Genomic DNA, 144179 nt, shown 5'->3' with positions numbered 1-144179 from the left:
TATATGCTATCTGCAACTTCCTATAATTAATTAAGATAAATGGGTTGTAACCCTAATTACTTATTACTTACCTAAATATACACAATAAAATAAAATAAAATAAAATAAAATAAGGGTTTTGCTCTCTCGAGTTCCTAAGAGTGCTTGTTCCCGCCCCTAGGCTTATCTTCAAGGATAAAATTTTCTCCACAAGATGAACAAATTTATTTATTGTGGTGGTTTTATTATATGTGCAAGCAGAGGAAATAGGAGGAGGATGTGGTAATATTCTGCTTGAAATAAAACTCTTATATGTTACATAACGTGGAAGGGATTTATCTAGGTCATAGTTGAAATACGGGTGAGTTGGTAGGTACATGTTTTCAGCATAGTCTAGTGCTGTTTTTCCACAAAGGAACGTTACGCTTCTTTGTATAATTGTAGTTTGCCATTTGAATAAGATCATTGCATTTTACTCTAATTCAAGCGTTATTCAGAAGGCCATTTTTTTTCGAAACAATCCAACTCTTATTGCTTCTCCATGACTTATTCTCTTTCACAAAAGCCAACTTAGATAAAGAGTCTTTTATGCATATACCAGATTAGTGGCGGCTCCAGGAATTTTTTTCAGAGTGTTCCTCAATAAGTATAAATTACACAATTTAATAAAAAAAAAAATTTGTATATTGACGACAACAACAATAAAAAAAAAACACGCAAATACATAAAGTTTACAATTGCCTTCTACGTGGTTTTCTTATCAAATATTTGTCCATAATTCTAGTAAAAGAATAAACTATAAATTATAAATTCGTTTGAAATATTAATAAAATTATTAATTATTGTTGTTTAGTTGTTTTATTAATTTATTTATCTTTTATAAACTATAATTTGTTATATTGTTGTTTTGTTAACTATAAAATTATAAATTGTTGTTTAACTTAACATAATTTAATTTATTTGTCTTTTATAATGTATTGGTTAATTAAATTATTATTTATTATTTATTAGTGGCTTCCACCAATTAACTATTGATTAATTAAATTATTGTTTATTAGTTGCATTAGTACACATAATCTAATTTGGCTCAAGCTAATATATATATATATATATATATATATATATATATATATATATATATATATATATATATATATATATATATATATATCAATTGAGTAAAGTGATATGATGGGAAAGTACTTGATAAAAGAAAATTTTAAATATCTAAATTGCCCAAGCCCAATCTGGTTATTCCATTTTTTTTTTCCTTTCCACCATATTTTAATTCTCTCATTAGGGTGCGTTTGGTTCGACGGTAAACCAATTCCGGACGGAAAATCATTTCCGGAAAAAATATTTTCCCGTAAAGAAAATGTACTCATGCTGTTTGGTTGCACCATGGAAAATAAGGGTAGCAAACAAATTCCACTGTTTGGCATTTTCTGAAATTCGTTTTACGGAATTCATTTTCCCATGTTTGGTTTGTTCACACATTTTACGGAAAATATGAAATGCATTTACAAATAAAAACCTGCATTGCCTAGATGAACCTGTAATAGCACAAAAATAATCATCCACTTCAACAGTTACAAAAAGCATCACAAAAATAATCATCGACTTCAACATCAACAAAGAGCATCCGAATATCACGTCGTAATATTTATATCAAAACGCACATAATGTACTTTCACCATTACAAGTCCATGGTATGCAAAATTGATACCTACACGTGGTATCTGAACAGTACACATGTGCCCTACATGCTTAAAGTCACCACACATAACTTGGGCAATTGTATCGTCCCAATAATACAAAAGAGTTCACATCCTACAGGTTACAAATACATACATAGGCTGCTTACCGATAATACAATTGTCACATATATCATACAATGTTAGGACCATACTAGTACTACATCACACACAATCCCTACCATCACAATCAGCACTAAACAAACAAGTCAGAGTCGAGTGAACAAATAACTATCCATCCAAAGCTTCCTCAACTTAGCAGTCTTGGCCAGAAATCCCCTAGCGACCTTCTTTTGAAGAGTTTGAATGGTAGTCCACATTGTCCTCAAAGTACGCATTCGATTCTCAACATACCCAGCATGGCACTCGACCCCAAACTGTTCAGTTATCGCCTTGGCGACAGTAGCGAAGGAACCGGGCTTAAAAGTGTTCGAGGGCTTGTTGCCCTTCGTGGCCTCTTCGGCAAGTACAGTTAGCATCGTCGTGTGCATTGGTGGCAACCATCGAAATTGCTTACTACCCACCTTTTCTTTCCCTTTCGACATTACTACATATGATAATTGCATAGTGAGAAGGCCGTTTTGTTAGTTTACCTCACACCTTTACTTATCAAAAAAAATAATTGCATAGTGAGACTAGCATTTAAACAATCCAATTAGCATTCACAAATTACTGTGCATATGAACAACAAATCAAACACACATACAACCACGATTATAAATGTGAACAACAGAACGAAACAAATACTGGAAATAACAATGTATTGTTGAAAATATATATCCTTACACCACCAAAAGTCTACAGTAAATAGATTAAACATATATAAAACAAGAATATAGTACATATGACAATCACATAAATCTAAATAAAGTTCTACTCTCCACTCCTGGTATAATCAGACCACATAGCTTTGCATATCTCATCTCTCTTAGCATTCCACACTCTACTGTCTTCAAGGGACTCCCTCCATGACTGTGTTTCTTGTTGGAAGCCACTACCCTCTACTTGGTTCATTGCAGCTTCCATAATATAGTCAGCAGGATCAACTCCCATAATGTGATTATGAATCACACAACATGCTAACACTACTTTCACTTGTGTTTCAAAAGACCAAAATGGTTCTGCATCCAACACTCGAAAACGTTTCTTCAACACTCCAAATCCTCGCTCAATGGTAGTTCTCAAGGAAGAGTGTCGGAGGTTGAACAATTCTTGTTCATTCTCAGGAGGACGATCACTAAACTCTTTCAAGTGATATCGCACACTCCGATAGGGTGACAGAATTCCATTTTTATTACCATACCCAGCATCACCAAGATAATACTTACCTACATATGTTCAAAAATAAAACCAAATCACTACTATGCTTCGAAAAATGCACAAAATTTATTAAACTAATAAACTCAAAAGGTGAAGTCATCCTATAATACCTGAGGGAATTGAAAATCCCCGTGGCCTAGCAAATGCATCATTTAACACACGTGAATCATGTGCACGGCCTTCCCATCCAGCCAATACATAAGTGAACTTCAAGTCAAAACTAATGGCAGCTAACACATTTTGTGTGGTTCCACCTTTGCGACCACGAAACCTTCCTTGTATCGCAGTGGCACGTATGCACGAACATGTGTACCATCTATCGCTCCAACACAATCCTAATTTTCGACAAACATAATGATTTAGAATTACACAAACTTTCACAATTTACACATATACACAAGTCTTAATATTTACCTTGAAATAGGGGTAGAACCTTCGCTATCCCTTATCTCTCGGGGGTGTATCTTCGCTAGGCAGTCTTATTAGAGCTCTATATAATTTCGTGACCCCCTAAGGACGACGTTGAAGTATCTATGGACAGTTTCAGTTGATCTATGGAACCGACTACCAATTACACGAAACCTCACATTATGACCAAGAATGTGTAAAAAAATTAGCACTTGCTCCGTAACGGACATGTGCGTAGTAGGGCGTATGTGCTCCCCCTCAGTGAGGATGTGACATAAGTGGTGAAAAGCTATAGGTTTCATCCTAATTTGACTAACACAAAGTCTCTCACTTCCATGCAAAACACTATTTATGTAATGCTCTCTTTCGGCTGCATGATTAACATAAGGCGCCCTAGGCAGTCGTCTACGTCGCAATTTCCTTACCAACGCAACCCCCACAAGGAGGACAGATGCAACTGAGGCAAGAACTGCTGCTTTGGTTTTTTTCTTCATCTAAAACATCACAAACATTGTGGTCTAAGAAGTATGCAAACAAGCATGATATTGAGTACACAGTATATAGAAACAACCACAACAGTAAAACAATCCAAATTCAAGCAATCTATAGTATTTTTTTTTTTTTTTGAACAAGTGAGATCAAAACCATTATGAGCAGCCATAAAATGTTTAATTCCCCTCTAAATAATAATCTAAACATTTTCTACGTAAACAGTAGGGTACCCATCAACAAAAACACCAAGAGCAGAAAATCCCCAACAAATCACATTGCATTTAATTAAATAATTGTAAGAGCAGCAAAATTGATATTTCTGTATAATTGTAAGAGTAGCAAAATTGAATTTCTGATATCAATAATTATCATGGTAAATAACTAGATAATTAAAAAAAACAAAAAAGTAAATCAATAATTAAATAGGTATTTAATTAAATAATTATATATATATATATATATATATATATATATATATATATATATATATATATATATAAAAGCCAGAATGATGTCAACCCAGAGCACCATTTGCAGAGGGTGGGTCGGAGGTTTGGTCGGGTTTTGTAGAGGGGTGGGTCGGAGGTTTGTGGGTCGGAGGTAGGTGGGTTGGGGGTGTGGGTTTGTCCAGTGGGCCGGAGCTTTGTGGGGATCGGAGGTGTGTGGGTGAGGTTGTGTGGGTGTGGGCCGGAGGTGTGGGTCGGAGGTTGTGGGTCGGAGCTGGGTGGATCGGGATGTCTCAAGTGCGTCGGCGGTGTGGGGCTGTGGGTTTGTCCAGTGGGCCGGAGCTGTGTGGGGATCGGAGGAGTGTGGGTGAGGTTGTGTGGGTGTGGGCCGGAGGTGGGGGTCGTTTGGTGTGTGAAGGGGACTGCGAGAAACGGTGGAGAAAACTCACCGTGGGAGTGGCGGTGCTCGTCGGACGGGGGTGAAGATCGGACCGGCTTGAGGCTGCGTTTGTTGCTTGACTGGAGCTGTGTTTCTGGAGCTTGACTTGAGGCAGCGAGAACGCGAGGGGAAAATGAGGGCTGAATTCAATTGAAGGTAAAATAAGAGTGGAAAAGGATTTCCGGGTCAGGCCTTAATATTTTACGGTCAACTGATTGTTATTTTCCATTTGACCAAATTTTCAGCCCTGCCAAACATCCGAAAACGCGTAAAATCATTTCCTGAAATTGTTTACCGTCGAAACAAACGCACCCTAGACTCATCTTTATCTTCTCTTTTTTTCACTCTTGTCTAGAATGTTTCTCATCCACACATTTAAACATCTCCACTTACACCATCCCAGCTCCTAACTAATCATCTCTCATCTACACAGAGGTTCTCTCTTTTTCCTATCTTTTTTTTTTTTTCCTCTTGCGATTCTCTTCCTCTCCGCCCTTCTCACTCTCTTCATTCTCTTCCTAACAAATCTCTTCTTCTCCCTCCTTCTCAGCCTCAATTACAAACAACAAAAATGCAAGATTTTTCAATCTTTTGTCATAAAAATCTTGCAGAAACATTGTGTCGTCATCCGATGTTGGGCTTGCTGCTGTCCGTTGTTTTTTTTTTTTTTTTTTTTGAGAATCCGTGGGCTAAGGGCTTGCTGCTTGCTCTGTTCCTTTTTTTTTTTTTTTTTTCTTTCTTCAGATTTTAGTTCAACTTTTTTTTGGGCTTTTTTTTCTTGAAAGTAGAAAAAATATATATATATTTTTAAATTTGAGGGTATTCCTAATTTTGATTGAGGGTGTTCCCAATTTTTTTTTAAATGGTAAACAAATAATTTTTTTTTTCAACTCAACGTGATGCCGCCACTGTACCAGATTCTACAAGAAAAAATTACACTCCTAAATTATTACATCAGTTGATTCTAGTTACTTCAATTAGTAAAATATTTTATATCTTAAAAAATATATATATATGGGTTCGAAACCCTATTTACAGCTTGAAATTAATTGGTGTTTAACGCTCCGTTTGTTTCAATGGAAAACTTTGTGTAAAGATAGTTTTCCTTATTTTCCAATGTTTGGTAGCTTAAAAAAAGATGAGTCAAAGGAAAACTATTTTTTATCAACATAAAAAGTATGGCTTATTTTTAGAGATTGTTTTCCATTAATTTTTTTTGGAAAACAACTCTATCTCACATCAAGCTAAATAAGGGAAGTTAGGAGGTTATTTTTCAACTCATTTAAAGTTGCTACCAAACATTGAAAAATGAGATAGTTTTATAGAAAATGTTTTTTAGAAAATAATTTATTTTCTAGAAAACATCATTGTTGAAACAAACAGAGCGTAAATCTAAAACAAACGTTATAAATTGAAAATCTACCATATCTATAAAATAATAGTAAAAACTACATCGAGCTATTGTTTTTTCTCATAAAATATGTGCCATTATAGTTTACCTTGTGACAAGCTCAAACATCCTCAGTCATTGGTTAATTTAAGTACAAGTTGGTGCAAACTATTAATTAGTCTTAGTTTGTTTGTAGGAAAAAAAAAAAAAAAGTCTTAGTTTGTTGGGGATCCACCACCAAAATTTTGTGGAAAAACCATTCAATTTAAAGTACACACGGCGTCGAAGTTAAAGTCTTCTATCTCTTAAATAATACATTTTGTACCAACGGAACTCTTTCACCTTTAAAGTGTATCAGCAAGTTTCAATGCTTTTTTTGAGCATGTCATTTGCTAATTGAATATTTAATAAATAATAAGACTCCATTAATGGCAGTGACGTGCATGGAATTGTTAATGGTACGATAAAGTTTACGTATTTGATTTTAAAGCATTTTATCAACTTAAATATAATGACCCTTTCATTCACGTCCAATCTCAGCGTTCTAGAAAGGTGGAAGAATTAAAGAAACTAACCTTTTTGCAAGTGCAATTAGCCCTTTTTATTTTCTATTAATTTTTTTTTTACTTTTTTTATTTTGCTACCGGACGTTGCAGTAATCATCGAATGCAATGTCACCGAACGAAGTTTGGAGAGATTTTGGGTATAATATATAAAAAAATTGGAGAGATTTGAATCTTTTTCAACTACACCCATTAAACAAAAATATTGCAGGATCAACTTTGAGAGCTTTATTAAAAAATTAGGCAATATTTCAGTTTAAAAAACTTATAGGACAGATTAAATAGATATGGAAAAGAATGCTCTTCTCAAAAAAGGTGGTCTCCCAAAACAAAACAACAAATCCACTTTATCCAAAACTCCCGTACTGTGTCCTTTACATCCCAGCTTTTCCAAATTCTGGGAAAATTCAGAAAAATAGAAAGAGAATGAAAAATGAGAAAAATAAGAAGCAAAGAAAAGGAGAAAGGAGAGAGAGAAAGGGTACTCTAGGTAGGAACGGGTTCAAAACTTAGAATTATGGAGCGGCTTTGTTGCTAGTTGTGTATAGTGACTTTGGCTTCTAATTCTGCTGCTTAACTGCTGGTTGTTTAAAGGGTCGGATTGTTTGTTTTTGGTAAAATTAGTTAACTAGGCTTAATTTTATTTAGTTTTCACTATTAGTAATTTTGTTGTTGGACTAATTTTTTTTGGGCTTGTATATTTTGTTTTAGATTTGATCTTTAAAATGAGAAAAAATGCTAAAGTTACAAACATTTTTACAAATTATTAATGTGATGAGTGATTATTGGTAAGTAAAAAATAATGTAAGGGCTAGGCCTAAATGCGAACTAATAAGAATTTGCTATCTTAACAGTTTATAAAAATATTGTCGAAAAATTTGTGACTATAACAATACTCTTAAAAGAATCAATGATATTATTAAGAGGTAAAAGTGTAATTTTATAAAAGAAAATTGCTAAAATTAGTACCCACATATATAATAATATATTTTAAAAAACAATTGGAGAGACCCATTGCCCCCAAGTCAAACCATGGCTCTGTCCATGTCTCTAGGAATCTTTGAGATCTAATTTTACAATTGTGTAGATAAATAAAAAGTTATTTAAACCCTAAAATTTTAAATTTTTTTTCATTTATGTTTTTTATATATGTAGATATCGGTTTATATTATGTATTGACTTGTTTACCTGCATAGAATATTATACTAGTTTAGGGTTTTCCTCTCATTAATATTTTTTTAAAGAATTTCTCTCGTGAGTTAATTAGTTCATTTACAATTAATATTTTAAGGTATAGAGTTGAAATAGATTCTTTTAAGGTTACAACTCTCGTTAAAAAAAATATACATTACAATATATTTTGAAAATCTAAACATTAAATTGCACGTTATTTATGTTCTTAATATACATGTCAAATTTTATGCCAATTGGATCTTATTTACTATTCAATCTATAAATTTATTTTTTATGCACAACTTTATATCACAAAAACTTGAAATTTAAAAATTTGATTGATGACATAACTATTGACCTTTGATCTTTTGAAAATTTTACAAACATGAAGGATATAAGAAGAAAATGTAATCTAATGGTAAATTTGTTAAAATTTATTTCCAATAAAAAGATATTAAGTGGAATTATAAGAAGGTTAGACTCGCCCCATCTCCTACTGCATTCCCATTTCGGATTCTAGAGGTGGATTCACCTAGATTACAACAAAGTTTATTGCCAAACTTTGTCCTTTTATTATTTAGTTTTTGAATAATGGGTTTTCAATTAGATATTATATTGGTGTATTAGGTATACAAGTGAGTGGAAGTTCCACAAGAACAAAAAAAAAAAAAAAAAAAGTAAAAAAGTTGGGAAATCAAGGTCATAGACATTACTTAAATTTCTGAGTTAGGTGGTTTCTTTATATATATTATATTAAGGTCTTAGTCAGAGTTTCCTCAAGATATAATCTCCCCAACAGTTTAAGTATGAATAATTTTATTTAAAATTCTTATATTAGTTAGTATAAAATTCATGTTATGTTATCATTTTAAAGAAAAGTATGAATTTATATTCTATAAACATATTAAGGTTGATTAAGCTATTATTTTATATTAGTTGGAGAAAAGAAACATTGGAGCAAGCATTGCTTACTCAAGAAACAAATAATTACACTGTGGAATAAAATGGTTCACAGTACAACCTTGCTGAAATTATTTGGAAAATCTTCTTACATATCCTAAATTATCATTCAAACGATTGCAATAACTTTTAGGGTTAATTGTACCCTATGTGAGAAAATTTTGACTCTAGTATGTTTGTGGGCACTCTATCTAAATCAGATTGGATATGGATCTATTGCCTACGTATTAATTTCTGTAGATAATTTTTTTTTATTATTATTTTCATTTATAAATTTCTCTTAACAAATGCTATAGAATTACTTATTTCATAATTTTGTATCATTGTTCGTTGAATCCCAGATCTTTATTTTATAATGAAGAAAAAAAATGAAACTAAAAGCTATTAATATTTGTTTCTGCTAAATGGAAATTCATTACCAAAAAAGAAAGAAAAAAAATTACACTTTACCACCCTAAACTATACCTCATATTATACTTTGCACCCTAAATTTTTCGAATGCACATTTTGCATCCTAAACTACGACTCTTGTTACACTTTGCACCTCGATGTTAAGTTTGCTGTTGACTTGGATGCAAAAATGACACCACCTGAAAAGACCTAATTGCACCTCTTCTCAATGCTTTAAAAACAAAAGATAAATTATACTTTACTACCCTAAACTATATTTCTTATTACACTTTGTACCCTAAACTTTGAATTTTCATCAAAGTTAACAGCAACTTAACGGCGGGATGTAAAGTGTAATAGAAGTCATAATTTAAGGTGCAAAACATGCATTCTAAAAGTTTAGGATGCTAAGTGTAACATAAGGTATAGTGTAGAGTGGTAAAGTGTAATCTATTAAAAAAAATTCTTCCTAAAAGGTTTCATCTTGGGATCATATTGGGTATATGATAAATATACTGTCCTTGAGATATGAACTGGATCAATAATAAAGCTACAAATAATTTAAATTAACATTTAGTGTGTGGTTGGCATGGATGAAATTTGTCAGTTTATTTTACTATTCAGCTTATTTTTGCTATTATTCATGGGCTCTACTGCACTTTTTGATACTATTCATGGGTCTCATTATACTATTTCAACTAATTTTTACCTTTATCTACCGTACTTTCAGTAAAAAGTTTTCAGTTTCAACAAATTAAGTAGATCTAAATAGAACCTTAAACTCCCACTCAACAAGATGATATGTCCAATCAAATCTCACATCCATTCTTTATAGCCAAACATCCTAAACTTCCACTGCTTTTCTTTATAACCAAATATCATCCAAAACCTTCTCAAAAAAACAAAAACAAAAAAAAAAATCCTCCAAAAAATAACTACATCTATGACCAGTGTGCAATAAGGCCCCCAGAAATCCCCAACTCTTATAAATCAAATAGAAAGTTTGTCAACATCACAACTCTAAATTTCTGATATCGTTAATTATGAATGATAGAGAAAAAAAGTAATGAATTCATCATGTGAAAATCATTACACACAATCTAGTCAAATGTGAATGTCGAAGTTAGGTCATGGGAATTTGGACTGGTTAAGTTACATGGAGAACTAAGATATGATGAGAGGTTTGATATCTCAATTCACGAGTTAGTAATGATATATATATATATATATATATATATTTTATAATAATTATTTGACATTTGATTTTTGGTCTAGTAGGTCATATTATAGGAATTGCAAACCACCACTTAAAAGGTAATATGCTTCATTTATCATCACCAATTTGAACCCAGATAAACTCATATTCATACATATATATATCCAAGTCTTTTTACAACAACCTTGCATCTTCTCTGGAAATGGACGGCACTCCGTCACCTGACCTAGATTAACCTTTTGGCCATTAAATATTTTATATGAAAGTAAAAGTTAGAAAAGAAAAAAGAGTGAGTTTTTTTTTTTTTTTTTTTTTGAGAAACGAGTGAGTTAATAGATACAATGATACATATCCACAAGCACAACCAATCTTTGCAAAGATATATGGGACACAAAAGTTAAAATATATTTTTGACCATTACCCAAAAAAGAAGAAGCTTAGTGTGGCTTGAACCGGTAAATGTACAGCACAAAAATATTACAGTTCGTATTAATTCCTGCATCTCCATCATAAGCACGTCGAAGTGCCTTACATGTATAAATTCAGGTGATATAGCATTTGGGAGGATTGTGCTTTAATTTATTTTGGCCTTGACTTTTTGGGTAGGTCAACCTTAAATAAACCTCAAACACTTTCAAAAGAGTTAGGTGATTAGATTAGATAAACTTTGAGACATGTACATATATTTCTAAATTATATTTTTAAACGTGTTGAAGAGGTATATGTATGTGTTGTATTGCACCCCTTGATTTTTATCTTTTTTAATTAGTGTCGTTCCCCTTCAGCCCGCCCTTTCATAGCTCAACATAGAATCAAAGATGGGGGATGAGTCCCTCAAAATTACGACAAAAGAGATACTTCGCCAAAGTGAGGATGTCATATGACATAGAGAGAGGATGAAAAAGTGGGAGGATAGAAAAGTTTTTAGTTTGGGATAATTACACTTTACCCACCTGTGACTCCTACTGTTATTCTGCCGTAACCCACCTCTCCCTCAGCCGTTACTCTAACACAGAATATGTAAAAAATTAAAAACTCAAACAAATCAATTAGGACACATGATCAAAAAATTTTCAAACCTAGAACAAGATCAAAAATTTTTCATACCTGAAATATCCCTCTGAGATCTTCCTATTGGGTTGGGCGTGAGTGTGAGTCAGAGTGTAAGTGTGGTGGGAGAGAGCTCAAAGCCAACGATGGAGTCAACGGAGACATCGACGATGCCCGAGGCTACAATGGTAGGTACATCGCCGATATCCAGCTTCGATCAAGATTCGGAGCTTCTCGCACCCATCCCGTTGAGAGTTCTTGGACATCCAGTGGCCGGAAAAGCCTTGGTGGCTTGTAGTAACTCCGACGCAGTGGTTCTCGGCTCCGTTAAGGTGGGATTCTCATTGGGCTCAGTCTCCAATACCGAGGTTACTCATGGACGAGGCTATCGTGACTCTGGGTCCACCGGTGTTATGGTGGGTAGCTCGATGACGGCGGAGATTGAGGCTCTGAGTCTGACAGTGGTGTCGCCGATCCTTGGTCGATATCCATGGGTACAGGGCCTCCACACCACTGTTTGGAGCTCCACGTGCTGCTTATGTCCCTTCTAGGTGGTAGATCGAAGAGTGAGTTTAAGAGTTAGGTTTAGAAAGATTGGGCAGAGAAGTGGAAAGATGGTTGTGGTTGAGATCGAGTTAAGATAGAGATTCCGGTGAGAGGGAGGTTCGAGCTTGAGAACCACCATCTGAGGTGGTGTTGGAGCGGCGAAGATGTGCTGTGAGTGGTTGGCCATGGCTGGGTTTGGGGTTTGGAGAGAGATTGTTGAAGAAGAATAGGTGTGAGTGGTCGGCCATTGATTTTTTTTTTTTCGTTGAACAAATTAGTAACCATTGTGGTGAAAGAGAGACAACAAGGCAAATATATATTTGTGGAGGTTGATTTGAGTTTGATTTTTCTGGGTCTATGTTCTTCAGGTTCAACATTTGTGTGAATTAAGGGAGAGGTCAATACCACTTTTTGATCTTGTTTCTCTTATGTTTTTATGTATTTTGATAGATCTGTGGTTTGTACTTTGATGGTATTGCTTGATTTAATTTATATTAGTTTTCTGGGTTTATGTTCTTCACGTTTGTGTATGTTCTTCATGTTTGTAAATTGTGAGAAACTAATACCATATTTTGATCTTGTTTTTTGTTTGTTGTTTTTTTTTTTTTTTTTTTGGGAGGAGAGAGACATAAAATGGGTGTAAAAAGACTTATTTACCCTTTTTTCTAACAGAGGTGGGTAATAGAGACTACACAGAAATAACCTCAGGTGGGTAAAGTGTCAAAATTTAAACCACGAGTAAGCATATCAAATTAGAGGCAAACCACAGGTGGGTAAAGTGTAATTATCCCTTTTATTTTTCCTCATTTGTGTTTAGTTGAGAGGGTGGAAAAGTAAAGGGATGAAATTTTTTTTGGTTTGATTGAAAATAAGGTTTGTATAAATATACCATCATGTCCCTCTTAAATAAAACAAAAAGTAATACATTATACTTTAAAAAAAAAATTGTGTATAAATGAAAGTTGACATTTCATAAAAAGGCATAAGAAATCATCCAAAAGAGATTTCATAAAAAAAAAATTAAAAATTAAAAAAAAAGAAGGAAAAGAAGAAGAACCCACCACGTCGTGACAAAACCAAAGAAAGAAAAAAGAAAAACAAAAAGCCAGTGTTACCAGAGAAAACAAAAAGTCAAAAGAAAAAAAAAAAGGAAAGGAAAGAGGAGAACGTTGGAGACGTGCTGTGTGTAAAGATGAGGGTATTTATGTAATTTACTACCCACATAATCTTTTCTTATTAGTTTTCCTTCAAATTGGGAGGACAAAATTTTGTGGGACTGGAAGGAAAATTTTCCACACCATTTTCTTTCTCTTTTGTTTTCTCTCTTGAACCAAATAAGGAAAAAATTCATTTTCCACTCTATTTTCCTCTCCTTCTTTTCCATCCTCCTTGTTTTCACCCCAACCAAACGGGGCCTAAAGGACATGGTAGACAGACCGTAAAGAGAATAGTAAAATTTTATTTTCATCCTTAAAATTTGTATGAAATTCTTTTTTTATCCTTAAAGTTTAAAATTTTCATTTTCCGTTTCTAAACTAATCAAATGTTTCATTTTGTGTTTCTAAGAAAATTCTTTTTTCACTTGTTAGAGATATATTAGCCCATTAGCATAGGCCAAAACCAAATTTTTCTATGTGTGCAAGTCAAATATTTTACTTGTACTAAAATTCTATTAGCTCATGTAACTTTTATGTGTTCTATATTTTATGCTTCTACTTCCGCATCTATTCTAGCATAGAAATCTATGGTATATTTGTTGGTTTCAGTTAGTTCAATTGGTAAAGTCTCTAATGGCTGTATAAGAGATCTGAAATTTAATTCTCGTCTACGCCAAAAACTAATTGGAGTCTTAATTTGATAATAAATAGCTTGGTATGATGATAAAGAGCCATCATTAGAAACATACGCAATAAGTTGAAATTTTTTATAAAAAATCGTATGATATATCAATGCTAATATTTAGCATCATCCTTAAACTATTGAAATTTATTTACTAAAAAAAAAAGCTTAAAAGATGAAAAAAACTTTACAGACAAGCTTCATCATGCCTAAAGAGAAAGAAGATGGGATATTCAAAATGTCCCTAATAACAAGTTAACAACTTCAATGGTCCAAGGAGACCCGACAAGGAGGACATAAAATAGAGAGTTCAACACGTCGGGTGGGGTCGGTAAATATATGTAATGTAGTAAACGATGACTATTAATTCGATGGTTAATTTGGCCTAACACCAAGGACAGCATATTCTCTGCTTCCTTTTTGCAAAGGGTATATTCCACATGTGACATGCCTATGAACAGTTTATTATAGGCTTCCATTACAATTCATATATGTTCGATCTAGTTATCCAATCCAAATTAGTAAGAAAGGAAGAAACAAAAACAAAAAGACAATGATGTGACACATTTGGAGGTGCTTGATCCATCATAGGATTTTTTTTTTTTTTTTTTTTTTTTTTGCCTTAACTAGGTTTTCTTTGTTGAATGAGAATTGTCACAATTTGCAGTGCTTTTGCTTTAAAAGCATACAGATTCTCGAGTTCTATTTGAAGTTTGGCTTCTTGTGAATCAATGACCCCAAAAAATAACTGCTATTCAGCTAGACTATTATCTTGATGAGCATGCCTAGTAAATTGGCCATTGAAATTCCTCCACCAATAGTGTTGCACTACACACGATATCCTGGCCAAACCGTTTGAATTGGCCATTTGTTTGAGGTGATTTTGGGGAGGATGGCAAAAAGAGAATGGAAATTATGAGAGAAAATTAGTCAAAAACTGGAAATGGTGTTTGGTTGGGTAGCAAAGTAGGGAAAAAATTGGTAGAGCCTAATTGTTTTCTTTTTGGGCCGCTATAACTAATCTCCCCAAATTGGGGACAAAAATGGAGAGATCTTGGTCTCTCTTTTACAATTACATTTTTATCCTCACAACGTTCAACTGCTACCTCTCTCCTCTCCTTTGATTTGTTTTGTTTTCTTTTGTCCTTATCATCTTTTGCTGTTTTTTAATTTGTTCTTTTGAACGTTACATTTCTATCCTCGTATAGTAACCTCCATCTTTACATTTCTATCCTCATACAATAACGTTCATTGCTTGTATTTTCATGCTTTGTGCTCTTTCTTTTCCAATTAGCAAAGGTCCAGGTTGTCTTTAATTTGTTTCATTAACAAATATGATTACAAAGAAAAAATAAAATAAAATAATATGTGTGTAAGAGCCATCATCAGGAGCGGACACCATAAGTTGAAACTCTCTAAAAAAAAGTATAAATAAATTATTTCTTATATATTATGTTGTAAGGGCATAAAAGTAAATTTATATAAACTACATTCTCTATCCTCTCACTTTCCTCCTCAACCAAACAAATTAGTTTTCAATATCTCCACTTTTCTACTCTCTCAATCAAACACATATAAGAGAAATTAAAATCTTTGTTATCCTCCCATTTTTATTTCTATCCTCCCATTTTTCCATCCTCCAACCAAACGGATCCTAAGATGTCTTTAATCAAACCAACATGGATGCAAACACCTCATTTTGTACTCGGATTATAAACTTTAGTCCTAGATCCTAATGATGAGCTTGACATGTCTACAAAAGGTAATTGAAGTTATTTTGATAGTTTGGAAGTAATCACAACTCAAAATTACTCAAATTGCTTTGAAAACGAAGTGAAAAATGACTTTTGCTCACTGTTTTGACCATAAATATTAGTTGGGATGCTTTATGCATGTGCATGTTTCTAGGTGTGTATGCGTGTGCATGCATGTGCATGTTTCTAGGTGTGTATGCGTGTGCATGCTTTATGCATGCATATGCATACTCGAAGTATGCATATGCATATAGTTGGGATGTGCATGCATACTCAAGCTCAAAAACGTAAATTTAGGGTTCTTGCTTTTTGTTTGTTTTGATTAGTTTTAATCACATGTTTAGGTCTTATTGAGTCTAGTTTTCACATGTTTGGGTCTAGGGTTAGTAAAATAACATGTTTCACATGCTTTGATTGTTGAATTGATAATTAGGGTTTATGTCATTGATAAACCACATGAACATGCATATGAACTTAAACATGCATGGATGCATGCATAGGTGCTGAAGTGTTATGGTGCAGCGAGGTAAGTGAAGGTAAGTCATGTATATGAATATGAACATGCATCTTTGAATATGATGATTGACCTCCTTGATTGATGAATACCATGATGCTAGGTTTGAATGATTGAATATACTTGATGATTAATGCCTTGTTGATGTTTTTACCTTGTGATATACTTGCTACCCTTAGATATATATTGCTAGATAAATGGTAGAGTTTTATGCTATGGACGAGTGTAGGACATATGCTATGTTTGGATGTTAGATGCATGTTAGTGTGTGTGAATTTAGAATAACATATTAGAGGACCCTTTGATAGAATTAAGATTTGGAATACACTGAGTAGAGGCCAACTTACAGGTTGAGTGGGGTTGGGTGCCTAGCACCTTCCAATTTCCATACCTAAATTCCAGACACGTGCTCTGGTAAAGATTAGTCCTTCCACAAGGGTGCTACATTTATGGTTCCTAGACCCAATCTAGGTGGCGACTCCATATTTTTTCTCCATCAAGATCCACTTAGCCAAGGTGTACTCCTCCTGTTACGCCCACAATAGGGAAAAATCGAAGTATAAAGAGAGAGTATAATGAGAAGAGAAAAAACGAAAGGATTACGTGTTCTAGTCTAATGACCTACATTCACGGAGGAAAGTCCTCGACGGCTACATTTTCACTATATCCTCAATGAGCCCAATATGAGATATTTAGGAAACTAAACCCTAAAATAACAATACAATAATCATGGTTAACTAACTTGTAGTACAAGTAGTATTCTTTGTTTGCACACCAAGATTTAAGCTTGGGCCTTGATTAGTTGTGGGTTTGATATCTATAACATAATTAAGTTCAACCACATTGCATTAATCAATGCAGTGAAAATAGTATAATCTTTCTCTGAGGATAATTAAATTCAATCATACACCTATTGGAAAACTTCAGTTAAAATAGTGCATTTGGCTTATGTTTTTTTTGGTGGTTTATTTTGCATAGTGTTTATTAAATTTATCAAAAGATATAACTTTTAATGGATAGAAGCTTGTGAAGGTATCATACCAACAAGTGCACACAATTTTATGTCTGAATTTGGATGTATACCGAGTAACTTTTTCAATTTAGCAATTTTGATACCATGTTATACCAAAAGAGGATGCTGTAGTTTGTCCATTAACCAATTTTGACACCAATATCTTTATACCATAAAGATGCTGTTTAGCCTTTCCATTCACCAATGCTGATATGAAATTTTAAGGAGAAGACTTCAATCAAAACATCTTAGATCTTCCACTAAAAATTGAAAAAAGCCCCAAGTACTGTAATAAATTTTTTAGTTTTTAGATATAAACCCCCAAAAGTTGGGCCTAGCAAAGTTTTAAAAGAAATAAATAGTTTCACAATTTTTAATTAGAAATTTAGAATGCATAAAAATACATAATGATAATTGAAGAGGATAAAATAGGAGACGGATATCTCTTCGTGAAGCATGACGGTACGGTATTGACATGTGGATGGTCGACGGGTCAATGTTACAAGGACATGTAGTGGATGGTTGTAACATTTGGCCTCCGTTGGTATTGATTAGGCTTTAAGGATTCCTAACCGGAATCCAGTTGCATCTCACGATAAGTCTAATATGGCTTTGCTTGATCTCCACACAAATGTGAATAAAGAAAGTTCTTGCGTTACACGTTTCTCCATAATCAAAAGACTCCTATAAGGAAAAGAACTCTATAAGGTATGCAGAATCGAAGAAGTGTTATCCTAAAAGGAAAGGGTTTCCTGACCAAGGCATGAATGATAACCCTACACCAATATAAATACACCAAAGCCCTCGTAAATCAAGGTACGCATAATTAACTCGACTCTGGCACTTTAGGGTTGTGAAAAACTCTAACTTGACCTTTGGAGGGTTTTTAGCCAGCACCACACCGGTGCTCTCTGTTAGGTCTTCTTTTTTCGTTTTGTAGGTGTTGTTTCGATTTGGGAGTGTGTGCAGCTTATTGGTGACATTTTGTATCATCAATAATAGTGTTTTACTTTCAAAATTGAAAATTATAAAAGTCAATGTTCCTTTTAGATGATATATAGCACGACCTTATAAATCTCTCGTACATACTAGGGGCCTAATCAAATGCGTTGACTTTTGTAGTTGACTTTATATATAATTGCTCATATATATGCATGCGATTTGATATAAAGTAAATCTGAAATAGCAATCACACTTTTAACATAATCCAAAGTGGGAAATTATTGTGTACTCCCGGAGTACCATAAATCCGTACTCTTTTCTCTCACATGAATGGTGGGTCCTACTAATTAAATTCATGGTGGGAACCGCTATTTATGTGTGAGGGGAGAATATACATTTATGGTACTCCGGGAGTACCTAATAATTCCTCATCTAAAGCTGCGTTTAGATACTTGAATTTAGATCTGGATTTAAATTTGAATTTTAAAGTGATGGATTTGAAATTCCTTAATTCCAAATTTATAAAAATTGAAGTATGTCTTATGTATTTTTTAAATTATATGGGTTAGAAATTAAATCCAAATTCTTGATTTTTTTAATATCTAAGCAAGATATTTGGATTTAATTTAATCACACTAATCCAAATCCATGTATTCAAATCTTATTATCCAAACATACCATAAGTGTATATGTATGTGAACCTAACTCATAAAAACTTGAATTCTGACTCTTGCTCCTTATCCCACAAAAACTTATACTTATAAAATGACCATTACGCTAAAGATGTGCGGTGATATCAACTCAGCTTTAGGACCGTAGAGCTTATATTAGTCTAGCCTTTTTTTGGCTTAAATTGTGGTATGCAGTTGATTTGTGACTATATATGTTATTTCCTTTGGATAAATTTTGGAGTAAGAGACCTATATGTATGTACACTATTAAGAACATAACATGATTTGTTCAAACGTGAAAGCTTAGTTTATTGTTGTGACCTATTGAGTTCATAATCTGAATTTGAAATTCATTATTGTACTGACAAGTTCTATTACGTACCCATAAACCTTTGTCGCAAACTTGATACCTACTTGCCCTTATTCTAAAATTGTGACTCCACGTGTGAAGAAGGGGTCACTTAGAGCAATATTCATTAATCCTGGCCGGCAAGAAACAGTGATAGTTGACATTCTTTCCTCATTCTAGCTATGTGCATTTTAAACAGTCCCATGACAAGATGCATGCTACCCTGAAATCTCCCGTTAGTGTAACCATGCATCTTGTCAAAACAATTTGAAATTCAGTTGAAGAAACGACCCTTTATTTTTATTATTTTATATATTTGAAATGAGAGAGATGATTTGAACTTTGAATATCTTCATTAAAATTATTTAAAAGATGTCAATTAACCTAAAAATCATTTGCAGCCGCAAGCCTTTATGGTGAGAAGTGGTGAAAACCTCCCCCGACGAAAGTCGACAAAGCTAATAGTAAACAATCCATTTCAATCTATTCAAAGTTTGCTGCTCGAGCTTTAATCATTTAAACCAGTTATCAGAATTAAGTGATCATTAACAATCCACACTATATTCGTTTGCCAATAACTTGTTAAATTATAAACTACAGAGATGAATGATGAAGTCAAAAGTTTGTGTCATATATAATAGCACTCGCATTCGTATCTAAAGGGAAAAAAAAACGTAGGATCTTGGCATTTGAATCTTGTAACCTTAAAGCTAATCTATCACCCAAAGGAATTCAAATCTTCCGTACTACTTTTTGTGTATTACTTTATGTTCTACCTATCACAATGTCTGTTCGTTTAGATCCTTTAAGGCAGATTGTTTAACCTAATATATTAACCAAGTGATTACTTAAATTAATTATTCAGATTTAGGTAAACCAAGCATATATCATATCATGCACAAAAGTGAAAAAATAAATAATATCACAATATGATGACCTAGAAAAACCAATGAAACTAACCGTTTCAAGGAAAAAATCTAGGGAGGATTTGACCTAGCTATCCTCAAGGTAAAGTAAATCCATTATAAGAGAATTGAAGTTTTTAAATGATACTGTTGTCTCTATCCTTTGCTTACTGGTAGTATTTCTTCAGGTGTTCCATGTTCCATGGTTGACTTAGCTTTTTTTCGTTTAGTGTCTCCAAGTAGTACGTTCCCTTCCTATGCCATGAAATGATCCTGTATAGTCCCTCCCAGTTAGGACCCAGTTTCCCTTGGGAGGCATCCTTTGCAGCGCCGAGCACTTTTCTTAGGACTAGATCTCCCACCTGGAAATCCCTGTGCCTAACCCTAGAGTTGTAATGTTTTGCCATCAAGTCTTGGTATCGTGCTAATCTCTGTGCAGCTGTAGCCCTGACTTCGTCCACAAGGTCAAGCTGTAAACGCAAAGCTTTGTCATTCTTGCTCTTGTCGTAGTTCTTCACACAGTAGCTTGTTAACCCTACCTCTGCCGGTATGAGAGCCTCACTGCCATATGCCAAACGAAACGGTGTTTCCCCTGTCGGTGTTCTCGCCGTTGTCCTGTACGCCCATAAGACACTTGATAATTCTTCCGGCCATAGGCCCTTTGCCCCCTCGAGCCGGGTCTTGATAATCTTAAGCAAGGACCGGTTCGTGACTTCAACCTGTCCGTTGGCCTGAAGGTGAGCGGGTGACGAGTAGTAATTCTTAATCCCAAGCTGGGAACAAAAGTCTCGGAATGTGTCGTTGTCGAATTGTTTCCCATCGTCCGAAACGAGCACCCTCGAAATTCCATACCTGCAAATAATATTTCTCCATACAAAACTACGGATGTTCTTCTCCATGATAGTAGCCAGAGCCTCTGCTTCCACCCATTTGGTGAAGTAGTCAATACCAACCACCAAGAACTTCAGCTACCTCACCGCTGTTGGGAACGGACCCATGATGTCTAACCCCCATTGTACAAACGGCTATGGGGCCGTCATAGGGGTGAGTTCTTCCGTTGACTGCCGTATGAAATTGCCAAATCATTGGCACTTGTCGCAAGCTCTAACATATGTGTGGGCATCCTTCTGCATTGTTGGCCAGTAGTATCCTACTCGGAGTAGCTTGTGCACTAAAGATCTTGATCCATAATGGTTTCCACAAACTCCTTCACGGACCTCTCTCATTACGTAGTCCGCTTCTTCGCGGCCGAGGCATCTTAGATATGGTCAGGAGAATCCTCTTTTGTATAGGACGTCTTTAATCAAAACGAACCAAGCAGTCTTAACCTTCAACTTCCTTGCGTCCTCTTTGTTGTCGAGTAGCTTGCCTTCATTGAGGTACGCCACTATTGGAGTCGTCCAACAACACTCATTGCTTACTTCCTGCATGCTAATGTCATCTAATAATGATAAGAGCTGGACGAAGGACAATACCTGTTTAGGGATGATCATGGGTTCGCCCGAATTTGTCTTTGCGAGTCAGTCGGCTTCTTGGTTCTCCTCCCTTGGGATTTGAATCATCTTGAATTGGGGGTTATTGGTTTGACCCTTCACTTCCTCAAGATACCTTTTCATCCTTTCATTCTTGCAATCATAGCTCCCATTAACTTGACTGGCCACGATTTGAGAATCGGAGTAGACTACCACACTCTTTAGCTCCTGTCGCTATCGCAAGGTCCAGTCCCGCTACCAAAGTCTCATATTCCGCCTTGTTGTTGGTAGTAACGAAGTCCAGACAGATCATGCATTCGATCTTGTCTCCTTCCGGGGTGTGGAGTACAACTCCAACACCTCCAGCATACTTATTGGAAGATCCGTCTGTATGAACTCTCAATATGGGCGTCTCTTCTACTCCTTGATCCTTTATGGTAGTGAATTCAGCGACGAAGTCTGCCAATATCTGTCCTTTCACTGTTGCCCGTGGTTGATACCGGATATCGAACTCACTTTAGCTCGATTGCCTATAGCGCCATCCGTCCAGCAGCTTCGGGACTACTCATTGCTCTTTGTAAGGGTTTATCTGTCAGGACATTTATGGTATGCGCTTGAAAGTATGGTTTAAGTTTCCGAGCTGCGGTTACTAGAGCAAATGCGAGTTTTTCCATTTGGGGGTATCTCTCTTCTGCTCCTCTCAGTGCCCGGCTTATAAAGTACACGGGCTTTTGTATCTTTCCTTCCTCCCTAATGAGAGTAGCGCTGACCGCGGCTGAGGAGATAGCAAGGTATAGGAACAATTCTTCCCCCGGAATAGAGGGGCTGAGCAACGACGGAGTGGAGAGGTACACCTTTAACTCTTCAAATGCCTTTTGGCACTCGTCGGTCCATTCAAATGATCTCTTCAGTGTGTGGAAGAATGGGAGGCATTTGTCCGTCGCTCTTGATACGAATCTGTTCAAGGCTGCTATCTTCCCGGTCAAGCTTTGTACTTCCTTTACCGTCCTTGGAGGAGATAGTTTCATGATGGCCTTTACCTTTCGGGGTTGACTTCAATGCCTCTCTAGGATACCATGAATCCCAAGAATTTTCCTGTGGTTACTCCGAACGCGCATTTGTTTGGATTCAACTTCATTTTGTATGACTGAAAAGTATCGAAAGTCTCCTGGAGGTCCCTCAGGTGATCGGACTCCCGCACGCTTTTTACCAACATATCATCTACGTAAACCTGCACGTTTCTGCCAATTTGGTGCGTGAACATCTTGTTCATCAATCTCTGATACGTGGCTCCTGCGTTTTTAAGCCTGAAAGGCATTACTTTGTAACAAAAGAGCCCTTGACTCGTAACGAATGAGGTTTTCTCCTGATCAACCTTGTCCAATTTAATTTGGTTGTAGTCGGAGAAGGCATCCATGAAGCTCAAGAGTTTTTGTCTTACGGTGGAGTCTACCAGGGTGTCAATACGTGGAAGTGGGTAACTATCCTTAGGGCAGACCCTATTCAGATCTGTGAAGTCAACACACATTCTCCACTTCCCATTTGCCTTCTTAACCATTACTACATTTGCCAACCAATCAGGGTAGTATACCTCGTGTATGAAGTCCGCTCCTTGTAGCTTCCGTACCTCTTCTGCTATTGCTCGATCTCATTCAGGAGCGAACACTCGTTTCTTCTGTCAGACAGGGGAGAAGGAAGGGGACACGTTTAACCTGTGGACCATGACCGACGGGTCTATCCCTGGCATGTCCTCGTGATTCCATGCAAAAACATCTCGGTTTTCTTTGAGGAATAATGCGAGTGCTTGTCGAACTGTTTGGCTAGCCAAGGTGCCGATTCTCGTGGTCCGTTTGGGCCTAGAATCATCTAGGTGTACTTCTTCTAACTCTTCCACCGGTTCCGCCACCGTTCGCTGTTCCTCGATGCTTATTGCTTGTAGGTGGTCATCCATTTCCATCATGGCGATGTAGCATTCCCGTGCAGCCACCTGATTTTCGCGCAATTCCCCAACTCCGGATTCGGTGGGGAATTTGACCATTAGATGGTAGGTCGAGGTAACAGCCTTCCATGCCAGAGTCGAGCTAATAATGGGTACCTTGATTTACGAGAGTTTTGGGGTATTTATATTGGTGTAGGGTTATCATCCATGCCTTGCCCAAGAAACCCTTTCTTTTTAGGATAACACTTTTTCGATTCTGCATTCCTTATAGAGTTCTTTTCCTTATAGGAGTCTTTTGGTTATGGTCAAACGTGTAATGCAAGAACTCCCTTTATTCACGTTTGTGTGGAGATCAAGCAAAGCCATATCAGACTTATCGCGAAATGCAAGTTGATTCCGGTTAGGAATCCATGAAGCCTAATCAACACTGACGGAGGCCAAATGTTACAACCGTCCACTACGTGTCCTAGTAGTACTGACCCGTCGACCATCCACATGTCAAGACCGTACCGTCGTGCTTCACAAAGAGAGATCCGTCTCATATTTTATTCTCTTCAGGTAACAACTTGTTTCAACATATTTAAAGTTTGCTGCTCGAGAGCTTTACTCGTTTAAACCAGTTACCAAGTTACCAACACTTGAATTCAATTAAGTCTAAAGGAAAAAGTAAGGTGTGGCGGTTTTCTTTTTATTGAAGAAAGTAGGGCATGTCTTTTGAATCTGGTAACCTATAAAGGAAAAGCTTTATCTAGCACCGTATAGAAAAGCTTTAAACTCAAACCAAAAGAGGGCGTCCATGTAATTTGGATTGGTTTCAGATCAAAGAAAAAGTAAGTTGCATATCCATCTCTTGGAATTACATGGGAGGCATGGAACACGTACTAATCCTATGAGAGAGAGAGAATGGTCAGAAAATTAATGCGATTTTAAGACATATACAAACGTTTTCTTTAAAGTGATAATTGCGGTTAAGCACATTTCACCACAAGAACACAACAAATTCACCCACTATAGACAACAAATCCGATCAATGAAAAGTAAAGACTTTTCATTTAAATTGGCTCGCTTTATTGTTTTGTATAAGAAAATTACTTCCATGTACTATGATTTAGTGTATCTCATCTTATTTTGATAAAATAAAAAACTAACATATGATCTTCATCACATACGCATGTGTCACATGTCCAGGTCTCCAATTGCAATGTGTGACGCACGATTTTGTGTTTTATAGCCATGTCTATAGGCTTTTTCAAAGAGCCTTGTTAGAGGCATTTAAAATATCACTGCAAAAAATCATCGAATGGTTTTTACTAGGTCCCATCACAATACAAACAGAGGGAAATATAGTAAAAATAATAATAATCAGCTACCTTACTTTCGTATCACAATCTACAACAAAATCAGTACATTTTAATTAACTTCACCTCTCCCTTTATCACTCTGCGTCTCAAACATAAAATAAAAGATTATAAAAAAGCATACTTGGAGGTTTGTGAAGATTTCATCCAGAATAGAGAGTTAAATCTAGGGCTGTAAATAAATCGGGCTGTTCATGAATAAGTTGATCAGGACAAGAGCTTATTTATCTTTGTTTATTTAGCAAATAAGTCAAACTTAAGTCAAACTTTAGGCTCAATAATTAAACAAGCCAAGCCCAAACATAATTTTGTGCTCATGAAGAAACTTGAGAGTAAGAAACTCAAGTTTTATATATATATATATATATGTGTGTGTGTGTGTGTGTGTGTGTGTGTGCACGCTCGCGCGCATGTGCTTGTACAAATATGAGATTGAATTGTGTAAGTTTGTAAATAAGTTCATAACACATCAAATTATTATTATCAACTTAATACAATATAATAAATATATATAATTTTTAACAATATGCAAGTTAGTGAATTTATTTTTTATAAATTCACAAATAAAAATTATTACATTTAGTTGACTCAAGGCTCATGAACTAGCTTGAGTTTATATTAGTTGAAAAATGAACCTAACTTGGACATAGTAGTATAATCTAGTTTGATAATAAACTTAAACCTATTCAACGTATAAATGAATAACTAAGTTTTCTAAGATTTGCTTAGCTCGAATTGTCTACAACCTCAATTAAACATGGGATATATTACATATTATTACTATCATCTTTGAAATCCCCCTCATTTATGTATTTGGAGAGAGAGAGATAATATAAGCATGATTTTGTTTGGTTGGTTGGCTGGCCTGAAACCTCACATCCCTATCTCTCTACCTGCTTCGGCTGTTCAATTGTGCTTTGAGCACTAGGGCAGTAGGCATTCAAGATGCATGACAATTAGGGATGGCAATGTGTTTGCGTGTCAGGTTCGTGTCGTGTCAATTCATGAGTATTCGACTATATAGGTTAACACTAAACCGACATGTTTATTAAACGGGTCAAGATTTCTCAACCCTAACACGACCCATTTATTAAACAGGTTAGTCGTATCGACCTATTTATTAGATTTATCAAAATAGAAAAAAAAAATTATGAAAAAACAAACAAATAAATATTTTTAATATAAAATTTAGAACTAATAAATAACTACATCACAAATAATCATTCAAAACTAAAGTATATCCCAATATCACAAATAACCAATCACAATATGTTAAAGAAAATAAACCACAACAATTAATAAGATTAATAAAAATATCATTTAATTAAACGGGTTAAACGAATTTTATGCGTTCAACACTAACTCAACCCGTTTATTAAACGGATCAGCCGTATCAACCCAAATATAACATAAACCTATTAAATCTCAACTCATAACTTACAAATTTTATATCGTTTCGTGTTGAGATCACGGCTCATATCCAGTTTTGCCGCCCCTAATGGCAATAGCATGGGATTAGACATAGCAGGATAGGAGACAGCAATAGTGAGATCCTAAAAAGATTTTCCAAACAATAAGTAATAATTAGAAGGACAAAATGAGAAATTAACCCCGCCAACTTTCCAACCCTTTTCCTATTGTATAAAAAATAAAAAAAAATAATCCAACCCTCTTTAAGAGCATTCCTACACGTTACACTCTTATTTAAAAGTCATTCATTCCTCCACTTTACTCATTCTTTAGCAACAACTCACTAATAAATTGTAATAAAACCTCTCCACCTCTCTATCTCTCAACAAGAGCCATAATAATACTTGTATTTCTCCTTCTTTCTTTTTTTAACGAAGGCATTTAAGATCAAATTTATCGTCTGCTCTCAAAATCAAATCAAATCTGCTTTCCAAACTGAGACATTCAAAATCAAATCTTCCGCCCACTTCCAACTATTATATATCGAATAATAATGAGCAAAAAAAAACAATCTCCCTCACTCTTGCTCTGTCTCTCTCTGCTCTGTCCGCCGGTGACTCGAAAGAAAGGCTTGATGTACGTGAGGTGAGAGGCCTTTAAACATTTGCGAAACCTTCTGTTCATAGAATAGAACTGAATAATATTCTGTACAAAATCCATATTTATTATCACGCATGCACAAATAGTGTTTGTTTTGTGCAAAAAGAGAGAGAGAGAGAGAGAACAAAAAAGACACGAATCCCACAGAATAGGAAATCACCGGCCAAACAAAGAAGATTCCCAATATTCCCACTCTATTCATTTCTTCGAGCATTCCGCTCCCCCCTATACATTTTTTATAAATTAAAACCCAAACACAAACACAAACACAAACACAAACACAAACACAACACATTTTCCACAAAAAGAAACAAACTAAGGGGAAGAGGGAAATCAAATTCCATTTCCTTTCAGCGGAATATTTAGGGATTCGGAAAACAATTTTCCCTTCCCTCTGCTTTATTAGGCATGAAAAAATTGAACGGCAAAATCGTCGACGAAGAGGAGAAGAAGGTAGTCGAGACGTATTCGAACGGCGTCGGCGTCAGCGTCGGATTTCCTCAATCTCATCAGAATCTCGTCGTCGGCTACGCCTTGACAGTGAAGAAGGAAACGAGTTTCTTGAAACCAAACTTTCGTGGACTCGCCAGGTAATTTCTTCATCATTTTGTTTTTTTTTTCGTTTTTTATATTCATATTCATATACAGCGAAAGATTTTCATTTTCATTTCCATTTTTAGTTTAAAGTTTGTTTCTGATAACTTTTTTTCTGGTTTGGTTCGAAAAGGCATTGGTGGGTTGTCTTTGTCGATAATGGCAGAGAGAAGATCACTTTCGCAAAGTGGTCTTTTAGAAAACTGTGTAGATTGACTTTTTTTTTTTTAATTCGCCTTCAATTCTGGGGAATCTGTGGGTTTTCTTTGTTTTTTCCTTCAAAGAAAATGAGGAATATTCTACCATATATGCCTTTCGGATTAGTCCACAAATGTCGAACCCCAAGTCAATTCTCCTTAGTAGACTATTTGATTTTATATATGTATTTTTTTTTATTTCTAAATTATTGGGTTTTACTGTACAATCTTTGCTCTTGTTTGTTAGCAATGGTTAACGACCCATGTCCATGTGACCCTAGATTTTCTGCAATTTATGTTTTTTTTTTTTTTTAAAGGTATGGTAACTGCTTTGACTAGCAGCTTCTGTATTATGGGAGAAAAAAAAAATTATATCTTTAAAATTGTTGAGTCAGTTTACCATAAGTAAATAAATACAAATTTAAACTGACTTAGCAATTTTAAAAAGTTCAAAGTTTTTTATTGAAACGGTGGACAAGTGACGTGATCCACCATGAAGACAGTATAATTTCTCGCCACTGGAACTTGGGTACATTTGCATGTGGACATTGTTAAATAGTTAAAATCAGATACTCAATCTTTGTATACTGTGTGCTCGACTTGTGTTTATGGTTGTTGGTTTTAAAAGTAAAGGCCCATTGACATGTGTTAGCACAGCAGCTTGGAGTTTAGCTGGCATTATTTTATTCTGGCTATTAATTTTTTAGTTAAGTGATGCTACAAATACTACAAATTTTGCTAAGTATGTTTTACAAACTAATTTGTCAATTTTAAACCCACGCCACAAAGTAATTATTTATTTATTGTTGTTGATGTGGCAAATGCCTTTTACTAAAGCAACAGGTTGCAGGTTGAGTTCAGGAATCAGCCTTTTCAAAAAAAAAAAAAAATTGAAGATAAGGCTGCCTACTAATCACCTCTCCCAGATCTCGAAAAAGTGGGAGTTTTGTGCATTGGGTATGACCTTTTATTGTTGTTGACGTGGCACCAATAACATTTATTGCCACGTTAGTCTATAAGTATTTTGTAAAAAAAATTGGTAAGAGCTTTAACATTTGCCTTTTTGATTTTGGTTCATGGTTAGTACATTATTATTGCATGGAAAATTGAAAAAATTAGCTTGGCCAAACGTTACTTACAAGCTGATTTTCATTTTCCTAATTTGTGTCCTCAAAATGTTTTAATAGCTAAGGTCTAGTTTGTTGCTTTTAACTTTGGCATTACAATTAGTGGAAACAGTTTGGTGGCTATTTGATTTGAAAGTCTTTGGTTGGGTTTGTTTAATTAATGTATATTCGATAGATAGAAACAAATTTTTTTTTTTTTTTTTTTTTTTTTTTTTTTTTTTTTTTTTTTGGTTGGGCTTTGGATGATAGAAGCTTTATCCTCTGATGTCTGAAGTTCCCACAATGTTGCCTGACCAATAACATGTTCTTATTTTTACTGCAGGACTAAGGGGATAAAATTTGTATGCATTGATGTAAACAGGCCTTTGTCAGATCAAGGTCCTTTCGATGTTGTTTTGCATAAGGTTAGTGATGATTTCTATTTTGAAACTCTGATTGTTCTACTTGTGAATGTATCTTTTTGTTGTAAAGCTTTTGTTTTGGTTTTATTAGTTGTCCATGGTGTTATGGTTTCAAATTGGTGATCAATTCATTGCTTTTTTTTTCCCCCCCTAAATCATCTGCACTGTATGTGGATGATGCATACTAGTTCTCAAGTAAATGTCTCACAAGCATTATGTTCCTTCCAGTTGTTGGCAAAGGAATGGTGCGAGATTATTGAGGTTTGTCCATCTAAACCCATCGGTACCGATATTTATACTTTGCAATATTGTATTAGGAATTGAACCTGCGATACTGCAGTTTGATTTGTGATATGATATACACAGATGCGAACTAGATTATTTATGAACTAAACAATGATTGGTTGAACAATATCCTGACTATTAAAACACTTCTGTTGTTGTCTAACCATAACTTACAAAATTCTTGCCCATGCTTCTCTTCGTGATTTATGATCAGTGCCCCAAAGATCCAAGAAAGTGAGGATTTTATTTTTTTTTACAGAATCTAGATAATTTAATTAGGTGATGGTGATCTTGGTTGGAATTTTCTTGCACTTTTATCAGGTTATTCTTCACTTAGTTGGACTTGGATGTTTGTAAGCATATATTTTTCTTTGATTGTAGTTTCTTTTTGTCTTTTTTTTTTTTTTTTTTTTTGGGGGGGGGGGGGGGGGGGGGGGTGTACAAACTTTTGTAGCCTTCAATCTTGCAGCAGTCACCCTGTAGCATTGTTAATAGAACTACGTGTTTTATATATATAGCTCTGTGTTCTTGTGTCTTTGATGATATTTGTGTCAATTGGCTTGCCAAGTTATTGTAGAAGACATTTTAGGCAGCAACTGAGCCATGTTTTCTCATTTTTCTACTTATCAAAAAAAAATTCTCATTTTTTCTGCTTTTGTGAAATTTTAACAGTACATTTCTAAAAACTTAAAAGGTCTTGAATTTTTATTTTTCTTGCTGGGCCAGAATACTCAAATTGCACATTTACATTGATTGGCAAACTGGATTTCTGCGCCACTTTTTGCTGTTAGTTGTCAACTGAACATGTACAATAAAGGTTATTTTGTCTGTCTTTCTGATACCTTCCTTACCCTCAAATGAGTCTAACAGAATAGTGGCCATTTTACTTGCATAACATGTCCCTGTCTTGGCTCCAGTATTACATTGAATAATCTTAGGGCTTTCATGCTTGCCTTAACTCAAGCAATGCATTTCATTACTCAATCAGGTTCCCCACCCCCCCCCCCCCACCCAAAGAGTAAAAAGTAAATAATTCATTAATAGGTAAATCTGAAGACAAGTAATTTGAAATCCAGTCATTAGTGTAATTATCTCACTTATAATAAAGTATCCCATATGCCTGTCTCTCCTTTTTGATAAGACCCTGGCATGTTATTTAGAGGGCCTTTAGGGTTTATGATCGTAGAGGATTGTGCAACATATAACCTTCTGCAACTTCTTAATGTACGGTTATTTATTTATTTATAATTCTTCTCATAATATATAATTTTTTTTAAATAATGATAATATCCCTAAATCTCTTGGCTCCAGTGTGTGTGTGTGTATATCTTTTTTCAAATAAAAGTATTATTACCTATTAAAAAAAAAGAATCTTGTATGAATTAGTACTATCTTGACTCTTGCCCTACATACAATGTCTAGATCTGAATTTAGTTGAATATGTAAAAAGTGTAGAGTCAGACGATTCTCTACCAAACTCTTGGAATGTCTAATTCCACATTATCATTATTCTTTCTTTTTTGGGTGGTCTTGACTAAATTACATGTTACAGGTAATTTATGGTCCATTACTTATGTTACAGGCACCATGCAGTATTTATTGACCATATTAAAAGATATCTTAAGTAGAGTAGGCAAGGTACTCCCATTGCTTATCTAACCAATATGAATAGAGAGCTTTTAGGAATGGAATGAGCAAATCATAAAGGAATGGAAATGGATGGAATGCATTTAAGTAATGGAAATGAATGGAATAGAATTAAGTAATTTTATTTGGATGTTTTAAAATAAAATAATGAAAATGGATGGAAGGTAAGTAATCTTGTATGGGAGTTCCATAGAGGGAAATGAATAAAAGCATTTTATGACAATATTACTATTAGACCCTTATTTTAAAATAAAGAACTGAATGTTTAGGGGTGTTTTTGAAGATTTAGTGAGAATTTCATTAAACCTAATTTCATTCCTTCCGATTCCTCCCAATTTTTGAGGGATTGAAAATTTAAGATTTTGAAGGAATAGAGAGGCATGAGTGCTCTCCTACCCATTTCATTCCCTTTCACTTAAACTTCCAAACAAGGGAAATGGGTTTTTCCAATCCCTCTATTAAAACTCCCAAACAACGTAATGTAAGGAATTTTCCAAAATGATTTCTTTAACTCTTCCCAAACTGAGTGTTAGTAAACTTCTGTAGATGCCTAGCCAGCTAAATAACTGATATAATAGCATTTTTATATCTACAATATGGCTGGAATTTGATTGATCCTTGCAATTAATAATTAAATTGTAGTAATTATATCTATTGATAGTTGCTGAAGATGTACTCTGCCTATATACTGGGGCTTATTTTGCACTTATCTTTCCCCCTCTTCCCCCTTTTGAAGGATTATAGGCACAAACATCCTGAAGTAACAGTCCTTGATCCTCCTGATGCGATACAACATCTACGCAATCGAAAGTCCATGCTTCAGGACGTGGTAGATCTAAACTTGTCTGATTGCCATGGTAATCTCTTACTACTGTTTTATTAAAATGAAAGAAGTATATTTTGTCATTTCCTCTTCCCTTGCTAAGACTTTTGATTAGATTTTTTTCTTGAAACTATTGATCACATTTGGGAATAGCTTTTCTGTGATTCTGACCAAATTTCACACATATCTGTTAACTGCATTTTAGGCAAGGTTGGTGTTCCAAGGCAAATAGTTGTTACAAAAGATCCATCTTCTATTCCTTCCGAAGTTACTAAAGCTGGACTAAAGTTGCCGCTGGGTATGTTTTTTTTTTTTTTTTTTTTTAGGGGGGTGGGGGCTGGAACTGATTTTGGAACTAGTGTTTAGATGAGGACCAGTTGGTTACAATGGTCAGATCCTCCAAAGCTCAATTTCTTTATGTCTTGGTAGTTGGTGGACCTGTATTGATCGCCCATAAGCCTCAAAAAATATATATGAACCAGTTGGACAGGGATTTTTTGGGACTTTTTCTGAAGGTCATTCCTGATTAGATTATTTACTTGTTCTGCAATCATTGTGGCATTTCCTAATTTCCTTTTTTCTATAATTAATTTTTTTGTCTGTTTGATTATATTTCAGTTGCAAAGCCTTTATTAGTGGATGGAACTGCCAAGTCACATAAACTATTTGTTGCTTATGATCAATTATCCCTTGCCAAACTTGAACCTCCCTTGGTTCTGCAGGAGTTTGTTAATCATGGTATGTGTTGCAATTGATGCATGAACATCTTCATCCCCATTCTAGCCACTATCATGATTTTATTTGAAATTCTTTTTCTACTTTCCTTTTTGTTAGGTGGAATTGTCTTTAAAGTTTATATTGTAGGGGAATCTATAACTGTTGTAAGGCGTTTCTCTCTACCAAATCACGGTAAACGCGATCTATCAAAAGTTGCTGGTATGTACCCTGTCCCAAGGGTTTCATCCTATTTATCTTCTGCCGATGATGCAGATCTGGACCCTAGCATTGCTGGTGAGATTGTTGTACTTTCTTTCCTTTTTCCCAAAGAAATATTTTGACATAAGCAATTCATTTAAAAGCCCGACTACCTATGTTATTTTGGTGTTAAATTTATTTTATTTTATTTAGTTAATTTTGAATTAATGTTGAATGTGATGGTTCAAACTTACTAGATATGTTTTAGTATGCTATCAAGTGAACTGAATGGCGTGGAGTTGATCCCCAAATCCACTCTGTTTTAGTTCAAATGTAAAGCAGTTTTATCCAACTGATAGTCTTGGTTCAGTTGAGTTACTATAAGTGGCTGAGGCATGCAAAGAGCTGCCTCAGAAGTCAGATGTTGGCGTGAACCTTGGACTCTCATCACTTAAATGTAATATTATTAATGCAGAACATCCTCCAAGACCTCTGCTGGTGAAGTTTGCAAGGGAGCTCCGTTGTCTGACTACCTAAGTTATTTTGTTGTTAAATTTATTGTGTTATTTATTTAATTTTGAATTAATGTTGAATGAGGTGGTTCCAACCACCTTACTAGATTTGTTTTGGTATGCTGTCGAGTAAACTGAATGGCGTGGAGTTGATTCCCAAACCCACTCTTTATTAGTTCAAATGTAGAGCAGTTGCATCCAACTGATAGTCTTGTTCAGTTGAGTGATTTTAAGTGGCTGAGGCATGTAAAGAGCTGCCTCAGAGGTCAGATGTTGGTGTGGTCCTTGGACTTTCATCACTTAAATGAAATATTATTAATGCAGAACATCCTCCAAGACCTCTGCTGGAGAAGCTTGCAACAGAGCTCCGTCGCCGATTGGTAAGTAATATTGGTTCAACGTATTGTTATTTGTGGCAGCATTCACATTGATAGGTCATGTTATATGTTCTCTTAACCATATTATGCCATATTTTCTAGGGTCTCCGGCTCTTCAACATAGATATGATCCGAGAGCATGGCACCAGAGATGTCTTTTATGTCATTGATATAAACTACTTTCCTGGCAAGTATATCTGTTTTCACTGAGGTCAAATTACTCTATTCCAATTCATTTTAGGTTAATTACATATTTGAAATCTGGATTCTTTAGTCACAAGTGCTAACTTCATTTTTGTTGTGGGAAATCTCAGTCTCTGATTTTGACATCCGGACCCCCCCCCCCCCTTTTTTTTTTTTTTTTCTTTTTTTGGTTGTAAAATGGGAATTGACTAGAATGGGATGAGGATATTTGAAAAATAACTTGCTTGAAAATTATGGGAAAAATTACACATAATGACTACAGACTGGCTGGGTCATTGGTTTTATTCTCATATATTTGAAAAGCGTCCCCCTATATTCCCACTTTCTCAAATATGTTTGGATAGGGCTCAAGATTCCTTTTTTGTTGACATCCTTTTGAGCTTTTGTGGGCAGTAAAATACTTGAAAGCAAATTGTTATAGTATCTTTAGGAAGTATAAGGAGGATAATTTTGATTTTTCTCAATTTTAAAGTTCTGCTGTTAGTGATGTAAAGGCATGATTCATCTTTTGGTGGAAAGATGGAGCTTTGGATGATTTAATAATTGTTATGCCAATCATTTCTTTTTAATCAAATATAATAGTATGCAACTATCTGCATGTCCTTATTATCTAAATCTTTTGTTAGGCCCATGGAATTTATGGGTTTTTCTAAATCTTTTGTTTTGGACATGGAAGCACAGTTTATTTTTACATGTTCTTTTTCCTCATTATGGCAAAACTTAGATACAGTATATAATTGGGAAAACTTATATACTGGACCTATAGAATTGTACATAAGTTTTGCCCTTTTCTTTAATGTATGTTGCAATCTGATGTAGAGTGTAACCATGAGCATCATGACCAATATGCATTATTTTCACCTTTTGGATTATGTGTTAAATATGTAGCCTATAAATACTTAACCCCCTGGAGATTTGAAGCAAATGGGAATCTCTTTCTCGCATGGTCTCTTTAGTCTGTATATGATGTTTTCATATTCATTCTTCTGCCATGTCTGACCTAGGGATTTAAAATTTAGCTACGCCTTATGGTTTACTTTCCATCGATATGATTGCATACAGTCCGATCGTTGAACAAGCTTTTTGAAACCACTGCAGGGTATGGGAAAATGCCAGATTACGAGCGTGTTTTTACAGAGTTCCTTCTGAGTCTAGTGCAGAGCAAGTTTAAGAAGAGAATTGCTACGTAACTATTTGAAGTAAAAATTTCCACTGTATATGATGTTTCTTGCGAGTATAGGCTTCCTTGGACATTGAGAAACGCACAGATATAGTTTTTACTTCTGTAGTTACTAATTGGTATGAAAGGTTTGCTATGTCCACGTAAACTCCCATTTGAGACAAATCATATCTGGTTCCCTGGTTCCTTCTCTGATGGAATTTTTGATCTAGAAAATTGAATAATTGGAAGAACAAGTGAAGCTATACTTTGCAACTAACTTTCATCTATCTTTAATTTTATAGGAAATTTCTGTAATTCTTTTTGTCTTAGTTTTTTTCCCCCCTTCAAAAACTAGAAGTTTTTGGTTTCCCGTTGAATTGGAATATTGCTATCTTGGTTATTGGATTTGATTCTTGATGATTCAGATTTAAAATGTGGGTGCCTTAAATTCATATGGAATTTATTAGGATTTTTATCTTGTTCTAGACGGTTTATTGGGAGAGATTTGACTTTGAAAAATGGAGCCAGCAATCATGCAATGAAGAAGTTTGCACCAGAACTTTGAATTCCATTGAAATATATTCTCCTTGAGCCTTTGAGAAATTATTCATGATAGTTTTCAATATTCTGTAATTCCCCACCCCTTATATTATAATGAGGGGAGTGATTTGTGGTAGGCTTTCACTGCCACAGATCTGAGTAGCTCCTCCTATCCTATGTTTCCCCGAAGGCTCTGTCCTATAATCTTCCTGCCATATGCTGTCAATTCTCCTTTTCACTTGAGATCCTATCTTATTACTGGTCTCAAACTCTAAGCTTCTAACTCTTTCTTACCTATAACCGGTTTAACTCTCAATTTCAAGCCCTTCTACCACGTATACGTTTTAGATTGGTCTCTAACCTTAGAATATTCCTTCAGCTAATGTCATTGCCAATGGACAAAGCAAAGGACGCCTAACAGCTAACTGACAAAAAGAGAGGTATAAAGTGTGAGGAACATTGCGGTTAGACATCAAACCAGCCTGCGAGGTTCCAAGCTTCTTTTGCAGCGGAAAACATCAGCAGAAACATTGTCAAAGAAAGAGTGAGCAAAGCTTGGATTGCTAGGTTTTGAGTTGAGGTAAACAATGTACATACAAATACTTTTTCCTTCAAGTTCAAAAATGTAGTTAATTGTCGTAATGCGTTCGATAAAAGGTCTTGTTTGATCAATTCTTCACACACATGTACTAAAGGGGATGAAATCCAAATAGAGATAGAACAGGATTTCATCCAAGGGGAAGCCAAAGCATGAAGAAAATTACCATATAAGAATTAGAATTATACATAGATTAAAGACTAAATTAGTGCATGGAAAATAAACTATCATCCATTCATTGTACACAAAATAAAAAGAAAAGAAAAGATACAATAATTTTTATTAATGCAGTTCAACTTAATCATATATGTAGATGTAACTTGGAATTTTTTTTAAAAAAATCTTGAAAATCATTTATGATTAATTTATACTAAATTTTTAGAAATTTCCCTCAAATTTTAAGAAAAATGATACTCTAAATTTTCTTATGTAAGCCAAATTATGTTGTCATATCCTATCTATCACCTAATTCCAAACACTGAAAAAAATATATATATATATATAATTATATTACCCAATTATATATAAAACTTTTGGAACAAAAAAGAATTGATGTATTAATGACTACAATGATGATAGAAAAATATAGATTTGAAAAAAATGCACCAAACAATTTGACACAAAAACGACATTTTTAATTTAACTCTATCAAAATTACTCAGCATTATGCTTTACTCACCATAAATTCAAACATATTATTAGCCTCCACTTTCTTTATGTTTTTAGTTTCATAATTGAAATTAGTAAATTAAATTTTTTTTAAAGGAAAAGAAAGTATATATTTTCCAATCGTAAAGTATAAGCATTTTCTAGTCAAGAAAATAGCATAATTGATAATACTGATACAAAATTTTTCTTTGTTTTTCAAAATTAATTCCTTAGAGAGAATGGAGGAATGGGAGCAAGAGCCCTCCGATCGATATTACAGGTAGTATTGAGGACCTTAAGATAATGGTGGCGTGTGGATAAGCTAACATCACTTCCTAAGATTGATGCCTTCAATATGATGGCACCACTTGAGTTTAGGTATTTATTAGCTAAAATGAATTTTCTTTTCGTGTTATAGTGGGGAGGCCGTCGGTGTGGGGTAATTGATTTTTTTTTCTTGGGATCTATTTAGACCAACTTAATTCTTTAAAGGAAGCTAAATGTGACATTTATAAATTTAAACTTTAAATCAATACTATATATGCTGCTTATTTTCGCAATTCACTGGTCTTGCTGATACATCGATTACCATTGATCAATTACTCTACAATTTTGAACTTGTTTCATTTCTCTTAATCAGACTCGGATCAGATTATGAGTCTTTTGTCACTTTCATTGCCACCAGAGTTGGTCATCTTTCACTTGAGGATCTGTATGGCCATCTTTAGCTCATAAATTTCACCTTGAATGGAAGCAAAGCTCCAACTGATCTCTCTCTTGCAGGTGCTAACATTGCCACCAAAGGATTCTCTTTTCTTCTCCTCCCAAAGTGGTTCTCTTCCTATTTGTCGAAGTGTTCAATAAAGTTGGGTATGTTGCACTAAACTGCTACCATATTCATGCTTTTCTCATCAATGACCAATCCCTAGGCTTCATCGGATCTTAATTGGTATCCAACTCAAGAGGCACCTACCACCTTACATAAGATCTTGCCAATTTAAATGTTCATTTCGAGGAGTACATGGGCTTTAGATCGAATTTAAGTTGGTAATTGTATGAGTTTACTTGTCAAGCACATTGGGACTACAAAAATCTATACTCCTACTTCATCCTTTCTTTTAAATAATGTCTTACATGTTCCTCGCATATCAAAAAACAATAATGTACACAAATTTACTAAAGGCACTAATACCTTCCTTAAATTTCATCCCTTGTGAAAGATCGGGCCCTACAGGAAAATTCACTCCATGGACTGAGTAATCATGGTCTTTATTCACTCCTGCTTGCTCAAAAATAGACTTCTTCTGCTGCCTTTGTTTGTTAACGCACACGGCACACCATTAAATCCCAATGGTATTTGTGTCTCAAGTTATCTCCGAGTTTGATATTTGCTAATTAATAAGGAACATATTTTCTTGTTAGACATGAAAAAAAACAAGGCTCACAGTCGATTTTTTTTTTTTTTTGGAGTAAAAAGGGGTTGACTTGTGACTCAATCTGTTTTTTACAAGTTAATCCAACTTGACCCATGATTTAATCCCCTTTTTTAAAATTTTAAAAAAATAATAATAAATAGCAAAATTAAGACCTTATTGGTTTATTTGGTTTGGGCTTCAAACTCAATTGACAATTATGATGTCAGTGCCACTCCATTATGTTTTATATATATATATATATATATATATATATAGATATATATATATATTTATTGGGCTACACCATTGTTTTGGACTATAAAACATTAATTTTTTAAAACCTTTTTGGACAATGTCATTCAAATACAATAGTCTCAAGAAAGCATGCTAAGATAATCTGGTTGCATTAGAGTAAAAAATAGGTATTTGAAATTATAGACATGTATGAGAAGCATTCACAAATGTGAAAAGAGTGAAGCTGAAGTACATCAATGAAATTTGCATAAATTATAGATACTTAGACTTATTTGTTAACAGTCCATAGCTAAAATAAATGGCTTGTCAAAATAAAAGAAATTTTTTCATGTAGTATGTGTTGCTTAAAAACACATGATATTCATAAAAAAGACAATATAAATAAGTAAACAACCAAAAGTTTCATGTAGCTTGAGCGGTGATGATCATGATGGTATGAGAAGTGACAGGGCTGGGGCATCATAGGGCCAGACATATGGTTCCATGTCTCTTCAACTGATCAAAGAATGTTCACAATTCTTTATGTTTAACTCGCACAATTTTTTGTTTAATGGACATTTTTCTTTACAAATTATTGGGAGTGTAAGGTTTGTATATTCAATATTCAAACATTCAAATAGTGTGCACAATTATATACATTTAACGAACACGATTTTTTAAAGAATATTCACAATTTTGTATATTCATACAATTTTTCAAAAAATGTACCTAATTTTGTATCTTCAATGTACATAATTTTTCAAAGAACATATACAATTCTGTATATTCAACATTTACAATTTTTTGATGTGTAAACATTTTTCTTCACAAATTACTTGCAAAGAATATACGCAATTTTGTATATTTATTATCCATACTTTCAAAAATTTTAGTTTTATTTATTGAATATACACAATTCTATACATTTAATGTACATAACTTTTCAAAGAATATTTACAATATTGTATATTTAATATATACAATTTTTCAAAAAATGTGCACAATTCCATATAACCAATATATTGAATTTATTTTAAAGACAATACATAATTCTGGTATGTTCAACATACACAATTTTTTGAGATGTAAATATTTTTCTTCACAAATTACTAAAAGTGTAAGGTCTGTACATTCAATATCCAAACATTCAAAGAATATTCACAATTTTGTATATTCAAACTTTCAAAAAATTTATCAAAAACAAGGTCTACATATAGTGTATATCTAAAAAAAGTCAGTTGCCTACACACACACACACACACACACACACACACACACACACACATATATATATATATATATATATATATATATATATTTACTGTGGGTGCCCGAGGACCGAGGATGAAATTGAAGAGTTGCAATACCGGTGTGGAAATGTCATGGGCCCTAGAAGGATAGTCGCTCAAGGAGATTAAGGGATGGGACGAAAGACTATGAGGCGCTCCAGGTGGGAAGAAGAGTCTGAAGAGAGAGAATCAGTAGTAATAGGCGCTCCAGTTTGGAGTATCCTGTTGCCTTTGCATTAAATAGTAGGCAACAGCTTTATCAGCTGCATTGATGAAGAAGTGACCTAAACAATGGAAGTCACAGCTAAGCAGACTACTTCTATCACCTTCTTCAGATGCAAAAAGGGACAAGTGTCATGAGGAGAGATTTGTTAGGTAAAGATCGGAAGTTAGGATATGAAGGAGGGAGGAGTATATAAGAAAGAATAGGATTTCAAAAAAGTGATCGAGACGGAAGGATAAAAAAATATAGAAAAAAAAAAAAACAAGAAGAACATTAAGAGAAGAGAGTGAACAGTACCATTTGTTATGTAACTTTGGCCTCCTCGAGCAAACTTGTATTGAGAATAATTCATCTATTCGAGAATATCAACTCTTTCTTCCTTATTTTTATTCTCAGGCGAAGCCCCCTCTTGTTATTTGTTTTCCTCTCTTTTACAAATTTATTGATTTGGGCCAAGGTTGAACTGTACAAGTCCTTATTCTTAGTGGGTGTTGATGCTCATTTTCGAAAACCCAGCAGCAGGAAGAAGCCCAACAATATGGGCAAGAAGAGAGTTAGTGGATTGATAGGAAGGAACTATTAATGGTAGGAATAATAGATCATAGGCCCATAAAATAAATAAATGGGTCTTGAGAAAATCAAATGGGGCCAAAGGAGCCCAAAGGAGGAAATAGTAAATTCATGGGTATTATGTAATGTAGAAAAGTAAGAATGAGTCATAACAGGCCCGAAGTAATGAAGTAAGAAAGAAAGGGGTTGATGGAAAGCCCATGAGCCCCAAGGATGAATGATAAAGTAATTGAGTCAAGGAAGCCCAAAAGAGTTAGCAAAGTGCCCATGGGAATGCAAAATTAGGAAATGGGCTGATGATGCCCAAGGGAAGCAAATGGGCCAAGAATGCCCAAGGAGAAAGAAATGAGACAAAAGAGCCCACAAGCAATGTAACAGATTGGGAAAGTCCAAAGTAACATAAATGACTATACGGAGTCATTGAAAGAAGGATGGGCAGCAGACCCAAAGAGGCCCAGCAAACACGGGTCAAATAACACTATTGCAAAAATAGCAGAGTGGTATGGTAGGAATGGCAACAAGACTACGGGTGGAGCAAGGAATGGACTAAAAGGAGAAAAACTCAAGCAAGGCCCAGCTCTTGAAAGAAACAAGCCAATAAAGAATGAAAGACCAGAAGATAGTTCACGCCATAAGAGGACAAGGATGGGCAGCAGAGTGCACAGACGAGCCTTAGACCACCTCAAACGCATGAGCAGCGAATAGGTTTTGAACGAACACAGAAGTGGAGCATGCACAAGGTCTAGACGTCACCAGCCTGTACCTAACCAATACAAGAAGTGGTGGGCTATGGGTTAGAGGTAAAAGAAGGTATAGTTTAGCAGTGGGGCGAAGGGAAGCCTATTTTGGGGTTCCTGCTCAAGCTCTTTTAGGGAAAATGTTCTATTGGGATGACATATCACCCAAAAGAGGGAGGATAAGTTTGAACTACTAGGTGCATGCCATGAGAGATAGGAAGAGAGAACACCCACACCATGATAGATTAGAATGCCACAGTGAGCAAACAAACAAAATAGCCTTTTTTGTTTGGTAATAGGGAATGGCATAGTCAGTACAGGTAAATGATGATGGCTGGGCAGCTAACAAACCAGTGGTGGTCAGCAAGGACACCCAGACCAGACAAAAGTTATTAAAGGCTAAAATGGTAAAAAATAGTCGTGGCAGGCAGTATATAAAGATCATTTGCTGTGCACAGAGGGGCATCGCAACAGTAACAATCACCACAAGAGTAATCACCACCACACCGCACGAGAAAAACACAAAAAAAAGAAAGAAAACAAAGGGAAGAAATTGAAATAGTAAAACAGAGGAAAAGAAACAGAGAGTTAGGAAGAGATCAAGAGATAGTAGAATGCCATGCATGCACCAATAGGCTGTCTTTTCTTCTCTCCATCCTAAAGCTTACTATCTGCTAAAGATAAAGAATTTGTTTGGGTGCAAGCCATTCAAGTTCGGTCCCTCAAAGTGAGTAATTTTCGCAAGAGGATCATCCTAAGAGATTACCCACATTGAGGATATGATTCTCTCCTTGGCCTTAGTCCTATGACAAAACTAAATGTGGCAAACTAATCATCTTCTTCTTTGACTTTACCAATTATTGCTATCGTTTCTCCTCCTATCTTTATTATTACACTTATAACGCGTTCTTTTCTCTGGCTTTAATGAAAGATTGTTTACTTAGTTTGCCTAACAGTAACGTATCCGGCTTATTATTGTCTTGTCGCTCCCATCTGCCATGACTTTTTTTGCGGCAACTTCGCCTGCCATGGGCATGTGACTAAAGTTTCGGCAAACAGAGCATAGTTTGTGTACAAGCCAGACCAAAGTGAGTTGTAGTTGGGCCGATCCCGACTCTCTTATCCAGAACACTTGGGTCCAGTACAGGAGGAGGCAGTCCAGCCCAAAATCACAAAAAAGGCCCACCACAGTGGGCTTGGGCTATCTAATTTTGTGGCTCTTACATTTACTATTATCATTTATCAAATTATCAAAGACTTTTGGGTTTATTGTTAGTTCTATTCTAGCTCTCATGTTTGTAGGCAAAACAATGCTATAACACATGCCTTAACTAGGAAAACTAGATTGTTTTTTTCCTTTATTAGTTTAGATGGAGTTTATTCCTTCAAAAATAAAAAATGTATTTTAGCTTATTTACAAGCTATTAAATAAAGAGTAGTTATTAATCACGACTTCAAGTCAAAATTTTAGTGCATTTTAAGTGTTTGTAAGAGGGTTTGATATTATTTTCCCTTAAATAAAACTGGGTTATTTTTTCCTTTATTAGTTGATGGTGCATTTTAAGTGTGTATAAGAGGGTGTGATATTATTTTTCCATAAAAAAATAAAAATAAAATAAAAACGAATGGGATGGGGGGTGGGGGGGGGGGGGTTTGAATTTACTTTAGCTTTCATACTATCTCAAAAGCATTGATGAGCTTCCTCTACATTGGAGATCTAAGAGAGTGTTTGGTAGAGTAATTTGAGATGAGATTTTTGTAGTTTTTTAAAATTTGTGTGGTGAAAAAGTGTGTGGAAATATGTGTAAAGTTGTTTAAAATGTGAAAATGTGAGTTTAAGTTAGCTTACCAAACAGGAGCTAAATTTGCTATAAAGGACTTGGGTAGTCTTTTTTTTTTTTTGATGAATTAGGTAGTCTTAGTTTCTTTCTTGGTATTGAGGTTGTGTATAATTCCCTATAACTACCTCTACTGAGTTTTTTGCTTTTGAAGGCATCTTCCATGCAACCCATTGGAAGATGTTACTGCCATGTACAAAAGTGTTGTTGGGGCCTTACAGTACCCATATATACATTACTCGGACTGACTGACAAAACTTTCACAATCAACAGACTTACTCAATACATAAACCTACGATCCCTCACTGTCACTGGCAATCAGTCAAAACTCAAAACATCTTCTGCGTTATCTAAAGTAGATTATTACTACTCATTTTCGTCTGGAGCTCAGCCATTCCTCTTGCACTTCACTTCAAGCTTTTTGGATGCTAATTGGGTATCGCGAGCTTCTATGGATAAGTTTGATTCAGGTCTTTGAAATTGTACGTGACTTTAAAAAGTGCAAAATGATTTTTTTTTTTTTTTTTAACTAAGTATTTGGTAAGCGCTTATCAAAATTACAGTTTGATGTATAAATAACCAAAAATGATAATATATATAAGGAATTCTTTACACTTGTGTTCTTTTATTTATTTATTTTAAATTTTTTAAGAATTCATACTTGTGGTTTACTTTTTACCTTCTTAATAATGATGATGATTATTACTGCACACCCGCAGTGGTCACTCTACAAGTATAAATGTCTTTGGTAAGCGCTTATCAAAATTACAGTTTGATGTATAAATAACCAAAAATGATAATATATATAAGGAATTCTTTACACTTGTGTTCTTTTATTTATTTATTTTAAATTTTTTAAGAATTCATACTTGTGATTTACTTTTTACCTTCTTAATGATGATGATGATTATTACTGCACACCCGCAGTGGTCACTCTACAAGTATAAATGTCTTGTGGGGTGTGAGTAAGGGTCGGGATTCAAGTCTGCAGGAGGAAGCTTCACACACATATACACTTAAATTAGGTTAAAGTAAAAAATTCTATCTTGTATAAAAAAAAAAAAAAAATGATGATGGTGATGAGAACAACAATGATTTCTTCTTCTTATTATTATTATTATTATTATTACTAACGATTTCCTGTTAATCTCTCTTTATAAAAGATTTTGCAAAAAAGTATGTGGATCTATCATTTTTCATAATACAATATTATTATCTTAAAAAGTTAAAATCCAATAATTTGGGTCAAATAAATCTTTTTAAAATAAAATTTTATTAACACTTATGTTCTAAATGAGTGGTTATAGAGCCACAAACTATTGCAAAAGTTTTAAATTTTATTAATCTTCATCCAGATTTGCGTTTCTTTGGGCAAAGCTCAATGTTGTTCCACAACAGTAGAGCTTGACAGGGAATTTTAAGCACAGTGATAACTCTCATCCCACAGCAAATGAATTGCAAGTTTCAATTCAATACAATTGTGATAAACCTTAGAACTTCATCACAAAGAGATAGTACAGCTCATGATAAGATGAACAAAATCAATGCTTGATCGTTGGTGAATCGATGATAGATTATAATTTGCAAATCAATTTCCCTTATCTATGTACAGTTGACCATCTTGGCCGTCAACACAGTTATATATGTACAAAAAGTACCATTTTCTGGAGCAATCATATCGTGAGAGCAAAGATTTGATGAGAAATAATACATCTTTTATTGATTGGAATTGCGTCTATACATAAAATACAACTGAGAAGTGGAAAAAGGGCTTCTCAAAAGGTCCAGCTATCTACAAAATATATACAGTATATACGATACAATACTACTCTTCTGCTTTACCAAAAAGGACACCACCTGAAACAAGCAAAAAAAGCGGTGATAATTAGATAAATGGATTAAACGCTATATTCTTAAAACAGCTGTGGGTCTTAAAATTCAGGAAATTTCACAGACCATTACAAATTCGTACTTGTGATTAAAAAAATGGCAGACAAAATGATCTTTCAAGTTATTATCCTCATGAATATTAGACAAACTAATGGCTGACCTTTAGTCTGATCCCCAATTGCAAATAGGTGACTGTTCTCACCTTGACTTGGCAAACACCAAATTTATTTGATTATACATTTACTAGAAATATGATAATAGGCTTAAAGTTCGTAAGCTGAGATATATATATATATATATATATATATATATATATATATATATATATATATATATATATATATATATATTCATGTGCTTTACATATAAATTTTTTATGAAAGTGCTTCATATATAAATTATATCTAAAAGAAACACAACTCCATATGAGCATAAATAAGAAAGTGGAAGAAAATAATACAACATCATACCCAACATAATTTTGGCACAAATTTTCATGTGATCTAGCTTGGGTAATCAACTTCTGAACTTGCAATTTAACAGTTAATCCGTGATCAACTTCACGGCTTTCTCCAGAAATCAAGGTGCTGTGATCTACAGCATGCTGAATAGAACTAGTGGATACAGAGGAGGAAGTAGAAAAATCACGTCCAGTAAGTTTGTGACTCATCCGATTCATTACAACCACGGCACGTTCATTCAAGACCTCATTAGCATTAGCATCACCAAGTTGATGAACAGCCTACACAGCCAATAGATAATATGAGCACTATTCAGCTGAAGCATTTCAAATTATTTTACAATTGAGATTCAGAAATACCTGAAGAATTTCCCTCTCACGAACACCCCGTGGAGGGTGAGTAAGCTCTTTATTTGGAGCAGATTCTTCAGCATTCACAACAGGAGTGACATTAGCGCTTGCAAACACTGACACTTGTGGGACTTCATTGAAGTTGAAAAGACGCCAATTAATTAGAGGATCATGAACAAAGGCCTGAAACAGGTATGACTAAGAATCAGCTTCCATATCCCATCATTTTGATAAGCAATATTTGCTATTTCTATATAGTTTTGGGTCAAACAGACTGAAAACCAGACCCATCATGCCCATGTGGAAGCATTTACCATTAACTTCAGAATTTCTGAACAATGACCCTCCCATATTACTTTATTTTTCAATAAATTTATTTATTTTTGGCTAGTTAAGGCATTAACAAATCATGGCTACCCCACAACTATTGATACATTAAACTATATGATATCACCCAAATGATTGTTCATCCTTTAAACTTTTACATGTTACCCTATGTGGCCGTGTTTCTCACCTAATCCATATCATTAAATTAATTTTAGAAAATGAAGTCGTTCAAATGATAAATCTTAGAGAAGCAAAAGTAAACGCAAGACTGCTAGTGTCTATACCTCCATCATAGCCATAACACTATCCATATGTGTTCGGAGAACTTGCATCACATTTTCACAAGTTGAACGGAAGTTGCCCTCAATACCACTAACCTCCATAGCTTTCACAAGCATTCTAGTCAGGCGGAAGGGTACCTACACCATGGATTCTAAAATATGAAAACTAGAACATACAGAAATCCACAAAACGCGAAGCATATTACAATACATGTCATACCTTCTCAGGAAACTTCTCCCGGTTCATTGAAGCTTCAAAGCAGTCTCCAAAATCAATGTGCAAGATCTTGCCACTGCAATACAACTTTAAAATGTAAGACACTGAAATTTAGCTAAAAGTACACCTATCTTCTTTCTTTACTACATATTACCTAGAGCGGTGTAGCATGAGATTACTTGGGTGACGATCACCTAAGCCAAGAAGGTAACCCACCTGAAACAAGCAACTTATCTTTAGCTCACTTCAAAGCTAAAAATTAGATGGGAAAATTATAAAAGTAAAAAATGACTACAGAAATCCTGGCGATGCATGCTAAAAGTAAAAAATATCAGTGTGTGGTGCTTTATGCATGCTCAATTAGAATAAAACTCACATTTACATGCAATAATAACGTTAAATACATAAGAAAACTTGACTAGTTGTAATAATAAGCACTCTAGAGATGTAAAATTCAGAAATAGACTGAGCTTCTGAGGTTCTTTTGAAGATGGACAAGAATTTAGTAAGAAGCACAGGGAGGCAAAATGGATCTAGATAGGAAGTCTACAAGGGTGGAAGGAAATGAAGATGCTAAAAGGTAAACACATACCATGCTCATGACTGCTAAACTTCTAGTATAATTTGTCCTCCTCTCTAGCCATATCTCAGAAGTGCGACTTTTCAACCAAAGAACCTGTCAAAGGCAAGATCTATTCACCTTGTGACAACATATTAACAAGCAAAGCAAAAACAATGAAGATAGAGAGGAAGAAGCACTGAGTATTTTGAGAATAATACATACCCTTGCCAGGTCATTGCCTTCAGTATTTTGCAGGGCGTACTCAAAGACTTCCACTTTAGCAATGAGTGGCAAATGGTCATAATCTGGGGCAAAACTCAGCATATGTTTGTGCTCTTGATTTAGGGCAATCTGAAACCACAAAACGGTTATAAAACCACCTATGCAGCTATGCATCCATCCACAAACACTCACAATTATAAAGTAGTTACTTAGATGAAGCTACCTCAAAAACCCCATCAACCATCCAACATCACACACAAACACAAAAAACATAAAGACGCATGTGCATGTTCACACACGCACACATATCCACCCACCCCCAAATGCATATGCATGCACGCATGCACACACACTTTTCTCACATTAAAAGGACATCATCCAATGAACTTCAACTGACCTTTCTAGCCTCCCTGTACTCCCGAATGAGATGGTGAAGGGTGTCACAATTTGGGACCCAACCAATCAATCCACTGTTTGGAGATAGTGGAATGACAGCATATCGTTGAATAGACAAATCCTTTTCCTGAGTGTCCCTAGAATTCTCCAGCAGAGTATTCACCAAACCGAAAAGCTGCAAGACCAAGAATGTGCAGAAAAGTAAAAAACAAATACTAACATTTTTTGGACTACAGAAACAAGATATGCTTTATATTCCTGGAAACCTGAGCATACCTGCATTACACGTTCATCTTGGCGTAAATCTTCATGCCCCTTCAGTAAGAAGGCATGATCATCACCATCACTCCCATGAATTGTCAATTTCCGAGGTCTCTGTTTAGATGTTATGATACCCAGCTGGGGTGCGAATGATGCAATTGTCACCACTGGTGAATCTAAATATAGACAAGGGTGTATATATCAAAGGAACACTCACAGGTATAACACCCATATATTGTCACAAAACCATATGCCGAAACTTACCCGCTTTGTATGTCCCAGGAACAGCAAGCTCCAAATCACGACATTCTAACAATTCCGGAGAGACGGACTTTTTTTTTTTTATTATCATTATTATTTTGCATTTGTAGAAAAATAAAATGTTAATGCCATAACAATGGAATTAAAAAAAAAAAAATCCCATATATGAAGATCTGGATCTTTGTACCTGCAGGTCCAGGGTTGTAAGACTTTGAAGCTGCTTATCTATCCGTCTAAATACATGATAGTAGAGATCCCATGCCTGACAAAGTCACCACTTATATTATTCGCACCCCATTTCTTCAAAGAATAAACAAAACCATGGCTATGATAAAACACAAGAAAACCATGTCTAGGCAGAGAGCAGAGAGCTCACATATAAATCCAATGAATATAGCTGCATCATGTTATAGTTTAATGTCCAAAATAAACATTAAGTAATATAATATTTGACTAATCTAATTTAAAATATGAACCTGTTGTACTATTGTTTGCATAAATTGACAACTATTTAATTACTTTTCTAACTTAAGAAAATAATTCTTCTTTTTATATTCTTGATTATGTGTGAAATTCTATTTGTTGGATTTTGTTTTATTTTTTTTTATTTTCTATGAACGTGTCACATGGAATAACCTTAGTTTACTAAGATTAACGGACTAAAATGACAAACTTTAAGCTTAGTGGACTAAAATCATAATTCATCAAACTTATAGGGTGTAAATTGTATTATTGAATATATATATATATATATATATAGAGAGAGAGAGAGAGAGAGAGAGAGAGATTCTTTGAGACTTATTAATACTTTGACACATGCTAAACTTTGATGAGGTGGAAGCCTAAATGAAAAGAATGTCATAGAATGCACCATATGTCAGAATCTCATGCTCTCTCACAAAAAATCTTTACTATATATATATATGCACAGAGAGAGAGAGAGAGAGAGAGAGAGAGAGAGAGATTGCATGGTTAGCCATATGAACTTCTTTTATAGTGTTTGCAAAACTAGCTATTTCAAGACATTAATGTAATGGTAACATGAACATGGAGTGATAGGCAAGTAGCCAGACGGGGGTAGGTTCATATGCATTTACATTTTTAGCTATTGTAACAAAATTCACACCAAAAAGTCAAGGCTCAAAAAAAATTAAAAAATTAAAAAAAAAACCCAATCGCTCTTGAAAGATGATACATGACAAGTCCCAAAGGCTTAAACAATTAGGAAATTGCAAATTTAATCATTTAACAATTATTCTAACAATCCACCTCATGTGGGAAGAGTCACCCTAGGGCTCAACACATAATTTTAAATATAAATAGGAAGAAGGGTGGAGAAGTGGTTCAAACACAAGACAACTTGCTCCGATAATATGATAAAGTGCCACTAGTCCCAAAAAGTTTAAAACTAATAGAAAATGGTGAATTTAACCCTAACAAAAGATTCTATACCTGAGTAAGCTCAGCGTCCTTTCCAGTTCTCTTATATTTCATGCAACATTCATAGGCCTCTTGTAATTCATGACGATATGCCTGGAAATCACAAGGTAAAAGAACCAACCATCAAAATTGAAAGCCAAAGTTACTTTAAATGCTTTAAGGGTCAAAATAAATTAAATGTCTCCAAGTTGTAGTTTGATCTATGGTTCCATAGAAAGTTTATAAATAGTTGATGATGTTATGCAAAAACCTCAATGAATGCTCTCTCTTTTATCGTAGTATCATTCTTCATAGCACCTTCCTCAAGCATTTCATGCAATGGCTCCAACACCTTTAGCATCCCCTCTATATTATGTTCACCAAAATACAAACGACTAGCTTCTTCCAATGCCTCATGCCACATCTCATGCCAAAGTATTGCAACACGGATTAATTCTTTTGATACAAGTTGTGCCTGTGGAGAAAAAGGACCTACTTATAAATTTTTTAATTGACATAAAATTAAATAAAAGAAAAGAACTTAACAAAATCAAATTGATCAATCATTTCACCTGATCAACAAGTAAACCACTATGCTGCCGAACTTTGTCAACCACTTCTTGGGCCGCAGCTCTACGTAAATTACTTATTGATTTACAAGCTACTAGAAGAGGGTACATAAGAGCCTGTGAAAGGGATTGAATTACTATAATTAATGAGGAAGAAATTTTCTAAATTTTTTTTTTCTTTACTTAAAAAAAAAAAATTAACGTGGAAGAAACGATAATAAAATGAAAAGAATCTGTAGTTATGACATAACCGGCAAATTGAAAGAGCACCAATTAAAGTCAATCCCCAGACATAACTTGAGGAGGGATATCACCATTCATGCAAATATAAATGTAGCCAATTGAAACGCTGACAACGCAAAGCAAAATGCAGTTTCACCTTAAAAATTTAGGCACAGACATAAAATTCCACCAATTGAAGCTTTAAGACTCACAAAATCTCCACCAAATGTTCAAAGCTTTCTTCTTCTTCTTCTTCTTCTTCTTCATATGTATATATATTTTTTAACTCCTTTATTTAATTTAAATGCTTGAAGTGCATACTGACATTTCACCATTTGTAATCTTTATATTTATTCATCTCAAGTACAATATTACATGAAGAATCCAGTAGTATACCATTTCTAGGTTGCCCATGATTTAACTAAATGAGTTTTTTTTTTTTTAATTAAAAATATTCTTGTTTCATTAACCAAATTCTTTGAACTATGATGAAATGGATTTTAAATATAACTAGATAAATATGAATATTTTATTAGCTGGGTGGGGGACAGAGAGAGAGAGAGAGGATTGAGAAATAATGAGCTGAAACAAAGGAGATTTTGAGAAGATAAAATGAAAGCAAGGGAGAACAGGTCATTGAAATTATTTTCTCCCTCTATCTAGTAATTTTAGTGATAAACTACAACTTGTCATACCCAACGTGTAAGCTTTCTTTAAGTTTCCAAGGAAAAGGTAGTGTGGAGAAAGGGTTCAACATCAGGACTAATTGCTCTGATTCCACGATGATGCAGGGAATGTGATGGGCTGTTTGTGTATGGTTTAGAAACAATGAAATACTGAGTTGCTTAGAACACATTGATAGGTGGATAAGTACCTCTGCAAGAACACAGTTCCAAATAGCACACAAAGGCTAACAATTCATTCAATTATCAAAAACTGATTTACAAGGAGCTTACATTCTACTACTTATACTAGTTGTTTGGCATTGGTAGCCTCTAGATGGTCGACAAGTGTCTAAATTCTATCGGCTAATGCTTAAGAAATCATCTAACTAACTAACTAATTAGTTATAAGAGGATTAGGATATAGCTACTTGAAATTGCCCTGCATCAGGACTCTCCCTCTTAAGAAGCACTTGACCTCAAGTGCTCTTGGTTGCCACAAGATTTGTATGAATTTCTAGCCTTCTAGGATGATGAGTTGCCTTGTATAATGAGTTTGCTGTTGTTGGTAGCACACCAAATGTTGCTGCCTCTGCACAGCGAAGTCCCACACAGCTGAAACTCCAGTGTAGATGCATTTACATAGGAGGACTCCCTTTCTTGAAAGCAAACTTGTCCTCAAGTTTGGTTGATCCTCCAATTTTAAAGCCTTCTTCATCTTGACCATTGGTTTGGGACTTGGTTTCCTGTTCTTTGATTGCAATGAGTAGAGAAGCACAATCTTGTGCAAACCACATGTGCTGCACCTTCCTCCCAACATGGCTTGCCTATCGTAGTTACATGATTGTTTGTCTACTTCATCACAAAGAATGGAATACAACCTCTTGAAACTCTAATTTCATCTCCTTTATGTAAGCAAGACAATTTATGTTGATGCTTCAATTCTTGTTCAAAATCTCTTGTGACTCCATATTCTCATAACTACCTTTCTCAATCAACAAGTCACAAATTCTTCCTTCAATGCAGAAATTAATTGGAAAATTTTTACCTTTATGTTGTTTGTCTTCCTCCATTTCTTGCTTTGGAACTTGCAAGGCCTTTGTTACTAATGATAAATCCTTTTCTTCCTCAACAATAACATCTTCTTCTTCCATAGACTGATCATAAACAGGTTTAGCCACATATTTCATGCTATCACTCATTTATTTCCCTTCTTCACCAATCTATTCTTCAATGTAATTATCAAAAATAGGCTGCCCCACATCATGATCTTCTAACTCTTCAACCAGCAAATCTTGATCTTCAAATGCTTCTACCAGCAAGTCTTGATCTTCTATCTCTTCAACCACCAAGGTTTTACCCTTTGACAAAAAAGGCTGGTTCTTGGTTGGTACCTTGGAAACTTCAGATCCAGTAGTATTTGACCCAATCTCAACATTCCTGGTTGGCTGCCTCCAATGCTTAGTGAAGTTTGATGCAGCACCACCACTTGGGCTGGTTATTGAATTGAAAAGGGCTGATTGTGATCTCTTTGTTTTCTGAGTCTCAATCAACACTGCTCTATTTGCTGCATTTGAATTTGTCCAGCAGATGTGCAAGTTGCTGTAGTGGGTTTGGATGTGGCTGTACGGAAAAAATTGCTTCTCGAGTTTCTGTTTCAGCTTCTCCGAAATTTGAATCTTGGTTTTTCCTTCCCTCAATCTTTGAATCTTCAACTGCTCCCACCAAGATCTTGCCTTGCCTCTCAAATTAGTTGCTGCCAATTTAACTTTCTTGGATTCTGGAATATCATAACAAACAATGATCTCTTCAACCTGGCTAAGCCAATCCACAAACTCCCCATGATCCAATCTGCCATCAAATTCAAGGAATTCAATCTCAAATCTTGATTCCCAATTCTGGTTTGGCATCTTTGGCTGAACCATCACAGGATTGTGGCCATACTTCTCTTGTCTCCCTAGGAATATGAACAAAAGGTTGTTCATAATCCTCCTCATATAAAGCTACACTTCCAGCAGTATCATGCTGGTAGTATTGCTGTTGTATCTTCCTATCTTTTCTCAACTGTTCAGTCAAGGCTTGTAGTTGCCTCCTCAATAATTCCACTTCAGCTTTTAAGCCATTTTGAACCCTTCTACACCTTGGTCCGTTGGCTGCAATATCATCTTCCTCTACTACAAGAACAGCTTGCTTCTTGCCATTATCCTTTGTTGTCTTCTCAAAAACCATGGCTTCTTGCTACTACAAACTAATTGCTAGCACATATGAAGGCTTTGGTTTTGGTAAGAGAGGTATCTTAGGCTAGGAAAAGCAATCAAGACTGAATCTTGATAGGTTCTTGGACAGAAAATGAAGAAACAAATTGCAAACGAACTTGAATCCTAAGGATCTCAAGCTCTGATACCAAACTGATGCAGGGAATGTGATGGGCTGTTTGTGTATGGTTTAGAAACAATGAAAGGCTAAGTTGCTTAGAAAACATTGATAGATGGATAAGTACCTCTAGAAGAACACACAGTTCCAAATAGCATACAAAGGCTAACAATTCATTCAATTACCAAAACTTATTTACAAAGAGCTTACATTCTACTACTTATATTAGTTGTTTGGCATTGGCAACCTCTAGACTGTTGACAAGTGTCTAAATCCTATCAGCTAAGAAATCATCTAACTAACTAACTAATTAGTTATAAGAGGATTAGGAAATAGCTACTTGAAATTGGCCTGCATCACATGATAAACTATCACTTGTTCCAAAAACTGTTAGAAAATAGTGAATTTAATCATTTAAACATTATTCTAACAATTGGCATTACATAGATATAATAGCGTTTAAAAATCATTGACTAGCATAAACTCTCAACTAGATCGTCACCTTCAATTATTTAATCCAAACAATACTGATGCTAGGACTTTGAAAATCATATATGCATAGAACCATAAAAAACAAACCTGTGGATGACTCTGTCCAATTCGCACCAAAAGTGACTGTATCAGTTCTCTCACAGCACGGGTGTTGGAATGTATCCGAGCAATTATTTGAGGTAAAACCACAAGCCATGTATTAATATTAACAAGTGCAAATCCTTTCTGTAGAGCCATTTGGACTTCTGCAGTAGATCCATGGTTGAACCACAATGTGAGAAGGCGAAGTATATCCTGAAGAAAATAACAGGATCAAAATAATTCTTCATTAGAATGATAATTTTAAAATCCAGTGACAAGTCATGATCCACAAATTGAATAAAGAATGAATATCATATTTGAAAGTATACACTAGGTGCAGGGTACTACAGACAGCTGCAATGTAGAAATGAGGATCATGATCCGTCTATACACCTCGAATTAATGGCTTCATTTATGTATCAATGTACAGTGGGGAAATTGGCACAATTGGACAAGATATTTGTAGAATGACGTACAAAATAGAAACTCTTTAAGCAGGTGGAACAAGTGGGGAAAAATTCATATTGCAAGAAGGCCTCAGATCCAGGGATTTCATTTACCTGTAAACTATCATCAACACCTTTAGCATTTGCTGCACATGCTATTGAATGAAAATATCCAGTGACTGCTGCAACAACAAACTGTGCAACAAACTGTGCTGTAACATTTGGAACTTTAAGATAAAAAGACATCACTGCGGTATTGAATAGTGCCCACCAATGCCATGCCTTTGCCCATTTGTTTGCATACTGAGTGGCATTCTTGAATGCCATAAGCATATCTAACAAAATTTGAATACGAATTATAGGAGATCAATCAAACCTTCAAGAAATCTAAAACTAAAAGAATAATTAAGCATCATTACCTTTGATAGAATCATCATCCAATCCAGGAGAAGGAGAAATTAGTGCCCACTGCCAAGTTCCAAGTTTAAGATATACACGGGCAAGGAGTGGAACACTTGAACTTGTACAGCTTCCAAAGCCAATTGGGGTAACTAGTTGAGTGCTTGAGGCACTCGAAATCTCTATAGCCAAATTCTAAAGCAATAATTTTGTGCCAAGAAAAATACGTAGTAAGAAGACCCCCAAGTAGGTAGTGATAACAGAAAGCAGTGATTATAAGGGGAAAAAGGAGGGAAATATGCTGTACCTGCAACCTAGCAAATGCTTCCTTTCGCTTGACATCATCTCCAAGAGAATACTGGTACTCCAAGTAGGCCAGCATTACTTGAGGAGGCCCACAATACCTTATATTTTCAGGGGAAGTTTCAGGGTCATACTGAAAAGATTCCATACAAAGTTGAGTTAAACATACAAAAATAAATAAATAAATTACAATCTCAAACTCAGCATCCATGTTGGAACATATGTGCTAAATAGACCTGCAAGAGTTTAACTAGTGTAGATCTAGACTGGCTGATCCGCCAGCTTTTTCGGCAAAGAGCAGCAAACTTGAGCCAAGTTTCAATATCCTCTGTAGGAGGTAGCACAAGAGCTCTAACTGCCAGAAGTGCCTGCCAGACCTGAACATCCAGGCATCAAAAGTTAGAAGGAAGCAAATGAATTTTATCTGGGGAAGTCCCACACTTAAAAAGGAAATGACTCAGAAACCTCTCCCCACCCATTCTCCTTGCTTTTCTAGAATCCAACCCATGAGTACTCACAAGCCTCTGAAGAACACCAATTGTCCATCTGATACCATACTTTAAACCCAAGATTCTACATCAAAAGCTAACCCATTCTTCCACAAACCTCCAAAGCCACACAGGAATTATTACATTCTGAAAATACCAGTTTTTGCAAGTCTGTTAATTATTTATTTTTATTCTTTTATAAGGAAGAGAACAATTTATTAGAATGAAAGATACCCAATTGCGAGCACCCTCAAAGAATTTTTAAACAGACACTCATGAGGTCCAAAAAATCAAAATAGAACTGAATGATAACCCCCAATCAACATACAATATTCAAACAAATATCTCAAAAAGCTATTCTTAATATCTTGCATAGATTGCTCTTTGTTTGCAAAATTTCAAAGATTCCTCTCTCTCCATATAGTCCAAACAATGTAATGCAGAGTAGCTTGCCACACAACCCTTTTCGGTGACGTCCAAACACCCCAAAGTACCCCAAAAGTCATGTGTGCAAAAGACCACAGCTCTCTAGCCATTGACAGTGCAATAGCAAGTGCTAAAATGTTTTACTACTGCCCTTACACATTAGACATCTATCCGTTTGACAAGGTTATCTATGATCAGTATAGAATCCAAAGCAACTGTCTGTAAAATGCTACCTTAAGTAGAACCTTATTACCTCAAACACCTTTCCAAGGGAACAAGGATGTATATGCACATCTCAAACATGCATAATAGTATCAAACACAAAACTGCCCTTTCCCATCTAGATTCCAAGTAAACAATCCTTGCTCCTTTCTACAACCTATCTGAAGTAAATTAAGTCCATCAACTGATTCATCTCTCCTAATGAATCTAAGATTCCAACACTGGCTTCTATCATCCTCTCCAAACGTAATCAAGTGCACTAACTCACTAAGGCATCATTCTCCACTGTAAGGGCAGACCTAGGATTTCAAGCTAGGGGGGCCAAAGTATAAGAAGAAAAAAAAAAAATCAAATAGGTATCCATATAGTACTAACAAACTATCAATCAAGATCAATACACAATAATACATTAAGATGCAATCATTTACCAACAAAAGCAAAAAAATACAAAATATTATTATTTCTTAAGAGAATCAACTATTGCCAAAAAAATTTATTTTCACAAACCAAAACTTACTTTTGCTACTTTAATATAACATTTGAAATGTCTTGTATAGCAGCGCTTTTGGTATTTGGTGTTCTAAATATTAAATATTTTCCATTTAGAACACCAAATGCTAGTATTCTAACACTGGGCTGACTGAGATTTTTTATTTTTTATTTTAAAATTTTGTTTTTGTTAAATTTTTAAGTTAGGTAGTTGCTAGTTAGGTTAGGCTAATTAAAAGAGTAGTCTAAAGTAGGGTACCTAGTAAGCGAAAGTTTATATCTCAAACTTTATCTGTCATGGGTGGTTCCACATTTTTCTTCATTGAATCCAAAACTTTTGAGTTTTCCATTGTGGAGGGGGGTTCTTTTTTCTCTTTACGGATCTTTGAGAGAGGACATTCTTCAATGTGCACTGTATTTCTGGGGAAGGAGAGTGCACACCGATTCATGCTCCATTTGGAGGATTTATATTCTAAGAAATCACCTGATCAATATGCAAGAACATTTAGAGAAGGTAACTTGGTGTACATCCTTCAACTGGGGTCAAATGCACATGGTAAGTTTTTAATGGTATCAGAACTTCTTCATGGTCGTCGGAAGGGTACTATAGTGATACCAGAAGGAAGATTGGGAAGTGGCTGGCACTATTTCGGCATTAATCTGAGGAAAATATTGAGACCAGCCTCTCTTTTCAGCCAGGGATCTTCTCAGAGAACTCAGGGTGCTACAGAGGTGGAGGCGCCGGTGGAGGGTGACAGCTCTCTTATCCAAGGCGGTGAGAAAAACAAAGGGAAACCAAACACCGATGTCTCATCTTCCTATGCATCGGTGGTGGTGGTGGGGCATCGGAATAATACCACCGGCAGAGGGGTTGAAGGGAAGAAGAAATCTGCGTTGGGAGGGGTGAAGATTTGGTCAGAAAGCAGTCGCAATCTCAGCAAGAAAAGTGTCCTAGGACAGAGGGAGCAGGTTGGAAAGAAGATTGTGTCAGATTCAAGATGTGCTTACCGTGATTCCTGCAAGGCTAGTTCTCTCGGTCAGAGGGAGCTTCTAGGGGCGAAGGTTTTGTCAACGGTAAAGGAAATTGAAAGTGATGGGATGAAATCTGAGCTATCGTTGGACCTCTTTATGCGCTTGGAACGTGGGTTAGATGGGAGTTGGGCTATTGTGTGGTCTGAGGTAAATGAAGTGGGCCCAAACTCCTTTAAACCCTCAAAGCCCATTAACCTTATTCCCTCCAGCCCCAATGTTCCAGCCAAGCCCAGTAGAGTGTGGAGGCCATGTCAAAATCCAAAAACGTTGAACCCAGCCCACTGCCAGAGCTCTAATCCTGATCTCGTAGCCCATGTATCGGGATCCAGACTTAAGATGCCGATGGAGGACCTGGTTCCGAGAGTGGGACAAGTGGGCTCGTGTTCAAGGGAGGAAGAGGCGAGGTCGGCGACGGCTCGTGGTGAAGACCCAGTGACCGGAATAGTTGGTGAGGCCCCTAGCGGCGCCGATAAAGCTATTATCGACGCCGGCAAGGCGCTGACTGGGCTTTCGAGCCCAGATACCGGATCGCCTCATCGGCTCGGGTTTTTGGAGCTGGGTGTCACCGGCGACTTGGTGGTTGGCTCGGAGTTGGTAAGGAATGGGCCGGTGAGTAATGGTCTGATTCCTACTGTAGACTTGGGTAACATGTTGGAGGTTTAGCTTGGGGAAGGGGAAACAAATGTGGAAGAGGTGGATTCCGTTGGGGATTTTCAGGCAGAATCTGGGCTCACTATTCTTCCTAGGGAGTCCATTGGGGGGGTGGTCAGTGGTTGTGGCAGTGGAGAGAACGATAATTGTGTGTTGGACTGTGAACCTCTGTCTCTTTGGGTTCCTAATGATCCAAACGTGGGTACTTTGACTCAGGATTTTGTAGAGGGAGCACAGAGGAATGTATTTGGTCCACACTCGGATTGGGTATCCAAGTTGATGAAAAAATTCTGTAAATTGGTGGGGTTTCCTATTGTGAGACATGAAGCTCAATGTTTGGCCCTTTTTAGCATACTAGAACAGGACTCTCTCAAGGTGAATGACGAAGAGGTGGCTAAGAGACCTGATAAGTCAGGGACACGAGGCCTTAGGGAGCTAAAGGGGCTGATTTCATATGTCAATTATGAGGGTGCCATTGCTAGGAGTAAGAGCAAAGACTCTTTGACTGACTTGGGGGGTGCTAGTAGTTTTAAATGACGCTACGACTGCTTTCTTGGAATGTAAGGGGGCTTAATAATCCCCGGAAGAGAGAGGTGTGTAAGAACCTTCTAAAAGAGTGGAAGTGCGATTTTGTGTGTATTCAAGAAACGAAAGTTTTGTCTATTGATGGGGTCTTTGTTCGGAGTTTATGGGGTAGTTTGTTCACTGATTGGGCTGTTTTGGATGCTATGCAGTCTTCAGGTGGGGTCTTGCTAATTTGGGATAAGAGGGTTTTTGAGAAGTTGGATATTATTGTGGGTCAATTCTCTATCAGTGTTTTATTGAAAGGAGTGGTGGATGATTTTGTGTGGGCTTGTACAGGTGTGTATGGCCCTAATGACAATGGGCAACGGTCTAATTTGTGGGGGGAGTTGTCTCAGGTGCGCGCCAGGTGGCCTGTGGCGTGGTGTCTGGTAGGTGATTTTAATATTATCAGATACCCAAGTGAGAGACTTGGCTGTGAGACTTTCAGCCCCGCTATGTTCACATTCTCAAATTTCATAGAGAATAATTCCTTAGTTGATTTACCTTTAGAGGGGGCTTCTTTCACTTGGTTTAGAGATTCCGGTCTTCCCTCTATGTCAAGAATCGACAGGGCCTTGGTCTCTCTTGATTGGGAGGAGCACTTCGATAATGTATCCCAATGGGTGCTTCCCCGTGTTCTTTCAGACCACTGCCCTCTTCTGCTGGAAGCTGGTGTTGTTCGGCGTGGTCGAAGTGCCTTTAAATTTGAGAACATGTGGTTAAAGGATGAGGGCTTTGTTGATAGAGTTAAGCAGTGGTGGGATAGCTACAGTTTTGAGGGCTCTCCAAGTTTCATCTTGGCTCAAAAGTTGAAGGCTCTAAAAGCAGACTTAAAAAAGTGGAACAGGGAGGAGTTTGGTGATTTGGCTTTTAGAAAGAAGAACATGCTGACTGAGCTGATGGGGTTAGATTTGAGAGAGGAGCTAGTGGGTCTTTCAAGTGAGGATCAGATTCGGCGACTCCAACTCAAAGGGGACATAGAGCACTTGGCTACTCTTGAGGAGACTTCCTGGAGGCAAAAGTTGAGAGCCTTATTCATGAAAGAGGGAGATAATAATACTCGGTTTTTTCATAGATTAGCAAACACCCATAGAAATGCTAATCAAATTAAAAGGATGGAGGTGAACGGTATCCTTTATGAGGATGAGCATGATGTACGCTCTCAAATAGTCCTCTTTTACCAAGAGTTGTATAAGGAAACTAAGGTGGGGCGTCCTTCTATGGATGGGTTAGAGTTTGCCCGTATTGAAGAGGAGGATCAGGTGTCCTTAGAGAAGGAGTTTACAAAGGAGGAAGTCTTCCAGGTTCTAAAGGAGATGGAGGGGGATAAAGCCCCTCGTCCTAACGGCTTCACCATGGCCTTTTTTTAGATTTGTTGGAGTGTCGTGGAAAGGGATGTAATGGATTTTTTTGAAGATTTCCATCGGCATTCTACGTTTGAACGGTCTTTGAATGCTTCGTTCCTCACTTTAATTCCTAAGAAGTGTAGTGCCGTTAACATTACAGACTTTCGCCCCATTAGTTTGGTGGCTAGTGTTTATAAGCTGTTGTCTAAGGTGCTGGCTAATAGGATGAGGAGGGTTTTGGATAATCTCATCTCTGAGACTCAGAATTCGTTTGTTGGCGGAAGGCAGATTCTGGATTCAGTGCTTATTGCAAATGAATGTTTGGATAGCAGGTTGAAGAGCAGAATTCCGGGTGTGGTTTGCAAGCTGGATATTGAGAAAGCTTATGATCACGTGAACTGGGAGGCCCTGTTTTATTTGTTGAGCCGGATGGGTTTTGGGGAGAAATGGAGGGGGTGGATTAAAGCTTGCGTTACGTCTGTTCGTTTCTCTATCCTTGTAAATGGTTCCCCTGAGGGTTTTTTTGGTAACTCTCGTGGGTTGAGACAAGGGGATCCGCTATCTCCGTTGTTATTTCTTTTGATAATGGAGGTTTTAAGTAGGCTTTTAAAGAAGACAGAGGAGTGTAATCTTATTCGGGGTTTCCAGGTGGGAGCTGTGAACTCTGCTGGGGTGAGTATTTCCCATCTGTTATTTGCGGATGACACCATCATATTTTGTGAGGCCTCTAGGGAGCAGCTACTGTCAATTAGGCTGGTGTTGTCTTGTTTTCAGGCGTTTACGGGTTTGAAGGTCAATGTGGGGAAAAGCGAGATTGTCCCCGTGGGGGAGGTGAATAATCTTGATGCTTTGGCTAATGTGCTTCAATGTAGAGTAGGCAAATTGCCTATGAAGTATTTGGGGATGCCGTTGGGTTCTTCTTTTAAGTCCCCCTTGATCTGGAATCCTATTTTGGAAAAGATGGAGAAGAGGCTCTCTGGGTGGAAGCGTCTCTATTTATCTAAGGGTGGGAGGCTCATGTTAATTAAGAGTACTCTCTCATGTCTCCCGACTTACTTTCTATCTCTCTTTACTATTCCTAAAGCAGTGGCGGCTAGATTGGAAAATATTCAGAGGAAGTTCCTTTGGGGGTCTTTGGAGGGGGGTTTCAAATATCCTTTGGTGGCATGGGATAAGGTGTGTCTTCCCGTCGAGATGGGTGGATTGGGGTTAAGAAAGGTGGTGTCGTTTAATCAGGCTTTATTAGGAAAGTGGTTGTGGAGATATGGCCACGAAGATACCCACCTGTGGCATCGTGTTATTTCTTCAAAATATGACGAGGGTCAAGGGGGGTGGAGGACTAGGGCTTGCAGGAGGTCCCATGGGTGCGGCCTTTGGAGAAGCATTAACGAAGGTTGGGAGAACTTTTCTAAACATCTTTCATTTGTAGTGGGGGAAGGCACTTGTATCCGTTTTTGGCATGACAGGTGGATTGGTGACGCTACTCTAAAAGTTCTCTATCCTGAGCTTTATGAGTGTTCAGCGGTCAAGGATGCCTGTATCTCAGAGGTTTTGTGGATTCCAGAAGGGGGTACTGTTAGAGTGTGGAATTTAACGTTTTATAGAGCTTTTGAGGATTGGGAGTTGGCGGCTTCGTATTCTCTTCTCCGGCTTATCCAAGCTCGTATTCCTCAGGGTAGTAGGAGAGACACCCTTTACTGGAGGCTTAAAGGGGATGGTATGTTTGATGCTCGGTCTTATTACCTCGCGATCCGGGGTGCTTCGAATTCTTGGCTTCCTTGGAAGGGGGTTTGGAAACCTAAGATCCCTAAGCGGGTGGCGTTCTTTCTGTGGTCTGCTGCTCATGGCCGGATTCTCACCTTGGATAACCTCATGCTTAAGGGTCGGCCTCTGGTTAATAGGTGTTGTTTGTGTTGCAAGGATGGGGAGTCGGTTAACCACCTTCTCCTGCATTGTCCTGTTACCCACTCCCTATGGTCTTGTATGTTTCAGGCCTTTGGGATTCCTTGGGTTATGCCAGGATCGGTGGCGGATTTGATCTCTTGCTGGCATCAGTGGCATGGAAAGGATAAGTCGGACATATGGAACTTGGTTCCAGGGTGCTTAATCTGGATTGTGTGGTTGGAGCGGAATCGCCGTTCCTTTGAGGACAAAGAGAAGACCTTGATTGAGCTAAATCTGTTATGCCAGCGTAGTCTCTTAGAGTGGTCTCGATGTTGGGGGTTTACTAATTGTTCTTCTCCCTCTGTGTTTATGTCCTCTCTTAGCTTAGTTCCTTAGTAGCTTTTCTCTTGTTGTTCATCATCATGAACTTCTTGTATGACTTTCTTTCTTTCATTTATAAAAGCTTTCTGATTACTTATCAAAAAAAAAAAGAGTAGTCTAAAGTTTTGGAAGAGTGAGGCACAACTCTAGAAATTAAAAATATATATATAATCATAAATAAAAAAAAATTCTTTTTTTTTTCTTTGGGCTAGGGGGGCCCAAATTTTTTTTTTTTTTTTTTTACTTTTTTTTTGGGCCAGGGGAGCCTGGGCCCCCTTGGCCCCCCCTGTGGGTCCATCCCTGTCCACTGCAATGCAGTTAAGTCTGGAAACAAGACCAAAGACTGATCTCCAAACCAACATCACGCCAAAACCTGATTTTCTTGCAATTCCCTACCCTATAGGATACAAAATGAGAAAATCTATCCCAACCAGCCCAAATGCCTTTAATATGCTATATAAGCATGAGGTCTCCTTACTACTGTTGTAGACCATTCATCCCCATATTTAGCTAGACTATTAACATGAAAAATATAGCACTTCAAAATCAGAGTCAAATCAAATTGGATTTCGGTTTTTGCCACATTTTTATGCAATCTACAAAACAATAAAACTAAAGATGGTAAGCATTGACCTGAGTTAATGACCGTCAAAAGCTACTAAAGGACCACGCCGAGCCTAACTGCCATCATGAAGCATGCAAGAGGAGCCAAAATTTTCTTACTTCAAATTCTTGCTTTTGATCGTAAAGTAAAACTAACTATACTGACCCATAAATTCCACTCTAAATCTCCATCATTTCCAGAACATTATCATGCATCCACCCAAATCCAAAATCTACAACAAATTAGTTTACTTTCAGAGTAACCAGTGTTTCTACATGCAACTATGTCGAAAACTTAATGTCTAATCTCACTTCTACAGATTTTCCAGTTTCATTTGACATCTTTTCTACTGCTATGTTACACAATTGAGTGGGTCTTGAACCCATGACCTTACCCTCCATCCCATTATTATGTGAGGAGGAAGTGCCATTTTACTAATTGACAATAGTTGTATCTACTTCATTATAAAATTGTAATATCAACCAATACCCGTGTCTACCTCAACATTTCGTTTCACTCCTTTTATGCGTTCATTCCACATATTGCGAATAAGGGCCCGCCGTCCTTCAGCAACAGGATTTCCAACAGGAAGTGTACAGTAATCAATGACCTGTTGGAGGAGCAGACATTGTCCTCATATTGTGATTTGTATAATGATTTTTTAGCTAAAGAGGCAAAGTAAATTCCAAATAAAATCAGGCCAAACCTCCTCTAGTTCTGAGAGCTGCTGAACACGGACCATATTGATATAAGCACGTTCATAGCTCTCCAAAACCTAAAAGACAAGATGTTCGATTATCAGTTCAACAAATAAGAAAGAACTTAGAAAAGGAAATGTTATTTTTCTTATTATTATTACTGCAGGGACAAAAAGTCCTCATGCTAACATCATCATCAACATCACTGACAAGGAAACTAACAACCACTACAGTACTACTGACGTGCTAATATGAATTTTTTTTTTTTTTAAAGATGCACCAAGGGATATTGTTAGATTTGCCTGAACCCAATTCTTAAAGTAGGAAATAGAGTGCATGGCTTAATTTTAAGAGTTTGAAATAATATGCCTACATAAATTTTTCTGTTTCAATTTTTTAATAACATCAGCTCTAGAATACACCATATCAAGCATGTCTGTGGATATCTTAGACAATATTTTAAAGTTTTTTATACAATTATACACCAAAATATCTAGTATTATTATATGTGATTGCGGGGTTCAATATATTAGCTTTCATCAGAAGTTGACAGCCATACAAAAATTCCAACAGACAACCATTGCTAAACAAATTTAACATACTTAGCGCTTAAGAAAAATCCTAATAGGAGGATGCGGACCCAGCTTCTATTAAGATCATAATTCAAAAAGATCCTCTAAAACAAGTACTCGCAGAAAACACTTTGGTGATACAGGGCAGACTCACACAAGGGAGTTTTCAGTTTCATGAGATTGACACTCTTAAGGCCTCTAGAGTATATGCCTATATAATGGTATGCTACAAGAAATGCTGGGGAAATGTTATGGTTGCTTGAACCCTTGCAATTTGTAATTTTTAGGAAGAACTCCCCATTTATTTCCCTTCTTAAAAAATAAGTAGAAGAGAGAGAGAGAGAGTGAATTGCAGGATTATTGCCAGAGTGCTTCCAGAAAACTAATCCCTTGTCTTGGTGTTGTTCTCAAAGATGTATACCCTTGAATAATCTCCATAATTCATTTTGCATGAAATTTGACAGATTCAAGTGAGAGATAGCTTATATTAGGAATAAGCTAGGTTTATTACATACGTTGAATTTAAGAAGACAAATGATTGTTTCAGCTGATTGTTTCAGCTGAGAGGTTCCTGGTTGGGTCAAACAAAATCCAAAATTATGAGGCACCAATCCGATCATGAAAGATCTCCTTCTCCTTCACCAAATTGATGATTTTTGAGTGGGTTTGGATCCAGCGTCTGCGTCCACGTTCACGTTTCAGTTTTTTTTTTTTTTTTCTGCGCAGCTTTTAAGGGAGACAAAGGCTAATGTTCATATACTGTGCATGAACAGTAGCCGCAAAAGTAGACTTTTTAACTCTTTTCTGTGTATAAGTGGGTCCCGTGCACTGTTCACGGGACCCACAAACTTCACTTTTCAGCATTTTTTAATTAAAAATGGGTCTCACTACTATTTACACATTTAAAAATTATTTTGCTATAGTGTTTTTAGTTTTTAGTTTCAGCAAAATAAGTTCTATCCAAACGGACCCTTTATTTTCCAAGTAAAAATGCCAAACAATGACCTGCCTCATATTTAAGAAAAAGCAAAATGTTGCCTTACCCTTGCAAGAGCAAAATAAATACAAACATGGTAACATAAAAACAACAGCCAACCCTTAGTGCCAAAAAACACAGTAAGATAGTAATATACGATCTAGAAATGAATTTTACTTTGTTTAATATATAGTTCACCTTGTTTACTAATCTCTCCTTTATCATTTTCCAGGAGAAGACTTCCCAATAAGTAAGACAAGCCAAAAACAAAAATAAACACCCAACTCCTCAAAACTTGAATAGCTAAAATGAAACTAGCATCATTCTTCAAGTTTTTGAAAATCCCAGAATTGGGCTGTTTCTCATTCCTCCATTTCCTCGAATATCCTTTAAGGGGTAGTTTTTTCATTACATGTGGCTGGTTCTTTATTGGTAAGACACACCTAGTGAGTCTTTATATATATATATATATATATAATGAGATCTATTTAATGGGAATTTTACTTCATGTTCATGATGATCAAAACAAAGAATCTTAAAAAATTACAAAGAATCAAACAGAGAATCAAAGAGAGCCTTGAAAATCAAAAATTGCATTACAATGTGTAAAGCCCCATGCATGAGACCAATAAAACAAGGTTTGAATCAACAAGAATTTCAGCTGATCAAGAGATCTCTCAATATCCTCAAAAGTGAAATTGAGCCTAGTTAGTCTTGAACCCACAATGCCAGCCTCTATCCATTAATATGGAAGGTCAAAGTGCCATTTGAGCTAGAGCTCATTGGCCATCCAATGTGAAACTGAGATAATGTTTAATATGTAGAATAAGAAAGTTACAGACAAAATGCTAAGGAGTCCAAATATCCATCAAAGAAACTCACCAAAGCAGCAAGCTCTGTTGCCAGGCATTTCCTAGCTCTCTCAACATATTCACGTGCTTCATCATGCTGGAGGGAAAATTATAAATGATTCTCAATAGTTGCTAAAAACATAATCAGGAGTAAAACATATTTGGCGGATATAAGCATACCTTTCCTCTACGAACTAACAAAACAGCCCTGAAAAATGTTCCACTACTACTTCCATCACCACCCCCAGCAGTGTTCCCCAAACCCCGAAGTCTGGTTTCATCACCATCATCTAATCGAGACACATATTCAGCCATTTGATCCCACTCTCCCATGTTCCAAGCAGCACTTGCAGCCTGAGATGACCACATAAGGAAAGTCAGCATGAGCACTAAGGGTATCAGTAACAACCATTTAAACACCACAAGCCAACCATTGGGGCCATTTCTAGTCGAGCAGCTGGCTCAGCCGGGGTCCAATATTCTTTGCACAAGCTGTTAAGCTCCTCCCATCGAGCCAATGCAGCAAGGCATCGCATCCGTCCTACAGAAGACCACTCATATGAAGCATTTTCAGAAACTAATACAACAAAGAATTACCTCCAAAAGTTTAAGATTCTTAAACATAGGAAGGCAGAATCACAAGAAACTTAAAATTTAACAAGAAAAGGAACCAAAAAAACAACAATAATAATAATAACATAAATGCACACAAATATGGAAGAGTTTTGAAGAGTTTAACATGAACAGCATTGAGAAAGTCAGAAACAAAAAAATAAGAGTAGGTGTAACAGAAATTACATTTTATTCATCAAATTAAGCATCATGCAATGGTGTAACAATAATAAAAAGAATTGTATCTCTGATTCATTTATATACTCAAAGCAAACAACCACAACTATAATACCGTATGAAAAGGACTTAGACTCTTGGTTAACTTAAGCTTGCAATCAGAGTGCATTTGGTAGGGAGGAAAAGTGAGAGGATCGAAGAGAGTGGAGAAAATGGAGGATGGGTTGAGTTTTTTACTTGTTTGATATGAAAAGTGGAAGGAGGAAAAAAGTATTGATTATTTACACATGGGCCAGCCATTTTTTAATCTTCCAAAATGGGAGGAAACGGGGAGGGAAAATGTAATATATAAGTGATTTGAAAATTTTATCCCCTCAAATCTATGAAAAATAATTTAATACAATTATGTAATAGTAACTTAATAGGAAAAGAGGTCAGGCCTTGGGATGGCACATGCCTCCACCAAAAAGTGACAGATTTTCGGGTTTGAGTCCGGGAATCAGCCTCTTAAAAAATAAAATGGAGATATGGCAGCATACAAATCACCTCCCAGACCCCACAAAAATAAATTTTCTTTGTGGGATAATACTTTTTTATATAATTAGAATTTAAGTCAACAAAAAAAATTTCTAATCTATTTTTTTCATGCCTTCCAGCAAAAGTTGTCAATTAAATTTATTAATCTCTTTCATTCTTTTTTTTTCTTCATTTTTTTTTTAATATTTTCTTTCCTCTTACTTTAAAAAATCCTTACAACCAAGGCTAAAAGCTTATTCTTATTTATTAATTTGTTTCTTTGTTTATCTAGCAAGATACTTTCCTTATGGAATAAGTTTGAACTACATTGTTTATAGGCGGCCCTAGTTTCAATTCTTTAACAAAAAAATTATATGAAAGTTTTAATTTTTAAAAATGATAGCATAAGTCTGTACCAGATGGTTGAAAATCAGGGCCATTACATCAAAAATAAGTATATGATTGTGAATTGGTAAATTATTTGACATCATTTTTTTAAAATTAAAAAAAAAAAAAGTTCAGGGGGTTTTATTAAAATTGTAGACGACAACAAAGTCCAGACAATGATTAATCAAATCAGGTTCATTATATGACAACAAAGTCCAGACATGATTAATCAAATCAAGCCCATGATTGTCCTATTGATCTTAAACAAAGAATTTGTGTGTGTCTTGTTGGGGGCAGGGGGCCTTCTTTTTATAACGTTATTCATTTTTAAGTCATCATCATTGAAACCATAAATTATATTAAGAACAAAAGAATTAAAAATTATAAAACAAAATAAAACAAATGTAATACACCAGACAATAGTAAAACCTAACATGTTAATTAAAACATACCTAAAACAGCATCCAAAACTAGATGTGGACTAGATGCTTGAGAGGCTTTGGCAGTGTAAGCCCTAAGTGCATCATCCCATCGCTGCAATTTCTCATACCTAAAAAAATTGCAATTTAGTGTGAGTACTCACTATATCATTTAAGATTTTTGTTTGGAAATAGTTGAAACTGCAGAGACATAAAAGAGCTCCATTATCATTTGTTTCAAGGACACAAAGATGAATGGGTTATATGAAGGCTGAACATTACCATGACTCCTTCAGTTGAACGTCTAAATTTTGCTGGGCATAAGTCAATATTCCAACTGCAGCCTAAACAATTGAATATCCATGAATCATAAGGGAGCAGATACGTTTATAACAGGGGGACATCAAAATGAAACCTCGAAAAGTAGAACTTAAATGATAAATGTTCTAACAGGCAATTTTCTTTAGCGATAAACATTATAAAAGGTAATCTTTTTAAAATATACCTCGTGCTGATGTAATTGATTGTTTATATGTATTAGTGCTTCAACCACGGCTACAGGGTTAGCATCCATCTTCTTGGAGAGAGCTCCTTCAAATTCCATTTCTTTGTAGTGCAGGGCTTTAGCAAATGCACGACACTGCCATGTCATGTTAACAATGTAGAAATACAAGGAACATATTAGAGAATAAGATAATATGAAGTAAACATGACAGATGATAAGAGGTTTTTTTTTAATGTAAAATTACAGAAATTAGGTTGTTTTTGAGATTTGGTGAATTGCACAAACTATATTAGGAGAAACACACCTTTTCTGCAAGAGCACCAAGGAGGCGGATGTCAATGGGAAGAGGTTTCTCATCATGTTCCATGAACTCTGCCTGCAGAATGAGTATAAAATTTCAATAAATTGAAACAGATGCAACTGATGTTGGAAGGCAGTCCTAACCTACAATCATTGTATTAAGGCTTAACAAGGAAGAAAAGAGCTTAAAATCTTAGGAGAGAGAATGAATATCATTCAGAATCACCATGACAACATCCACCCACTCTATACCTTTGTTAATCATTGTAGTGCAATCTCAGGAACAAAACAGCCAGATGGATCTAAGGTTAAAAAGAAAACAAACTCCCCTTGGCACATAATAACATATACTGGTTGGGATGTCAACATGGCCCTATCAAGAAGCTGGGGAAAATCCCATCTTTACAATCTAAGCATTTTGATTAAATTACATTGAATGTTAGTTATGGATACAAGATATTCTCCTACATTAAACAAGAGAGAGAGAGGCCAAAAACACCTTAATGCCAAAAAAAATACGAGAATAGAAAGTCCAAAAATGATGAGGTAGAATCAAACCTCAAATTAACTATTAACCAAGAGCATAAAAATCAATGAAAAACCTTAACAGCTCCAAAATGAAATCACAAATGAAGGCATAAGAAGCAACCAGAAAAAAAGAAAAACAATCATCATTCATCACCTTGACCTCCTCTGCCACCTATCAGTGGTAAAAGCATGATGGAAAGTGATGGGGGAAGGTGGTTCTAGAATTGATCAATTATTTTCCAAGCAATTCACCATTATTCAACACAATGAGAGTTTCTTCTAATAATAATAAATATTAGAGTTTCAGTATAAGGGCAAGAGAAATGACTTGTTCTAGATTAGAGTTTCAGCATGAGGGCACTATATCAATTAGAATCTGTTTAGGAATATTTTTCCTAGTAATAAGTTTTGTAAAGACTTTAATAAGCTTGCAATACGTAAAAGGAAAATAAGTATCAAATTAAAATTGCTATTGATTTATCTGCTTTTCATTTAGTGGATTCCAGAGTTCTTGTGCATTCAGGGAATCGCTAAGGATTTAAGGGTCATGTCTAGCTAGAATGAAATGTAGCCCTTCCATGCTTACTGTTTTGCATCAATTGTATTAAAGCTCATCAGCATCCCAGTATGGAAAAAGGAAACAACAAAAGCATCCACCTTATTAACGATGATTGAGTGGTGCAAAGTCTCAGGACAGCGTAACAAGCAAATGATGAAAAGATAACTCGCGAACTCCATGAGATTCAAGACATTCCCATTAAGCTAACGTAGGTTTGAATTGTGTTAAAAATTGGAATAAACTCATGTGTCTCACCTACATCTTGTCATTTTTCTTTTATGAGTAAGTAAATAATTAGGGGGGTACATGGGTCGGGTTGAGAGAATTTTTTGACCCAACCCATCATGGTGGGTCAAAAAAAAATTCGACTCAACCTAACCCATCACATATGTCCAACCCAACCCAACCCACATGGGTTGGGTTGAACCCATGGGTTGGACATTTTTTTTATTATTATTAAATTGAACCCATATATTTTTTTATTAATTATATAATATATTTAAATATATATTAAAGAAAGTAATAGGATTTTATATTATATATGTTTGTAGGAATTGATGAAGTGCTCTACTTTTAACTTAAAAAAAACTATTTATTAAATATATAATATATATTAAAATATGGGTGGGTCAGGTCGGGTTTGTAATTTTATGACCCAAACCCAACCCGACCCGTTACAAAAAAAAATTTTATAACCCAACCCAACTTACCAAGCCCTAAAAACCAACCCAACCCGGCGGGTTGGGTCGGGTCGGGTTGGTGGGTCTTCTGCACACCCCTATGAGTAATAAACTTCATTGAAAAAAGTATAGGGAAAAAAAAAGATAAAACAAGGCCCACAGGCAGTGTGCTAAGAGGCAACAAAGAAAAAAAAACACTAAACAACAATGATAGTACAAATATCAAGCATATCAGGAAGAGAAAGAAGATAAATCAATAAACTCAAGTAAGTTTGAAAAAGAAAACTTTCTGGTAATTGTTTCTCCATAATGATTAATGGCAGCCCATGTGAATTCTATAAAAGTTCAAGGGGTTTATGGCAAAGGGAACCTCTGTCTCCTATCCTCTTTGACATTTTCATCAAGGCTATGACGAAAATAAAATAATAGAGAAGCGGAAGCAAAAAAGAGAGAAGAACACAATGGATTACGTGGTTCAGCCAACAGCATACACCCACAAAATAAAGCCCTAGTGGCTACATCTTTAATGTATGCTCAAGTCAACAATTACAATAAACCCTTAATAGGGTATATATAGAGACTAGAAGCTAGGGTTAGCTCAATATGGGCTTACAACATAATTGGGCCTCTTGGGCCATTACATCAATATAAACCCAATACTTTGACAACGTCTCATCTTCTATTTTCCGATGATACTCTCATTTTTTGTGATGTTGATCCAGACCAAATTTTATTCCTCCATCTAGTGTTTATTTGGTTTGAAGCGGTGTCTGGTCTGAAGGTGAATCTTGGTAAGTCTGAATCAGTTCCACTGGGGGGAGGTTTCTGATCTAAAGGAGTTGGTGGATATCTTCAATTTGCCAATGATACTCTCATTTTTCGTGATGTTGATCCAGACCAAATTCTATTCACCCATCTAGAATTATTTGGTTTGAAGTGGTGTCTAGTCTAAAGGTGAATCTTGGAAAGTCTGAAGCGGTTCCTATGGGGCAGGTTTCTAATCTAGAGGAGTTGGTGGATATTTGGGTTGTAAGAGAGGGTCTCTTCCAATGAAGTATTTGGGACTGCAATTGTTGAGAACTAAATTCTAAGAGAAGACAATCTGGAAAGCAAATGTTGAGAGAATGGAAAAGAGATTGACAATTGGAAATGTTTATATTTGACTAAGGGAGGTAGATTTACATTAATTAAAAGTACCTTTTCTAATTTTCCAACTTATTATCTTTCCCTTTTTCCTATTCCTAGTGATGTTGCTAGGCACATTCAACAGATTTCATAGGAACTTTATGTGGAGGAGAATGGGAGATAAGTCTAACTTTCATCTGGTTAGAAGGGATAAGATTTGTTCTAACTTTCATCTGGTTAGATGGGATAAGATTTCAGCTCCACTTCAATCAGAGGGTTTGGCAATTAGAAATTTGAGACATTTTAATGAAGAATTATATGGAAATAGTGGTGGAGATTTGGGAATTGTATTTTAGCAGTATATCCAGTAGGAAATTGGTGATGGGTCAAAAGTGAAGTTTTGGTAGAATTCATGGTGTGGGGATAACACATTGAAGTATATTTTTCAGTAACTATTTGGGATCAACCATGAAGTATATCCAGTAACTATTTCAGTAACTATTTGGGTCTATTTTCTTCAGTAAATTATGATGAGACTGCCTCTCGAATCAGAGGTTCGGCGTCAGGTCTAGGGGCTATTGGTAGTTATTAATGTCATTAAAACTTCTTTCTTGGAATGTTAGGGGGTTAAATAACCCTCAGAAGAGGGAGGTTTGTAAGAATCTTTTGAAGGAATGGAGCTGTGACGTTGTATGTTTGCAGGAAACTAAACTTGCTTCTTCAAATTCTGCTCTTAAGCGGAGCATATGGGGTAGTCCCTTCGTTGATTGGGCTGTATTGGATGCGGTTCAAACATCTGGGGGGGTTCTGCTGATTTGCGATAAACGGGCGGTCGAGAAGATTGATGTATCTGTTGGTCAGTTCTCTGTCAGTGTCCTTCTTAGGGGAGTTTTGGACGGTTTTGAATGGGTTTGCACTGGTCTTTACGGTCCCAATGCTGATCATCATAGGGCTGCTTTGTGGGAGGAGCTATCCAGGGTTCGTGTCAGGTGGAACACAGCTTGGTTTTTATTTGGTGACTTTAATATTATTAGATACCCTTGCGAGAGGCTTGGTTGTGAGTCTTTTAGCCCAGCCATGTATGCTTTCTCGGACTTTATTGAGAAAAATTATCTAGTGGATCTACCACTGGACGGGGCTGCTTTCACCTGGTTTAGAGATGCTGAGCAGCGAGCAATGTCCCGTATTGACAGGACTCTAGTTTCTATGGATTGGGTGGATCATTTCGGGAATGTGTCTCAAAGGGTGCTCCCTCGTGTTATTTCTGATCATTGTCCGCTCTTGGTGGAAGCTGGAGGAGTGGATAGGGGTCGCTGTGCTTTTAAGTTTGAGAATATGTGGCTCAAAGTTGAAGGTTTTCTCGAGAGAGTTAAACAATGGTGGGAGGGGTATAGCTTTTTGGGCTCCCCTAGTTTCGTTCTAGCTCAGAAATTAAAGGCTCTAAAAGAAGACCTTAAGAAGTGGAATAAGGAGGAATTTGGAGATTTGGCTTTTAGAAAGAAGTGTCTGCTGTCTGAATTAATGGGTTTAGATGCTAAGGAAGAAATGTTGGGCCTCTCTAATGAGGAAGATTCTCTCCGAACTCAGGTTAAAGTTGAGATTGCAGCTTTAGCTGCTTTAGAAGAGACTTTTTGGAGACAAAAGTCTCGTGCTCTGTACGTGAAGGAGGGAGATAACAACACTCGGTTCTTTAATAGACTAGCGAACTCTCATAGAAGAGCTAATCACATTAGAAGTATTGAGGTTGATGGTGTCTTATATGAGGATGGACCTACTGTACAATCTCAGGTGGTTCAGTTCTATCAAAATCTCTACGCAGAGACAGATTTGTGGTGTCCAACTGTGGATGGGTTGGATTTTGCTTGCATTGGAGAGGATGAAAGGTTGGCCTTGGAGAGGGAGTTCTCTAAAGAAGAGGTGACCCAAGTTTTGATGGAGATGGAGGGGGATAAAGCACCTGGTCCAGATGGCTTCACCATGGCTTTTTTTCAAAAATGTTGGAGTGTGATGGAGGTGGATGTCATGGCTGTTTTTGAGCACTTCCACAGGTACTCAGTGCTTGAAAGATCTTTAAATGCCTCGTTTTTCACTCTAATTCCCAAGAAAAATAATGCTATTGATGTTAAGGATTTTCGGCCCATTAGTTTGGTTGGGAGTGTGTACAAACTGTTGTCTAAGGTGTTGGCAAATAGATTGAGGGTTGTGCTAGAAAATCTCATCTCTGAGTCTCAAAATGCTTTTTTTGGTGGGAGACAAATTTTGGATTCAGTGCTTATTGCTAATGAGTGCCTAGACAGCAGATTGAAGAGTCATGTTCCTGGGGTGGTTTGCAAATTGGACATTGAGAAAGCCTATGACCATGTGAATTGGGATGCTTTGTTTTATCTGTTGGATAGGATGGGTTTTGGGGTGAGATGGAGAGGGTGGATTAAGGCTTGTATAACTACTGTTCGCTTCCCTATTATTGTGAATGGATCTCCGGTAGGCTTTTTTGGAAGCTCTCGTGGGTTGAGACAAGGTGATCCGCTGTCCCCTCTTCTTTTCCTTCTTATTATGGAAGTCCTAAGTAGGATGCTGAAGAAAACTGAGGATTGTGGTATGCTTCGTGGTTTTCTAGTGGGGCCTACTAACTCTTTAGGGGTACGTATTTCACACTTGCTGTTTGCGGATGATACCATTTTGTTTTGTGATGCGTCTAGAGATCAGTTGTTGTCCATTAGGCTGGCATTGACTTGCTTCCAAGCATTTACTAGTTTGAAAGTTAATGAGGGGAAGAGTGAGATCGTTCCGGTAGGGGAGGTTGGATATATAGAGGCGTTGGCTAACATTCTTGGATGTAGGGTGGGTAGTCTGCCTATGAAATACCTGGGTATGCCGTTGGGCACCCCTTACAAAATAGCATCTATGTGGAATCCTATTTTGGAGAGGATGGAGAAGAAACTCTCAGGTTGGAAGCTTCTTTACTTATCAAAGGGGGGTAGACTTACCCTGGTGAAGAGTACTCTTTCTAGCCTTCCTTCATACTAACTATCATAATTTGTCATTCCTGTTGCTGTGGCTGATATATTGGAGCGTATTCAGAGGAAGTTTTTATGGGATCTTTAGAGGAGTGTTTTAAATATCCATTGGTGACTTGGGAGAAGGTGTGTTTACCCATAGATTTGGGTGGTTTGGGGATCAGGAAGTTAGTGCATTTTAATAAAGCCTTGTTAGGGAAATGGTTATGGAGGTTTGGGCGGAAAGGCACTCACCTTTGGAGGAGGGTTATTGCATCTAAATATGGTGAGGGTCAAGGGGGGAGGACTACTAAAATATGTAGAAGGGCCCACAGATGTGGTCCGTGGCGTGGTATTCATGATGGGTGGGAGAGTTTCTCCAACCATGTGGCCCTAGTGGTGGGGGATGGCACTCGTATTCTCTTTTGGCATGATAAGTGGGTTGGAGATAACTCACTTAAAATGCTCTATCCTCAGTTGTATGTGTGTTCTAATGACAAGGAAGCTTGGATTTCTGATGTTTTATGCTACCAGGAGGGTGGTAACAATAGAATATGGAATTTGAGATATCATAGGGATTTTCATGAAAGGGAATTAGGGGCTGCCTTCTCTTTCCTTGGGTTCATTCAATCCCGGATCCCTAGGGGTGGCGGGAGTGACTCTTCTCATTGGTGTCTCAAAGGGAATGGCAAGTTTGATACCTAGTCCTATTACAATATCATTAGGGGTGTAGCTGCCTCCAACTTTCCGTGAAAGGGTGTTTGGAAAGCTAAGATCCCTAGGAGGGTGGCATTTTTTGTGTGGACAGCGGTTCATGGGCAGATCCTTACATTGGATAATCTTAAGCTTAAGGGGCGCATTTTGGCAAATAGGTGTTGTATGTGCCATTGGAATGAGGAAACTGTGGATCATCTTCTCCTCCACTATCTGGTTGCTCATTCTCTGTGGGTTTATATGTTTCAGATCTTTGGGACACAATGGGTCATGCCAGGCAATGTGGAAAGCTTGGTGTATTGTTGGAGTTTTTGGCTAGGAAAATTTAATTCAAACATATGGACTATGGTTCCTGGGTGTTTGATGTGAATTGTTTGAAAGGAAAGAAATCGGCGCTCTTTTGAGGATACCGAGAAATCCTTAGTTCAATTACAAGCTCTATGCCAAAAGACTTTATTTGATTGGTCTAGGTGTTGGGGCTTCTCGGATTGCTCCACTATTGTCGAGTTTATTTCTTCTCTTAGTATTACACTTTAAGTTTTTTCTTGTTCTTTGTTATTATTTGTTTGTTTGTTGCTTCTCCTTGTGTTCACCATCATGAACACCTTGTATTGGCTCTCATTTGTTTTCAGTTTGTTTTAATAATATTCTTATTACCTATCAAAAAAAAAAAAAAAGGAGGTTACAATGGCAGATCTTATGAAGTTTTCCAATGGTGTTCCTCATTGGGATTTGCATTTCATTAGATCTTCCAGGATTGGGAATTCGATTCATTGTCAAAATTTATGGGGATGATTTATGGATCATCTCTTTATTTCCCTGTTGCGATAGAATTAAGGTGTAGGGTGTTTGGCTTGCTTGGAGTTTGCTTGGAGTTTGATAGTTGTTAATCTAATAGCTTCTTGACAAGGGCAGTTTTTCAGAAATCGAAATGCTGTTATTTGGAAGGCGGTGCCGCATTGCCTAACGTGGTGTATTTGGAGAGAGCATAATGCCTGAAGCTTTGAAGATTCGGAAAGATTTGTGCCTGATCTTAAATTATTTTATTGGATATCAGTTGTGGGTTGTTATTCTTTATGTTGGATCTTGGATTTGATAGATCAATTGTAATTTACGTGACCAAATGTATTGACCCCGTTTGTATACATCCTGTAAACTTGGGTGACTCTTGGTTTTCAATAAAATTATTAATAATGAAAACAAATTATTTTATTCCATTAAATGCAGTTGAGCATGATAAGATGTACTGGAAACCTAATAAGAGTAATGGCTTTGCAGTGAGTGGGTATATTACCATGCTTTGACCCTTCCTAAGGGTATGTCTTCCCCATGGAAGAGTATTTGGAAGTCAAAAATCTTACCAAGAGTAGCTTTCTTTTCTTACATGGTAGCATTGGGGAAATCTTTAACTATTGACAACTTGCATAAAAGGACTATTTGGGTTTTGGATTGGTGTCATACGTGCAAATGTAATGGGGACACGGTGGAACACTTACTACTTCATTGTTCTATTGCTACGGGATTCTGGTCTATGGTGTTCAGTTTGTTTCGAGTGTACAAGGTCATGCCAAAGACAATTGTAGATATACTCGCTCCTTGGCAACAGCGATTTAATCATCATAGAAATGAAATTGTTTGGGAAGTTGTTCCTCACTGTTTTATGTGGTATATTTGGAGGGAGCAGAATGCCCAAAGCCCGAAGCTTCAAGGATGTTCAACAAAATTTGCCAAAAATTAAACTGTTCTTTTTAAAACTTTGTTGGATTGAGGGTTGTGCCGCATTGCTTGATGTGGTGTATTTGGAGTGAAAGAAATGCTAGATGTTTTAAGGGTTGTGAGCGGTCCTTGCTAGAGAATAAGTCTTTTTTTTTACATACTTTCCTTGTTTGGAGTGTGGCTCTGTCACATTTTTCTTGTTTTTCCCTTCCTATTTTACTTGATCATTGTAATTTTGGCTCTTGATTTTCGCCCCCACAGTACTCCTCTTACACGTTAGAACTTTTCCAAACAACCATACTAAAAAACCACTCATAGTGGAATCTTACCCTTGTTGTTTTTAGAATCCCTAAATGCTTCTTTTACAACTTCAGTGCCAAAGAAAAGAGTGCTAGAGGAATAAGAGATTCTCATTCTATTAGTCTGGTTGGCAAATTTATAAATTTTTGGCCAAAGTACTAGCCAATATGTTAAACATAGTGTTGGGGTCAAAGTACCAAAATGCATTTGTAGCAAAGAGGCAAATAGAATTCTCCATTTTAAAAACTGTCCATTTTGTCCATTACATGGTCCAGATTAGATTTTCTGGATCTAATAGTGTATATACTGCCACATCATTTAAGATTTTATGTGACACGGCAAACCATACACCTTTAGATTAGTAAAATCTAATATGGACCAAGAAATGGACAAGATTTGAAATGGAGAGGATCCGTTTCAGCAAATATTGGACTTAGTTTTTACAGTTAATGAATATCATGATAGGAGGATTAGAAAAAAGAATTATAACGAAGCTGGATATAGAAAAGGCATATAATCGTATTCCCTACTTGTTGGATCAGTTTGGTTTTTAAGAGAAATGGAGGAAGTGAATAGCTTTTTGCATCTCAACTGTAAGATTTTCCATACTAATCCATATGAATTTCTTTGATAGTTCTAGAGAGTTGAGACAAGGAAACCCCTTATCCCCACTATTGCTTGTCCTAGTTATATAAGTATTGACTTGCATGTTGTTTGCAAGCTGTGGAGGATGGTTTCCTAGATGGATTTAAAATAGATGAAGAAATAGAGAAGAACTAAGAGGGCGTTTGGATACGAATTAATTCACGTTGCGTTTCCTTGCTGCGTTTTCCTTTTTTTTTTTTCTTCTTTTTTTTTTTTTCTGGGCACGCGTTTCAGGATGCAGAGGCTACTGTTCATGCACTGTGCATGAACAGTAGCCGCAATAGTGGACCAATTCACCCATGAACAGTGCACTATATACTGTTCATGGACCCACAAAATTCACTTTTCAGCAACTTTTTTATTAAAAATAGGTCCCACGGCACTATTCACATATTAAAAAATTATTTTGCTACAGTGTTTTCAGTTTTCAGTTTTCAGTTTCAGCAAAATAAGTTCTATCCAAACGGACCCTAATTGTTTCACATCTTCTGCATGTTGAAGACAATTTTTGTTTTGTGATGCCTCTGCAGATAATATTTTGTATATATGCTGTACGCTATTTTTGTTTCAAGACGATTACACGGCTAAAAGTCAACTTTAGTAAGAGTAATCTGGTTCCAATTAGGCCATCAAAGATGAAGAAGAACTGGTCAGTTTACTGTGTTATAAGGTGGGCGCTTTACCTATGAACTATTAGCGTATGCCATTCAAATCTTTATACAAAAAACTGCTTCAGTTTGGAATAAGGTTTTGAGAAAGGATAGAGTAAAGGTTGTCTGGGTGGAAAATTCTATATTTGTAGAAGGGGGGCTTGCCTGGCCTTACCTAAGGGTACATTATCAAGCCTTCCAGTCTATTTCCTTTTGTTGTTTATTATTCCTACATGCATAGATAAAATATCAGGGAAATTAACAAACAGAATTTTTTGTGGGGTGCGGAAGATGAAGAATTTAAATTCCATTTGGTTGAGTGTAACATGATGTGCTCCCCTATAAAATCCAGTAGAATGGAAATGAAGGAGTTGACCACTTTTAATCAAGCCCTTTGATAGGTAAATGGATATGGGATTCAGTACACATCCACAACACCCACTCATAAATTTCAAATCTCACAATTTGGGGTATCACAATCTCTCCCACTTAAATTTCCAACATCGTTGGGGCCCACGTTGTGTTGTGGCGCCCTCAAGTGACATGGCATTATCAAGTTTGCTCTAATACCATTTGTAACAACCTATGGAAAGCACTAGCCACATTTGCGTATATATCCCAAAAGACTAGTCAAATTTCAATTGGGGCTCCTCATGATCACTTAAAAACCCAAGATCCACCTAGTAAATACCCAATGTGGGACCCAGCACTCCCTCACACTCAAAAAATCCAATCAAATCTGCACAATTGGAGGTATCACACTTATCAAAAGGAATATTATAGTGGTTAGTGGTTAACTGGTGTTGCATGTATAAGTGTAGCTGTCAGTCTGTGCATCACCTCTGGCTACATTGTGCAAATGCTTATGAGATTTGGTCCCTTGTGTTCTCTATGTTTGGGGTTACATTAGATGATTGCAAGGAAGGTAATGGACGTATATGCTTGTCGGAGAGGGCTGTAAGGTTGATATATTAATAGCCTTATTTGGAATGCAACACCTAATTGAGTTACGTGCACAATTTGAGAGAAAGGAACAGTAGTACTTTTGAAAGGGCAGGGAAATCTACTATTGAGATCAAGTCCTTTTTTTTTCTCGTTGTTTAAATATTTTACTTTGATTGGGAGGGTATCTTGTAATTCCTTAGTAGACTTCATGGATTTTTTAAAACTTAGAATCTAATTCATTAGCAGAATACTCTTTCATTCTTGTCATACCAAAAGCATCACCTAATAGATAAATCCCCACTCACCTGACAACACCATCACCCTTCCCACCCATTACTCACCAACTTCCCAGCTGCTCTATCACAACCTAAGCAATACTGTTCAGAAGGAATAGTGTACTAAGAAACAAAAATCATCATCCCATTCTATCTTTTAGATCAATAACAAAAAAAATCCATATGCAGAAATAAAAACAAAAAAGATATACCAAGTTCAGAAGTGTTCCCAAGATTTCAGGAGGAATGTTTGGAGATGAAAAGGCCATCTCTAAGCTGCGAACTAACTGCTTTTGAGTAGTCTCATTTAGCTGTGCCCAACTGCTAACAAAACCAGCTGCAAACAACTCACGTCCAATGAATGGCTACAAAAGCCAAGGATCAAAATCTGTATCCAAAATCCGAAGGAAAAAATAAGGTACAAATGAATACTGCTAGCAATACCTGCAACTGTGCAAGCCTAGCACAGGTTCGCAAGGCAGGAGAAGGAGATTCCTTCAGAAGTTCAATACTAAAATGCCTCATCCATTCTGCCCAATCTTCCTTGGTACTACGCTGAGAAGCCTCCCCAGCAGCGAGCAATCGGCCAGCATTGACCTGGACAAAACTCATACAACTCAGATCCTTTTAACCCCCATAATGTAAGAGAAAATAAGATGCAAGCAAAGGCAAACAGATATGACTAGATTTATGTAACTGCAATACATGCATCAGTGAAGAGACTCCAGGAATTGAATTGATAGAATTATAATGGTGGAACAAATACATAACAGCAATCATATTGTAACAGAACCACATCAAACAAATATGCTAGTCACAGTAGAAAGCAGAACTAGAGCACTAGAAAATACCATAAAATTCTAATAACAAATGTGTTTCAAGCCCCTTAAAAAAAAATTGAAAAGGAATTGTCAATGAGATATAACTCAAATTGCACCTCCTCTTTTTGTAAAATTAAGATGGAAGGTGGGATCTGGGGTCGAAGGCCCACTGGTGTGTGTAACTTACCAATAAAAAGGGAAAAAGGGGGGGGGGGGTGATTATTTGCAATTGCATCAGGACCAGTAGAGAAATTTGCATTTGACGGAAAGAAAAATTGAAGTCCGTCTACAAATTTTAACAATTCTAACAAACGAAGTTCCCGTAACTTCAAATAATTTGAATACAAAATCAGATTCAATGAGTATTAAAGTGCATATACAAATTAAGAAGAAGAAAAAAAGGATTAAAATTATAAGTATTTAGATTGAGGAGGTTTGAATTATTCCAGTCTTCAACCTCTACATTTTACTTATATGACAGAGTTGGTTACAAACGGATAAGAAATATTCTGAAAAAATGACAGCTGGTGGAAACACCACATCAATGACACCTAACCACTAGAATATTTCAGACTCTTCAAGAAGAGTGCAATATTTATAACACAATAATACCACTTATACAATATTAGCTCTCTAACACTCCCCCTCAAGTTAAGAGTATGTCATATCAGCCTAGTTTGGAACAGATAAATTGTAATCTACTCCTACATAATGACTTCATAAAGCTATTAGCGAGTTAGTCTTTAGGCTTCTCAAATGGTGTAGTGATTTCTCCGCTTAGTCTCTTGTCTAGCATAAAATGGAAATTTACTTCAATGTGCTTGAACCTCTCATGGAACACAGGATTGGAAGCAATGTGTAGAGCAGCTTGATTATCACACAATAGTGGGATAAGGCGAACTGAGAACCCTAACTTTTGAAGGAAGTGTTGTATCTGAGTTAGCTCGTGGAAATACATGCCATCACCTTGTATGCTGCTTCAACACTTGATTAAGAAACTACATTCTGCTTCTTATTTTTCAACATTAAAAGATTTCCACCCAAAAAGGAGCAATACCCTGTGGTGGACCTCCTATCTGAAGATGATCAAAACCACTCTACACAAAAGGCCTCTTCCCTAAGATGACCATTCTTAAAAAATATGCCTCCATCCGGGGCTCTCTTCAAGTATCAGACGATCTGAATAGCAAATTCAAATATGAGTCTCTAGATTTCTAAGAATTAACTGCCACTAACTGCAAATGCTATATCTAGACATGTGATGGTCTAGCCATGTCTCCATCATCTCTCAAGACATTATTTGGATGCATAGGAATATCTATATGGCAAGAGCCCAACAACTCCTCAGGGATATCAAGTACAAATTTCCTCTGAGATAAATTGTAACCTTGCTTAGAATGTGCAACTTCAATTCCCATGAAGTATTAGATTTTGCCAAGATCTTCATTGTGGAAATGTTTGTTGCAAGAATTGTTTCAATCTAATTATTACTTCAAAATCATCTCCAGTAGTTACAATATCATCCATATAAACAACAGAATATATCCAACATCAGTGAGTAGTGGAAAATTGAATAATTTGCCTGAGAACAATGGAGATCAAAACCCATGACAACCTGCTGGAGCCATTTGAGCAAGATGCATCACTTGTAGATGTAGAGGATGATGGTTTGTAATATAAAAGGTGAACAAATAAGCCATTGCCTCTTAAAAAAAATCTGTCCTAATTCACCCAATAAATGTAGTTCTTACCATTGAACTTTATGGATGGCATGGAGAGTAAAATGTTCTGAATGACAAAATCAGCTCAAGTCTAGTAGTCATTACTCATTATGCAGACTACTAAATAGGAAATTCAAAAATTCAAGCAACTAAGGCGATAAAAGTCAAAAAACAACCTCAAAATACCATAGAATGGGCTAAACCATTTGACATAGACTGAGAATTACACAAAACTGGCTGAAAAGTTCCTTGTACGAGCTGAAACACCCACTGCACAACACTTGGTCTGTATCAGCAAAAAGTGTACTGAACTAACCAGAAAACGTCCTGTACTGACCAAAATACCTCTAAACTGGCCAACGTACAATCTATACCAGTAGAAAACTGGCTGAACCAGCCAAATCCAGATATGAACCGACTAGAAACCCAATAAATCAGTCTGATCCAAGAGTTCAGGTTGACTAGATCAAAATCATGTTGAATCAGATCATATATGTCAGGTCAGGTGTTGGGTTAAACTAATATTTACAGGGTCAGAATTGGACCAACTTGAAACTGGGCTGGATCTGGGCCCAAAAAGCTCGGGTTTACCAAAACAAATCAGAGGCTGAAACTGTGATTATAACAGAGGTCAAATGTTAAACCAGCTGAGGCTATCCATGTCCAGAAAAGGAATAGCAAATATCATGAACCAAACAGAGAACTCCAATGAGCCACGACACTGGCAACGTTAAGAAACTACTAACCACTACCATGCCAGCACGAGCACAGGTCAATGACAACCAAAATACACATTCCATCAACAAATCTCATCGTAAACCACCATACTAGCACCACACATATTGAGAGCTACCAAAAACCACCTACAACTGCCATGAACCTCCACCAATCTACCAAAAACCGCCTTTAGACAATGCAAACCTTCCATGAACAACACCCTATGCAACAAACACAGAAGCCATGCTCAGAGCTCTGTTATTCCACTACCTGACCTAAAAGATAATAATGGTGTTGAAGATAACAGCCCTCTAATGTCTTCTTAAACCTCCCAACATTATTCAAACCAAGCCAATCAACAAGGCAACCCGAAGCATGAAATGAAAAAAGAAATTGGAAGAACAAAGGTATAGAAAAACAAAATGAGGAGAAAGGCAAAGACAATTGAACCGGAGATAAGAAAAAGTTCAGTCCTACTCTAATACCATATTAATGAAGACCAGAGGAAAGAGTATTCCAGAAAGAGGAGCTTAGAATTATTCCATCCTTCAGCCTCTACATTCCACTTATATGGGAGAGTTAGTTACAAAGGGTAAGGATTACTCTGACAATGACAGCTTTTGGTTACACCTCATCAGGGACCACTAGAATATTCCAGTATCTTCTAGAAGAGTACATATATAACACAATGTTACTACTCATACAAGCTTTCCAACAATATGAAACCCAAGCAATAGGTTTTCTTATTTTCAGAAACTGAAACTAAAAGAGAGAAATTATTTCCACAGATTTTTTTTCCCATAAGTAATGAAGTTTTATTAATGAACAAATAAACGAACTATTTCCACAGATAGTTCCAGACCTTTCAAATGATCTTGTATTAGTAATGTCTATATTTACATTTAATTAAGAACTTAGTCAGCACCTAGTCTTTTTCCATGGCCACTGCCTGGCTTGCAAGATATTTTGACAACAGTAATGTACACCACAGCAGTAACATACATTACAAAGTGTGTGCTAAAAAAAATTAAGGATGTATCTTTTGACGAGTATACAAAGAAGAGATGTACCTGATGGCCTCTGAGATGTTTCTGCACATCAGACCCATCCTCGTAAGGGTCAATTTCCTTATTTTCTAATGGGTCACTAATAACCTCTACTGGAAGTCGTCGACTTAATCTTTGGGAGACTGCCATACTCCCCGAGATCAACGGTTCACGTCTTTGTAGGCGCCCTTCAATTTCCTCAAATTCCTTATGCTGATGGAAAAAAATAAATGTAGTTGAACTCTCCAAACGCAAAAGATGTGGATCAGATATAAATTTTAAAAATATTTATAAGAAAAAAATATTTGCAATAATTAGGAAGAGAAACAACACCCCCAAGCGATGTTTCAACAAAAGTTTATGTATTGATGGAATGAAAATGGTGAAGTCCTCCCCAAGGGCATGAGCCAGACAACAAAGAGCATCCACAGCATTCTTCCGGAGCTCCTCGTTCTTCCTGTAAATAAACAGCTTACAAAATTGAAGCATCATACTTGACGTAACAAAAGACAAATGTTAGTTTTACTTTTACCAAAAAAGAAACACATCATAGTAAAGATGTCAGATTATCTTGAAGTTGAGTCAGAGATGCAGTTAGTATTGAATTATTTAGCAACCTACATTAACTTAGAACCACAAGTCCAGAAAGTTCAAAGGCAAATGATGCCACAGATTCAGTGATAATAGAATCACCAAAGAGAGGAAAACACTCAAAGCCGAGAGCTTTATCAAAGTACTATCTCCAATTCTAACCATGCAGAATGATGAAATTTCAGTATTGAAAGGTTGAAAAGAAAGAAAAATTGATCACAACATCAGACCAGATAGAAGCATGCTGAGACCTGGATTGGCTGCAAATGAAGTAGAGAAGCTTTCTACAACATGCACTGCCTTTGAAAAAGAATCAATAATTGAAACATTATCAAAAAGAGAAACAAAAGAAAAAAGGACTTAATAGTCACATGTATGAATGCTGGAAATTGTTAACAATTTTAACTCCATTTAAAATTTCATGTCTGTGACTTCAAATAAATTAATTTCCAGTCCTTAAAGAATCAATAATTGAAATATTATAAAAATAAAATAACCTTAACTGATGGTGATTCATTCTTACACAAAAGACAAAAGAGTACAAAGAAAAAACAAATCACGCAGGCATGCACAAATAAGGTTGGAATTAACATATATGACATGCCTGTAGCAATTCAACAAAGTCCTCATATTGAGGAAAGGGCATCATAATTCTAGCGCTTTTAAAAAATTAATGCAAATCAAGTAAAACCAATTGCCAGAAGAAAACAAAAAGGAACCACGTCACAACCTCTCTGTGATGTTTTTGCTCCTTTTTCTAGAATTAATTGATTTTCCATATACAAAGTTTGCACCTAGTTATTAAAAATAAGTATCTCTAAAAAATTCAACTTATAGGTTTGCAAGAACGCCTTTTTTGTTTTATTTCATTCTGAAGGCAGTTATATAAACCAAGTGATCTTAGGATCTGACCCCTTCACATATTTTGTAGAATCATTTAGGTCTCAAACCAGGAAAAAAAAAAAAAAAGGATGCTTTCAGTCTTTTAAAATTTGAATTTAATAGGCACTGACCCATCTAAAATCAGCTTCAAGTGATGCACAAGAGAAGATATGTGACCGGTAACCTGATGATAGAAAATAAAACATTATTGATAAAATAATCAACAAAAAATTTGGAAATACAATAAACAAAATAGCTACAGGTATATAACCAATTTAACCAACCTGCACACGAGGTATCAATCTTGTCAATGTTTTTATAGCAGCAGCTCTTATATCTACAGAAGCATCTACTTTAAACAAGCGAATAAGTGCAGGAAGAAGTAGATGCATATGTTCATCCAACGTCCCTACATTGCAAACCAAAAACCGGAAGTTCTTTAAATATTTCAACATCCAAAAAGCAGTTCCATTATTCTCACAATAATGTAATGTAAAATGGAAGACAGAGATTGAACCAATGCTCCCAGGCACTGAGGTTAAAAGCCAGAGATAGCATTTTTTTTCTGCAAGGTGTCTACAAACTTGAGTACCACATTCATCATTGGTTTTAAACTGCATAGACAGTAATTCTATAATTTTCATGATAGTTAAAACTCTTACTTGACTTACTAATTAAGAGTTCAGTGAAATCGTGCAACTTACTAAGGTCATTGAACAGCAACAACCAAGCCTTAGTCACAAATTTGTTGGGGTTGGCTATGGATCCTCAACAGATTAGTCAAGTTCGGCAACATACATTCTTTTCCATTATTCCACACTATCCAAAATCATACTCTATGTTACTTTCCTAACTGGCATGTCCTTTTTTACAACTTCTACTAATGTTATTTTTTGTCTTCCTCTATTGTTTTTCATGCCCCCAACTTGAACCAAGTCAAGTCACTCTTTCTCACTAGCATATTAGTCATTCAAAGCATATTTTTTACCAACCAAAAAAAAAAAATCGTTCAAAGCATATTGATCGCTTTGCTCTAAACATGACCAAATCATATCAAGCAACTCTCTCTCATCTTTTCATCAATAAGCAACATCCTTAGCTTTTAGCAAATCAACTATGTTTTTGATAAGTGAGAAAATAATTTATTAGAAAGAAAATACGCTCAAACATGAGTGCCCTTAAAGAATTAAAAACAGATACTAATTTCCCCCCAATCATAGTACAATATTCAAACAAAGATCTCAAAAAAAAAATTCATTTGAATCCTATCTTCCGTGTATGTCCACTTAACCATCTTAAAAATCTCTTTCCAGCTACACTCATTTTATGAATATTTTACTTCTTAACATCCCAACATTCAGTAGGATAGAGCATAGCTGGTCTTGTAGAAATCTTGTAAATTTTTTCCTTGTAACTTAATAGGTATTTTATGATCACAAAACACTCTTAACGCGCTTCTCCACTTCATCCATCCAACTCTCTTCAATCTCTTCATCTTTATGAATTATTCATCCATGATATTGACCATCAAATCTTACCATTTATTCATCTTTATTTCAAATTCCATGTACTCTGATTTAGTCCTACTTAATTAAAAGCCTTTAAATTCTAGAGTGTCTAATAAAATTTTTAACTTAGCATTAACTCCACCTCTAGTTTCATCCACTAAAACTATAACATCTATAAAAAGCATACACCAAGGGACTACTTCTTTAATCGATTTAGTGAGTTCATCCATCACTAATACAAAAGGACACGGACTTAATGTTAATCCTTGACTTATCTCAGCCAAAACCACACACACACTGCAGGAACATACTTAGAACAGATTTCTTAGGGACAATCACTCACATAGCACACACTATGTTTACAGGGAACCACCCCCACCTTTATTACTTAATCTCAAGTACAAAGGAAACCCTTACAAGCCTGGAGAAATACATAAAACTCTCTCTAAGGCAAAGTACACTCTGTTGTTAATACCCCCAAACAGCACAAGGGTCATTTACACAAAAATAATTGCTATCGCAGTTACTGCCAAGTAATTGTCTGGGTCTTGGACAATCTGCCACCTGAGTCTAACTTAGGACATCATCAACTGCTGTTGTCTTGGTTCATTCTCCACGTTTTCAGCCCCTACACAGCAAGCCTGAACATCTAAAAAACCAGAAACTGCTAAGTAATTGCCACCGCACATCAGCACATGCACAACCCATGTCTCAGCAGATCATGGGGCTTCTGCCCATCATCCAGCAGCCCACAAAGCAACTGAATACACCTTTTGGGATGCTTGGCCCATGCCTAAGCCATCCCCCATTAGCCACACAGCCCACACCACATGCCCAAATGTAGCACACACACTTGGTAACAACCCATCAGCCCACTAGATTCTGTCCATGCACTAGGCTAGCAGCCCACCAGCCCATGCCTTGCACACAACATCTGATTTCACATCATCATGACAGCCTAGCCCTGCCTTGCACACAAGCCACCAAGCCCACATACAAGCAACCAGCCACCAATGCCATGCACCACCACTCAAGGGTCAACACCACTTGCCATCACCCATCTTGAAACTAACTCTGCCCACCATGGCCCTACTCTGCCATGGCCTTGGGGCATAATGCGGAGCAAGGCAAGGCGCCTCCACATGCTGCCCTTATACGCTGCTCATTAATCCAACTGAGGTTGGGGGACTGAGAATATCCCCCTTAAAGAGCACTTAGGAGCATTACGAATCTAGTACAAGGAACCATCAATGCGTTGAGGAGACATAAAGCCATGTGATTGGCCTAGTGCTGTTCAAGCACCATTCTTCCTCATGCCATCATCAGCAACAAGTAAAGTTCCTAACACCAAGGGACCTATCCTATGCTTTGTCTAGGCCATAGTAGAATGTATTTCTCATTTCTATAGGCAGCTTTGTTTTCACAGACCTGTTTTAGATGATGTGGAATTCTCTAGAATCTCTGAGAAAGATGATTGATGGTTTTTTTTTTATAACTAATAAAAATATATTAAAAAGAAGAAGGGTGTCACCTGAGGAAGTATACATCAAGGACAAAAACAAATCAAGTGCATAAAGCACAAAAGTCCATGAAACCATGAACTAAAGAAAAAGGATGAAAGACTAACACTGCAACCCAATCTAGAAGAGTCTTAAAGAAGAAGAGTTTAAGATCTGAAACTGATCTCTCTTAAATCCTCAAAAGGCAAGTTATTCCTCTCCCGTCAAATGCACCACATCAAACAATGGGGCACAACCATCCAAATAGCAGCATTCCAATGCCTCCCAAACATTCCTTGCCAACAAGCTAACAACTCCACCACTGTTTTCGGCATAACCCAATGAATGTCAAACAAAGTAAACACCATAGACCACAAATCAAAAACAATAGGGCAATGGATAAGGAAGTGGTCTATTGATTCCCCATTTCTTTTACACATACAACACCAATCCAAAATCAAAATCTTTTGTTTCCTAAAATTATCAATAGTCAAAATATTCCCCAAAACTACAATCCAAACAAAAAAAGCAACTCTAGAAGGGACCTTAAACTTCCAAACAGTCTTCCAAGGGAAAGACTAATCGAAAATTTTTGTCAAAACTTGATAATAAGAACGAACAGCAAAACCTCTTCCCATAGCAAGTTTCCAACACATCTTATCATCCCCAACTCCTCTCAAAGAAGCTCCATAAATTCTAGATATTAAACTATAAAATGATTCCAATTCCCAATCTTCACTATATCTTCTAAAATTTAGACCCCCAAAAAAAAAAAGAACCCCATTTGGGAAGATGCTTGTTGGTTAGATAGGCATTTGAAGAGGATGAGGCATTTGGGGTGATTATTAGCTTCAATGGTGATAAGGCTCCTGGTCCGAATGGTTTTTCCATAGCTTTCTTCCAATCTTGTTGGAGTGTTGTGAAGAATGAGATTATGGAAGTTTTCCAGAATTTTCATACTCAAGTTGTGTTCTTAATGCCTCATTTCTTGCCCTTATTCCTAAAATGGTTGGTGTTGTGGAGATCAAAAATTTCCGGCCAATTAGTTTAGTTGGTGGGATTTATAAGATTATTTTAAAGGTGTTGGCTAATCGGTTTCGAAAAGTAGCACATGGACTTGCTTCAGATTCACAGACTGCATTTGTGATTGTCAAAAATTTTTGGATTCCGTTTTAATTGCTTTTAAATGTATTGATAGTAGATTGAAGACAAGGATTCCGAGGGTGTTGTGTAAGTTGGATGTGGAGAAGACATATGACCATGTGAATTGGGGTTTTCATATGTATATGTTGCAACGATGTGGGTTTTCAAATAAATGGAGAAAATGGATTCTGTGTTACATTTCTACGGTTAAATTTTCCATTTTGATTAATGGGAGTCCCTCGAATTTTTTTGGAAACACTAGGGGGATTAGGCAAGGGGATCCTCTCTCTCTGTTGCTCTTTGATATTGTTATGGAGGCTTTGAACCGTATGCTGGATGTGGCTGCATTTGCTGGGTAGTTTTCAGGCTTCTTTGTAGGTTCTTCACCTAGTACTTCGTTAATGGTGTCTCATCTTTTATTTGCAGATGACACTCTTATTTTTATTTTTTGTGCTGCTAACCCTAATTAGTTAGCTACTTTGAAGGTGATTTTGACTAGATTTGAGGAAGTATTAAGTTTAAGAATTAATTTGGGGAAATCAAAGTTGGTTCCAGTTGGAGATGTACATAATATGGATGTGTTGGTGGGGCTGTTGGGTTGTAGGCACTCTTCACTTCCTTTGAAATATTTGGGACTTCCTTTCGGTGCTAAATTCAAGGAACTGTCAATCTAGAATCCTATTTAGAAAAGTTGGAGCAAAGATTAGCAGGATGGAATAGGCTATATTTATCTAAGGGGGGCAAGGTAACTCTTATTAAAAGTACACTCTCCTCCTTACCTAATTATTTCCTTTCCATTCTTCCTATACCTGGGAAGGTTGCTAATCGCACGGAGAAATTATAGAGAGATTTTCTTTGGAGTGGTATTAGTGGTGACTCTAAACTACACCTAGTGAAATGGGCTAAGGTTTGTAAGCCAATACAGGTTGGGGGCTAGGTATAAGACATTTGAGAAGTTTTAACTCTAATTTGTTGGGCAAGTGGTTATGGAGGTATGGTTTTGAGACAGATGCATTATGGAGAACGGTTATAAAGGCAAAATATGGGAATGTTTGGGGTGGTTGGTGTATGAAAAAGGTGACCAGTGTGTATGGTGTTAGCCTTAGGAGATTTATTAGAAGTGGTTAGTTGAACTTGTCTAAACTCCTAAGGTATGATGTGGGTGATGGTACTAGAGTGAAGTTTTAGAAGCATGTGTGGTGTGGGAATTGTTCTCTCAAAGAGTCTTTTCCAAAACTTTATTTTCTTAGTAGGACAAGGGATTCTACCGTGGCGGAGGTTATGAGTTGGTTTGGTGGGACTATTCATTGGAATTTTCACTTTCACCATCCACTGCAAATTGGAAGAAAGAATCTTTTGATCGGTTTATGGATACTGTTTACTATTCAAAAGTGAGGAGGGTTGGCCCTGATAAGGTTTGTTGGAAGCTAGCAAGGAGTAGAGGTTTTGAGGTTAGAGGTTTTTATATTTCTTTCTACACTTCCACTCGTTCTTTTCCTTGGAGGTTGGTGTGGCAATCAAAGGCTCCTCCAAGGGTGGCTTTCTTTTCATGGTTAGCTTCTTTAGGTAAGATTCTTACAACTGATAACCTTCACAAAAGGCATATTATTGTTCTTGATTGGTGTTACATGTGTAAGAGGTGTGGGGAGTCGGTAGATCATCTTCTTATTCATTGCCCTATAGCTTTTGAGATGTGGTCCTTGGTGTTGTGTTTGTTTGGACTTCAATGGGTTATGCCTGTTAAGGTAATCGAGTTGTTTGAGTCTTGGCAAGGTAAATTCAGGCAACATCGCAATATAAATTTTTGGAGACTTGTGCCGCATTGTTTGATGTGGTGTATTTAGAGCAAAAGGAATGTTAGATGCTTTGAGGGATGCAAACAGTCATTGCTAGAAATTAAGTCTTTTTTCTTACATACTCTCCTTGATTAGAATATAGCTTTGTTGCATTTTTCTTGTTTTTCCCTTTTTGCTTGATCATTGTAATTTTGGTTCTTGATTTTTACCCCCACTATACATCTCCAATACATCTCCAATGCACTCGGGTTAGCTATTTTTTTATTAATAAAATTTTTCGTTATCTATCAAAAAAAAAAAAACATATAAAGCTCTTTACAGGCCTCTCTATATTTTTCCATTAGACGTCTAAGCAAGAAAATAGCTTCCATGGTAAATTGTCCCGGCATACAACCAAATTTATTCATTGATATTTTTTGTCATGTCTTAACCTATGTTCAATCACTCTCTTAAAGTTTCATGGTGTTACTCATAAGTTCAATTCCACGGTAATTTATATAGTTTTGAATATCCCTCTTGTTCTTGTAAATAGGTATTATAGTACTTCTCCTCCAATCACTAGGCATTTTGTAAACACTTTAAGATCTTATTGAAAAGGTTTGTCAACCAACATGGTCCCACATCATCAAAGCACTTCCACATCTGGTCCACAACATTTCCATTTCTCATCCTCCTTAATGCGTCTTTTACCACGATCATTCTAATCCTTCAAACAGATCTATTGTTTCTATCCTCTACTGGGTTACTCAATTCACTCCATTCTTTTGTATCATTTCAATTAAAAAGTTTATCACAATAATTTTTCCATCTCTGTTTAATTTATTCCTCTTTGACTAACATTCTTTGATCTTCATCTTTAAAGCAATGGGCATTTTTTTTTTTTTTGATAAGTAATAAAAATATATTATTAAAAGAAGAAAATTGCAACTGGAGTATACAGAAGTATACATTAGGGACCAAGTACAAATCAAGAGTACAAAAATCCATGAACAGAAAATAAATCATGAGCTGAAGTGAAAGAATGACATCCTAACACTGCAACCCAATCCAGAAGAGCCCTAAAGTAGAAAAGTTTGAAATCTGAAATTGTTTTCTCCAAGTCCTCAAAATGCCAGTTATTCCTCTCCCGCCAAAATGGGCATTATTCAAGTCTCTTGTTTTCATTTCCCTTGTCTTAGCAAGTTTATAAATAATCTTTTCGCCCTCCTCCAACTTGCTATATAATTCATTATACGCCTTCCATTTACCCTCTTGTACAACCTTTTTGCTTCCCTCTTTACCACCTTATAATTGACTAATTGTCATAAACAGCATTGTTTATACGTCCCTTTTTATTGGGTAAGTAATGAAAATCTTTAATGAGTTTTTAATATGAATAAATGAAATTTTATTGATAAAAGAGCCCCTCAATACACAAGAAATATACTAAGAAATTAACAACATCAAGAAAAAGAACTATCAATTAATGCAAGCAAAGTAAAGGAGGAATTGGTAGGCAACACAGCCAAAGATGAAGAGACAGAAAATAAGGAACCACATCTCAGTAGCATAATCACAATAAAGAAACAAATGACCAACAGTCTTCCCAGCCTTCTAACACATGTAACACCACTTAATCACACAAACTTTATTACAGCAAAGATTCTCAATCGTGAGAATCCTACCCAGCCAAAGCAGCAGTCCAATTTACAAAGGCAACCTTGAGTGGAACTTTGACCCTCCAAATGCTATTCCATAGAAAAGACTTGACACCTTCATCAGTAAGAAATCTGTAAAAAGACTTAACTTCCAATAAACCACCCTAGTCTGCCACTGATACAACATATTCCACGTCTCTCTTGATCTTTATTGAGTACAGAAGTTCCACAAAGTATCATCCCATATCATGGAGCCATCTTTCCAACTCAACTAGTCCACCATAGTAGCCCCCTTATCATAAGCAATGCTAAATAGAGTTGGGAATGCATCCATTAGAACCCCATCCCCACACAACCAATCTAGCCAAAAACAAACATTGGCTCCTTTCCCAACTGAAAATGACACAAACCTGGCAAAATAATTCCATCCCGAATGAATATACTTCCATAAACAGATTCCATATCCACCTCTGTCCTCTTTTGAACACCATCCACCCCAATCAATACCATACTTACACTCCACTACTTTCCTCCAAGAAGCATCCCTCTCTAGGTAGGCTTCTACAGCTCTCTCTTCAATCTAATTGCTGCTTGAATCTCCTTATTCCACCACCAAGTCTCCTTAGCCGGTTGCCCACATTGTTTAGATTCTCCGTAAACGTCTTTAGCCACTTTTTTAATACAATTAGTCATTTCATTCCACATCTTATCAACATCTCCATCTAAATTCCAATTGCCTTCTTTGATCATTTTATCTTTAAACACATCATTTCATTCCACATCTTCTCAACATCTGTCTAAGTTCCAATTGCCTTCTTTGACCATTTTATCTTTAAATACATCTCGTTTCTTATCCTTCAAAGCCCACCACCTGATCCTTGGGTTTCTTTGTGTAATACCTCTTCTTTTCCATCTTCTAATACATATATCTATTACCACCACTCATTTTTTATATGTATTATGTACATAATTTCATTGAAAATGTTAAAAGTGCTACCAAGGTACACAGTCTTTATACATACATAGAAGCACAAAAAGAAAAACAAATAAGCAGAGAAAGAAACAGATATCTAGCACCACTACCCCATGTTGAATGGTTATGCTCTCTCCTGGTGATGTTTGAGATGTAGAGACAATGCTCAAGCATTAATTTGGGATGTTTTGGATCATGGAGAGCTCTCTGGGACCTTGCTTGGTCATAATAAAGTTAAATCGACTCTTATTCTATTGTTCATTAGCTGCTGGATCAGTTTTAATTAAGTTCTACTAGAATAAGGGCAATTCAGTAGTTTCCAGAAATTTGGAAGGGGCCTTGGTTGTACCAGAGACCCTTGAATCTTATTTTATGTTTTGAGTCCTTTTTTGTTAGTTAATAGTAATCCTAGTCATTCTAGTAATATGTTATTTAAAGTCCTAGTCCTTCTATGAAAAGCATTTGACAATAGCATATATAAAGGCTTTATTGTAGTCAATAATATTCATGGTGGGATGATTCTAATAAAATTCCAGCAGCTTATTTCAAGCTTTGAGGGTGCGATTGCCTTCTCTTGCTTAAGTGTGATTGCTTAGGAAAACCTAGCTGTGATTGCCTAGAGTATTTATCATGTATTCTATTCTATCCCCAGTTCCAACCCCAAACAAATTCAATCTTTTCTAAAACATCAATCCTTATTCAAGAACTCATCAAGAAATCTATATTGTAGAGCTGAATCCTTAAACATCCTATGTCACATAGTGTTTATGCTCCTCCAAATCATTGTATCTACTATTCCCATTAGTTTCCTAGTTAAAGACCCTAAATTCTAGGAGCCTATACGAATACTATTACCACACCCGTTCATCAAAGTGTAGGAACTCTTGCCCATTTTTTACCATACCTTAGCACCTGTGTAGCATGTCACTAATAGGGAATCCCCTAACCTTTTTTTTTTATAGGTAATATGAGTACTATTATTGATGAAATAAAAATTTTAAAAAAAAATACAAAGTATTCATGAGAATGAACAGCAGCAAATCACAAACAGAAAACAAATGGAACAGCAATCAGGAAACTAAACTAAGGGAAGATAAAAACTATAGAAGAGAAGAACAATCTGTAAAACCCCAGCACTAAGACCAATCAAAAAGGCTACGCTGACACAGGCCTTTTAACTCAACCAAAGACTTCTCAGAATCTTCAAAGGAATGACGATTCTGCTCCATCCAAATAGTCCACATCAAACAACCTGGAATTAAATTCCAGATATCTGAATTATACTTCTCAAGCCAATGACTCCAACAAAATAATACTTCTGCCACAGAGCCAAGCAAGACCCACTGAATTTCAAAAGCATGAAGCATAAAAACACATAAAGAATACGCTACGTGACAGTGAATAAGGAGATGATGCACACATTTCCCATTGCACCAGCACATGCAACAACAATTTGCCAAAGAGCGGCCCCTCCTTAGCATAAGATTGTCCAAAGTAAGGATAAGATCATGAGCTGCTGTCCACACACACACACACACACAAAAAAAGAGCTGCCTTTTGGGGGAACCTTTGCTTTCCAAATACCCTTCCATGGGAAGATAGAGTTGGGGGCCTCCCTTAAGTTATTATAAAAGGAACAAGTATCAAACTTATCACTTCCATTAAGGCCCCACCACAGAGAATCGCTACCAACTCCCCGTGGAAGACAAGCTTGAATAAATTCATGCAAAGAAAAAGATGCAGCAAGCTCTCAGTCTTCAAAATCCCTATAAAACCTCAAGTTCCAATATATAACATTATCCACCTCCTGATGACACAAAACATCAGCAATGCAAGCTTCCTTGACAACCGAAATCACATATAACTCAAGGAAGAAGATTTTAAAGGGATCAACCCCAACCCATCTATCTTGCCAAAAAAGGATTCGGGTACCATCACCCACAACAAAAGAAAAATGCTTAGAAAAGCTCTCCCACCCTCACTAATACTATGCCACAAACCACACCCATGAGGCCTCCTACTAACCTTTGCCCACTTTTCACTACATCCGGGGTCCAATGTAATGCATCAATACTAGGGGACACCCTGTAATGGAACATTCAAAATTTTACATTGGTCGTCAACCTACCATAACTCTCTTTTTCTCAGGCTCAGTGTTGGCTATGAACCAAATATATGACACAAAGTACAGACACGAGCTGAATTACTAAGTTCATTGAACCAACACAAGTTAAATTGACCAATTTGTTGTCCGTATTGGCCCTGTTTTCAGTTTGTTAACCATTTTAACTGTAATTCAATATATTTAGTACATATGCCATAAGTCTCTTGTAACTTGTTCGTCTTACAAGCTCTCTTACTTTTGCCCATGCATTACATAGCCACTTTTTGGTAATAATATTTCAAATAAAAATGCATATGACATTCAAAAATGAATAGCACTAACCGCCAAATACTTCAAGTGTATGGAGGATATCAGGAACATAGGTGTAGTCATTAAACCGTTCTGCGTCACTTAGAACTTGGATACAACCTGGAAGAATGCAATGGAGATGCATTCTAAACTCATCATTGAGGGCCAAGCAAAGCTGTTCCACTAGGTGCAGAACCTGATCAAAGACTTCTTTATATGTATGAAAATAGTAATTGCCATAAATAAAATAAAAACAAGAAAGTATAATCAAGGTTACAATTTCACATGCAGCTGATTCTACCCAGAAATAACAAACTTACTGGATAGCCAAGTGAAGGACGGCTAGTAGCTGGAAAACTGAAGGACGACCATAATTCTAAAATTAAAGACAGCAAATCTTGCAGATATTTTCGAATATGCTGCACAGGTTCATCAAATTCCAAACGTGACATCCAGAAAAACCTCAAAATCATAATATGTGAGCACTATCGCATGAAATCAAAATATACCTGACGCACAATAGACACCAAAGTTCCAAGCTTCCATGTTACAAAATCCTTTAGATTATCTTCACATGTACGAACAGTATGAAAGAGATCAGGCAAAACCTACATGTAAGGGTACAAAGAACAATTAGATCAGGCGTAAATAAACACATTAACTCTGTCAGCCAAATTTACTACAACATGTAAATTCAAGAATATTTTAAAAATAAAGTTTAACATGCACCAGCTGACCCTCCCAATATTACTTTGAAGTTTAGATGAAGATAAACATAAAGACAGAAAACACTCATAAAAAGTTTTCTCCCATGCATTACACGTTTTACTCTTTCTTAGTAGAGTGGAAGCAGCATATCACAATCATAAACAATGGGAAAATAAATCCGCAGCAGTTCCCATGAGTTAACAGAATGAAATTCCAATATATTATACTTTTTCGTTTTCATTAAAAGTCTTCTACCTTGCATTTTACATGAAACTGGAGAAGCATATCAAAATTTCATTAAACAGATCAGATGCAATTCCCATTTGTAAGGATGAACTATGAAAGGAATAGACATTTAACAAGTACATTAATATCAAGCAGGGAATATGAAATACTTTATATATATGAAGCAATTTTTTTTCTTTTTTCACAGTTCACAGACTAAGTTTCAACCAAACAGTGGAAAAATAGTCAATCACAACTCAAAAGTTAAAAGGCTAACCTTCGGTAAGTATGGAACACAACCAAGACCCATTGACTAATCTCGCAAAAAAAAAAAAAAAAAGTATAATAAAAATAATTATATCAGATGTCAGGGAGATTTACAACAGTTAAAAAAAAGTATCTCAAATACACAAAAAATTAAAAGAGAATACTACAAAATAAAAAGAAAAAAATACTCCCTAGTGATACACATACCTTAAATATGAACATAAGTGATCCAACCACCTTTAGATGGTAACTAGCAAGAGAAGGATCCCTAAGTATTCGCATGAGAGAATTGATCGCAACCTGGAGCCACAGAAATTAATATAACAAGCAAAAATAAATAAAGTCACATATCAGATTGATGTATTACCGTGGGATAATAATCTTCAGATGTTGCAAAAGATGGCCACAGATCCATAGGCAGATCATCCATGGACTGAACATGACCTGCATCACTGGTAGCACGGGCTACATCTCCATGCAACCCCGGCAAACTCAGCTGATTTCTTTTATGCACATGAGGATCCAGAGCACCCATAATTCCAAGGACCTAAACAAGAACAACCTTAGTACAAAAAAATGGTGTACAGGATAAAACTCAGAAATCTAATTCTTAAGTAGCTACCTTCAGTGCTTCCCGTCTGGTAGACCATGCTAACTCGCCATTCAGCAATTTCAAGAGTAAGACAAGTAGCTGTGGATACTCATTATATGGAGTTATAACATACCTGAAAATTTTATAAAACCAAGTTATCTCAATCATACATGGTAAATTACAGTTTGAACAGAAGAATCACATACTTTAGTGATAAAGTGAATCCAGATTAAATCATTAAAGTTACACAGATCGATTTCAAATGCAAAAATCCAAAAGTGTATGAAATTATCAAGTGAAAATTTCTCCAATATTGGAATAAATTCAGGTTGTAGGAATCATTAAGCACAGCATGGTGTGATTCTTGCACACAATGGCATAAATTCTCTGCTATGATGATCAAGGAAGCAGATAATGATATAAGGAGATGAAATGGAAAGTGAATTCACCAAAGTGTCAAGTTCTTGAACTTGATTGTAGTTGTCAATTTTCATTTTCAAAAGCCCACTAAAAAAAGGAAATATCACCCCCAACCCCCCCCCCCCAAAAAAAGGGTATCTCACCGGGTTATTTAAAGCTCCTTTTATTTTGAAGTAAAAAATTTTTGAACGAACAAAATTTTACATGTAAAACATTTTCAGTAAAATATTTCATGCAAACCACCAAAACCGGTGGCTGAGCCACTGGTGCTGGAGGTCCGATGACTGGACCGCCAGAACCAGCAGTCAGAATGGTGGCTCCAGCAACCACAGTTGGAGTGGCGTTTCCAGTGAATGGACTGCCAGCACCAGTGGCCTGAGTGGTGTCTTTGATGACTGGACTGCCAGCACCAATGGCTCAAATGGCTTCAATTATCAAACCCCTGGCACCGGTCGCAGAAACGGTGTACCATGACCAAACTCGGCACCAGTTGCCAGAGCAGTAGTTCTAGCCACCAAACCACCCGCACCAGTTGTTGAAATGGCAGCTCCAGCCAACAGAGTACCAGTAGAGCAGCGACTATCTAACCCACTAGACCAGTGACCTAGCAATCAAATGGGATGAAAGGAAGCTACTGTGTATTTTTGTAAAATGCTTTAACAAATTTTTAAAGGTAAAACATTTTACAACATTTTATAAAAGATTTACGGTCAACGGAAAATATTTTACAAGCTTGGCCACATTTTACATGCAAACAAACACCTGAAAATGGGAAAACATTTTTCCAGAAAATATTTCATCTCAAAACAAACGGAGCGTAAAAGTTTTCAGTCTATGAGCTTGGCAAGCTGTCATGAAAGGCAATGTAAAAATATCACTTACAATAAAATAAATAGATGGATCAAGATCAATTAGCCTTGTCCACTATGTAACTTGAGCTTAAGAAAAGGACGAAGAAAATCTTTTGGTACCTTTATCTTCTTTTTTCTTTTCCCTTTCTTTTTTTTTAATTAAATTTTTTAGTACAAAAATAAGTTAAGAAAAGTCTACTAAAGAACAAAACAAGGAGGAAAAAACTAGTATACAAGATATTATCAAAAAAGGGAAAAAAACACACACACACATTTCTTAAGTCTAAAGTCTAAAACTGTAAATAAAAACACATTTCTGAAGTTTTGGTTCTCTAGAAAGTTTTGTTTGGAAAGAAAAAAAATTCAGAGACTGGAGGGTCATCCCCTTGTTTCTACTGTCATTATAGACAGAGCTAAAGAGGCTTTTGCATGATGTATTTTTTAACTGGGATATTTTGTTTACTAGACTTGTTAATGATTGGGAGGTGGGGAGGTTGCAGTTGTTTCTTGGTATACTCTACTCCATTAAAGTTAATAGGGATCAGGAAGACCTATTGTGTTGGAACCCTGCTAGGAGCTACCATAATTGAAATACTACTCTATTCAAAGCTGGTCTTTCTCATACTTTTTGGATAATTTCTGATAGGTGATGGTAGTATTTCAATATGCTACTGAAAGTTTGTCTTTCTCATCCCTATTAACTTTGATAGCTAATTCCCATGCATTTAAGGTCCATAAAAACAGAAACTTCAGCTATGCTGCTAAAAGCTCCCATCCTTCCAAAGTTTTTTGCTTTCCTTTCTCTTCAAATGCACATTGGGAAGGCATCCTTCAAGATTGCATCCCCACACCATAAGCCAAGCCAAAACCAAACTTATAGGCCATTACATACCTAACCAAGCTACTATTACCTCCAAATCAACTTCTATTAAAAGGGAAATTAATTTTAGGAGGATATTCCCCTACATAGTTCACTGGGCCAAAAATAATTGTCGTTCCACCTGCAACCTTAAGAACAAGATAGCCAATGAGCTCTAACTCAAATGGCATCACGTCCCCTTGAAAGTTCAGAATGAAGGGTGAGAGTATGGATACAAAGTGTGTTTCATTTACCCCCCAAAAAAAAGCACTAAATGATTTTACATGGTGTGACCCGTTTCAATTACACTTCCAAAGACTTGCCCAATGAGAGCCCCTCGCTAGTTAAAATCAGAACTTGACTTATTTCTATATCACAAAGACACACCCGAAGCCCTCATATGCGATTTGCATAAATATTAATGATTGTAGTTGAGCTGATCAATCTAATAGAGTAACAGAAATGATAAAGCAAATATGCACAAATTTAACCTGAATCTAAATATCACATTACAATGCATTTCAACGAGACGCTTCTCATGGACCAATCTTACATCCACAATTTCATACCATCCATATTCAACATTGCCTCACAACTAAATAAAAACTATCTTCAAATAAATTACATATCATAAAGAACCTCAAGAAAAATGTCACATACCCAGTGCTCTGCACAACTTGACCAAGAGTAGTAACAGCCACTTCACGTTTTGTGACAGCTGCTCCATCCAATAAAGCATCAACAATTAAAGGCATAAGTTCAGGTATGTATTGTCTCATCGAATAACCACCCTATACAAAAAGAAAACCCAACAAATATACATATATAAATAATAATGAAAGAAAGATAAAAAAAAAAAAAAAAAATTGCCATTAATTATAGCCAATCAGATGAGGACTCGTCATTAAACATGATGAACAATAACTATCAGTATACCATAATGAAATTTTAAAAAAATTAAGATCCATTGAACAAAAAATTTCTAAAAAAAAAAAGTATTGAGGTATACAGACAATTAGAATCATGTTTTAAAAACCAGAGTCAACCAGCCTGTACAATTGGTTGAACTGTGAATTAAGGCAGTTTCCAGTCTGGTTGACCATGTAAACTGTTCTGACAGATGAAAACCAGATTCAACAAGATTGAACCAGCGATTCTTTGAAAATGGCTACAAATTTATCAAACCAATTTATTTTTTGAAAATATTTATTAAAAAACAAATCGCATTTTTATGTTTGAACAAAGTTTCTCTCCAAACTAGTTTGGAGAGAAACTCTTCAAACTTCTTATATATTTCATTTTTGGGTGTGAATTTTGAGAATCTAACCGTTGAATTTTACGTTCCTTATGTTCTTAACATACGTATCAAATTTCGTTCAAATTGGATATTATTTACTATTTGATCAATTAACTTATTTTTTACATACAATTTTAAATCACAAAAACTTGAAATTATAACATTTATTTGACGACATAGCAATTTATCTTTGATCTTCTTGAAATTTTGTAAGCATTAAGAATGTAATAAGAACATGTAATCTAACGGTTAGATTTTCAAAATTCACACTCAATATAAAGATATATGATGAGTTTGTAGGGTTTCTCTCCAAACTAGTTTGGAGAGAAACTTTGTTCTTTATGTTTTATTCCTCAAAAGCTCACAAAATCATGTATTTTATGAATTTAAATATAAAACTTAAGTAGAAACTACATTTGTCGCCACATACTTGATTTATTTATTTAATTATATTACTAAAATATATAATTATTGATGTGAAAAAAAAATTTAGACTTCAAAGAAAGAGAGCTTTGAGTTTTAGAAGAGTGGCGGGTCCAAAAGAGAGAAATCGCTCTCAATTCTAAATTTAGAATAATCTTATTGTGATTTGAAAAGTGCATGAAAAATAGTGGCCTTGGCAATTTATACACTCAAGAACTTGATTATGCTGACCTCATACCCTAATGCCCAACCAAAATCAGTGAGCAACCATCTCACAAACAACTAACAGCTCATTATAAATACCCCACATCATTTATAGTTCCATACCAAACTACATTGTCCATATTAATTGCAAAATGTACAAGAATAATTATCTTCTGTGTCAAGCTTCTAGAGCATGTTTTGCGTTGAAACGAAGTGTATAAAAGATGTGCCAGTAGAAATCTATATACAATAAGATATCCAAACTAAACATGTAATCAGACATTCTAGGAAAAATAGAACATAGCTCACCACTCTAGTAAGATCCCCAACAGTTACAAGAACTCCACTTATAATGCCATTATTTGCATTGACACCAGTGCCCTCAAGAAGCCTAGCCACAAGTGCCTGAACAACAAAATCCATTCATTAAGAGATTGGAAACAAAAAGAATAAAAGATCTTGATAAATGTCATAATAGTTAATGACATATTAAACCTTGTGTATTGGAGCAATGTATGGAAGTATTAGTCTCTCACAATTCCGTATTAGACAGCCTAGTAACTTTGCACTTTCTTCTCTGCATTTGCTATCTGCACTGCTACACATAGCAAGAGAATTCAACATCCAATACTTTGATAGCTTAGATAAATCAATATGGAAATTCTTCATTCTGGATTTTTTTTTTTTTTTTAGAGTACAATCTAGAATCCTTATGGCAGATATTAATAACAAAAGTTTATTCACTTCACCTCTGCTCCAGATACGTCAACAATTGTATAAGATGGCGACGAAGTGCTGGAAGAACATATGCAGGATTTTTTTCTGATAACCTCCCAGCAACAGAAATCGTATATTCTCGGACATCAAAATCCTGCAGAGACAGTAACATCTTAATATTTATAAGATGTAACAAAATGGAGTTCCAAGGTTGGGTGGAAGAATATATATTTCACATTATTCTCCTCCAGGAATATGAACGTTCCCTTTACTTTACAATAGGAGAAAGGAGGTTTTACCAACAGCAAAAAAAAGGGGATATATAAGGTAAAGCCACCAAGAAAAGCAACTCAATTAGTGACTTATTTGTTGGTTATTACGAACTCCACATACCAATTTACATAAAATGCAAGAAATTAGCACAACTCTACAGCATGTCAAAATATCTAAAATGAGGAAGAAAAAAAAAGATCGTTTTTCTTCTTTATATTAAACATTTTTAGAAAGTGATAATGGGGACGCAATAAAAATTAAACGGCAATAATACAGAGGGGAAAAACACAAGAGAGCAGAAAATGTGCTAAAACTTGCAATTGAAGACAGTTATAAAATCATGAAAAGAATTAGAAAAGTAGAAAGTGGCTCCTGTTAAAGAAACATAAACACTCTTTAGAAAAGAAAATTCAAAAAATGAGTAAAAAAAAAAATTGATAGGTAAGAAAAATTTGTATTAAAAAGAAACTACTCCATCAAAGAGATGAAATAAACAAAGGAAACATGTAGAAACAACAAAGGAAAACAAAACAACTTATGTACAATAAGAAAGTGAATCTAAAAACAGCGGAATGGATTTCATAGAAGTAAATCCCCACGCACGAGACCAATCAAACAAAGTGGTCACAAACAAAGCAAAAAGCTTATCCTTAGAAAGTACCAAATCTTCAAATATGCAATTATTTCTCTCCCTCCAAATAATCCATGAGGTACCAAATTCCAAACATTTGACGAATGCTTCCCCAACCAATTCCTCCAACTGGCCAGTAAGTCGATAACCCTCCTAGGTAGAACCCACGAGACACCAAAATATCTAAGGGCAAAGCTTCATAACCGAAATACCTCACCACAATGTAGGAGCAGAAGATCCACACTCTCCCCATTACATCTACAAAGGGCCAATCCATAATAGTGAAGCCTCTTTTCCTCAAATGGTCCGTTGTGAGAACCTTCCCCCATGCGGCTGCCCAAACAAAAAATGACACACAACGTAGAGCCTTCACAAACCAAATACTCTTCCAAGGAAAAACAATAGAGCTAGATCCCCTCAATGCACCATAAAAGGATTTTATATCAAAATCCCCCTTGGACCCCAAACACCACCTCATCTTATCTACACCCTCCATAGGAGGACTCAGCGACTCCAATGTATGAGCAAAGGCCCCCACCAACTCCATCTCCCATTCATTAAAATCACGCCAGAATCATATATCCCAATTCCACCCTTCCTCCAAAGTGTGGCTCACCACCATATTTGCCACAGATGCCTCCCTATAACTAGCAATCTCAAATAGATCCAAGAAAGTTCCTTTCAACAATTGATCTCCACACCAATGGTCATGCCAAAACCAGATTCCACTCCCTAAACCAATCTCAAAGTAAAGAAACTTGCTAAAACTCTCCCAACCTTTACATATGCCCTGCCATAAACCACACCCATGTGAACCCCTATGCAACTTCGAAGACCACCCCTCCCCCCATTCCTCCATGAATTTCAATACGATCACACGCCTCCATAATCTTGTCTCCTCAATCCCTTAACGCCACAACCACTTACTCAAAAGAGTTTTATTAAAGGTAATAATTTTCCTAATCCGCAACCCACCATCAACAAAAGGATAACACACCTTATCACACCCTACCAAATGAAGTTTATGCTCATCTGCCAAACCACCACAAAGAAAATCCCAATAACTTCTCAATCCTATTAGCCACCCTAGTAGGAATAGGAATCAGAGATAAGAAATAAGTGGGGACACTCAAAAGCATACTCTTAAGCAGATTCAAGCGATCCCCCATAGAAAGATACATTTTTTTCCACATAGCTAAGTGTTTTTCCAACTTCTCCAAAACCAGATTCCATATAGAGGATGACTTGTAAGAGGCTCCCAAAGGCATACCAAGTTATGTCAGAGGCAAAACCCCAATCTTGCAGCCCAAAACATTTGCTAACTCATCCAAATTATTCACCTCACCAACCAGAATCATCTCACTTTTACTAACGTTAACCTTTAGCCCTATAACCATTGTGAAACAAGTTAGCAAATCCTAATATGAAGAAACTGTTCAATGCTAGCATCACAAAACAAAATGGTATCATTTGCAAATAACAAGTGAGATACGCATAACTCATCACCTCCCACACCACGCACCTTAAAACCCCTAATAATACCAACCTCATCCATACACCTAATTACCCTAGAAAATACTTTCATCATCAAAAGGAAGAGCATTGTAGATAAAGGATCCTCTTGCCTTAAACCTCTTGAATTAGAAAAGAAATCAGTTGGAGAGCCATTGACTAAAACTGAAAACTGGACAGTAGAAATACAAGTATGTATCCATTGTCGCCATTTAACTCCAAAACCCATCATTTCTAACAAGTAAAGCAAGGCTTCCCAGTTTACATGATCATAGGCTTTTTCAATGTCCAATTTACAAATTAACCCAGGTATCTTACTACGAATACGACTATCAACACACTCATTCAATACCTTCAATGCTCAACTATCCCTTTCTAGCCATTGGGTCCACATCAAACACCAAGGCATAGCTGTCCAAGCCAAGCCCCTTTTCCCTAATCTCTGATGCCAACTCTTCAAAACCTCAAACACAAATTTGATATTTTTCCGCAGGATCTCCCCTACAGTACCGTCATCGCAGTAGAGATTAACCACCAAGTTCAGGATGGATTGGTATGGTTCCTCTACGCCTAGGACACCCAAATATCAAACCATGAACGAATAAAGGCATGAGAGAAAAAGATATTGGATAGTGATTATGCGGCCCCAATTCTTGTATGGAGGGGACACCAAAGGCAAAAGGCTGAAAAACCTATCAACATAATGCTCCTACACTTGATCAATGCAAACAAAGATTATTTACCAATTAATTTTCCCCACTTAATCAAATTACAGCCCGTGAGATATTCTGCAGGCCACTGATAAAAAAAAAAAAAGTAGTATGGGTAGGAGCACATGATTGCCATGTTTCATTACAAATAAAATTCGTCTTATCTGGAAGCGTGATAATATAAGATTTCACAAGTTGCTCTACCAGTGTGTCACCAACTCAATGAATTTGAAAATACTTTTGAAAAATAGATCACAAACCAAAGCTAAGGTGGTAAAACACCATTGCCGAACATTGGAAGTCCCATTTCTCCAGCTGCATTTGGATATAAAAAGATTCATGATAGAAAGCTTCAAATTTTCCAATTTTATCAACCTTCTATGTTTTATCAGAAAAGGAATGGAAACAGTGGCTGCCACCAGCAACCACCTACATTTGCCCCAGAAGCTACAAGTTCCCCCAAATAACCAATTATTATTACAAAACCCCATGTTACATCAAATAAAAAATCGAAAACGTTCATCAACCAAGAATAAAAAGTTTAAATGTGAAACAAACACAGTACTTGATTGAAATCAACAGCAAGAACAGGCATTCTATACTAAAATCAATTGAAATTGGAGAACCCAACTCCCAACTAATTGGGATCAGCTACATCAATCCATTAACACCACTAGGCTCTATCTAGGGCCATATCTCTAATTACTTCTCTTACAATCATATCTTTCCTTATAACTTATGCCCATGTACAGATGCTAACCTAAGGCTCAGAACAATATATTCTGTTTGTGGGAATGACTGCTCAAACAATTCACTCTTTTTTTCTGAAAAGTATAGTCATGCTCAAACAATCAACGCAAATCTGCCAAATTCCAGCTATAAGCCAAGACGTAAGTGAAAGAGACAGTTGTAGGCTCAAGGGTAGGAAATAAAGAGAGGACTGACAAAAAAAACAAAGAGAACAGAGATTGATAAGGACAATGGATTTTCAAAGGGAAAGTGTGTTTGGAAAACAAAAAAGGACAAAGGCTTCCTAGAGTCTATACATACAGTTGCCTGGAGTTAGCACTAAGAATTGTGAAAGTAACAAAAACAAAGTAGTCAGCACCAAGCATTGGAAGAAAATTCCAATAAAAATTATTAAGACATGGTCAAGCACCTACAATAGTAAAGTCCGGGGCTTTTAAGAAGGTTCACAAAATCTCACCAAGCATGGAAAGAAATGCTTGGAAGAAAAAGGATGGTTTCTCCACACGGAGAACCAGTCCAATAAGGTTCTGAAAAATAGAAGTTTGAAATCAAGCATGGAACACTCAATGTCTTCAAAACACCTACTATTTCTCTCCTTCCAAATACACCACATCAAACAATGAGGAACAACCATCCAAATATCTCCATTACGATGGCAACCAAAACGACCTTGCCAGCAAGCAAATAGCCCAACAAAAGACATTGGCATAACCCAACAAACTCCAAATAAACCAAAAACCATATCTCACAACTCCAAAGCAACCAGGCAATGAAGGAATAGATGGTCAACAATCCAAAATGCAAAATGCAAACCTTTTTTTTCCTTAAATTGTCAACTGTTAGACATTTCCCCAAGGCAGCGGTTCATACAAAGAAAGCCATCCTAGAGGAAATCTTCTGCTTCCAAGTGCTTTTCCAAGGGAAAAACTGCTCACTATGGCCAACTAGAAGATGGTAGTACACACTGACCGTGAACCCCTTACGCTTACCAGGCAGCCAACATCTCTTATCCTCCCCAAACCCCCTTGCAAGAGTGCTATAAATGGTGTTTATGAAGCTCCTGAAAGCTTCCAATTCCCGATTATGCACATCCCTACAAAAATGAATCTCCCAATGGATGACTCCATTAGTGAACCTCATAAGATCCGCCACACTTGCCTCTTTGATACGACAAATCCTATATAAATTAGGATAGCGGACTGCAAGAGAAGAAGAACCACACCAACGATCAAGCCAAAACTGCACTTTTGATCCATCTCCGATTTCATACAGAATAAACCGAGATAAAGAGGGCCACCCCCTTCTAATATTTTTCCACAAACTGACACCATAAGGACCAGAGAAAGAGCTAGAACACCAACCATCCCAATCACAACCATACTTCACCTCTATCACTTGACGCTATAGAGCATCACTGTCTTGCCCAAATCTCCATAACCACTTCCCTAATAAGGCTACATTGAAAGTTCTCAGGTTCCTAATCCCCAACCCACCTGAAGAAAGCGGGATACACACAGTAGACCAATCAACCAGATGAAATTTGGGCTCATCCCCTAGGCCATCCTAGAGAAAGTCCCGCTGAAGTCTAGCAATACAGTTGGCCACGGAAGCAGGAATAGGGAATAAAGAAAGAAAATAAGTAGGGAGATTTGAGAGAGTGCTTTTAATTAAAGTGACTCTACCTCCCTTGGATAAATATAATTTTTTCCAACCTGCTAATTTTCTTTCCATCTTCTCTAGAATTGGATTCCAAATTGACTTGTCCTTAAATTTTGCTCCCAAAGGAAGACCCAATAAATCAAATAGCAATCAAATCCCCCTAATACCACAATAAATCAGGTCCAGCAGATTCAATCAGAATCAATTAAGTCCAACAGCTACCACACCTGGTGTCTGCACTAAAGAGGAAAACCAAATGGAACAGCAGCAAGTTTGGGAGACGAAAAGTAACAAGTTTAGAGTGTAGAGAATGGGGAAAGAGTCATGAAAATAGAGCCCCTTATTTTCAAAGCCCAGCAATTACTTTAAGAAGTGAAGATCGTTACAAGAAAAACAACGGTAAAAGTCAAAGCCCAGTGAAGTAATATAATATCGCCATACAACATAGTAAGAGTACTTTAGTAATTTATTGAATTTGAACCAGGTATGAAAACATAAGCTCCATATGCAACAAATAACATAGATAGTCTGATGTCTAAAATTCAAGATGCTGGAATCTGACAAACAATATATTCAGATTTGAATGAAGCATAAGCTACAGAAGGAAAGAATGAAATAATGCTCTAAAATATTTACATTCATACCAAGGAAAAATAAGCAGTAATTATGCTATACGACGATTAATTAATGACGGGTCGTATAGAGATGAAAAAAGCAAATGAATTGACAGCTTTTTTTTATTTTATAATTTGATAGTTGGGGGAGGGGGAATTTGATTTGAACCCTAGATGTCAAAGACGTGCCAACCGGTTGAGATATATGGCTCTTGGCCATATGAATTGAAAGTTATAAATAAAATTTGATTGAAAAAAGGGAAAGATGGAACACAAGTTAATACATTAGTATACATGACTTCATTGAGAAAATAAAAGAAATGAAGTATTGATATAATTTGCACCAACTGAAATTTACATTTTAGTATGTCCAACTATGATATAAAAGTAACAATAGTAGAAACCAAACCTCATCATTTAAAGCAGCAAAAACCGCACTCAAACTATCAGCCTGTGCCAAAAAATCATCAAAACCTCTATTTCCATGCAGAGATGAAAAGATTGAATGTCGAACAGATACATCAGCATCTGCAACAGCCGCAATAAGAAGCTTTTCCACAAGCTGTAGAAAGCCCAATATAAGTTAGGTAAAAAAGAAAATTTGACAAACAAACAATAACTCCTCAAGAGCAAGACACAAAGGGGAATTAATAATTTAATCAAATTAAATAAGATCCAATATCCCAGGATCATTGTATTAAATTAGCAATTGATGATATGTAATTAAATAGAGTAACCAACCTTTCCCTAACACCCCCCCCCCCTAATTTGAAGAAAATAACAAGTCTATTTTTTTTTTTACTATCATAGTAAATAAATGATTTGCAAGAATGGAATCATGAAATTAAGTCTTTTCTCTTTTTAATTTGTTTTAAAAATTAGTAAGAAACTTTAAGGAGGCGCAACCAAGTACTCAATAAAAAATAATAATAAAAACATACAATCAAACCTGAAAACTAAGAGTACCTAAAAAATTTTAAGGAGGTACCAAGAAGCCAAAAGAACAACTCATAGAAACCAACTCAAACAATGACAAGCGGAAACCTAATTTTAAGTTCTCCCACGGACTTGTCTTTGCCTCTAACAGGACTTTTATCTCTCAAACCATATATGTAGAACAGGATGGAACTGCTTACTGCTCTCCAAGCTACTAAACGTTTTTTTACAAGTACATTATTCATTAAAAGAGCGCAGAAGGGGCACAGGATGGAAGTATTCGCAAATATAACCATTAAATATTTAAACACCTTATATAATAAGTTGGCACCAGATAACTTACAAATTACATTGAACTTGTAAACATAAAGATTAGTCCAGATCCATACCTGCTATAATTATTTACAATTATGGCAGTGCGTTAGTGGATTATTCAAAATAGTGTATGCTACCCATGCATTTTGCACCCTACACATGATGTGCAATTTATTTATTTTCTAAACTTGCCCCATTTTTGCAACACATTTCCATGTGATTGACCTTTCTCCTCCATCTAGATTGTCCATGTTTCCAGTACATTGATACCAACATGGACATCAATATTTTGTTCCATATAAAATTGGACACAGATCAAAATCTATCAACCCAATACACCATGGAAACATGCAACATTTTGACATCATAAACTCCATGGAGCAATCAATTTGAACTACCAGATTACATTCACAAGATCATTAGTTCGCACGTTGTACACAAAGCTCCCACTTTTGCAAAGTTTGGGAGAAGTCATGGTAAGCAGCCTTACCCCCAATTTTATTTGAAGACGCTGATTCCTAGACTTGAACCCGCGACCTATCACTTTTGGTGGGAGGCACTTGTTATCACACCAAGACCTGACCTCTGTTCACAAGATCGTTATTGGTGCCTATTACAGTATCCTCAATTCCTACATGAATTAATTAAAAACTCCAAAAGTACCTATACATGGCATCTATCACTCTGATTTTCAGGTGCCTAGCTCTCCAATCTCCCCTATTGTTTTGTGAACATGATTACACTAAGATAACTCCATTAATATACACAGAAATTAATAGTCAGTCAATCTCAAAACTGTTACTAGCAAACAACATAGACAAACCGACCCCCCTTTTACACTTTTTTTTTTTTTGATAAGTAATAAGTTTATTGATATCAAAAAAGAGGAGCACCCTAGTACACAGGGAGTGTACAAGGGGTCAAACAATCAAGAACAAAAATACAAGAATCTAGGAAATCAAAAAAAGATAAAAATGATTGGTTCCGCAATGCAGCCAATCAATCCATTAAAGTTCTAAAGAAAAATAGTTTCAAGTCTGATATTAATCTCTCCATATCTTCAAAGCACCTACTATTTCTCTCTCTCCAAAAACACCACAATAAGCAATGGGGAACAATCAACCATATATGCCCATTGCAATGACAACCAAATTTGCCTTGCCAACATGCTAAAAGCCCCACTATAGATTGCGGCATAACCCAGCTCACTTTAAACAATCTGAACACCATAGCCCACATATCCATTGCAACCGAACAACGAAGAAAAAGATGATCAACCAATTCACCATTACACTTGCACATATAGCACCAATCCAATATTTAAACCTTCATTTTTCGTAAATTGTCAATCGTTAAGAACTTCCCCAAAGCAACAGTCTAAACAAAGAAAGCTACTCGAGAAGGAATCTTTTGTTTCCAAATTCTTTTCCAAGGAAAGCAAAAGTCATTAAAGCCCACTAAGAGACTATAATAATCTTTAACCAGGAAGCCCTTCTCTCTATCAAGTTTCCAGCATATCTTATCCTTACCAAACCCTTTCACCGAAGCACCATAAATGGTATCCATGAAACCGGCCAGTGCCTCTAATTCCTGAGCATGCACACCCCTAAAGAAACTTACATCCCAAAAAAGGACTCCATTATCAAGTTTCATAAGCTCATTATCAAGTTTCATAAGCTCAGCCACACTAACCTCCTTTTTTTTTTATAAGTAATAAGACTTATATTCAACATGAAAGAACAAAAACAACAAATACAGGAGTTCATGATGGTGAACACAAAAAACAGCAGACAAAAACAACAAAAAAGAAAAAAAAGGAGGCCAGCTTAAGGGGCACTTCTAAGGGAAGAAAGAAACTCCAAAACAGAAGAACAGTTTGACGAACCCTAGCACTAGCCCAATCAAAAAGAGTAATTTGGCTAGGAGTTTGTAATTGTTCAAGCGTTCTCTCCAGATCCTCAAAAGATCGTCGGTTTCTTTCCAACCAAACAACCCACATCAAACAACCAGGAACCATATTTCATATGTCCGAAGAAAATTTCCCCAACCAATTACTCCAACAGGCCACCAAACACTCCACTGAACCTGGCATGACCCATTGGATCCCAAAAGCTTGCAACATATGCACCCACAAAGAATAAGCTACAGGACAATGGATGAGAAGATGGTCTACAAATTCCGCCGAACCGCGGCACATACAGCACCTATTTGCCAAAGGGAGGCCCCGGAGCATCAAATTATTCAAGGTAAGAATCCGACCATGGGCAGCGGTTCACAAGAAGAAAGCCACCCTCTTAGGAACCTTGACTTTCCAAATCCCCTTCCAAGGGAAGCAAGAATGGGATGTACCCCTGATCTTGTAATAGAAAGACCGAATATTGAACTTCCCATTCCCATTAAGACACCAATGGGGTCTATCACACCCAATACCTCTTGGGATACGAGACTGAATGAGATTTAGGAAAGAGAAGGCAGCCTCAAATTCCCTCTCATGGAAATTCCTATAAAATCTCACATTCCAATATCTACTACTCTCATCCTCCTGATTATCCAACAAATCAGAAATACAAGCTTCCTTGTCACTGGAACACGCATATAATTGAGGATATAGCATTTTAAAGGGGGTATCCCCAACCCACCTATCATGCCAAAAACGAATGCGGGAACCATCACCCACCACAAAAGCCAAGTGTTTGGAGAACCTCTCCCACCCGATCTTAATACCACGCCAAAGGCCACACCCATGGGCCCTTTTACACTCTTTAGTCGTCCACCCCCCTTGACCCTCACCATATTTGGTGGCAATAACCCTCCGCCAAAGACTAGTTCCTTCAAAGCCAAACCTCCATAACCATTTCCCTAATAGAGCTTGGTTGAAGTGAACTAACTTCCTAACCCCCATACCACCCATCTTTAGAGGTGACCACACCTTCTCCCAAGCCACCAAAGAATGTTTGGAACACTCCTCCGAAGACCCCCACAAAAATCTTCTTTGAATACACTCCAATCCGTCAACCACGGCTATCGGGATGGTAAATAAGGATAGATAGCATGTGGGAAGACTAGAGAGAGTACTCTTCAAGAGAGTAAGTCTACCACCCTTAGACAAATAAAGACGCTTCCAACCTAACAGCTTATTCTCCATCTTGTCCAAAATAGGGTTCCAAATGGATGCAGTCTTGAAAGGGGTGCCCAAAGGCATGCCCTATAGCTAAGAATATTAGCCAAATCATCAATATTGCCAACCTCCCCCACCGGGACAATCTCACTCTTCCCCACATTTACCTTTAAACCAGTAAAGGCTTGGAAGCAAGACAAAGCCAGTCTAATAGCCAACAGCTGATCTCTAGGAGCATCACAGAACAGAATAGTATCATTTACAAAAAGCAAATGTGATATGCGAACCCCGATAGGGTTAACTGGTCCCACATGAAAACCACGAAGCAGCCCACTTTCCTCAGTTTTCTTAAGGATCCAAGATAAAACTGGTCCCCTTGCCTCAACCCATGAGAGCTTCCAAAAAAGCCTGAAGGAGAACCATTCACAAGAACCGAGAATCAAACAGTAGAAATGCAAGCCTTAATCCACTCCCTCCACTTCGTCCCAAAGCCCATCCTATCCCACAAATAAAGAAGAGCATCCCAATTAACATGATCGTAGGCTTTTTCTATATCCAATTTACAAACTACACCCGCGAAATTACACTTTAATACACTGTCTAGGCATTCATTGGCAATTAACACAAAGTCCAAAATTTGTCATCCACCAACAAAGGAATTTTGGGTCTCCGAGATCAAACTATCTAACACCACCCTTAGCCTATCCGCCAACACCTTAGACATCAGCTTGTAAACACTGCCCACCAAGCTAATAGGCCGAAAGTCCTTAATATTGACAGCATTAGATTTCTTAGGAATTAGAGCGAGGAAAGAAGCATTAAGAGACCTTTCGAAAGCTGAATACCTGTGAAAATGCTTGAAAACAGCCATCACATCAGCCTCCACCACCCTCCAACATTTGTGAAAAAATGCCATGGTGAATCCATCCGGACCAAGGGCTTCATCCCCCTCCATCTCTGCCAGCACCTGGGAGACTTCTTCTTTCGAGAACTCCCTCTCAAGGGACAACCTATCATCCTCCCCAATACTAGCAAAATCCAACCCATCCACAGTTGGACGCCACGTGTCAGTCTCAATATAAAGTTCCAGATAAAATTGGACCACCTGAGACCTCACAGCAAGTTCATCCTCATATAATACACCATCCACCTCAACACTACTAATAAGATTAGCTCTTCTATGAGAATTTGCTAATCTATGAAAGAAGCGTGTATTGTTATCTCCTTCCTTCACATACAAAGCCCGGGACTTCTGTCTTCAAAAAGTCTCTTCCATGGAAGCTAAAATTTCAATCTCACCTTTAATCTGAGTACGGCGAGCTTGATCCTCAAGCGAAAGGCCCAGAATATATTCCTTGGCATCCAAACCCAATAATTCAGACAACAAACTCTTCTTCTTAAAAGCCAAATCACCAAAAACTTCCTTATTCCACTTCTTAAGGTCTTCTTTAAGAGCCTTTAATTTCTGAGCCAAAACAAAGCTAGGAGATCCCGTAAAGTAATAACTGTTCCACCACTATTGAACCCTCTCAACAAAACCCTCAACCTTTAACCACATGTTCTCAAACTTAAAAGCACAACGACCCCTCCCCACAACACCGGCTTCCACAAAAATTGCACAATGATTCGAGATAACACGGGGAAGCACCCTCTGTGACACATTTCCAAAGTGATCCTCCCAATCAACAGAGACCAACGTCCTATCAATGCGGGACAGACTTCGGTTCGAAATCCCTAAACCAAGTGAAGGAAGCCCCCTCTAATGGTAAATCCACTAGGAAATTATCCTCTATGAAGTCCGAAAAAGCAAACATGGCTGGGCTGAAAGAGACACAACCAAGCCTCTCGCAGGGATATCTAATAACGTTGAAATCACCAAATAAAACCAAAGGTTTGTCCCAATGAGTACGCACCCTAGATAACTCCTCCCACAAATCAGCCCTGTTAAGGTCTACGTTTGGACCATAAATGCCAGTACAAACCCATTCAAAACCATCCAAAACACCCCTAAAAAGAACACTAACCGAGAACTGGCCAACCAACACATCAATTTTCTCAACCACCCGCTTATCCCAAATCAACAGAACCCCCCCAAATGATTGAACCGCATCCAAAACAGCCCAATCAGTGAAAGGACTACCCGATAAGCTTCTCAATACAGCAGAGTTTACCGAAGAAAGCTTAGTTTCCTGTAGACAAACTATATCACACCTCCATTCCTTAAGGAGATTCTTGCAAACCTCTCTCTTTTGGGGACTATTCAACCCCCTAACATTCCAAGAAAGAAGTCTTAAAGACATTAATCACCGCTAATAGCCTCCGGACAGTTTGACGAACCTCTATAACGAGAAGAGGACCCATCGTAATTTACTGTGGATACTAGACCCCGAAGTTCTCTAAGACCATTCTGACCAGATTTAGTGGGTCTTCAAACACTCCCCTCATTTACAACCTCAAGACAATCTTGTTCCAAAAGACGAAATAAAGCCACACACTGAGCTTCATACCGTACAATAGGAAAACCCACCATTTTGCAAAAACGTCTCATCATATTGGACACCCATACAGACTAATCACCCGCCTCATCAACCCTGGTCAACAGCATATCCTTCACTGCCTTAGGATCCCACCGAGACAATGGTACACACTCTAGCGGACCACTCTCATGCCCCTCACTACCACAAAGGCCAGATACCACCCCACTGTGCTCCCGAGGGAGAAACAGGAGCTCCGACCCCCCATTAAGCGACCCCTCTTCAATCTCAACTCCCGAAAGCCTCTTGCTAGTGTTTGAAACACCACCGTTGATCACCCCGATCTGAGACTCAGAAAAAATATCACCCATTTCCTCCGCAGACCACAGGTCACCCTCTCTACCCAAGTTAGCCAAGATAGAAAAAGGATTAGAGTCAACCCACCGAAGACCCAGTGACGGGTTCGACCCAGAGCCCACAGAACCGCGTTCCCCATGGTGTCGCGACCCCACTGAAGGTTTCGAAGCGACGAGATCGACTTCCCTCACTGAGTGCAAAGCCACCGGGTTGAAGACTAGTGGCTCCGTAGCTTGATTGGGGATGGGAAGCTGCAGTTTGACACATATCGGATCCTCAGGCCTCTCCAAGACCACCGATGACTCCAACGAAAGCCTTGAGCTCTCACCCACCACGTGCACACTCTGATCACTAAAGATATTCACGCCCAAACCACCAGGATTATTATCCTCTTTATGGGCCTTACATTTCGGGCTGGCTAAATGGGCTTTGTCTTATTCAAAGACATTCTTTAAAGTCCCAGGCCCACTTATCTTGGGTTTATGAGACTTATATGGGTTCAACCACGAGACCACACGTTTTCCCCCATTCGAAATAGTCACCCTTAATGCCATGTTGGCAGTATTCAGCTTAAACAAAAAATCACGCGTGGGTCTGCCATTCCTAGTAGTTATAGACACTCCAGAACCTCCCTGCAGCACATTATTTCCCGAACCAGCTCTAGTATTTTCAAAGTCCTTGATTTTTCGCTGGTACCAACTTTGAAATAAGTATTCCCATTCTGTCCACCACCATCCGTCGAACCACCACCTGCATCCTCGTTGGAAATTCCCCCTTTCACCCAAACAGAGTTTGGACCTTATAGAAAACTCTCCAATTCTTTAGAAAACAAGCGCCACCCAGACCGGTTCAAGCTCGCAGGTACCATAACACAACCACGACGAGCTCCACCGTAATACATAGCAATCTCCACAAACAATCCAGCCTTATTTGACCTTCCCCGGAATTCGAACAACTTATTGTTTTCTCTATAACATTTGCACAATACATCCGTTCCTGGAATCCAATCACGGATATCAGCAAAGCATGAGAGAATCCATTCCAATCCCTCACAACCCAACCAAACAGAACTTTAAATGTTCCGGCGACTTTCGTGAACAGCATAAGAATCAACCCGCCCACCGTCAAAGGAGAAGGAAAAGGTTTTGGAGTCTATGCGAAAAGAGCTGTTACTGCCCCCTCTGCCCTGAGGGAACGGTATAAGAGCTGAGTTAGGGAGGGGCAAAATGTTAGGTAGGGGTGTGAGTGGTTTGGTGGTGGTTGGTCTAGGCAGAACAGGTAGATGTAAAGACCGGTCAATCGCAGGTGGGATGGTCGGAGAAGGAGCATGAGATGGATAAAAAGATTGATAAGGAAAAAAACCAAAAGGTGATGGGAACAATGAAGGAAAGGCACCAGGGAAAAGATGGGGTGGCTGGTTAAAAGGTAGTGGTAAAGAGGGGGGCAGAGTAGGGAAAGATGTTGGCTGGGAGTAGGGGTGGGAGGGGGTGGGGGAAGGGTAAGGGGTGCACTCATGGTAGCTGAGCAACCCTTGTTACCAAACATGACCTTCAAACTCGGCAAACTCTAAACAATTCAGGATAGCTGGCTACAAGAGAAGTCTCACCACACCAATGGTCTTGCCAAAATTTCACCCTAGACCCATCCCCAATATCATATAGAATGTGGCGAGAAAAAGAAGGGCATCCCCAACTAATATTTTTCCACAAGCCAACACCATATGGACCATTAACAAGCCTAGTACACCAGTCACCCCATTCACAGCCATATTTCACCTCTATCACTTGCCTCCAAAGGGCAGCCCTCTCTATCCCAAATCTCCATACCCGCTTCCCAAGCAAAGCTTCATTAAAAAGTCTTACCTTCCTTATCCCAAAGCCACCCAAAGCAATGGGACTGCAAACAGTAGCCTATTTAACCAAATGGAATTTTGGTTCTTCTCCAATGCCACCCATAAGAAATTCCCCTGAAGTTTCTCAATTTGGTTCGCCACAGTTGCAGGAATAGGAAATAAAGATAGAAAATAAGCGGGTAAATTAGTTTCTTAATGTACCAACACACATTGGCACATTAAGAAATAATTGGAAAACAAAATAAAGGATATTATACTACAAGTTTTATGAAACTTGTATAATTGAATTTACAAGGAGAAGTCTAAAAAGTAGCTTATTTCAATCAATGAAGAGGAAAATATCAAACAAAGTACATTTGAAACTATTTGACGCCTAATGTAAACTTGCCGCATAATGAGAAACAAAAATTTAGAAAACAGGCTATTGTGAAATATCTAAAAACATAAGACACCAATAGTAACAAACTTCTCCAAAAAATACTGTCTGTGACAGATATTAATTATATTAACAGAAAAATATAATAAAAGCCAAACCTCCTCAACAAGACGCCGTTTTTTTCCTCCGGTTCGATTCGACCTACTAGGGGCAAACTGCGTACATGCTATACCAGAAAAAGAATTTGCCACTAATCTGCAACAACATAGGGCAGCATCTTTTCGTGTGGCTCCATCCTCATCATCCAGATATAAAACAACTGACTCTCTTGCAAATTCAAGAAGGTCATGGCCCTACACCACACATTAGCATCTTAGTAAAATTGAAGAAGCAACCAGAATAAATGTTGGATGGTAATTTGCAGACAAACCCTGAAGTTAAAACGAGCAAGAGTCTGCAAAGCAAGTTGCACTAGGGCTGAACCACTAAGGTCTGAAGTCTGCTGAGGGATGTTCATAATATTTCCTCTTCCCATAACAACAGCTGGCCTTCCCTGAAGATAATGGGATTTGGAAAGAACCATTGAAATGCAATCAAGCAACCGATCTTGAATAGTTGGCAGCAAAGATGGAATACTGGAATGACATCCAATGATAAGGAATATTAAAACCCCCTAGAACGATTTCTTCCTAAAATGATGAGAATGAAGGTTCAGGAATAACATGCTGTACCTGATAGTTATTTGCTCAAGGGCTTCTACAAGAGTAGGGGAAAGACCAGCAGAAAACATAACATCAAAAAGACCACGAACATGAGGTTCCATAACAGTGCCCATTGCTTTTGCAATGCTCCCAACACAAGCCAAAGCCTCAAGTGAGGGTTTACCTCTACGTGGAGCAATCTACAGAGAAAAAGTTTGATAACAGTCAGATATCACGTTCACAATCAGATTGATATTGCTGAAACCAACCAAAACTCAAACTGCATAGAAAAGTGACCAAAAGAAAACCAAAATTATAGTGAAAAGCAAGGTCAGAAGATATACTGCATCACGCAAGTGAGATGTAATTGTCGGCAAATAGTGCAATAGTTCCCCATCCAAAGCACCTGCCATCTCCCCAAGGGCAGTGAATCCACTGGCACGTTCAGCAGGTATTTTCAGAACTGCTAGAATATGATTCATGCATATCTGCAGGAAATTGCATCCCCCTATACACGTCATTTGGGCAACAACGGTAACATAAAGTTTGACACAACATTTTTACTGCCAGCTACTGCAGTTAAATTTTTTTTTTTTTTAATTTAAATGATGCTAAGTTAACAAACCGTCAAGTAGTTTGTAACAAATCGATCACGCAGAAAATGAGCAATGCGAGGCAAAAGAGAAGTTATGCTCAGGCGAACAAGCCGATCTCGGTGCTCTAGATATCTTAGGACAATTTCAGCAACTTCTCTGTACCTTGACATCATGAACTCACCCGTATTCCTGCCATTATGAAATTCAATTATATCTAAGTCACAAACTATTACATTTAAAGGATTGCATGAGGCAATGATTAGCATATCAAGATGAGACACAATACCGTAACATATTTATCTATCTTACCAGCGTCTAGTATGTGCAAAAAAAATTTGCGATAAGTAATTAACTTCATAGAAGAAAGGCCTCCAATGATTTTCAATCCCCACACCAAACAGCATGCCATAAACGAATACATGTACCATCTGCCACCTTAATTCTAGCAAATCTACCGAACCTCCCTGACCCCCCACATAATTTTCCATACTCCGAACCCATTCTGACCTTTTTATTTTCTTGATAAGTATGTAAACCACAGGGACCATTGATCGCAAAGAGCACCACACACCCCATAGGATGCCATATTTTTTCTCCGCCACCAAATTCCCAATATACAAGCCTCCAAATTAAATCGATGCACAAATCTTAGGCCAGCTTATTAGGTCAGGCGAAACTTAGATTATGTTTGGTTGGGATGATTTTGGGGAGGATGGAAAAAGGGGAGGGGAAAATAGGTGGGAGTGGTGTTTGGTTAGGAAGAGAGGAGAATAGAAAATTGGAGGGGCCTAGCTATTTTCTCTCCAGGCCCACGAAAACTTAATCTCCCAAATTGGGGAGAAAATGCAAAAGAAAAGGGGGAAGAGGTGTATTGTGGACGAAATTTTCCTTCCCCTAGCCAACCAGCTTCTTTTCTTTCTCTTCTTTTTGTTTTTGTTCATTTCTTCGTTGTCCATTTCTGTGTTGGTTTTTTTTTTCTTTTGGGTGCTCATCTCACTTTTTGTCCTTTTCTTCTCTTTGAATTTATCAATTTATACATTTCTTCCATTTTCATTGTTCTTTTTTTTTCCATTATATTTGGATCCTTTGCCTTGTGCTCTTTTAAAAACAAAAAGAAAAATAAAATAAAAAATGAAGTTTCCATACACAATTTTTTAATATAAAAAAAGCGTTACTTTTTTTTTTTTAATATATTTAATAGGGACATAATACTAACTTCATTTTCCATACTCTCATTTTTCTTCTCAACCAAACAAATAAGTTTTCAATTTCTCCACTTTTTCATCCTCCCAACCAAACACATATGAGATAAAACTAAATCTCTTATATCCTCCCGTTTTTCAATCATTTCCCCATTTTCTATCCTCCCAATTCTCCACCCTTCCAACCAAACGGACCCTTAAAACTCTTTTTTTTTTTTTTTGGATAGGTAAGAAAAAATATCATTGAAAAAGGAATATTTGGAAAAATACACAGGATTCACGATAGTGAACAAAAAGTAAAAAAAGCAAAGAAGGTCTGCTAGCATAAATCTAACAACTGAGCCAGAGATTTCCCAATATCCTCAAAAGAATGCCAATTCCGTTCAGTCCAAATAATCCACATTGAACAGCCTGGAACCAAATTCCAAATATCAGAATTATGTTTCCCAAGCCAATGATACCAACAAAATAATAAGTCTACAACTGAACCTGGCATGACCCAATCAATCCCAAACAACTGAAGCATATACATCCACAAAGAATGAGCTACCGGACAAAAAATCAGCACAGATTCCTCATTACAACAACACATACAACAACAATTCGCCAAAGGGCGACCACAAAGCATAAGGTTATCCAAAGTCAGAATTTGACCATGAGCTGCTGTCCACATAAAGAATGCCACCCTCTCAGGAACCTTTACTTTCCAAATACCCTTCCAAGAGAAAGTAGAAAGAGTTACATTTCGAATCTTATGATAAAAAGACCGAATGTCAAACTTCCCACTTTCATCATGACATTCACAAAAACGAACCCTTATACTCATCAACCCATCATGACATTCACAAAAACTAACTAGGTTTGTTTCTTTTTAAGTGTATGACATCATTATGACAAGGAAGCATTGGTACCAACAACGGACATGGATACAATATGAAACAAGTATGACATGGAAATCCTTGAAAAACTAGGATATGATTTAATAGAATACATTAATCAATCAATGATATATACATATATAATATCTGTGTATATATCATGTTAAATTTTGTTTAAATATTAAATAATAAGCATTGCAAATTTAAACCCACATCTCATACTATCTATAAGCAACTTACCCTAAGAATTTATCCAAGAATTGCTTATAGACAACTATGGGCTATGATATTGCACGTTCTTACTCTTCTCCCCCAAAGTCACTTTAATTTCCTTATAACCAATTGTCCCCATCTTGGTGTTCAACCTTCTATAGTTGTTTGAGCAAGCTCCTCAACTTGTCTGTATACATTATCTGTTACCTATAAAACCCCCCATTCCCTCATATTCAATATATCTACTTCCACAATGCTTATTTGCCTCCAAATTATTGAAAAGCCCATAGATCAGTTAAGCTGCAAGGTGCATCTTAGTACTTCTTTGGGGTTTTGACCTTGACCTAAACCTCATTGTCATTGTCATTGCCACTTGTATAGCCAAAGATCATTTTCTTTTATTTTGGTTGGTGAGAGTAAAGCTGAGGTGGCAGATGCCATTAGAGACAACCTTAGTAATCAATTTTCACATGCCTTCCTTGTAGAAATCAACCAGCAAGGCTTCTCGGGCACATAGATGGTGGTTTTGATTATCATAGGAAACAATTGTTTGGGTTTATGTTTATGTCTAAGTGAGGGGCTTCAGATTAAGACGGTAAAACAGGGAGAAATTTTGACAAGCAGAAGTAGGAGTAAGTTCACTTTAAGTATTGGAGAGCTTCTTCCAGATTTGGTTTCTCACTTTTCACCCCGTGTCCCTCATCCTGTGTCCTGTTCATGTCCTTTTGTATCCCAGATGCATGCTTTTATTTTTATATAAGTTAAGGGGGAAAATCCATTTGAAAACACGTATCAAACATGAATCAAGCTATGTTAAAGCAGTATCAGCATCCAATAAAACTAATACGTAGAGACTCTTTTCAAGTGTCCATGCTTCCTAGCAAACAAAGGTCTCAAAGGACAGCCCAAGCACAACTATATATATATATATATAGAGAGAGAGAGAGAGAGATAAAAGCAAAAACCTCATGTGCGAGAGCAAAAGGTTTTGCCATGTGGTACATTATTTGAGAATTCTTTCACTAGCTTTTTTTTTTTTTTTCGATAAGTAAAGGAAATTTTATTCAAGAACTTAATAATGAGTCACTCGAGCATACAGGAAGTATATAGCCAAGGACCAACATAATCAAATACATAAATTACAAGCATCCATCAAATCATAGACCGAAGAAATAGAATGACTTCCTATAATAGACATCCAGTCTGATAGATTTTAAAGAAGAAAAGTTTTAAATCAGCTATAGTCCTTTCGGAATCTTCAAAGCACTGGTTGTTTCTCTCCCGCCAAATGCACCACATCAAATAATGAGGGACAACCATCCAAATAACACCATTATGATGATGACCAAAATTTCCTTGCTAACAAGCAAGGAGCTCAACTACAATCTTTGACATCGCCCAGTGGATACCAAACAAGGTGAACACCATAGACCACAACTCATAAACAATAGGACAATGTAGTAAAAGTTGGTCTACCAATTCTCCATTACTTTTGCACATATAATACCAATCTAGAATCAACACCTTCTTCTTACATAAATTATCAATAGTCAAGAACGTTCCTAAAGCTACAGTCCAAACAAAAAATGCAACTCTAGAAGGAACCTTTTGCTTCCAAATACTTCTCCAAGGGAAGGATTGAGTACATACACCCAACAAAGCCTGATAGTAACTACTTACCTCAAAACCCTTACTCTTAGCAGGTGTCCAACCCATCTTATCCTCACCAATACCTCTCAATGAAACTCCATATATAACATTCCAAAAAACAAACAAAGAATCTGATTCCCTATCATGAATTTCTTGCAGGAATTCTAAGTCCCAAAAAAGAACCCCATTAGGAAACTACATGAGATCAGCCACATAAGTCTCCTTATCATTACTGATTCTGAATAAATCTGGAAAACACATACTCAAAGCATTGTTAAAAGCGCGCTTAAGCGCAGAGCGCAAAGCCCTTGGGGCTTTTTCCCTATAAAGCGAAGCGCCCTCACAAAAGCACGCTTTTTTGAGCTTTTTTATTAAGCGCAAAGCGCGCTTTTTTGAGCTTTTTGTAATTTTTTTTTTTTTAATTCCTAATTTGATTTTTAGCCATTAGATATAAATATGTTTGATATAAGCCATTGATTTAATATATAAAAACTAATAGTGTGATGTGCTACCATACACCTAAGCCTATCTCTTTAAATATTTTTGAACTTTTAACCACAACCACACAAACAAACACTAAATCAGACACTCACAAAGATAAAATTACTTAACATTCTAGTACTTTTTAGCCTTTGCCTTCTTGGCTCTATACTTCTATTTTGATTCAACCATGTTTTGTAATCATGACCATCAAATATCATGGTTGCATATATTTTGTAAAGCACAAAAGAATTATATAAATGTTATATAAATTATATAAAATGTTTTATTGTAATTTATATGATTAATTGATCACTTGATTATTGTATTGATCATTAATAATAATTTAAAAAAAAAATTTATTAATTTTTTTTTAAATGTGCCCTTCACATTGATCAGGCACGCGCTTGCGCTTTGCGCCTAGGCTCCAGGAGGCCTTTGCGCTTAAGTGCACTCAGCGCTTTTAACAACACTAACTCAAGTTTCGAATTTCTAGACCCCCAGACTGGATTGGAGAGCATACCTTGGACCACTTCACCGAGTGACGTTTAGAATCATCTCCCAAACCACCCCAAAGAAAATTTCGTTGAAGTTGTTCTATACAATATGCTATTTCTGCTGGAACTGGAAAAAGGGAAAGGAGATAAGTTAACCTCCTTTCCAGCTTCTCAATGATAGGATTCCAAACTGCTCTATCTTTCCATTTTGCACCCAATGGAAGGCCTAAACATTTCATAGGAAGTGAGCCCTGCTTACAACCCAACGCATCTACTAGCATCTCAAAATTTGGAACCACTCCCACAGGAACTAGTTCAGACTTATCCAAATTAATTTTCAATCCCAATACAATCTCAAACCATGACAAAATCAAGCGCAAAAACAGCATTCGGTTGATATCAACATCGCACATAACCAACGTATCATCTACAAAGAGGAGATGAGATACCTGTAAGTGATCACCTGTGGAGGTACCCACTAAATCCGGACAATCGACCTTCTATCACCGCCTTATCCATCATTTTGCTAACTGCCTCCATAACATCAACAAATAATAATGAAGAAAAAGGATCACCTTGTCATAAGCCTCTATAATTCTCAAAGAAACCACATGGAGCTTCATTAATCAGAACTGAGAATTTGACCGTGGATATACAGTAAAAAATCCATTTTCTCCATTTTTCTGGGAACCCAAGCCGCTCATGCATATACATTAAGAAACCCTAGTTCACATGATCATAAGCCTTCTCCACATTCAAAATGCATAACACCCCCAGAATTCCTGATCTCACAACCTACTGTCGAAACATTCATTTCCAATGAGACATGAGTCTAGAATTTGCCTATTCTTAACGAAAGCATTTTGAGATTCCGAAATAACATCCTTGATCACCTCATTCGACCTATTATTAGCCAATACTTTAGCAATAATTTTGTAACCCCCCCCCCCTATTAGACTAATAGGCCGAAAATCTTTCACCTCTACTGCATCTGACTTTTTGGGAATCAAGGAGATAAAGGTTGTATTTAAACTTTTCTCGAACTAACCTCTCTCAAAAAAAAAACTTGAAAAATCTCCATGAGATCTAATTTGATAACATCCCAGCAAGCTTGGAAAAAAGTCATAGGGAAACCATCTAGGCCAGGAGCTTTATCCACCTCAAAGTCTTCAACTACCCCAAAAACTTCTAAATCATCAAAAGGCCTCACCAACCAGCCAACCTTGTCATCAGAGATTTTAGGAAAATTCAGCACATCCGGATGTGAGCAATAGACTTTATGTTCCGTAAATAGGTACTATTCACTCGGTTAGTGCAATGTGTCACTCGGTTTTGAAAGGGAAATAGGTACTATTCATTTAACCATCCACCTAAGCAAAGGTTTTAATGGATTGATTCACTTAAACCTCCACCTAAGAAATGATTTTGATGAATTTTTTTTTTTTATGAGTAAATAATTTCATTGAAAGCCAAGGAAAATGAGTTACTCCCATACACTAGCTGTCTACAGAGGGACACAGAAAAACAAGAAAGAAAGGAAAAAGGACATAGACAACAACATGAAAAAAAAAAAAAAAAAAAAATCCCAGAACTAGGAAAAGCTCAAGGAGGCCAGATTATCTAGGAACCCCTCATATACTAATTGAATTTTAATGGTGTAGAACATTCAACGATGCAGATCATCTAAACCTAGGAACTTCGTATGAGAGGATACTTGCTTTTGGCTGCATTCAATTTTCTTCTATGATTTCATGGACTAATTAAATTTCTCTTGTAATCCATTGGTGAATCTTTCTTTTGTATAGGTAAATGATTTTGTTCCAAAAATACAACCTCATGATTAATACAAAGCAAAAGATATGCTAAAGAATTGTAATCAAAGAATTAGAAGTAAAAGATATCCAATTAGCAAGTACCACTATCACTGAGACCCATGACAGTTGACCACTCATAAAGTAATCTAGGAAATGAAAGTCTGAACTGCACTTCCAAAACTTCCCCATCTTCAGAGGTACAGGAATTACACTCCCACCACAAAAGCAACATCAAACACAAAGGAAAGTTTACTAAACCAATCTCACCAACCAATTAGTAAATTAAAAAATCTACACAGCATCTCCCAATTAACTCCAAATAGACTAAAGACATGGCCACACAATAGGCCAAATCACAATGAATAAGCAAATGATCCACCAACTCCCCACTATACCTACACAAACAGCACCAGTCTACTAATGGGATAACTAGGACGCATGAAAACTTCATTTTGGGTGTCATACCCGTGTTATACCAATGTCATACCAACGCTGTGTTAAGTTATAATTTTTCAAAATTGCTCGTGTCATTGTGTCGTACCCATATCCATGTCTATGCTTCCTAGGGGATAAGTTCAACGATGGTATAGGTGCTCTTTTTTCTTTTCTTTTTTAGAGGAGGGGGGGGGGGGGGGGCAAACAGTTCATCAATACGAACTGTCAATCAAGCTTTAGTGCTGTAAAATTTCAATCAATCTCCCTCACTCTGGAATGCCGGATCTTTCTCGTCACTCTCAGTCCTCTCTTTCTCACTACATCTCTCATTCTAGTCAATTTGTGCCTTAGCCGCTCTGGTCTCAGCTTGCTGACACTTGTCTAAGCTCAACAACACTGATTTAATGTTCTGAAGTAAATTCCTTCACACTAAACAATTTCCCTGATAATAATTGCTTAACCAGAAACAAAATTAAACTTATCTTGTAAGATAATAGGAGAGAACACAATTAGCACTATTCTAAACAATCAACCATAAGTTATCTGAAATGAAAGATGTGCACCAATTGATATAATTCTTACTAAAATTTGACCCATTTGATGTTTTCCTTTTAGCTACCATATATGAGAATAACTAGAGGGTGTTTGGATTGGGTGAAAACTGAGTTATATAACTCAGTTTTCATCACCCATAACCCAAAATATGTGGGACCCACAGAAGAAACTTTGTTTGGGAAGATTTTTGAGTGTTGTTCTCATCACTCAAAACTCAAAAAATTTGAGTTTGAGTAATGAGAAACGGAAACAAAATTGAGAGTTTCCAAATGATGATAACTGATTTTAGTGGCAAAAGTGTAATTATATTGCACTGGTGGGCCCCAATGGCAGTGTATAGTCACATCTACTTCATATTACCGTTGGCTTTTTTTCCTTTCTTTTTCTTTGTTTCTTTTCTTTTTCATTTTCAGACCTCTTCTCCTCTGCTTCAGTTCTTCTTTTTTTCCTTTACTCTTCCACAAGCTTCTCTCTTCCTCCTCTCACTTCCCTTCCTCTCAAAAATCTGCTGCATCCGAAGCATTTGGCCAGCCAAAGAGAGCCCATCCAGCTGAGGAAGTTGCTGACCGAAGAGAGGCTTGATCGAGGGGAGGCTAGATCTGTGACCAGCAGGGCTCTCTCCCTCGAAACTCTGTAATTTCTTTTTCTTCTTTATTTTTTCTCTCTGTTAAAAAAGGCTGAAGTTTGAAAGCTTCGGTTTTTTTGGCTTATGGATTAAAATGAGGTCAAGATTCAATCAAAGAAGATCTTGATGGTCTAGGATTCTTTCGAATTTTTGTATTGAATTTTCTTAAAAATTTTAATTTGGCTATTCATCATTTTGTTAAAGAATGTTTAAGTTTAACTGCCTTTTACTTTTCCAAAAGATGCTCAGCATAATAACATTGAGCCAACTGATTTGCCAAACTAACACAGTTGTCCCCTGCAGCTGGATTGGTATCCCTTTCATACCGTTACGCCCAATAGGTCCAATACTTGAAACAATCTCCCTAGCACCCAAATTGTAAAGCCTCTGTTAACAGAATCAACAACAGAGAAGCATGAGCTGGGTTTTGCGGGAAGGGAGAGAAAATGAAAGAAAAGGGGCAGTGGGTGGGCTCCACCATTTTGCCAAAATTAGAGATAAGAGTGTGAGATATAACTTAGTTTTGTAACCAAACACAAATTTCAGAGAGATTTGAATTATTTTGAGAATAGAGATATAAGTTATGAGTTTGAGTGATGGGTTTTGAGATATGAGTTATGAGCTATCCAAACAGTCCCTTAGTAACTATTGAATTCTGTGCCGATACAGCATAAAAAATCACATCAGCACAATATCAGAGATTACAAAAAGCGTTCAAAATAATTGAAGAAGAAGAAGAAAATTGATCCCTCCATTCTATTAAAGCTAAAAAATCATATTAGCCATCAACAAGTAAAATTCAATTATCTTCACCAACCTCAACAGCTCCCCAACTGCAAGTAAAGAACCATGTATGCTGTGAACAGGAGCATTTCTACCCAATCCATCTTGTGTAGCCTCAAACATACGATAATACCTGTCAACAATGAGAGAATAGAACTCAATGTCTACATGCATCAGAAGAGGAGGAAAGGAGAGGAGAAGAAAGAAAGGTACCAACACAATAAGTTTAACAAGGATATTTTTTATAAGGAAAAATTTTATTAAACAAAATAGAAAAGTTCCCCATGTACGCAAGAGGTATACAATAGGAACACAATTAAGAATGAAAAGTGCAGCAATCAAGTAAGACAAGCAAAGTAGCAAAAGAAGAAACACCCGAAGCAATTACCCACTGAAACAAAGGGTTAAAGAATAAAAGCTTCAGATCATGAACCAATCTTTTGCACCCCTCAAAAGTTGAAGCATTCGTGTCCCACCAAATACCCCACATTAAGGCAATGGGGGATCAAGCTCCATATTGCTGCATTACTTTTTTTTATATATATATACATCAATAGTTGGGGGTGGGGCGATTTGAACCCTAGATGTCTCTATTGGAAACACCAAAGATGCCAACCAATTGAGCTACAAGGCTCTTGGCAAACAACATGAAGATCTAAAATCCATATATACCTCCCAAGCCAACTAGTTAAGAGCTTCACGATGCGCCTCAACATAACCCAAGCATTCCAAATAGAGAAAACACATGTCAACACCCATGACCTTAAGGAAGATAAAAATGAAGCAGCATGTGCAATGGCAACTTAAAGTCAAGTAAACAGCCAGAAATATTCCACTCTTGCAATGGAAAAATAACGCAGAGTCCCCACTAAAAATATGTGCTCCACTCCAAAAATCATATGACTTGATGCCAGATTTTTTCTGACAATTTGTTTGTTTTATGCAAGGAACAAAATACCATTTCAGTATATTGTTTGGGTCTGTCCAAAAACAGAAACATTTTGGAAATATTTCAGAAATACCACAGAAATGTAAACTAATTTAAAAACAAGTGGAAACTATTAAATACGTATTATAAATCCATTTTATACAATAAAAAAATGTGTACACGCACGCATGTGCATAAGAGAAATAATGCAAAGGGCCTTTAGCATTAATGGCATTTAGCCCCTTTATGACAAAATAATAATACCTTTAGCATTAATGGCATTTAGCCCCTTTATGACAAAATAATAATACTATAATAATAAGGTTAAACCCACAACAATTAAGTGTGTCAATTTAGTCCCTTAACTTGATCTGATTTTAAAAATTTTAAACTTTCCATAATAACTTATTCTTCTTTTTTTATTTGACATGTGCTTCATTTGCCACATCAACTAATTTTGTTTAATTTAAATAGAGGGAGACCCAAAGATGAAATTGACTTGATAAGGCCCAAATTAAACTGTAATAGTAGTACATATATATATAAATAGTAAACTGTACCTAGCAGTAGGAGGACCAAATTAGTAACTTAAATGAAAAATAAAAATAATAATAAAAAACTCTTTACAAGTAATAAGATTTTATTGATGACGATGAACTACCTCATGTACACAAAGTGAATAACTAAGATAGCCTCCAAAATTACAAAAATATGAATTACAATCGACGCAAGAGGAAAAAAAAATTGTTAAGGTACCACCTAGGTAATTGCAGTGCAACAAACCAAGGGGCACAAGCTTATCGACATTGGGTGTGTGTGTGTGTTAATAATCAAATGAAAAGTTGACTTTTGAGTGGACCATAAGAACCCCATGTGTAAGGACAACAGGCCATAACCTAAGAGAAAGGACTACAATCAAACCCTCTACTTACCCCCCCCCCCCAAAAAAAAAAACCAAGCAAAAATAAAAACAGAAAACACAATTGAAGAATATATTATCAAAAATTATGGACTAACCACTGCACACGCCAACGCGTCTCACGCTTTTCAATAACTTTAAGGCAAGCACGCAATGCATCTACAGCTCTCTCTCGAACAGCCAATGTTGGATCCCTTAGAGCAACCCAGATAGCATCAACAAACTCAGGTACATGAACATTGAACACAGTCGAAGCATTTTCAGCCATTTCCTACAATGCAAAGAAAAAATATCTCAAGCACATTCTCAGCAAGAGGAAACTAATTAAAATATAAAGGAGTATTTCTACATAGAGAGAAGAACAGGATGGTCAACTTGTAACTTTCATTCAAACCCCAACTTTGGAGCAATGCAATACAGTGAACTAAAAATCCTTGGTTTGCTTTCTTGAAACACTATATTCTACCAAGGTTCAACAGGAGAGTGATTATAAAATTATTTCGACTCTTGCTAGAAGCCATGGCTTTGAGGTTATAAGCTACAATAAGGCTTTAAGGTTGTGGGTTGCAAGTCTTGAAATTGGTTTGGAAAGCATCTATCAACCATTTGGAATATGGTACCGGCATGTTTAATGTGGTTGGTTTGGCAGGAACATAATACCCACATATTTGAAGACAATGAGAGACCCTTAGACCTCATAAAATCTCTTCTCCTCGGTATTATGTTTCAATGGGCTCGTATTTGGGGTTGTACGAATTGTATTTCAATTTCTAAATTCTTACATTCTGTTCACTTAAGTTCCTGGTTTTGTTGTATTTGTTTCTTATTTAGAGTGTTCACCATGGTGAACATGATGTTCAGTTTTTTCAATAAAAGTCTTATTACCTATACAAAAAAAAAAAAATCAAAGTAAAAGCCCACAAAGTGTAGCCTTAATTCACTTGGATAACAGCTCTGAAGAGACTTCTAATGACTGAGAAATTGAGAATGAGGGGAATAATCATTGCAAATTGGTATTGCATGAGTAAATCAAATATGGTGGATCGTCTATTTCTTCACTGTGACATCAAAAGGGAAATGTGAACTCTTGTGCTCTGTTTGTTCAAAGTTAGATGGGTCAACCAAGAACACCAGTTGAATTATTGGCATCTTAAAAGGAGGACATTCGGTAGACAATCTACTTGTTATATTTGGAAGGTAGTTTCTTCATGTATAATGTGGAGTCTTTGAAGAGAGGGGAATTTGGGTACCTTTAAAGGAATTTGGGTACTTTTAAAGGGTGTAAATTACTAAAGATGGATGTGAAGCTGAAGCTTTTGTTCTTGAGTTCCCTCTATAATTGGAAGGTGGCTCCTAGTTCTTTCTATCTTTTGAACACGTAGGAGTTCTTGATCTTTTGAACTTTTATGTTAGTATTTGTTTTGGGAGTTTCTTTTTCTTTTCTTTTTTGGTAAGTTCTACACGCACCCAATGGATCTTGAACTCACAACCTCACCCAACATCCCATTATTAAGAAAGGAGGAAGTATCAATTGAGCAATGTACTAGGGTTAGTCCCTTTTGGCATTCCTCTAATGCAATTAATTACATATTTTTTTGGTTTCCCACAGTATTTCCTCAAAGTTTTCAACCAGAAACTAATCACTGTTCGCGACGACTGTGCCCATAGCGGGGTAAATCGCTGGCCCAGGGAGTTTTTTCAAAGTGCTGGTGCCCGGACTTGAACTAGGGAGCTCCTAGTCAAACCCAAGACAGCCATTTTGAGACCGAGTGCCCAACCATATTGTCTAACAATATAAAACATCCCAAGATGATATGCAATGGTCTTATAATGAGTAAACTAAGAACAGATGTCAACTAGTTGCCATTATCAAAATAAATAAATAAAACAAAAAACAAAAAAGATGTCACCTAGTTGTAAGCAACAATATCATGAATCAAAATTCCATTTATTTTTCAAAGAGAGAGAGAGAACTTCCCTAGTTTAATAATTTTATGCTAGTCAATAGCTAAGCACAAAAATGAAAAGGGTACACTTACTTTCAAGATTAAGACAGCAGCAAAACGGCGATACTCTACCCTATCCCCACGAAGCCAATCCAGAGCAGTATTTACCTAAGAAAACAAAAGGCTTCAGACAGTTAGTGCTCCTAAAGAACCACACTACAGAGTACCAAATGTGAAGAACACAACAAACCTGGCATTCCACTTCATCAGCAGTCATTGCTCCACCAGCCCTAGCTAGATGGCCCAAAACTCTACTAGCAAGGATCAAAATGTCAGGATCCCGCTTTACCTCAAACACATACCGCATGTAACTAGAAAACTTAGAAACTTTGGAGGCATTCTCGCCAAGTGCCACATCTATCAACTCATCAATAGCTCTTAAAGCTCCCAAATTGTCAGCAACATCGCTGCTTTCTATAAGGCTGGAAATTCGCTCATACAACTGATCCATGAAACGAGAAAAAGCTTCTCCACTAAGATCACGAGCTTCTTCCTCCAGATGTTTCCTTAAAGCCAATGAAGCCCCCTCCTGCAAATAAAATGCCAAAGCTTTTAATTTTCAGTAAAAATCAACAAACAACTATACTCAGTAGTGGTACTAAAGTAGCAAATAAGTTAAAACACACATACCCATATCATAAGCAATTATAAAGTTATGAGATAATGCCAGAACAGAAACTAAATTTAACAAACAATCAATGCACAGAAATTGAATTCTATTAAAGATAATGCATCCCAAACAAAAAAAAAAGCTTAAAAGCCTTCCATAAACTATGAAAAAGCCAAACATCAGATTCTCTCACTGTTTCTTAGTAACTTTTAACTATAGAGGAAATTAAAACAAAAAAATTATAATAAAAAAAAAAATCCCTTCATTTCCCTCACTTTCTAGGGAACCAATCAGAAAGCAAGAAAACAAATTTTTAAAACTATCAAAGCAACCTAATCAGACAAAATCTCAAAACGCAAAGAATTTTAATTCATTTTCTCAGCATCCAAACGGAAAGCAGGGAGAGAGAAAGAAGAAAACTTGGGGGATGTTGTTACCTTGGGGTTGCCACGTGTGCAGAGGTCGGCGAGGATTCGGCTGAGGGCGTCGAAGCTGCCGGCACCGGCACCGGCTGCAGCAGCTGCAGCGGCGGCGGCGGCGGCAGCAGCGCCGGCGGAGAAGCGGAGGGACTGTGCAGTGGAGGCCATGTGGCTTCCACAAATTGGAAACCCTAATTAAACCCTATCTATCTAAACTCTCTCTCTCTCACTCTCTCTCTGTGTTTGTTTGTGTGTGAGATCACTCAGATCTTTGAGGCATCGAAGTATAAGAAAGCCGTTGTGTACGGTTTGCCGTTATTAAGTACGCGTGGCTGACAGCCTAGTGTGTGTGGACCTCTCTCTCTCTCTCTTTCTCGTTCTCTTTCTCTCTGTCTATGTAATAAGAAGCAACCTTACACTCTTTGAGAGCGTGAAAAGTGCATACCCCAAACACATTCTCATTTTGGGTCTTTCTTTTTTTTGGGTGGAAGTTGATTTTTTTTTTTTTTTTTAATTTGTTGATACTTTACAATAGAGGTATCTTGTACTATTATAATCTTAGCATCTATCTACCAAATAGAGAAATTTTGTAGGCAAATTAAAAATTGTTGACTTTTTTTTTTAGAATAAAAAAAAAATTGTTGACTTAATTTCATGATATATGCGAGGGTCAAACCATAAATTTACAAGCTTAGTAAGAAAATATTGTACATTTAAATAAGGGATATGGCTAAACTAGAGCCATTTAATTAAAGGACAAATTTTTCTCAAAAAAAAAAAACAAAACAAAACAAAAGTTTTTCTGTGAGAGACTGGGAAATTGCATCTCAAAAAAAGAGAGATTTTTAGAGTGCTTTCTAGGGCACCTTTCTTTTTAGGTAAGTAGTGTGAGTCGCTACTTACTTTTTATGTACAAAAAATAAGAAAAACTAAATACAAAATACATGACCGAATTGCTTCGTTTCATTGATTGAATAAAAAAATACAAATTTGAAAATTTGAACTTTACATGGCTTTGAGTCCTAATTATAATCTACCAAATATACATGACTTTTTGTCCTAGTTACAATCTACCCAAAATAAATAAAGACAAGACTAGATTTACTTAGCCAAAAGAACTAAATCTGAAGACTTAGGTTATGGAATGGGGAGGTGCTAGGCACCCATTCCGTCCAGAGAGAGTCTAGTCTTTTAGACTCTTGTGACCAATGTACCATTTTATGCATGACATGAATAATATGATAAACATGTGAAAGATAAACATAAATTTATTTATGAATGAAGCCTTTTCTTTTGAAAAGAATCAGATCTGTTTTAGTTGGTGAAAAAAATGGTTTTTTATTTTAAAAATATCAGATATGTTTTGTAGTATATAAAAAAAGTGGTTTTTGGAGATGAAAATTCAGATCAATTTTGTAATGATAAAAAAAATGATATTTTTTTTATAGCAAAAAAAAAATCAGATCTGTTTTTATGTTGTATAAGAATGAAAAAGATTTTCTGAGAAGAGAGTTTCACTCATAATTTAAAATTTTGCAACAAACACAAACATAATAAGGCTTTATCTTTTCCTTTATTTTAAAGATATGCAGATATTAAAAATTCATATTTGTATCTTGAGAAAGATGCAAATCAGTTTTGATTTGAAAAAAAATTAAATCTGCATCTAAGGAAGATGCGGATTCCTTTTTATTTTAAAGAAAGATTCAAAACTACATCTTAGAAAGATGCAAATCCATTTTATTTTAATGCAAATCCATTTTATTTTAAGAAAAATTCAAATTTGCATCTAAGAAAAATGCAAATTCATTTTATTTTAAGGAAAAAAAAAAGTTGACTACATGCAAATCTTTAAAATTAAGAAACAGATTATATCAACAATAAAGAAATCAAGAACATATTTTCATGAACTAAATTGATCATGGTAAAATATGAATATCTAAAACAATTAAACATGCATCATCTTGATAAAGAAAAGCATAAGAGCAAAAGGATTAGAGAACAACATCTTGCATGAGCACACTTTGTTCTTGAAAGAATGTTTTAGAGTTCAAAGAAATTTGTTCAATTCTCTTTGAAACCTAAAAACCCTAATTTAAGCAGCAATACTCAGAGAATGGATCTGAAAATATGGGTGATTTGAGAGCCTAAAACTTATGCCTCTCAGAGCGTAGCAAAAAGGTGGTGAATTATGAGGTTCAGCCTCTATTTATAGAAGTCAAAGGACTCTAAAAAATAGGTACAGACGATTAGGATTTGAATCCGGACGCATCCTTTTGCAGAAAAGGTCGAAAAGGGTGAGCCTTATCGTCACCCGAAGGCCGTTAGGCCAAAACCCACAAGGAGAAAATTCGGCCCTTTTAGAGTGCCCTTTGGCACTCCAAAAGTGTTGAATTGCCCTTAGGACTCCAAACACTCTTTTGTGTTCGGTGCCATTTGGACTCCTCTTCTAGGGTTTTTTTGGCCGGTCCTTGTACCTAGACGCATTTTCATCCTCCATCTATGATTTTTCATCTCTTTTTGGATAATTCAGGCTATTTAAGAGTAATTATCTTATAGATAAATACCCTAAAATAAATCTTGATAAGGTTCAGATTATCTACAGTTTTATTGTTATCTAATCACCATTTTTATTCCTATGCATGCAGTCCTATTTTAAACACTAATTATCAACCAATCACAAAATTACTTAATTAATCTTAATGGTTTAACAAATCAGAATTTATTTAAACCAATCATGTGTGGTCGACCCTACCTAGACACCATGCATGCTGACCGTGCAAACTTGATCGTGCGATATCTTTTGGTCCGATGGTCCGATTTGAAAACCAGAAACACCGTTGCGATCGTTAAAATCTCAAGATCATTTTCATGATATGTAATGAATGACATGATGCATGTAATGCAAAGACAAAATGATGTATGTAATGCAAGAACAAATTGATGCATGTGATGCAATTATGATTTTTGAGGAACATGGATGGTCATTCAAGGCATTCTCATTGATTAAATCATGGGTGCAAGATTGAATGTCTACACTTTCTTTTTTTACCACCATTATGTTAGGTGCTAATTATGCACTACCCCCAATCAAACCCAAGGCAACAATAAGGTTTGATAAACAATTTTGAGAAAAGTTCCTAACCCCCAAGCATTTAACAAAATGGTAGCAAAGAACACCATTCAAAAAGCATGGGGGTTAGATACAAGGCTACGGATACTGGATGTAGGCCCAAACCTTTTGACATGGTATCCCCCGTTGTTGCATCAAAGGTTGGAATCTGACTGGGGTCATGGAGGAATTTGAAAAAAAAGACGTTATGATGAACAAAACCCGTTTATGCGGGTTCGAGTTGCTCTCCCTATCGCAAAGCCACACTGTCATGGTAGTTATGTTGTAGGTACTGATGGAGAACGCACTTGGGTCAAATTCAAGTATGAGAGATTGCCCATCTTCTGCCACTTTTTTTGGATTGTTAGGCCATGATTTGTGCCACTATGCAAACCATTTCGCAACAGAGAAGAAGTTGTGTACCAATATGGTGATTGGCTTAAGGCAGTGAGGAGTCAAACAAAACCTGCACAGACGCATGAAGCGGGTCGGCACAACGGCTCTGATGGCAATAAGGATCCTAAGTTGGAATTGTCAAAGGCTTAGGAACCCTTTGTCAGGTCGAAGCCTTCACAAACTTCTGAGGGAACAAGCTCCCATGGTGTGTTTTTTATTAGAGACTATTCTAGATAAAGAAGGATTTCATAAACTTTACAAAGATTTACCATTCCAGAATCGCATTATAGTAAAACAACTTGACTCGGGAGGTGGCTTGGCATTGTTGTGGAAATCAGAACTCAGTATCGACCTTGTTAATTTCTCGATAAATCACATCCTTGTCAAAGTAAAGGAGGAGGACGGGTTTGAGTGGTTTCTAACTAGATTCTATGGCTGGCCAGAAGCTACCCAACGAGAAAAATCTTGGGCCTTACTGAATCATCTCAAGACAGTGGTGAAGGGACCATGGATGTGTATAGGATATTTTAACACTATCCTTCATGCATCTGAAAAACTTAGCAAGCGACCATGCCACAATAATTAGGTTGATTTCTTTTCGCAATACTCTTGATTCTTGCCATCTAAAAGATTTGGGTTATCATGGTTACCCGTATACTTGGAACAACAAAAGGCCGGGTGACGCAAATACAAAGGTATGCCATGACCGTGTTGTTGCCATGAGAGACTGGACTGATAAGTTCCAACTCAGTAAGTTGATTCATCTCTCTTCACATTCATCTGATCATCTTCCTATCCTTCTTCAAACACGTTGTTACAAGAAGCAACGACCGAGGGGGGGGGGGCAGAGGTTTTAAATTTGAGGAGATGTGGCTATTTTGGGAAGATTGCGAGGTAGTGGAATTAAAAAAAAAAAAAAAATCTTTAACAAATTTTTCCTAGAAATAGAGACTATCTTAATAAGAAGGGCCTCAACTGCAATAGCGAATTGTTGAAACCTTTAGTCCAAGAGACTATAATAAATCAACCTCTCGGTCATGAGACAGGAATATGTTGCATATGTGTTACATATCGTTTGCGCTTGGGATTTTTTGAAGTGCGATGGCATGACTCCTCTTAAAAATAGTAAATCACATGTATGCAAGCCATTTGGCCATGCAATCACGCTCTAATTGGAGTATTACAACAGTGTGAAAAATAGATTGAATGTTATAAGGAAATAAAATAGAGCAATAAGTAGAGAATTTAACTAAAGAAACTCAAATCTTCAATATTAAATAAACTAAATAAAGTTCAATACACGAATAAAATACTACTTAGCTAGATACAGAAAAGTTTGGCTAGTCTTAAAAGAAATAAGAAATAAAAGTAGTAGAAAATGGTTCAACAAGTTAGGTAGTCGGATCTTGGGGCACGACAGGGGTTATTGAGGGAACTTCATAGGCAACTGGAGGGGCTGAACCAAGGCTTTATAGGGGAGCACCCCGTGTCTTGGGAGTGGTAGTTGTCAAGTTCTCATCGATCACCACCACGTGAGAATCAATTTGTTGGGACAACTCCATCATGCTAGGGCTATCCACCTTCTCTTCATCATCATTGTTCTTGGATTGGTCTTGAGCTTGGACCTCTATGGGTGGGTCATCGGGCAAGGGAATTTGGTTAGCATCTCTGAAAGGGGAGGTGTCAGGGAGCCCAATTGCATTCACTGCCGCCATCCAACCCTCCGTAAACCTGAATTTTTGAGCCTAAAAGACTATTGCCACCGCTGAGTTTTTGGCATCCTTGAATCCCATATTATAAAAGACTTGCTCACAATTCTCCATCATCTCCTTCAAGTTGGCAAGTTCTTTGTCATGGGCGGAGACAATGCTTGCAACCTCGGCAAGTTTAACTTCAGCCTCACTAAGCTTCCCCTGCAAGTCCTCAACTTTCTGCTCGGCCAACTCCCGAGCCCTTTCCACGGTGGTTGCTCGACGCTCTGCTGCATTCAACTCTAGAGTTTTTTTTTTTCATTTAAGCTGGCCTTGGCAACTTGCTTTAACTTATAATAATATTACTGGTTGTGCTTTGTGTTGTGATGGAGGATTTTTAGCTCTTCAAGTTATGAATTTAAGTGGCTCTGAATTCATATTTGTGATATTTCATGTTTAATTTTTATGGGTTTTTATTTTTATTTTTTTTGTTTGGCGTTGAATCTAGTTTTCGTAGCTTAAATAAGAGCATTAGTATTAGTGGTGCCAAAAATTTACTTTATCTATCTTTTCACCTCTTTTTACAAAACATCCAACAACAATAGTTTTATTTTAGTATTCAATACAATAAAATAATATATCTACTACCACAATAAAATAATATATCTTTTAATAATTTTTTTTTACCATCTTAGCTACAGTGTACAGCCATCTTTGGCTGTGCATTGTAGCTCAACAGCAAAAAAATATGGTTTCTACTCCACTGATGCATTAACCTTTTGTTCCACTTTTGTTATATTTAGTTGCTAAATTTATCATTTTACTTATTTCCCTCTACTAATACTAATGGTCTAAGCTTTTATTCTTGAGGTTGACATGCTAGTTTCCTGGCTTTATTTTTGTTTTACACAATTTTTAATTTTATCGCCAACTGCCAATCATTTGCAAATACTTTTCTTCTTTGGCTTTCTGGGGTTGTTTATGCACAATCAATTTGTTTATGCCCAATCACAGATGTCAAATTCTGTCCCAATGTGGGGTTTAGGAATGCCCTTGACTTAGCTTTGTTAATGCATTCCAAATAGGGGCTGTTTCTTGTGATTTTACATGTTTTGCTTGCATTTGCTTCTCATGTTGGTTTCTGAAGTTGTGGGAAGATAAGACTAACAGTCTATAAATGCTGGGTTGATGACCTTATCTTTTTTCACCATTTTAGTTTTTGCTCTTGAAGGTTGTGTAACTTGTGTTATCTGATATTGCATTCATAGCATTTGAACTTCCACCTAAAGGGGCTACTGGATAAAAAAATTTGGAATTTCTTTTTCACTCAAGGCTTGATTTGGTGAGAACTTTTTTTTCTAGACATTTTTCATTACTTTTCAAGTGATAACATGTCTTTACCATTAATGTTATCCTGTCTTCAATAGTCTTTTACTGTGTGTATCTAGGTCTTAATGTTAAGACTCCATAAAGTAAGTCAATTCATAAAGAAAATTTTCATGTTGAGTGAACTTGTGTCAATGTATTTGCTATTCACTGAGTTTCTAATGCTAGATATTTTCAATCTTACATAGGTGAGCTCCCGGTGAAATTTGGCTCAGCAACTCTGGTGATACTCTTGTTACAGGTTCCATGAGAATCATGCATGTATGTTCCTCTCTTTTGTAGTTAATTCAAAATATAAATACTTGTGCTACAATATTTTCTGGTCCAACTAAAGTTATATATGTATGTGTGTGTGTGTATATATATATATATATATATATATATATATGAAAACCACATAATTTATATAAGTCGTTAAAATGGGCTTACAAAAAAGAAATTGTAAATCTATGCTTCCAATCCAATATTTGCTGGTCCATTTAACGAAGAGGAATTGGGGAAGGGAAGTGAAGTGAGATAGAAAAAAGAATTAAAAAGTTAACGTGGGCTGTGGATTTATTTAATTTTTATTTTTTGTATGTGGAAGGAGAATTCAAAGGAAAATGAGGGGTTATTAAATTTTAAGGTTCCAAGTGTATGAATATTCTTCTCCTGAAGTTTCATTAAAAAGAAAAAAGAAAAAACATTTTCTTGATTTTCACTCTGTTTTTTTACTTGAAAGATTTTCGGGATGATGTTGAGGTAAATGATTCAAAATTGGGCTCAGAGAAACAAGCTACTGTTCCTACTCCAAAGCCCAATGCGATAGAAAATGTCTATTATTTCTTTTATTGGCCCACAAAAGACAACTTCATGGAAAAGACAAGGGCGGGCTTTACAATTGGATAATTATGAGCTTGACAGTCTTTGCTTAGGCCCATTACATGTTAAACGAACTTGTTTACCCATGGAAGATTTTTTTTTTTTTATACGATATAGAATTCTACTCTAACCTAATCTAAGTGTATATGTGTGTGAAACTCTCTCCTGAAGATTTGAACCCCGGCCCTTACCCCCCACACCCCACAAACACTTATACTTGTGGAGTGACCATCGCACCAAGGATGTGCGGTGGTACCAGTGGAAGATTTATTTGTGTACATTTGGGAACATGTTATTAATTTTTGCTTCTTTTTTTTATTTTTTTATTTTTTTATGTTGCTGAAATTGAAACCTGAAAGTGTTATTTAGTTTTTTACTAAAATGTTTTTGCTGAAAATAGGCTTAAGTGTGCTTATACTTTGAAAATTTGAGAAAAAATAAGGAAAAATGAGATTTTAAAAAGGTGTACATAACAACTAAAAAGCAAAGATATGACTTATCTAGCTTTTATTTAAATTTTTTTATTGAAAATACTGTAAATATAAGGTAAAATTTAAATAAAATAAGTAGATGATTTAGGTGAGACCCATAAGTAATAAGAAAAATAAATAAAAGTTAAATAAAATAAGTAGGTGATTCACATAGGACACGCAAATAGTAAGAAAAACAAGTAATAAACTGACTTATAAAGTGACTGCTCATGTTAAGTAGATTTTAATGAATGATAATAAGAGAAATTGCTCTCTTATTTTACTATTCTCGTGGAAAATGATGTTACTTTTTTAAATCAAAAAAATCCTAACCTTGTTTAAAAAAAAAAAAAATCAAATCTTCAAAAATATATATTTTTTTTCTTGGATTAAATTTAGGTACAATGCCTTAAATCCAATACATTAGTTTCATCATTTAAATTAAAATACATGGTTTTATTAACCAATTAAACACATACATAATTTTTTTTTCTCAAGGAAAATTAAATTCAATGTAGCTATCTGTTGGAGTTTTTTTTTAATTTTTAGAAACACACACATATAAGGGGAGGGGATGAGATAAGGAGGGGCTATAAGCTTTTAATTGGGAAGCTTATCATTTATTTTATATGAGAAGAAGGGGCCTACAAGCTTTTAAGGATTTATATTAGTCTAAAATAAAAATATTGCTTAAAGCGTCCAAATTTTAAATTGATAATATATATTTTGTAGGAGTAGATCTTACTGGCTTTGATACTAATAGAATACATTGGAAATTTATTGTTTTGTCTAGAATATGTTTTGATGCTCCCATGTACCCATGTTTTTACCATCAATAATGATTAAAAGTCTAATGCTTAATTACAATTGGCACATACCAAAGGAAAATTATTTGTCACACTTGAAAATTCAAGATTTTGTGTGATTGCTCCTCCGTCTAGAGCTATTATAGCTACATTGTATGCTTGCTCTGTCTCTCATCAGCTCTCCAACCCATGACTTGGTGCTTTTTTTAGGTGAAACCATGACTTGGTAATTGCAAGTGCAACAACGAGGAACCTATGGAGTCCCTAATAATTTCTCATAATAATTTCTATTTCTTTTTTTTATTTTCTATCACTGTTTCGTCAAAATTCAAAAGGATGAAAAAAAAATAATAAAAAAACTTTTGTATTTTTTTTCTTTTATCAATAATCATTTAGTCGCTAAAAACCTAACAGTTTTACTAACATTGTTTTATACAAAAATGTTCAAAATTCAAATATCTTTTCTAACTATCAAATTATAGAAAGGGACAAAAGAAATTATCCTCTTTTCATCTTTAATTTTCTTGTTGTGAAACATCCATAAA

The 144179-nt window shown here is 36.5% G+C and overlaps 3 protein-coding genes across 7 annotated transcripts; 1 reads left to right on the top strand and 2 right to left on the bottom strand.

Moving 5' to 3' along the window:
* Positions 1-20279: 20279 nt before the first annotated feature.
* Positions 20280-21126, bottom strand: LOC142644201 (uncharacterized). Its single transcript, XM_075818860.1, has 3 exons — positions 21062-21126; positions 20815-20964; positions 20280-20727 (listed from the first exon to the last, which is right to left on the bottom strand). The coding sequence occupies exons 1-3, from the start codon at positions 21124-21126 to the stop codon at positions 20280-20282; spliced, it is 663 nt and encodes a 220-aa protein (XP_075674975.1).
* Positions 21127-26613: 5487 nt separating this feature from the next.
* On the top strand, positions 26614-35619 carry LOC142644753 (inositol-tetrakisphosphate 1-kinase 4). 4 transcript variants are annotated; one of them, XM_075819328.1, is made up of 10 exons: positions 26614-27541; positions 29192-29273; positions 29499-29531; positions 31939-32059; positions 32231-32323; positions 32644-32763; positions 32860-33036; positions 33777-33832; positions 33932-34040; positions 35132-35619. In XM_075819328.1, the coding sequence occupies exons 1-9, from the start codon at positions 27360-27362 to the stop codon at positions 34037-34039; spliced, it is 972 nt and encodes a 323-aa protein (XP_075675443.1). In that variant the 5' UTR covers positions 26614-27359; the 3' UTR covers position 34040; positions 35132-35619. The 4 variants fall into 4 exon arrangements, 3 of the variants coding, with proteins under 3 accessions (XP_075675443.1, XP_075675441.1, XP_075675442.1); XM_075819326.1 differs by having other exon boundaries at positions 26615-27541; positions 33932-34016; XR_012845986.1 differs by lacking the exon at positions 35132-35619 and having other exon boundaries at positions 33416-33832; positions 33932-34021.
* Positions 35620-44980: 9361 nt separating this feature from the next.
* Positions 44981-135336, bottom strand: LOC142643585 (serine/threonine-protein kinase TOR). Of its 2 annotated transcripts, none has more exons than XM_075818272.1 (57): positions 134931-135336; positions 134074-134412; positions 133917-133991; positions 131976-132148; positions 130065-130163; positions 120928-121087; positions 120647-120790; positions 120333-120502; positions 120032-120236; positions 119760-119954; positions 110583-110735; positions 104057-104178; positions 103803-103905; positions 103617-103712; positions 102044-102174; positions 99284-99386; positions 99029-99208; positions 98869-98961; positions 98672-98707; positions 97971-98069; positions 97782-97880; positions 97495-97657; positions 86777-86901; positions 86624-86676; positions 85353-85476; positions 85044-85232; positions 81159-81311; positions 80927-81079; positions 69586-69657; positions 69282-69416; positions 69059-69120; positions 68810-68907; positions 67097-67206; positions 66846-67019; positions 66697-66762; positions 64275-64343; positions 64068-64178; positions 55718-55858; positions 55486-55614; positions 55199-55373; positions 54894-55114; positions 54340-54546; positions 50507-50620; positions 50206-50409; positions 49968-50048; positions 48703-48777; positions 48519-48585; positions 48270-48430; positions 47995-48168; positions 47598-47726; positions 47406-47489; positions 46968-47029; positions 46817-46889; positions 46600-46734; positions 45998-46171; positions 45648-45919; positions 44981-45144 (listed from the first exon to the last, which is right to left on the bottom strand). In XM_075818272.1, the coding sequence occupies exons 1-57, from the start codon at positions 135078-135080 to the stop codon at positions 45126-45128; spliced, it is 7479 nt and encodes a 2492-aa protein (XP_075674387.1). In that variant the 5' UTR covers positions 135081-135336; the 3' UTR covers positions 44981-45125. The 2 variants fall into 2 exon arrangements, with proteins under 2 accessions (XP_075674387.1, XP_075674388.1); XM_075818273.1 differs by having other exon boundaries at positions 103803-103902.
* Between the last annotated feature and the right edge of the window lie 8843 nt (positions 135337-144179).

Source organism: Castanea sativa, chromosome 7 (genome assembly GCF_040712315.1).
Source record: "Castanea sativa cultivar Marrone di Chiusa Pesio chromosome 7, ASM4071231v1".
NCBI lineage: Eukaryota > Viridiplantae > Streptophyta > Magnoliopsida > Fagales > Fagaceae > Castanea > Castanea sativa.
Note: the sequence above shows the minus strand (reverse complement) of the source record. Positions and strands in the feature narration are given on the sequence as shown.

What these genes read in the sequence shown, in the direction of transcription:
- LOC142644753 (XM_075819326.1), top strand. Translation starts at nt 27,360, where the DNA reads ATGAAAAAATTGAACGGCAAAATCGTCGACGAAGAGGAGAAGAAGGTA. An exon ending in TCGATGTTGTTTTGCATAAG is followed by an intron (nt 29,274 to 29,498) that starts GTTAGTGATGAT and finishes TGTTCCTTCCAG; the next exon opens with TTGTTGGCAAAGGAATGGTG. An exon ending in AAACTTGTCTGATTGCCATG is followed by an intron (nt 32,060 to 32,230) that starts GTAATCTCTTAC and finishes ACTGCATTTTAG; the next exon opens with GCAAGGTTGGTGTTCCAAGG.
- LOC142643585 (XM_075818272.1), bottom strand. Translation starts at nt 135,080, where the DNA reads ATGGCCTCCACTGCACAGTCCCTCCGCTTCTCCGCCGGCGCTGCTGCC. An exon ending in CTGAAGATTATTATCCCACG is followed by an intron (nt 98,962 to 99,028) that starts GTAATACATCAA and finishes CTGTGGCTCCAG; the next exon opens with GTTGCGATCAATTCTCTCAT. An exon ending in TACACTTGAAGTATTTGGCG is followed by an intron (nt 86,902 to 97,494) that starts GTTAGTGCTATT and finishes TTTGCAATGTAG; the next exon opens with GGACGTTGGATGAACATATG.
- LOC142644201 (XM_075818860.1), bottom strand. Translation starts at nt 21,126, where the DNA reads ATGGGGGTTAGACATCATGGGTCCGTTCCCAACAGCGGTGAGGTAGCT. An exon ending in GCTGAAGTTCTTGGTGGTTG is followed by an intron (nt 20,965 to 21,061) that starts GTATTGACTACT and finishes TATTATTTGCAG; the next exon opens with GTATGGAATTTCGAGGGTGC. An exon ending in CAGGTTGAAGTCACGAACCG is followed by an intron (nt 20,728 to 20,814) that starts GTCCTTGCTTAA and finishes ATGGGCGTACAG; the next exon opens with GACAACGGCGAGAACACCGA.